General features: G+C 35.0%; 6 protein-coding genes and 1 long non-coding RNA gene across 9 annotated transcripts; 3 read left to right on the top strand and 4 right to left on the bottom strand.

Moving 5' to 3' along the window:
• Positions 1 to 1,798: 1,798 nt before the first annotated feature.
• On the top strand, positions 1,799 to 12,416 carry LOC123523891 (uncharacterized). The gene is made up of 2 exons (XM_045301635.2): positions 1,799 to 2,203; positions 7,723 to 12,416. Exons 1-2 carry the CDS (start codon positions 1,939 to 1,941, stop codon positions 12,315 to 12,317), a joined length of 4,860 nt encoding a protein of 1,619 aa, XP_045157570.2. The 5' UTR covers positions 1,799 to 1,938; the 3' UTR covers positions 12,318 to 12,416.
• Positions 12,417 to 32,633: 20,217 nt separating this feature from the next.
• LOC123523892 (transportin-1-like) lies at positions 32,634 to 72,978 on the bottom strand. Its single transcript, XM_045301636.2, has 22 exons — positions 72,823 to 72,978; positions 70,646 to 70,721; positions 67,872 to 68,128; positions 65,040 to 65,170; positions 64,589 to 64,670; positions 64,117 to 64,239; positions 63,538 to 63,717; positions 60,882 to 60,986; positions 59,965 to 60,037; positions 58,874 to 59,199; positions 58,473 to 58,622; positions 57,061 to 57,135; positions 56,563 to 56,649; positions 55,874 to 55,981; positions 54,845 to 55,003; positions 54,038 to 54,125; positions 52,721 to 52,819; positions 44,436 to 44,531; positions 43,674 to 43,749; positions 40,355 to 40,529; positions 39,403 to 39,526; positions 32,634 to 39,049 (listed from the first exon to the last, which is right to left on the bottom strand). The coding sequence occupies exons 1-21, from the start codon at positions 72,919 to 72,921 to the stop codon at positions 39,419 to 39,421; spliced, it is 2,673 nt and encodes an 890-aa protein (XP_045157571.1). The 5' UTR covers positions 72,922 to 72,978; the 3' UTR covers positions 32,634 to 39,049; positions 39,403 to 39,418.
• LOC128555812 (uncharacterized) lies at positions 49,949 to 51,836 on the bottom strand. The gene is made up of 2 exons (XR_008370367.1): positions 50,614 to 51,836; positions 49,949 to 50,469 (listed from the first exon to the last, which is right to left on the bottom strand). It is a non-coding gene; the product is annotated as an uncharacterized LOC128555812 (long non-coding RNA).
• Positions 72,979 to 74,934: 1,956 nt separating the features above from the next.
• Positions 74,935 to 95,448, bottom strand: LOC123523894 (recQ-mediated genome instability protein 2-like). 3 transcript variants are annotated; one of them, XM_045301640.2, is made up of 4 exons: positions 95,324 to 95,448; positions 83,869 to 84,067; positions 76,816 to 76,918; positions 74,935 to 76,332 (listed from the first exon to the last, which is right to left on the bottom strand). In XM_045301640.2, the coding sequence occupies exons 2-4, from the start codon at positions 84,049 to 84,051 to the stop codon at positions 76,175 to 76,177; spliced, it is 444 nt and encodes a 147-aa protein (XP_045157575.1). In that variant the 5' UTR covers positions 84,052 to 84,067; positions 95,324 to 95,448; the 3' UTR covers positions 74,935 to 76,174. The 3 variants fall into 3 exon arrangements, with proteins under 3 accessions (XP_045157575.1, XP_045157574.1, XP_045157573.1); XM_045301639.2 differs by lacking the exon at positions 95,324 to 95,448 and adding an exon at positions 93,099 to 93,225; XM_045301638.2 differs by lacking the exon at positions 95,324 to 95,448 and adding an exon at positions 92,698 to 93,067.
• A 392-nt stretch (positions 95,449 to 95,840) lies between these two features.
• LOC123523893 (eukaryotic translation initiation factor 3 subunit H-like) lies at positions 95,841 to 123,852 on the top strand. Its single transcript, XM_045301637.2, has 6 exons — positions 95,841 to 95,953; positions 111,652 to 111,808; positions 112,691 to 112,858; positions 114,461 to 114,716; positions 115,630 to 115,765; positions 123,493 to 123,852. Exons 1-6 carry the CDS (start codon positions 95,894 to 95,896, stop codon positions 123,721 to 123,723), a joined length of 1,008 nt encoding a protein of 335 aa, XP_045157572.1. The 5' UTR covers positions 95,841 to 95,893; the 3' UTR covers positions 123,724 to 123,852.
• Positions 123,853 to 136,468: 12,616 nt separating this feature from the next.
• On the top strand, positions 136,469 to 141,047 carry LOC123523895 (SPRY domain-containing SOCS box protein 3-like). Its single transcript, XM_045301641.2, has one exon. It carries the CDS (start codon positions 136,857 to 136,859, stop codon positions 137,550 to 137,552), a length of 696 nt encoding a protein of 231 aa, XP_045157576.1. The 5' UTR covers positions 136,469 to 136,856; the 3' UTR covers positions 137,553 to 141,047.
• Positions 141,048 to 143,103: 2,056 nt separating this feature from the next.
• LOC128555998 (uncharacterized) lies at positions 143,104 to 143,724 on the bottom strand. Its single transcript, XM_053539875.1, has one exon. The coding sequence runs from the start codon at positions 143,722 to 143,724 to the stop codon at positions 143,104 to 143,106; it is 621 nt and encodes a 206-aa protein (XP_053395850.1).
• Positions 143,725 to 144,179: the final 455 nt, after the last annotated feature.

The following is a 144,179-nucleotide window of genomic DNA, read 5'->3' as shown; positions in this document are numbered from 1 at the left end:
ACAAACAAATAAGCACATAGAAAAGCACATGAATTATCAAGCATAAAAGCACATTATACATAATACAACTGCAGGACTTCAAATTATACAATTTTAGTAAAAGCTGAGAGGTTTGTGCTAATCTTGACCAAAGTCTAAAAATAAATTAAGATCTAATCAGTAAAATTCTGAAAAACTTAATATAAACACAAAAGTGAACCAGCTAAAAAAATGTCTTCAAAAATCAAATATCACCTAGAATCAGATTCAAAGAGACCTGATTAGCACCTATCTCTCAGGTAATACATTAAATAGTTTCTGTAAAATGCAAACTTGATCATGTACAATTTAAACAGAAACAATGCAAACTAAGCAAATAACAAATGCAGTTACCGGTTGCAAAATACATAAGCATATAATTGGTATCTAGCACAGTTATAAGCTAGCAGAGCAAATAAACAACGGCATGCTGAAGTATGCAATTGGAAAGCTATGTATTGAAGTAAACAAAATAAAAACAAGCAACATGCAGTACATAAGAAGCATTGGCATAAATACAGTAGCAACAGTTATGCATTGTTGGCACAACAAAAACAGCGACAACTCCGTCCAAGCACCGATCAAGCTCCGGAACTGATTTAGGTTTGACTCATCTCTAAAATGTTGAGGAAAGGAGTTCCAGAGCTTGACAGCGCAAGATCGGAAGGAGTTGCTACCATATCTTGTTGTCCTTACCTGTGGCACTTCTGCAGTGTTTGAATACCTAAAAGAATAAGGTTTATCATCAATATTTATAAGGTCATGAAGATAAGCTGGAGTCTGTTTATTAATTATTTTAAAAGTTTCAATAGCAATTGTCCTTAGACGCCTAACTTTCAAAGATGGAAGCCGAGATTGATTTAGAAGAGTTGCATAATCTGAACTATAGTCATTATAAATGAAACGTAAGGCCCTTTCTTGTATTTTTTCTATTTTCTTAGTGTTAGTTTCTCCGCAGAAATGCCAAGCCAATGGACAGAAGTTAAAATTTGACATAATAAATGAGTAGTAAATGTTAAGTTTACCTAATTTACATAGAATACGTCAAATGCGTTTTAGTACATTCAACTGCCTAGATGTTTTTTTGCGAATACTTGAAACATGAGAATGAAAATAAAGTTTAAAATCTATAGTTACTCCTAACAGTTTTACTTCCTCATCACATGAAATAATGTTATCATCCAGACTGAAGGAGATATTACATTTCTTTGTCTTATTACCAATAGCAATAGCTTGGAATTTGTCTGGGTTTGCCTGCATTTTATTATCTGAAAACCATTTAATGAGTGATAAACTATCATTTTCCAAAGTTCTTACAACAGTATTAATATCATGGTCTGCATGTGATAGAGTGTTGTCATCAGCATAGTTATATAATTTACTAACGTGTACAAAATGAAAGATATCGTTTATGAAGATGTTGAAAAGGAATCGGCCCTAAAATGGAACCTTCATGAAAGGTAAAGGTAAATTTTATTTACCGTTTCTTTGTGAAATAATGAACATATAAAGCTCTGTAGAACTTTTAAGCGACTCTATTTAAACAGTTAAAACCAATTATACCTTACCCCCAGAAAGTGGCTACCCATTCACAGCTGGGTGAACTGAGGCAATCGTGATAAAGTGCATTGCCAAGAATCGAACATGGGGCCTTTATCTCCGTAGGAAAGCGTCTTCGCGCTAATTAGCAGGGTTTTTTTTTTTTTTGAGCCGACAATAATAATGCTTGACAATCACTTATTTAAATCTGTATCACCAGACGCTGTCAATGGCGGCCGATTCAAAGGAAATTTGAGTAATAAAAATAAATTTCTGTAAAACACTTTACAGAAGACAAAATCTTTCTTAGAATTAGACGCAAAAGGAAGGAATACATCTATAATCTGAAAAGACAGGCAATTTAATACTTATAGTAATAGAATGAAGCCAAAATCTTCTGGCTTGCGTGCACGACGAAGTTTAACTTTTGAAGAACGCCCATATGCTGGGAAAACATTTTACGTTGATGTAAAGTCAGCCTCAGCAAAATCCAAGATTTCCCAACGTATACAACATTTAGGAGGACAAATTGAAAATTTCTTATCCAAGGACTTGAGCTTGTTAATCACTGACAAAAATTCAACACGGCAATCAAGAGATGATTGTTCATCAAAACAGGCTGTGAAAAGTGTTCCATTGAGCAGAGGTTTGTATAAAGAAAACTTTAATTTTAAAGAAATGATTGTATTTGCAGGAATGGTAGGTTTCGTGCTCGTGCATATATGTGTGGTAGAATTTTTCACCATTTGGGCGTAGTCCAAATAAGTATAATGGGACGTTTCAGGACCAGGCAAAGAAGTATAAAACACACAGAATGGCAACTGGCTGTAATCTTGTGTCTGAGCGTGAATCGGCGTTTTCTTAGTAAAAACAAACATCGGCGAGCATGGGATTACAATTTGTACCTTTAAAACTACATTTAAAATACATGTTGGCTTCTAAAATAATATTAGTTTAATGTGAAATAGTCTTAAGACACAAAGTGCATGTTTCTTACCATCAAAAGAAGTGTGGTCATATGGTGATTATTAATTTACCAGTGAATAACTGCTTTCGCATACAAAATGGTGCGTGGAGAACGCGTCACTTCCGGTAAACAAGATCTCATTCAGTTGTCACGTTTTTTTGCCGAGATTTGCTCTGTATGTCTTTCAAGTTACCGATCTATTTATTTTCATAGCTCTTTGGACCAAGACAGGACAGCATGAAAACTTTTGACTGTGACTGTCTCCGTCACGTCCAGACATATTCTGCATATTTCTTAAAGGAAATCTCCAATGAAATTCATTAGGAACGTTTTCTGGTACATTTACAAAGTATTTGTAATGATAACATCTCTGATAATAGAATTAATTTTGACATTAAATCAAAAACTTAGATTGCCTTGGTTACATTTTATGGATGTATATTTTGTGTTTTGTTTCTGCAGTTTAGTGTCCTCAGCAGTCATCACAATAAGCCAGATGTCCATAACTCTGCCATTCATCGAATGATTTTGAAATTACTTTGTACTAAATTGTACAAATGTTCTACATAATGAGATGACATGTTGCGGTTGCGCACAAGTCCCAGAACCCTAACTCAGAGGTCAAGTTCATACTCGGATGTCAAAAGGTTAAGAGGGTCTGTTTCTTGTTCGATCCTTTACTCTATCATTCATGAAAAGAATTTTAAATCATTTGGTACAAATATTCCCCATAATGGGATGACATGTCACATGGAAGACCCAGGACCCGGTCTTCGAAAGGTAAAGGTTACACAATGACATAGTGGTCAAAGATATTAGGTCATTTTTAGCTAGTCTCATTTTTAGCTCACCTGAGCACGAAGTGCTCAAAGGTGAGCTTTTGTGATCACCCTATGTCCGTCGTCAGTCGTTCGTCCATCATCATCAACAATTTGACTGTTAACACTCGAGAGGTCACAATTTTGGCCCAATCATAGTGAAACTTTGTCAGAATGTTACTCTCTATAAAATCTTGGACGAGTTCGATATTGGGTCATCTGGGGTCAAAAACTAGGACACCAGGTCAAATCAAAGGAAAAGCTTGTTAACATTCTAGAGGCCACATTCATGACTATATCTTCTTGAAACTTTGTCAGAATGTTAATCTTGATGATCTTTAAGTCAAGTTCGAATCTGTGTCAGACGGGATCAAAAACTAGGTCACCAGGTCAAATCAAAGGAAAAGCTGCTTGACACTCTAGAGGCCATATATGTGACTGTATCTTCATGAAACTTGGTTAGAATGTTAATCATGACGATCTTTAGATCAACTTTAAATCTAAATCAAGTGGAGTCAGAAACTAGGTCACCAGGTCAAATCAAAGGTAAGGTTTGTTAATACTCTAGATGCCACATTTAAGACTATATCTTAATGAAACTTTGTCAGAATGGTAACCTTGATGATCTTTAGGTCAAGCTTAGATCTGGGTCAGGTGGGTTCAAAAACTAGGTCACCAGGTCAGATGAAATGTAAAGCTTGTTAACACTCTAGAGGCTACATTTATGACAATATCTCTATGAACTTGGTCAGAATTTTAACCTTGATGACCTTTAGGTCAAGTTTAGATCTTGGTCAGGTGGGGTCAGAAACATGGTCACCAGCTCAAATCGAAGGAAAAGCTAGTTAACACTCTGGAGGCCACATTTATGACTGTACCATAATAAAACTTGGTCAGAATGTTAATCTTGATGATCTTTTGGTCAAGTTCAAATCTGGGATTGGGTCAGAAACATTGTCACCAGCTCAAATCAAAGGAAAAGCTAGTTAACACTCTAGAGGCCACATTTATGACTGTATCATAATAAAACTTGGTCAGAATATTAATCTTGATGATCTATTGGTCAAGTTCAAATCTGGGTTAGATAGGGTCAAAAACTAGGTCACCAGGTCAAATCAAAGGAAAAGCTTGTTAACACTCTAGAGGCCACATTTTTGACTATATCTTCATGAAACTTGGTCAGAACATTAACCTTGATGATCTTTAGGTCAAGATCGAATCTGGGTCATGTTGAATGTGACCTACTGACCTACTTTTTTGTTTTTTAAGATACAGGCTTGAAATTTGGATGACATGTACAGTTTTGCACACCGATCTTAAAACTGACTTGATTGACCATGAATGTGACCTGCTGACCTACTTTCTTCAGGTGAACGATACAGGGCCTTCAGGGCCCTCTTGTTGAAAAAAACTACGAGGTATTGTTGTCACTTGAACGTTGGTGTTGGTTAGAATTTTTGTTAGGTCCGCCTTTCCTCAAAAACTGTAAGAGCTACAGCTTTGAAACTTTGCATACTTGTTTACCATCTTTAGGTGTCTGCGTAGGTCAAGAACCATAACTCTGATATGCATTTTGTGAGAATTATGGCCCTTTTTATAGTTAGAAATTCAGAACTATGACACTTTTCTTACATACTGTCAAGCACTTGCAGACAAGCGATGGCACCCATAGGCGTACCTCTTGTTTTGTCAAAGCAGTAACTTGACTTTGCATGGATAGATATTACTTTACTTTGAATGGATGGATATTCATGTAACTTGATACAAACAGTCACCATAACAAATGAATCTGTTGCCTGTAAAACACAGACTTCTAGCTTAAGGTCAAGGTCACTCTTGGAGCTAAAAGATTTGTTGTTGTTGTTTAGTTGTGCTTTTTTTTGTCTAGAAATACTTAACTTGGCATTATAGTATTAACCATTACAAGGCCACTGGTACCCAAATTAACTTCTTTTAAGCTCATCTGATTTTTTGAAAAAAATTATGAGTTATTGTCATCACTTGATCGGCGTGGGATCGGCGTTGCCTGGTTAAGTTTTATGTTTAGGTCAGCTTATCTCCTAAATTATAAAAGCTATTGCTATGAAACTTGCAACACTTGTTCACGATCATAAGCTGACCCTGTACAGCAAGAAACATAACTCCATCCTGCTTTTTGCAAGATTTATGGCCCCTTTTGAGCTTAGAAAATATCAGATTTCTTGGTTAAGTTTTATGTTTAGGTCAACTTTTTCTCTTAAACTATCAAAGCTATTGCTTTGAAACTTGCAACACTTGTTCACCATCATAAGCTGACCCTGTACATCAACAAACATAACTCCATCCTGCTTTTTGCAAGAATTATTGCCCCTTTTGGACTTAGAAAATATCAGATTTCTTGGTTAAGTTTTATGTTTAGGTCAACTTTTTCTCTTAAACTATCAAAGCTATTGCTTTGAAACTTGCAACACTTGTTCACCATCATAAGCTGACCCTGTACATCAAGAAACATAACTCCATCCTGCGTTTTGCAATAATTATTGCCCCTTTTGGACTTAGAAAATCAGTTGTCTTGGTTGAGTATTATGTTTAAGTCAGCTGTTCTTCTAAACTATCAAAGCTATTGCTTTAAAACTTGCAACAGTTTTTCACCATCATAAGCGGATGCTGTACGTCAAGAAACATAACTCTATCCTGCTTTTTGCAAGAATGATGGCCGTTTTTAGACTTAGAAAATCATGGGTAGGATAACATTTCTATTATACAAAAAAAATCAGATGAGCGTCAGCACCCGCAAGGCGGTGCTCTTGTTTGTCAAGGTACATAAAATGCAACCTTGGTATTAGTTACAACTATATTTTATGTTAAAGTAAATACATGACGTATAGCATTATTAGGATTGCAGTACATTAGGCTGATATGCAGTGCAGCTGTATGGATTGACCAGCTAGTATACATTGTAAATTTTCAGTGATTTGTAGTTTTAAAAAATGCAGTTTTATTAGTACAGTATAGTTGTCTGTTTCCAGTGATGCATATCATTTGTTTATTAGTTGCTGTACATTCCTTTGACCTTTACTATCCTGCTAAATTACTAAAATGGACTGGTCCATCATTCAATTCGGGCAGAACCATTAACTGTTAAACGGGATGTTTACCAAAAACATACTGACTGAATGGCGAAGTTCGGAAGTGCAGACCATGATCAGACTGCACAGATGTGCATGCTGATCTTGGTCTGCACTGGTCGAAAAGGCAGAATCACTTTTTTTAAAAGGGCTAATATGATAAATTATTTGATTAATGTTTTTTTCTTAATCAATTAAAAAATAAAATGACAATAAATATTTAAAATACAGAAAGATATTATTTAACATTTGAAAGCAACTTACCAATTATCCATTTACTGACAATTATCAAACAACATATCTCTTCATGAAATATATGGTGTATAATTATGATTTATAGACATTTTTAGTGTGCTGTCTCCTGTTACTTAGAAGAAGATGTTATTCTGGTTGGCAATATTTTTTGTGAAAAGGGTTTGGAGCATTGGTAACCCTGTTCTCTTTAACATGTTTAATGCGACAGTGTGTCATGTGGTTAAGACCCAGGCAAATAACAGCAAAGTCAAGGTCATACTTGGAGATATATCACAGTATTTACAGCGTTTACATGTGCTGTTGTATTATGACCCTTAACCCTTACCCTGCTAAAGTCCTATAATGAACTTGTCCATCTATCAATTTAGACAGTATCATTAATTGTTAAAAGTGGCACTTACCAAAAAGATGCTGACTGAATAGGGAACAGTGCAGATCATGATCAGGCTGCACAGATGTGCAGACTGGTTATGATCTACATTGGTCGCAAAGGCAGAATCAATTGTGTCTGGCATGATAAAGTGTAACTCTCTAATCCATTGACAGAAGGATTTTAATACTACGTGGCACAGATATCAGGATTAATAAAGGTGCTGCATGCAAGACCTAACAAGTAGCTCCAAGGTAAAGGTTATAGGTTACAGGATCTATTTCATATCCAGTCCTGAACTCATGTCATCCATCTTAGGATTTTGGTATTTCCTTGCACAGCACAGACAGTCGACAGCATGCAAATCTTGTTTTAATATCAGGAAATAATTATTGGAAAAAAAACATTTAAAAAGCAGGAACAAAAGCATTTGTTCAGTTTGTGGCATTGAAATGACTGCAAAATGGCATGCCTGTTTCTTGTTTTACGCTTGCCTCACACATAGGCAGTGAAATCAGCTTCTGTAAAATCATCATGATAAGTGCAACATACAATATTTATGTATATAGATGGTTTTATTTACCATATGTATACCATGGATCAGACAACTTTATATATGAAGTTATTTGATGTTTTATTAAATTTCAGGGCAGGCTCTTCTGTTAAAAGCATCAGCCAATCAGAACTGTGATTCAAACAACAACAGCAATGGACTGTTACAAAGTGCTGCAAAACTGGGAATTAAAATTGAGACTCCTGCTGGATTCCTTCGTGACAGCTCAAAACTCTTGGAGAAACTTGCACCAGAAACTCCTCCTGGCAAATTGGATACCTCCATGAGTGGAATGTCACCAATTACTTGGGATTCAGAAAAAGAAAATGGTCCTGTAATTAAAGTTGAAGATGAAGATGGCTTGTATAGACCTTTATTCAAACAGTTTGAGTCATTTCCACAGGTTTCTTATAATGAAACTGGGTCTCCTTTTGATGTTGGTGTAGTGTTGACTAAGGTTAAAGAAAGTAATAACCAGTCAAAGAAGAAATCAGCTGGAGGAGTACTCAGGGGAGGATACTGTGAATCTTGTGACCACTGGTATAAATGTAGTCTAAGAGAACATTTGAATAGTGAAAAGCATAAAGAATTCATTTCTGTTGCAGAAAATTTTACATCTTTAAATCATGTGTCATCTTGTTTACCTAATCTTGGGAAATTTGTGGGTAAATACGGACTCAAAGACAATGGTGACAGTCCTGAAATCTTATCTGATACACAGAACTTAAGCGGTGCTCTCGATATGTGTGAATCTGATCTTCAAGACCTTGTACGTAGCAGACTTTCACCAGGTTCTGAAGAAAATAGAAATTCCAAAGAATTAGGAGGTTTATCATGCCATGACGATAAATTTTCAGACACTAAACAGAAAGTTAGATGTAGGAATGTTTCAAGGACTGAACCGATATTAGAACAAAACTGTAACCTTGATGCTGAAGCTGTTCCAAATACTCAGCCTGTTAAATATGCAGAAGAAAGTCTTTCTTTGCCTCAGTATCAAAGTGCAGTAAAAGTTTCAGCCACAGACTTTCAGAAAAAACTGTCTGTGAATACACTTCAAAGTGATAGAAGTGAACCTAAAAGTGAATATAGCAATAGAAGTATTAAAGCAAGCATGTCGAAACAGATGGGTAGAATGTTCTCAGTGGATGATGTTATTGCAAGTGTTACCGAAAATGATGACTATTTTTCATCAGGAGATGAAATTGGGGTAGAAGGTCCCTTGTCCAAAACATCTTGCATTATTACAAAGCATCTGACCTCGGAAACGTCAACAAATGTAAGTTCAAGTCAGAGCTTACCTGATAGCAACAGCAGAAATGTTAAGATAACAGCTGAAGATCTGAATAAAGATAAAAGGCCTCTGAATATACCAACAGGAAAGTCTAAGCAAGATACAGAAGGAGACGCTGTGAGATTTCAAAACATACCTATGATGCATTTTTCATCGTCATCGTTTGGTGACAATGGTGTTAGTAATGTTATTTCATTACTCAACAGCCAGCATTCCAGAAAGAGTTGTGATAGAGATATTGTTAGTGGAATAGTGTCAGGTGAAGAAAATTCTGTTGTAGATGGTAGCTGTAGTGGAAAGTCTTCTTGGGCTTTGGAGAAATTAAGTGACATATCTGATAGTGGAGAAAATGCTCTTGTAGCAAACTGTAATGTATCTGAGCTACCAGTAGCTAATGGTAATGTTTTAGAACACCTAATTGATGAGTTTAGTGATAAAGAAAATGACATGCCTGTTCTGGAAGCAGTAGTGGACATGAAGGAGAGAGGTGCAGAATTAGATCTGATGCCCACACTAGATAGTTACGATTCAGCAGACATTGACATGTTTTGTAAATCAATTTCAAGTGAAGACAAAGTTAATAATACACATGCTGTTCTAAGTGTACCACTGCCTGAGTACAGTAATATCACTGAAGAATCATTGCAAGATAAGCCACACATTACAGCTCCACATATTTTAAGTCAGAATTTACAAACCAACTATGAAGTTCCAATCTTTAATATAGAAAATAATGTGATAAAGAAAGAATTGGTATTGGAAACACCTGACAAGGATAGGATGAACACTTTGAAGTCGAAGATATACAAGAATAAAGAGAATTCAGGATCAACGATAAGAAACTGGTTGCTACCGAATAATGATTCAGGAAGTGTTAGGTCGGTTCAGTCTCCCGGAAACCTAAATGCAACCTTGGTAAACACTAGCTATAATATCGTGGAAACATCACATGCTGAAAATGGTAAAGACATTGAAAAAGATAGTGGTGAGATAACAAGTCTTAATGATATGAAAGAAACAGCTGACAGGTCAAAAGTTGCTGACTGGATACAGAGACAAGATTTTGTAGTAGCAGAAAATGTGAGTGAAAATTCAAGGCAAGGTTTTGAAGAAAATATTGTAGAAACTGGATTTCCACACTGTGATAATGAACAGATTAAAGAAGAGAATGAAAATGAAGCCGGTTATTTTAAAGATCTTAAATCATGTAGTGAAAAAAGGTATGGTAGTGAAAAACAAGACTTCGATTTTTGGTCAGAGAGTGGGACCAGTATTTCTGACTGTACACTGGATAACTTCAAAATTGGACGTTGTGAAGAGAGCAATGTTCGTGCAGGAATTGAAAGTGATGTTATCAAAGAAACTGTGAAAGACAATGCTACTGACATGCTAACACATGATGAAATGTCTCAGGATTCTGATATTAGTGCTAAAACAGGTCTTACATCAGTTGTAACAGCAAGAGGAATAAAAATAACAGGACTTTCGTCTTTGTCGTCACATTTCTTTAACGCTGCTGAAAGTGATGTGTTTACTGCAACTGAAAGTAGTACTGTACCTTACGGTTGCACTAGGAGGAACTCTGACTGTTCTTTTGCTGACAGTATCAACAAAGTTGTATCAGATGTGAAGGTGCAGACTTCAGAGTGTCAGGTGAATGCCGTAAATAGACCTCAACAGGAGTACAAAACACTGGTAGACAGAAACATTACATCCGATCTGAATAACTTGGCTGGTACAAAAACACAAGTACAAGCAAACTCGGTAACCAGTCAGAAAAAGACAAAAACAAAGAGTGCAAAAACTAATGTTACCATTAAAGACAAAGGTCAAACAAAAGAAAAGAAACCAAGAGCAACAAGAACAGCTAAATCAAAGAAACAGAACCAGACTCATAACTTATTGAATCAGGTGTTAACGTCAAATTTATACAGTCCGGTATCATCCACTATTGGAAATAGTCCCATTCAGAATACTCACACTGATCAGTTATACACTCATCCCATACAAACAAATGCATATCCTCAGAATCTTGGGCAAGAAAATATATCTAGTCCCATTACACACCAGCTACAGGGTTTTGGACATTTTCAACAAGACCAGTTTGGTATACATGGACAGCACAATGGTACAAATCCACAGGAACATAATCCATATTCTCAAAACAATAGTGAGTTTAGAATGATGGACTTACTGTTGTCTCCTGGGGACCAGTTGAATACATTTCATCCTCAGACAAAGTTTCAGCAAAATCTCACCCATCAGCAACAGGGTATTAGTCATCTGATGCAGCATAGTAGTGTATTGAATCAAAATAATAATGGTCTGGCAGGAGGTTGTATGCCAAACTTACTGCCAAATCAGAATATTAACCATCAGTTTGGTGTATTGCCTTTTTCGCAGGTTTATCAAAACCAGGACAGCTGTCAGAGTAATAAAGAAAACGGTCATCATTTCTTGTCATCAGATTCAAACTTTTTCATGCACAATTGGAATACTAGTTCCAGTGTTGATCGGCACAGTCAACCTGCACACCAGGTACCAGGCAATCATTTGAATTACCCAGAATGCCACGGTAACATGTCACATGATCACTCCAGATCAAATGGAAGCTTACAGACAATTGAAATGTCTCATATAGCAGACAGTAACGGAGTTTGTGAAAATAACTTTAATTTCAAGATAGCAGATACAAAAAGATTGAATAGTGATTCTAATGTCTCCAGGAAGTTTGGACAACCAAAAAAAATAAAACAAACTTCGCAAAGAAACAAACAGAAAGATAATGCTAAGCATGAAAGTAATAGTATGCAATTACATAGCAATATTAGGTATGATGTAAATACTGGTTATAAGAATCTCGGCACACAATCCTTGTCTCATTTAAACAACCATTGTGTCAGTGTAAACTATACAAAATCTCTTAGACTAGACAATTTGAGTCCACATATGCCGTCAGTGCCAACAAATTATTCTCCACAAAATCATTTTATGCAGACTGTTAATAATTCTCAACAGAATCATCAGCTTGCCAATTATAATACATCACCCAGCGTTGGTGGCTATAGTCCTGGTTACTATAGTTCTATACAACAGGGATGTGTAGACAGGCAGGCAAACATGTACAATACAGTACAGTCTGGGGACACGAAGATCACCATTCGAAGAATACCGTCAGTTAATACTGCGCCTGTCAATAAACATCCAAAACATGATCTCATGCAATACTGGAATGTACGTAAAGCTGGGGATTGTCGACTTGTATTCAGTGCAAACATGGGAAATGGTAAAAGAAAAGCTGAAGAAGAAACACCTACTAAGTTACACATGTCACATATAAACAGTGGGCAAAATGTACAGCCTGTATCCAAAAAAAGAAAATGCCTAGTGTATTAATCAGGAAATTTCCGAACACTTATGTTTGTATTGTATCAATGTTCATATTTAAGGGATAGTGCTACAAATGATAGTTTGGTTCAGTTATATAGCAGCAAAACATATGAGCCACGCCATGGGAAAACCAACATAATGGCTTTGCGACCAGCATGGATCCAGACCAGCCTGCGCATCCGCGCAGTCTGGTCAGGATCCATGCTGTTCGCTAATGGTTTTTCTAATTGCAATAGGCTTTGAAAGTGAACAGCATGGATCATGACCAGACTGCGCGGATGCGCAGGCTGGTCTGGATCCATGCTGGTCGCAAACCCACTATGTTGGTTTTCTCATGGCACGGCTCATATAATATGTAAGGTGGTTAATCAGATTTTGGCCTTTAAATGGATGTGAAATTTTAACATCTGCTCATGTATACTTATTTGTGTTCGCTTAGTTTTAATACAAGATCCTGCATTAAAAAGTGTATATTTTGCTGAAATTTATTACAAATGAAAGCTTGAATAATGACTATTACCTCCCTAGGGAATAAATAAATTCCAGGGTTCAAATTTAGGCAAGCATACAAGCTAAATGCTAGTGGAATTTTAAAATAGCTAGTGGGTCTGAAATGTACTAGCTGATTTCAGCTGTTTTGAAGGTACACATTTTTCTTCATGAAAGGAATGTCATCATTTATGTTTATGATCTTTTATTGTTCAACAAAAATGGCATAAGCTATTTGAAGCTAATAGAAAATATTTTTGTTTGTGACTGGCTACTAACAGAGATCAACAGAGATCAATCAGTAAGTTTTAGCCAGTAAAATATTAATAGAGTAATTAAATATTATTAACTTTAGCCGGTAGTTTTTCATTTTAGCTAGTGATCAAAAAAGGCACTAGCTAATTTCAGCTAGTACAAACTATTGTTAAATATGACCCCTGAATTCAAAAGCTATAGATGCAGTTTTAAAACAAATGTTGAAATATCCCAGTACCTGTCAAATGCAAATATAAAAATATATATTACATTGGAATAAAAAGAAATGCTTCGGTTTTTAAATACTTATGAATGAAGGGGGGATTGGGTGAGGGTTGGGGGGAATTACAAAATTTATTAAAATAAAAAAAAACCCATGCTTTTTTGTAATGATTTAACTTGGGTGTATATAATGGGTCTTTTTGTTCCATAAATGAATCTCTAACAGAATAAATGAAAAGTGAAATATGTTATAAAATATTAATAAAATGTGATTGACCACCACATTGACTTATTTTTTTAGGGTAAATGGAGGACAAGTATCCTTCAACATTTTAGATTGCCCTTAATGTCTATAAATTTTTATGATGTGTCATTTATTTGTACATTTCTCTTTCCTCTGTGTGGAAAAAACTGCCTAGAGTGCAAAGGTAATGGGGGTAAATTCACACTAACATTTTCTTTCTACTATAGACCATACTGGAACCATTCTTGTTTTATGTTATTAGTTTTGTGGCCGTTGAATTGTCAGTGTATCTTTTTAAAAGTTTCTTTGTTATATACAGTAGAATTGCCTGTGCCATAGTAGATCAGATCTACACTGCTGCTTTCATATATAGGACTAAAACACTAAATTAGATTAGAAAATACAGGGTATTGTAATATTGTAAAATATAAGATATAGATTGAAGTCATTTGTTGTATATATCTTGAAGTGTTTATTGTACAGAAAAAAAAATGATTATGAATATTAGGTAATTTGTAAATAATGATTTCAAGGAATATACTTAAGATACAGCTTTTAAAACTGATCTTTTATTTAAACTATTTTAAGTGTAGAATAGATATATCCTTATATATATTATTGATAAATGTCATGTGGGTTTCGTAAACAGTTAAGTGCCATATGGTGCACAATGTTAGTAGTCTTATATAGAAACATTTTTAATATGCCCTAACTCACCCATTTTTATGCACCATGTTAGAAAATTAGGCATCCATTGTTGGTGATGCACAGTTTTACTGTTCATACACAATACATGTAATATTAATTTGGTCAAGTCTTAATGTAGGTCAGTCAGAATGTTTGCTGAAGTAGAATCTCAGGCAAATTTAACCCTTACCCTGCTAAATTTCTAAAATGGACTGGTCCATCATTCAGTTTGGGCAGCATCACTTATTATTTAAAGGGGTGTTCCTGAAAATTTACTGACTGAATACTGAACAGTGCAGACCATGATCAGCCTGCACAGATGTGCAGGCTGATCTTGGTCTGCACTGGTCGCAAGGGCAAAATCACTTGCTGCCAGCAAAAAAAACCTTTATTCACACTCGAGAGGCCATATCTTTTACCTGATCTACATGAAAATCAGTAAAACCACTCCAGAAGTTACATTTTTGTTTGGTACTATGTGAAAACTTGTATTGTCTTTATAAGTCAGCTTTAAAAGCTCTTCAGAGCTTGTGTTTTCTGTGTACTATGTACCAGTGTTATTATCCCGACTTTTATAAATAAATATTACTTTACTTGACTTGACTGGACTTGACTACTCAAGTGAGCGAACTAGATTTATCATTCCTTTCTTGTTAAGGTTGTTTGATACTTTGAACTGTTCGATACGAAATACTCATTTTCCTTAACACTTTTTGAAAGTAAGTCTTTATCAAGGTTATCTTGCTATGTATTTTGTTGTGCCATGCGTTGTATACTTTTACTAATTAATTTCTTTCAAAGTTATTTTAAAACATGTGCCATTTGTGCATAATAGATTTTTACTAAGGTAAAATATTTAAGAAATAATTTATAGCAAAACTATTTATGCATGGTAGGCAGTTACACATCACCCTTCGGGAGTAATAGTTTCACGAGGGCACAGCCTTAGTGAAATTATTTGTATGACGTATTACTGCCAGGGTGTATAAATTGTGTTAAAACACTTTTGCTATATATTATTTCCATTCTAATATGCCCTTAATCTTAAACAGTAGATAAAATATAGTAGTGCTCTTTTTTGATTGCAACAAAAACTTTGACGTTGCCGCACGTTAGCGTAACATCATTCTAGCGTACACGTGTTTTAACAGAGACAGGCATATTAGAATGTTTATCTTGTGCAAAAAACTGTTGTGTCCCGATGTAAATAATTGAAATTCTGATGTTGCCATACCATTTTGTACACTATTTAATATTGCACACCCAGTTTTTAGCTCACCTGTCACAAAGTGACAAGGTGAGCTTTTGTGATCACGCGGTGTCCGTTGTCCGTCGTCCGTAAACTTTTGCTTGTGACCACTCTAGAGGTCACATTTTTTGTCGGATCTTTATGAAAGTTAGTCAGAATGTTCATCTTGATGATATCTAGGTCAAGTTTGAAACTGGGTCACGTGCCATCAAAAACTAGGTCAGTAGGTCTAAAAATAGAAAAACCTTGTGACCTCTCTAGAGGCCATATATTTCACAAGATCATCATGAAAATTGGTCAGAATGTTCAACTTGATGATATCTAGGTCAAGTTTGAAAGTGGGTTACGTGCGGTCAAAAACTAGGTCAGTAGGTCAAATAATAGAAAAACCTTGTGACCTCTCTAAAGGCCATATTTTTCATGGGATCTGTATGAAAGTTGGTCTGAATGTTCATCTTGATGATTTCTAGGTCAAGTTCGAAACTGGGTCATGTGCGGTCAAAAACTAGGTCAGTAAGTCTAAAAATAGAAAAACCTTGTGACCTCTCTAGAGGCCATATATTTCATGAGATCTTCATGAAAATTGGTCAGAATGTTCACCTTCATGATATCTAGGTCAAGTTTGAAAGTGGGTCACGTGCCATCAAAAACTAGGTCAGTAGGTCAAATAATAGAAAAACCTTGTGACCTCTCTAGAGGCCATATTTTTCATGGGATCTGTATGAAAGTTGGTCTGAATGTTCATCTTGATGATATCTAGACCAAGTTCGAAAGTGGGTCACGTGCCTTTAAAAACTAGGTCAGTAGGTCAAATAATAGAAAAACCTTGTGACCTTTCTAGAGGCCATATTTTTCATGGGATCTGTATGAAAGTTGGTCTGAATGTTCATCTTGATGATATCTAGATCAAGTTCGAAAGTTGGTCAGGTGCCTTCAAAAACTAGGTCAGTAGGTCAAATAATAGAAAAACCTTGTGACCTCTCTAAAAGCCATATTTTTTATGGGATCTGTATGAAAGTTGGTCTAAATGTTCATCTTGATGATATCTAGGTCAAGTTCGAAACAGGGTCATGTGCGGTCAAAAACTAGGTCAGTTGGTCTAAAAATAGAAAAACCTTGTGACCTCTCTAGAGGCCATACTTATGAATGGATCTCCATAAAAATTGGTCAGAATGTTCATCTTGATGATATCTAGGTCAAGTTCGAAAGTGGGTCACGTGCCGTCAAAAAGTAGGTCAGTATGTCAAATAATGAAAAAACGTTGTGACCTCTCTAGAGGCCATATTTTTCATGAGATCTGTATGAAAGTCGGTCTGAATGTTTATCTTGATGACATATATGTCAAGTTTGAAACTGGGTCAGCTGCGATCAAAAACTAGGTCAGTAGGTCTTGAAATAGAAAAACCTTGTGACCTCTCTAGAGGCCATACCCTTGAATGGATCTTCATGAAAATTGGTCAGAATATTCACCTTGATGATATCTAGGTCAAGTTTGAAACTGGGTCACGTGTCTTCAAAAACTAGGTCAGTAGGTCAAATAATAAAAAACCTTGTGACCTCTCTAGAGGCCATACTTTTCATGGGATTTGTATGAAAGTTGGTCTGAATGTTCATCTTGATGATATCTAGGTTAAGTTTGAAACTGGGTCAACCTCGGTCAAAAACTAGGTCAGTAGGTCTTAAATTAGAAAAATCTTTTGACCTCTCTAGAGGCCATATTTTTCAATGGATCTTCATGAAAATTGATCTGAATGTTCACCTTGATGATATCTAGATCAGTTTCAAAACAGGGTCACGTGCGGTCAAAAACTAGGCCAGTAGGTATAAAAATAGAAAAACCTTGTGACCTCTCTAGAGGCCATATTTTTCATGAGATCTTCATGAAAGTTAGTGAGAATGTTCACCTTGATGATATCTAGGTAAAGTTCAAAACAGGGTCACGTACCTTCGAAAACTAGGTCAATAGGTCAAAAAACCTTGTGACCTCTCTAGAGACCATATTTTTCAATGGATCTTCATACAAATTGGTCAGAATTTTTATCTTGATAATATCTAGGTCAAGTTCAAAACTGGGCCACATGAGCTCAAAAACTAGGTCACTATGTCAAATATTAGAAAAAACTATGTCATACTCAAAACTGGGTCATGTGGGAAGAGGTGAGCGATTCAGGACCATCATGGTCCTCTTGTTGTTATAATGCAATGATACTTCTTAAGTTTAGAATTTAGTCTTTCAGAATTTGATATTCATGTAAATTTATGTATATTTTGTATTTTATTGTAAATTTTTGCTTCATGAGTAATTTATTTTATTCACACTTTATACTTATGTCTCAATCAAAAAAACAACAAAAAACATAGTTTGGAACTGCCCATTGTGATTTTGTCTGAATGGCATTTTAGTTGATATATGAAGTATAACCTTTCTTAATGATACCTCCAAGGAACAAACACCTCTCTGTAAGACATATATTTTTGTTCCCAGTAGATAGAATTCTTAGTGAATTCAACTCTCCAAAACAAGGACCTCTGATCTACAAACATATTCTTGTCTTCCCAGCAGTGTTTGCTCTAGACAGGTTGCTCTGTATTATCACATACTTGAACTGTATAACACAGAACTTTGTGATTTGAATACTTCAGATGGTGTTAAAATTTATTCACATAAGACCAGTTTTCTTAAGCATTACAGCAACCGCTGGCTTACCTTTGTATTATTTACAATGGGACTGAAAGTGTCCACTCTTGGTTTTGCTCTATTTCTGTGATTCAAGCAGGTATAAAACTTTTGATTCCATACTTCTTATTTTTATCTCTATGTAGATGAGATTTGAAATCATGATTTTAAGTCCTGTTTTGCACCATGTAACTTGTACTGGCTTGTCCTGTGATGGCTTGCCATAAAACCCAGATCAACTTTACTATTGATATATTTTACATTGTGAAGGTATTAGAATGAAGGAAAAGTTAGTCTGACTTATTTTGTCTTGGTCAGTATGTTCTCCCTATTTAGGTGGCTGTTTAGGGACCCTTACCCTTTAAATATTTTGTCTCAGTCAAAAAGATTTCCATATTAAGGTGACTGTTTAGCTGGGTCAAAGTGTTTTCTATACTAAGGTGACTATTTTGTGATTATGACTTAGATAGCATATATTATGTTTCCCCATAAGCATGTAACAAACAATGTCTGGTCAAGATAAAAACCAAATGCCAGCAGGTCATGCTTAAAAAGAATGTCCACTCATCTTCAGTCTAATGACATCTAAATTTACAGCCATGTCAGGGTTTTTCACCAAAAATATGCAGTTAAAAAAGCTTTTATTTGAAATATTGAAAAGCATCACTTATTTATGTCTAAATTTACTCATATAACACTTGACTGTCACAAAATATATCCAGAGAAAACCTTCATAGATGATTTATGGAGGTGTATTTGAAATTTTCCTCCCATGCAAACCTTCATAATGCCTAAACATATATTTTTAGCTTGGCTATACGAAGTATATGAAGAGCTATCCTACTCAACCTGGGATCGGTGTCCGTTAGCATCCACACTTCGGTTAAAGTTTTGATGTACTTTTAATTTATCTTAACTTAAAATAGTTGTTCCACATCATCACTCACATCACATGACACAAGGTCCATCATTCTGACACCAATTTTTCAGGAATTATGCCCCATTCTTACTTAGAATTTTACGTTGTTTTTTATGCATTTTCACTTTATCTCGGATATTAAAAAAAGGAGTTGATTCAAACTTAAAAGTTATTGTTCCACATCAGCACCTACATGATATGACACAAGGATCATAACTCTGACACCAATTTTTCAAGAATTATCCTCCTTTTTACTTCAAATTTCAGGTTTAAGTTGTGATACACTTTCACACTGTCTCTATTATTAAATGGATCTGATTCTAACTTAAAACAGTTGTTCCACATCTTATATTATATAATATAGTTTTTTCCTTATCATTGTCCTTGTCATATGACACAAGTTCTTTCACAAATATTTCAGGAATTATGTCCCTCTTACTTGGACATTCAGTTGAATTTTTATGCTTTTTCACGATATCTTTGTTAAGGTAGTTCTGCACGTTGGATCGAAATTTTTTCTGCAATGTAGAATTTGAATTAACTGATTTTTAGCTCACCTGAGCCAAAGGCTCATGGTGAGCTTTTGTGACCGCTCAATGTCTGTCGTGTGTCGTCCGCTGTCAGTCGTCCATTGCCCGTCTGTCAACATTTTCTAAAGAGATACACCAAACTTCACAGGAATGATCCTTGGGTGGTCCCCTTTCAAAATTGTTCAAAGAACTTAATTCCATGCAGAACTCTGGTTGCCTTGGCGTCCGAGAGGAAAAACTTTAAAAATCTTCTTGTCCAAAACCGCAAGGCTTAGAGCCTTGATATTTGGAATGTGACATCATCTTATGGTCCTCTATCAAGATTGTTCAAATTGTGCCCCTTGGGTGAAAAGAGGCCCTGCCCTGGGGGTCCCAAGTTTTACATAGACTTATATAGGAAAAAAATTTAAAAAGTCTTCTTGCCTAAAACCACAAGACCTAGGCCTTTGATATTTTGTAGGTAGCATTGCCTTGTGGTCCTCTACCAAAATTATTCAAATTATGCCCCTGGGGTGAAAAGAGGCTCAGCTCCAGGGGGTCTCAAGTTTTACATAGACTTGTATAGGAAAAAAACGTTAAAAAAAACTGCAAGGCCTAGGCTTTTGATATTTAGTATGTTGCTTTTCCAAGTGTTTCTCTACCAGAATTGTTCAAATTATGTCCATTGTGTGAAAAGAGGCCCTGTCCTGGGGGTACCAAGTTTAACATAGACTTATATAGGAAAAAAATAAAGATCTCTTGTCTGAGATTCAAGGCCTAGGTCTTTGATATTTGGTATGTAGCATTGCTTGGTGAATCTCTATCAAGTTTGTCAAATTATGCCCCTGGAGTGAAAAGAGGCCCCAACCTGGTGGTCACTTGTTATAATTATGAGTTATATAGGAAAAAATATTTCATACATTATCAGATCATATTTCCTAGACTGTTAAATTATAATTACCTTATGACCCCAAGCGATTAGGGATCACTTGACTGTGACCTTGACCTACTTCTTGTTTTTAGCTCACCTGATCCAAAGGCTCATGGTGAGCTTTTGTGACGGCTCAATGTCCATCGTCCATCATGTGTCCTGCATCGTCCGTCTGTCAACAATTTCTAAAAAAATCTTCTTGAAAACCACTGGGCAGAATTACATCAAACTTCACAAGAATGATCATTGGGTGGTCCCCTTTCAAAATTGTTCAAAGAACTTAATTCCATGCAGAACTCTGATTGCCATGGCAACCGAAAGGAAAAACTTCAAAAATCTTCTTATCCCAAACTGCAAGGCCTAGAGCCTTGATATTTGGCATGTGACATCATCTAATGGTCCTCTATGAAACTTGTTCAAATTATGCCCCTGGGGTGAATAGAGGCCCCGCCCCGGGGGTCCCAAGTTTTGCATAGACTTGTATAGGAAAAAACTTTAAAAGTCTTCTTGTCTAAAACCACAAGACCTAGGCCTTTGATATTTGGTATGTAGCATTACCTTGTGGTCCTCTACCAAAATTATTCAAATTATTACCCTTGGGTGAAAAGAGACCCTGCCCCGGGGGGTCTCAAGTATTACATAGACTTATACAGGATTTTTTTTCAAAAATCTTCCTTTCTGAAACTGCAAGGCCTAGGCTTTTGATATTTGGTATGTTGCATTGCCTTGTGGTCCTCTACCAGAATTGTTCAAATTATTACCCTGGGGTGAAAAGAGGCCCAGGCCCGGGGGATCTCAAGTTTTACAAAGACTTAATATATAGGAAAAACTTTAAAAATCTTCTTGCTTGAAATTGCAAGGCATAGGCTTTTGATATTTGGTATGTTGCCATGCCTAGTATTCCTCTACCAAAATTGTTCATATTATGCCCATGGGATGAAAAGAGACCCTGCCTTGGGGGTCCCAAGTTTAACATAGACTTATATAGGGGAAAAAAAATCTTGTCCTGAAGTTCAAGGCCTAGGCCTTTGATATTTGGTGTGTAGCATTGCCTAGTGGAGCTCTGACAAGATTTTCAAATTATACCCCTGGGGTGAAAAGAGGCCCCCCCTGGGGGTCACTTCTATATGAGTTATATAGGAAAAAGTACTTAAAAATTACCTGATGACCCCAAGTGATTACCGGTAGTGGGTCGCCTGCCTGTGACCTTGACCTACTGACCTACTTTGTTTTTTAAGATACAACCTTGAAATTTGGATGACATGTACAGTTAAGGACACAGATCTTAAAACTGACTACCAGTGACCATGAATATCACCTACTGACCTACTTTCTTTATATTTTAGCATCAGTTTGCCATTTGAAACATGTGGCTCATATTACTCAGGTGAGCGATCCAGGGTCATCATGACCCTCTTGTTTAAGATACAGCCTTGAAATTTGCGTGACATGTACAGTTTTGCACATCGATCTTAAAACTGACTTTCAGTTACCATGAATATGACATACTGACCTACCTTCTTAATATTTTAGCATCGGTTTGTCATTTGAAACATGTGGCTCATATTATTCAGGTGAGCGATCCAGGGTCATCATGACCCTCTTGTTCAAAACTTCAGAATATACCTAGAAATTTCAGCAAATAGAAGGGATAGGGTCTTGTGCTTGATTTTTTGCTAGACTGATTTGAAAAATTTAGACCTCGCACAATTTTTCATAATGGGAGTCTATGGGAAAATAGCAACTTTCATAACATTTTCATGAATAGAAAATTTTCCACAATGTAGATTTTAATGAAACTTCTCACAGTTGTAAATAAACATATGGCCTATAATATAGTGAAATAAAATGTATAGGTCCTGTGCTTATTTCTGAGATATTTGGCCATGATTAAAGTGAACCACCAATTTGAAGACAATTTTAAGACATTATTTTGAATTATTTAACATGTCAGATGTTTTAATATCATATTTTAACTTTAGAAAGATAGTAACTGTTATAATTTAATAAATTTATTCACAGGTTGCCATTAATTCATGAACAGATTTTCATTTCTGTACGCTGAATCCAGGCTTTATTCTACGTTTTCTTGATAAATGACATTACACCATCACTTCATGTTTATCAAATGTGCAGAACTACCTAAATAAATGAATTTGTTCAAACTAAGTATGATTGGTCCTCATCAAGGTCTGTTACTCTGGCACCAATATTTATGTTCCTTTTTTCTTAGAATTTCATAATAAAGTTATGATGCTCTTTTTCTCTATCTTGGTAGTTACAAAATGGACTTTATTCAAATTTTAAATGGTTGTTGTACATACATGCAATTGGCCACATGATATAACATACGGTGCAGAAATATTCCATGGATTCTGTCCCTTCGATACTTAATATTCTGATACACTTTTGCTCTAACTCTGTTATTACTAAATACGTTTGACTCGGACTTAAACTATTGTCAAATATAGTCAGAATGCATTACGTTTAAAACACTCCAGTAATAGCTCCAGCTTCTACAGATGTGCCCCATTTCACAAAGCAGCACCAAAATAGCCTAGCTTGCTGTTTCTTCAGACAGCTCCTATTTAAATTCTACTTGGAACTTTAATTTGCACTAGATGTATATTGAATATTCAGTTCCAAACATTTAATATTATTACTCATCATGTATATTTTCCTCTTGCATTAGAGAATTTGTATTTCTGTCCTTTACTGTGTGGTATTTGATATCTCTTCAAAGACCTTGGTAATGCTATAGGGACAGTTTATTTGCTACATTTTTACCTTTTTGTTTTAGACTTGTTCATGTCACTTTTGTGGCCATTTTGTGTATACATTTTGATGCCTTTTTAAGGTGCTATGTTATAATTTTAAAAATAAACATGGTGACTTTTTAGAAGTTTTGTTTCTTGTCAGCCTTACAAGTGAACTACTGAACTACTGGGCAGGCCATCTCAACAGGATTTTTAACATAGGGGAGACAAAAAATTATTGTTGTTTATTAGAACAGTGAAAAAGTTAGGGAAAAGCACAATGGAATAAACTAGAAGTGTGTCCTTGGGACATAGATGCCCCGACTATGTCTTGTTAGGACGTGCAAGTTTGTTTTCCAGTGAATAATGGTATTTAAATTTCGAGACTTTACCTGTAACCTTCACCTTTTATTGGGGAACTGGGACTTGGGTGTTACAACTCATTTTGTTACAGTGATCATTTATTTTGAAATCTGAACAGTCATAGAAAGGTTGTAGGTCAGAACAGAAATTTAACAAGGCAGTCTGAAAGACGGCTATATCCCCCGCCACTGTTATGGATAGTGAAAAGGTTGATGGCATTGGGTGGCACTGTTAAACATTTGAGTTATGACCTTGACCTTAAGCTGGCAGGAGTGAATTTTGAATTGTGCACATTGTCTTGATAAGGGGAATATTATAACCAAGTCATATTAAAATCCTTCATGGGGTTTAGGAGATACAGAGGGGACGCAAAATGGAAGGCTAAAACATTTGACCCAAAGTTGTGACCGTGACCTTAAGCCAACATGACTGACTCATGAGTTCTGCATATCGACTTGACGAGGTGATCATTTGGCCCAAGTTTCTTGAAATTCCTTCCAAGAGGTTTAGGAGATACAGACAGGACATAAATGAAAGGCTCAAACATTTGACCTTGGCTTGTGACCTTGACCTTAAGCCGACATGGCTGACTCATAAGTTCTGCACATTGTTTGATGAGGTGATCATTTGACCCAAGTTTCATGAAAATCCTTCGAGGGGTTTTGGAGATACAGAGCGGACACAAAATGGAAAGCTCAAACTTTTGACCTCTAGTTGTGACCTTGACCTTGAGCCGACATGGCTGGCTCATGAGTTCTGCACATCATCTTGGTGAGGTGATTATTTGACTAAAGTTCAATGAAAATCCTTCAAGGGGTTTAGGAGATACAGAGCAGACACAAAATGTTAATGAAGGATGGATTTGTGGTGGGGGGTTAACAAATTGGGAGACCTTATAATGATGCTACAAAGATTGATGAAGATCCGTCAAGCTGTTCATAAGAAACTTTTAAAAGCTTTTCTATTTTTAACTCTAGCAGCCCCTAAAAGGGTCAAACATAACTACTGAACAAAAGTGGGAGAGGATATTGCCAGCATGCTACAGACCAAGTTTGGAGTAATTCTGACCTGAAAGATGTTTATGTAACTTGTTGAGGACTTGGGATGGACTGTCCACCTTTACTAGTAGCTCACCTGAACAGCTCTCACCCTGAACCTTCGGTTCAAGGGAACTAAAACTAATACACAAAAAAATTCAGTCTTTCATCCTCATTCTGTATTTCATGCAAGGGCAGAGACTCTTCAAAGGGTTTCCTGCATGCATATTTTAAAACAGAAGTTGGTCCTCAATGATGAATGAAAGGATCAATCTTCAGAAGAAGTTGTGGTCAGACAAGATTGACTAACTTTAGTCATTGATAAATGAACTTTAGTCATTGATGAATGTACAGTTGAAAGGAACTTGCTGACAAAGTCCATACTTGGACACTGGTAAGGTTAACCGGCAACTGTTACATAACAGAAATATGGACAGAAAAGAGGCTGAGTAGTGTCTGTATTAGACCTCTGTTTAAAAGGTGCAGTTTTGTTCTGCACTATGTCCTGCTAGCACGACAATTAAAAGCAATCCATGTTCATTATTTAAACTAAAACACATTCTCCTTACAGGCCTTGTCCTTTGTCTAAAGGTGGGTCAGGAAATCAAAGTTGTAATTTATTCAGAAGTCTTACAGCAGATTTGGTTCAAGTCAAAGTAAAAATACTGTAATTCTTATGCATCCAACATCAATGATTTCATTCAATAGAAATCCACCAAAATATACTACCGGTATTTCATTGAACATAAACAGGCAATCAATGATAATTATGTACATCCCAGACATCAACAAAATACCTTCCTGTTTTGGTTTTCTTTTCCAGTTCTCCACTATGACATGACTGTAAAGTATAAACAGTGATTTGTGGCATAGTAACAGTTTGAAGTCTTTTTTTTATTTGATAGAAACACAAAGCGGATCGTGTTAGAATTCGAAGTAATAGTCATGCAGAAGCAAAATGAATATTAAACTGGGACCTGAAGCTTGGCCTTTCAGAGCCATCATCTTGTAGCTACTTCAAGAGAACTTTTCCAGGGATAAAGTATAAAGAAATGCAAACTTCAGTGATAATACTTTAGTATTTGTCAGAAACCAGACTGGTACCAACTTGTGATGTAACTATTACTTTCATCTCATTTCAGTTCACACACCTTACAGGTAAATGCCACAGCTGCCTACATGTTTATAGGGCAAAAATTTTCCTACGGGCAGAATTTCATTAAACTTTGTGTACTGACTGAAAATAAAGTTCAAAACAAAAGTAGGAAAAATTTTGCCCTATATACATAATTATAGGCAACTGTGGCATTTACCTCTACCGTCACAGTAAGAACAAGGGGTTCAAGAGTTACAGAGCAGACACGAAACAAACTGATATGACCTTTGACCTTTAAGTGTGACCTTGACCTTGAAGCAAGACATCCAAAACATGCTCTCTGCACGTGGTCTCAGTGTGGTGAACATTTGTGTCAAATTTCCTTGAAATCCTTCAAGCGGTTCAAGAGTTAGAGCGGACACGAAATTGCTAACGGACAGACAGCAGCGTCATAACATAATACGTCCCTTTGGGCGTATAACTAGAAGATGCTTTTGTTGAAAAGCTCGTATCTCCCAATAAGTATAATAGTAATAGGCAAGAAGTCAATAGGGGAAAGGAGCAAACTGATGGTTGTGACTGAAATGAAATAGGGATGTTAAATCATCCCATGAAGTAGAGACTTACCTTAAGCCCTCTTTACACAAATGAAACAATCTGTATATATAGTGAAATTGTTTAGTGAACATCGTTTGTTAATCCTAATCCTGTCAATGTTATATCAGTGCAATGGAAAAGTAACCTATGTTAAATGCTATGAATAATAAGACAGCCATGCATGTGTAACCAGGCTATAAAAGTAGCCAAATTCTTTCATAAAATTTTAATGATAAATTTTAATTTCAATATTTTGTGAATTAAGTAAAAATTATTCAAAATTGATTTTTCTATTTTGTAACATTATTTGCTTGGACATGTGTAACTTATTATTTTCCTGCTTAAACATGTCAGAATTTTTTACTTTATCACTTTCTAAACAATTTTGATTATAAAACAGATTTTGCTTTTAGCACTTTGAATTATGGGCTATTGTTAACAAACACCTTGGCTTCCTTGGCTGGTTAAGTGTGAAGCCCAAGCATGTTCTTATGTAAACTTCTTAATTCTTAAGTAAATGATTTCACCTTTTTGTTACAATAATTTTCATTGGTTTAAATATAAAATTACTTTTTAAATTTCATTGGCTAATATGGTTACCCTGGAGATTGTCCTTGAAACCTTATAATTTGTTTTCCAACTAAAAAAGAGTCTCCTTCGAAATTTCGAACAAGCAACATCGCTAAACTAATTTGACAGTATAAAATACAACTTTGGTGCTTGTCTTCAGATGTGTTTATCTTACTTATAGTTTGAACATTGGATGATATGAAAATATATTGAAATAACTCTACTTAAAATAAAAGGACTAAATAATTGAACTAAACATGGAGTTCATCATTTGTGCATCCATACAGGGGCAATGACCCAACTCCAAAATATCTGTTGACTGATCGGTGTTCAGTGGACAGCTACCACTTGAGTACTAAATTCCCCGCAACTATTTGGAGCCGCCGAACCGACGGTCACAGATCTAACAGTCCTGAAATTGATTTCTTTGATTTTCTCATAGGACTAGCTATTTCTCCCATACTTTTGACGCATATATATGGGTAGTAGAGATTCTTCTCTTTCCAGCAGTAGCTTTTTCCAACATATTTTACCTTGTGAAATTCTGTGGGTTTTGACTTTTTCAAAAAAAGTCACACTTTCCCTAGGACATTAACTTATTTGAGCTTTACACAATTTTCTGCTCAGATTGCTAATCCTTGTGGCAATTATGCATGCTTTTTCCCTGCCTAGAGGTAACAAGGCAGTCTGAAAGAAAGCAAAATCCCCCGCTACTGGTATGGATAGTGAAAGGGTAAACCTTTGACCTTGAGCTGTGACCTTAACCTTGAACTGACATGGCTGACCCATGAATTCTGCACATCGTCTAGATGAGGTGATCATTTGACCCAAGTTTCATGTAAATGTTAAAAGGGGTTTAGGAGATACAGAGCTCAAACCTTTGACCTTGAGTTGTGACCTTGACCTTGAGTTGACATGGCTGACTCATGAGTTCTTGTTATAGGTTACATTCTACCAATTCAATTCCTTATTTATTTCATATTAATAACAAAACATTCAGACCTCATTTTCAGCACTTTAGAGCATTTCAATGATATGAAAACCATAATTATATGGTCATTTAGTATAACATGTCTTCTTATCAAAAATAGAAAAATATTGACATGTTATGTTGAATATAAGAAAAAAAATCTGTTCTGAGAAACATCACCCTCTAAAAATGTCCCCATGAAAACAGCCGTTGAGCAGTTACGCGTAGGTAGACATTTTTCGCAAAGACTAAAACTTATTCCAAGAAATTTACAATGAAAATGGTCTAGATTTATTCTCAATACTATAAGCAATAAACATAAGCCAAAAATTTAACTGTCACCTCCTCATGTCACTCATTATACCAGATTTCATCCATAGCATGGAACTACATTTTGGACTACTTCACATGTAACATTGAGTAGTCACTTCCGGTTTGGTGTAATCCGTCCTTAAAGAAACATTTTTCATACTCAAAATGTGTTATTTTCACTTAAATTGTACCAGTAACCTAAATGCATGAAAAAAATACCAGTTTCAGTTTGATACAATCAATTTTCAAGGTTTTATGGCTTTTTCAGTAACGTATGCTAGCGCGCCAAATTTCCTGGAAAAAAGCTGTCACGACATCATTTTTTACCACTTTTCCTTGCTTGAGCTTATTTTTGCCATATTTTATCAAGTTTTACCATAAACTGCACTCAAATCACACACTGTTACTGTAAAATATACCCAAACTCACCCCTGACACCTAAAACATACCAATATTTAGTCAATAAATATGCATTTTTTGAAAAAAATACACCCAAAACAGTGATTTTGAAATATTGTTAGTTTTTCTTCTTTTTCTCTGCTAAATTGCACTCAAATTGTCATCTTCTATCATAATCTGGCCAAACTAGCCTGTTTACAGCCACATCTAAACAAGTTTAAATTTTTACCCCTGCACAACTTATAGGTTACATTCTACCAATTCAATTCCTTATTTATTTCATATTAATAACAAAACATTCAGACCTCATTTTCAGCACTTTAGAGCATTTCAATGATATGAAAACCATATATGGTCATTTAGTATAACATGTCTTCTTATCAAAAATAGAAAAATATTGACATGTTATGTTGAATATAAGAAAAATAATCTGTTCTGAGAAACATCACCCTTTAAAAATGCCCCCATGAAAACAGCCGTTTAGCAGTTACGCGTAGGTAGACATTTTTCGCAAAGACTAAAACTTATTCCAAGAAATTTACAATGAAAATGGTCTAGATCTATTCTCAATACTATAAGCAATAAACAAAAGCCAAAAATTTAACTGTCACCTCCTCATGTCACTCATTATACCAGATTTCATCCATAGCATGGAACTACATTTTGGACTACTTCACATGTAACACTGAGTAGTCACTTCCGGTTTGGTGTAATCCGTCCGTGAGGTGATCATTTGACACAAGTTTAATGTAAATCCTTCAAGGGGTTTAGGAGATACAGAATGGACACAAAATGGAAGGCTCAAACCTTTGACTCTAAGTTGAGATCTTGACCTTGAGCCGGCATGGCTGATTCATCAATTCTGCAAATCATCTTGATGAGGTGATCATTTGACCAAAGTTTGATGAGAATCCTTCAAGGGATTTAAGAGATACAGAGCAGACACGAAATGGAAGGCTCAAACCTTTGACCTCGAGTTGTGACCTTGACCTTGAACCGACATGGCTGACTCATGGGTTCTGCACATCGTCTTGACGAGGTGATCATTTGACCAAAGTTTCATGAAAATCCTTCAAGGGGTTTAAGAGATACAGAGCGGACACAAAATGTTACGGAAGGACGGACGGAGACCATTCCTATAACCCCCCACCACTTGTGGCGGGGGATTAAGAAGTGCTTAGTTTGCATGAGGTACTAGGTCAATATCCACCCCAAGCCATTCCATAAAGTCTTAGCGGACTCGTCTCTATTTTTTCCAAATATTTCACCTGGGATCTTTCAGCTCAAATAACTCTTTTCAGAAAACATTTTATTTTTTTCAGTCTACGTACTTGGATGTAGTTAACTACACATGTAACTAAAACAGAGAGTTCCTACTTTTTGTATTTTTAGTTCCACTGCCTACATAAAGTTTAAATGTTCTGGGTCAAGTGGTTCTCAAGTTATGGTTTGGAAGCGGTTTTCCGTGTTCTGGCCTGTGACCTTCGATCAAGTTAACCAAAAATCAATAGCAGCCATCTACTCTGTATGTAAAATTATCCTATGAAGTTTCAACATCCTGGGTCATGTGGTTCAGGAGTTACTGATTGGAAATTGTTTTCCATGTTCAAACCCATGACCTTGACCTTTGATAGAGCGACCCCAAAAACCATAGGGGTCATCCTCTCTATAAGTACTATCAGCCTATGAAGTTTGAAGGTTCCAGTCAAATGGTTGTCAAGTTACCGACCGGAAACAGCTTTTCATGTTCTTGCCCCTGTAACCTTGACCTTAGATCAAGTGATCCCAAAATCAATAGGGGTCAACTACTCTGCCTGCCCAATCATACTATGAATTTTCAACACTCAGTCGTGGTTTTCAAGCTATTGGTTGGAAACAGTTCCATGTTCAGGCCCCTGTGATCTCGATCTTTCAACAAGAGGGCCATGATGGCCCTATATCGCTCACCTGTTATCATTGCATTTGAGGACTAGAAGGTCCTCAGAAAAAATATCTAAGTCCAAAGGACAGGAACAACAAAGGGAAGAAATTTAACCAGAAAGAAAAAAAATCTTACAAGGTATAGATATGTTAAAATACACCTAAAAATTGGAGGTATCATCCATGTTGTACCACAGAAAAGTGGTCTCGGTTTTTCCCTACGGCCAATAATAAAAAAGTTACTAAAAATAAGCTATTTATAGTAACGTAAAAGGGAAGTAATTAAAAAAAATAAATATTGTAAGTGGACAAAAGAAGGATCTGCCAAATAAATCTGTTGACATAAATGAAATTTCAGATCAGTATCTTCATTAGTTATGGAGATATAACAATTTTAATTTGAAATAAAGGGAGGTAATTTGACATAAAATCAGTCCATAGTTATCTACCCTGATTGTCTCAGTCCAACTAATAACAATATGAAATTTCAAATAGTCCTGTTAGTACTTACTGATATAAATCCATTTTGATTACAATCAGGGGAGGTAATCAGATATAAAATAACTCTGGAACCTATGATTGGATCTGATTTGTCATGGAATCCAAGATTTCTTGTTGTTGAAGGTATTTGGAAGTTTGTATCAAATAAAACCATAAATGAAGTCTCTATATGGCTGCACAAGCCAAAATAGCCAATTTTGGACCTTCAAGGGGCCATAACTCTGGAACCCATGATGGAATCTGGCCAGTTGAATAAAGGAACCAAGATCTTGTGGTGATACAAGTTGTGTGCAAGTTTGGTTAAAATAAAATCATAAATGAAGCTGCTATTGTGCAGACAAGGTCAAAATAGCTAATTTTGACCCTTTCAGGGACCATAACTCTGGAACCCATTATGGGATCTGGCCGGTTCAAGAAAGGAACCGAGATCTTATGGTGACACAAGTTGTGTGCAAGTTTGATTAAATTCAAATCATAAATGAAGCTGCTATTGTGCAGACAAGGTCAAAATAGCTAATTCTGGCCCTTTCAGGGGCAATCACTCTGGAACCCATAATGGAATCTCGCCAGTTCAAGAAAGGAACCGAGATCTTATGGTGATACAAGTTGTGTGCAAGTTTGGTTAAAATAAAATCATAAATGAAGCTGCTATTGTGCAGACAAGGTCAAAATAGCTAATTTTGGCCCTTTCAGGGGCCATAACTCTGGAACCCATAATGGAATCTGGCCAGTTCAAGAAAGGAACTAAGATCTTATGGTGATACAAGTTGTGTGCCAGTTTGGTAAAAATCAAATCATAAATAAAGCTGCTATTGTGCAGACAAGGTCAAAATAGCTAATTTTGGCCCTTTCAGGGGCCATAACTCTGGAACCCATAATGGGATCTGGCCAGTTCAAGAAAGGAACCGTGATCTTATGGTGATACAAGTTGTGTGCAAGTTTGGTTAAAATAAAAGCATAAATGAAACCACTATCCTGCAGACAAGAAACTGTTGACGGACGGACGAAGGGTGATCACAAAAGCTCACCTTGTCACTATGTGACAGGTGAGCTAAAAAATGACCAAAAATAAATAGGGATCATCTACTCCATAAGCCCTATCGCCCTATGAAGTTTGAAGGTTCTAGGTCAAATGGTTCTACAGTTATTGACGGGAAATGAAGTGTGACATTCTGGCTCCTGCAACCTAGACCTTTGATGGAGTGACCCAAAATCTATAGGGGTCATCTGCTCTGCATGTTCGATTATCCTATGAAGTTTCAGCAGTCTGGGTCCAGTGGTTCTCAAGTTATTGATCGGAAACTGTTTTCCATGTTCAGGCCTGTGTGACCCCGACTTTTGAAGGAGTGACCCCCGAAATCAATTGGGGTAATTTACCCTGCATGTCCAATCATCCTAGAATGTTTTAACATTATCGGTCAAGTGATTCTTGTGTTGATCTGAAACCGTCTTCCATGTCAGGCCCCTATGACCTTGGTATTTGGAGTGACCCTAAAAGCATACGCCCTATCACCCTATTAAACTTAAAGGGTTCTCAAGTTATTGATTGGGTGGGGGACAATAATGAAGGGTATGGACCAAGGTCGGACATCAGTGTGTTAGAGAGATAACAAAAAGTATTTTGTAACACAAGATTTTTTATTTCATGCCTGCAGGGTTAAAACTTAATATTTACACTGTATGGATATCTAGAAACAAACTGAACATGACTGATATGTTGAACTTATTGTATACTTATTCTAATTTCATACAGGGTGTGGATAAAGTCTGTTCTTATTACATCTCTCAGTAAGATGCAAAACTAGTATATCTGAATTAAAAGTACTCACAACTTTTCTACAAAGATAAAATACAGTTTTATTCCTCGAATAAACATCTTAAAATATCAGGCTGCTCTACTGCTCTTTGCACAGATAACATAACCTGATGCTAAAAATTAACACTAATTTCTGATATCAACATCTGATTTCACCAAGATGTTCTATGTGAGAAATAAATCATAAATACTCTGACTTGGTTTTTGAATAAGTATATTCTACATGTCCTTTGCTCATTTCATGGTTACTTTGTCAAACAGAGGACATTAAAAGGAATAAACTTTTTACACACCCTATACTTTACTTTCTTACTTTACAATAATAAAAAAAAAACATTGGCAATTTTCCATTGCACTGTACAGTGAGTTTTCAGAAACTTAAATTCTAAAAATACTTGACTACAGAAAAGCTGTGCAAATAAATATTTTTCTGAAATATCGTTTACAACACAATAACACTAAGGGTTTTCTTCCTATGTAGTATTTCAGCTAAGTCTCTCCTAAATGTTAAAAGCAAAAGTTTCATTTTTGCCCAAAACTACCTTAAAAACTTAAGTTCTCTTTAATAAGTTTGTTTCATTTAAGAACTATTGTTTTATCAAACTGCATGCAATAGTTTGTAATTTATTGATTACTGAAGATACTACCTGACTAACATGTCAAGAGTATGTGTATGGAAAAACCTTTGACTTTTAACCTACTTTTTAATTATATCTGAAATTTTTAATATGGGTACAGCAGTCAACCACAACCACAAAATGACCATATTATGTGGAAGAAGCTGGTCCATTGGTCAAAGTATTTGTGGTCCTTACATGTGCTTACTTCGAAAACCATTCCCATATGCCCTAAATATGGCAAAAATGTCTGATTTTCTCAATATCTTTGACTTAACAACATTCAGCCTCAGGTTTTTGAGCAAAAGTAATAATTCTGTTTCAAAAAAAAGCTTTTGTTACACAAGATAAACATTCTGTAAGGAAACAATGTAATCCGGTATTTTTTTTCAGTTCTCACCATTGTAAATATTTTAAAGTCTGTAGGCCATAAAATGCTTAAATGAGTCATGCCAGTCAGTATGAACTACTAGTTATCTCTATTTGATAAACTGACAAGTTTTAACAATGCAACAGAATGAAAAATGTTTTCCCGCAAAAGCTTCTGATAAAATCATTACAAACAAGTCTGTGAATGCCTAACCGGTAGCCAGTACTTCAGGCTTCATAATTTAGTAAGCATTTGTTATGTAAGCTATTTATATCTTAGCACTATAAGTTAACAAGAAACAAAATCGGACAAATCCTCACTGGTACTTTTATCATACACATCTGCAACCTAGACCATTATAAATCTATTGCTAGATTGTTTTTTCCTTATCTCCTATCTCTGATTGTGAAAAATGTGAATTACCGGTACCTTAATAATTGATATGACTTTTACTAGGACATGGCATTTCCGCTATTTCTTTTTCCATTTTGTATCTATTTACTATAAGATTCTCATTGCATTCAAATAAAAAATCACATTTTTGCAATATTTTGGGGCATGACAGGTGTAGCACCTTTCCATTACCTCTCATGAACAGACTCAATCAAACCGAGGCTGCTATTATTTTGCTTGACTGCATTCTATGATTCCAAAAGATTTTTTTTACAGATTTTATTGTTTGAAAATTTCAATGAAAATCTAGCTGTTAATTTATAATGGCCTTCTAGAATGACAAAGGGGAAATCCTTTATCACAAGTATCCCTTAAAATTAAAAAAAAATAGAGCCTTTAAACAAGGAACAAACTCAATAAAAACAAAACAACATCAGTGTTTAAAGAAAAAAAACATGAATATGCTGTGTGATATACCATTTACATACTGTGATGTCTGCCAACAAAGACAAAATTTAAATGAATTTATCATCAGATACAGTTAAAATTTAATAATGTTACTTTGAAGTGATATCATCATTGCTTTTACCAGTAAATCAGAACTTTTAACAATCATCTATTTAACCACTTGATGTACCTATTCAGTTTCTACATGTATCTGGCACATACAAAATATATCCAAAGGATGTTACCACCAACAAAAATTCCGCTATTTGAATGAACGGTAAATGGTATAATACACAATCACAAATTCACAATATGAAATCACACAAGGATTAATCACAGCTTAGAAATATCCCTACCTACCATAACAAACAACATCATAACAGATCTTTGTGGCTTAACATCTCTACGTTCCATTAAACCTATTTTTTTCCTATTAAATGGTAAAAAGTAAAACTGTTAAATATTTAGACAGCTTAGGTTAGAAGATCTGAAATGATAACATAATTTTCCATGAACATTTCTTTCTTTTTTTGAATTTCCACAGGGTGTCTGGAATTTAATCTATTTCAGCAAACAGGTGTAATAGACACAACAAAGTAAAAAAAATAATAAAAACACATGAACTGCATCAAACAAATAGTACATAACATTTTTTTTTTGCATGTGCAATTTTCTTGTTAATATCATAAATCCAAAATACATCTGGAAAAAAACTATTATAACTACTGTAGAATGAATATATTTTCATTGACACTGTGACCTGTTAAGCTAGTTCTACCAGTTTCCTACATGTAGAATTTCATTTAAATAAGATTTTTTTTTTTCAACTTCAGGACATACTAGAAAAAATTCGGCAAATAAAAAAGATAGGGTCATATGTAAACATTTTAAAACATCTGGACCTAAAGTAAGTTTTCATGCATGTAAGTCTATGGGATGCATGTAAGTCTATGGGATGCATGTAAGTCTATGGGATACATGTTAGTCTACAGGAAAATCCAGATTTTTATCTACATTTTCTGATAAACGAGGTTATGTCATTACTTCCCATTTATTAAATGCAGAGCTACCTTAACGCGAACAGTTGTTGATTCTGATAACATTCTGCAAAACCATCAGATTGCCTAGCCAAAAAATTCCAAGTCTTACAAGGAGCTGCGTTTTTTAAAAGGCAAAATCATGCCCCTGGGTGTATGACCAAAGATGTTGATTTTTGTGTTAAAATTTAACCTTTACCCTGCTAAATTTCTAAAATGGACTAGTCAATCATTCAATTTGAGCAGTACCACTTGTTTATCTGAAGGGTGTTCACTGAAAATTTATTGACTAAATAGCGAACTGTGCAGGCTGATCTGGGTCTGAACTGGTCACGAATGCCACCAGCAGGCAAAAGGTTAAAGATCATATGAAGGCCAAGATCGTCTATATATAAGTCAGTTTGTAGGTGTCACAAGGATTACTGGGTGCGAGTATGAACTTAATCAGGTCATTAGTGTGGGCTGCAGGCAAAACGTAAGACAGATGATCAGTTCAATTGCTATATGCTCGGGGGCATAAAAAATGTGGAGCAAGTCTGTAGACCTGTCAATTAACATAATAAACGTTTCAGGAATTATATTCATTCTACAGTAATCAAGAGTCCAAACTAATCACTACTCAGCTTGGCACTTCTGCATTTTTATATTTCACTACATCCTTTGACATCAGTAATTATTTTACGATTTGGAACCATTTGACATGATGCAGTTCAAGTTTGGTGTGCTAAATTATTTGTTTCCACGACCTTTCTGCTGCCTCTATGACCCAGATATTACTAGGTCTCCATCACATACTGGACATTCAAATAGGCCGGGAAAAAAAAAACGATCTGGTTTTCCTCTGAGCTCCGTAAACTATATGAAGTACATACTTATAAAAAATTCATATAAAAATTATCAATGACACACACTAACCCACAAATAATGTAATTAATAAATTAATAAAACAACAAGCTATTGAAGTCATTTTCTTTTTATATAAATGTCAAATATAAAATACCTTGCCCCGTCCCACCAACAAAATATTACTTACAAAACATCCCATTTTCAACCCTGTAATAACTTATCAGGTGAAACTTGAAAACAAACATTAGCCTGATAAACTTTTTATCTTAAAAGAAAATTCTGATGCCAAACTACCATCATACTCTTGTGAAAATTGGCTTAACTACCTTCCTCCTTCTAATGCAAATCGAAATATACTGCAAAACGACAAAAAGAGAAAGACAAAGACAAACTTTTTCAGCACTAAAATAAAATATGAAAGACTTAAAACCCAATCTGCACACACATACCTATTCCCATGGTAACAAGAAAACATGTATAACATTAACTTGGAGCTCAGAGTGTAAACCGCAATAAAATCTATAAAAAAAAAATCCACAGCTGTCAAATTATGTACATAGATACAGCAAGTCTTTACATCGAATGATCATACATTGTCAGCTATGGACAGGGAATTGAAATTTTAGATTTGTAACTTTTGGGAAGTTTTTCATTAATTTTCTGTGTCTTAGTCAACTTGTTACTGCTTTGGGCATTTTTGTTGTTGTTTATTTTTAATAAAGATTTTCTACATAGAAAAAAAAATCAAACTTCAAATACAAATTTCTATTCCCTTATATTTTTTTAATCTCAGTTTAATGCATACAATAATATCATAGTTGTATAAATGATACCAGCCAACTGTTCATAAAGAACAAGAATAACTCCATCGTGCACACTACTGCGCCTCTCACCTCCCAAGTAACGGCAAGCAGTCGCACCACTTCTCGCGTTACGTACATTTCGTAATGGAACCTTAACATAAGACGCCACATGGTATACAGGGATAGCAAAGCGAATTTAGGAACTGAATTACTGATTGAAGTTACAACGTTAATGTAAGTTCACAAGGTCAATGATTTTTAACCAATGACTGTCAGCATAATCATATAGCTTCTGAAATTGCAGTCCGAGGTTTTTAATTATGAAGAACAACTTACTGTCAAAAGAATAGAACTTCTTTAGTGACATAATCATCTTCATTTTGCAACATGAATAATTCTGCCAATGTCTACATATTTTTCATGTGTAAAAAGGTAAGAGAAATTAAGGGTAAACAGGCTATTATAGTGTTATAATCTCTCATCTGAGAGTATAATCTGTGAGAGTAAAACATCTATGAAATATCATCACTTCACTTTGAAACATTCCTTAAGAAAGCCAAAAAATTCATGGTTACTGAAAATACTAATTTTGAGGCATTTATAATACTTGAAGCTGATTATATATGTGTACATGTGTATTACCAAAGAGAATGCAATACGACAGACATGTACAATAGAAATGTACAGGAGTGCTACATAGTTTTGCTATACATGAAGATGGTACTATGGATACATTCAATTTTTAATTAGAAGTGCAAATGAAATAGGTATTCCATAATGAAACTGCCTTTGTTTACTTTGACAAATTAATATGTGCTCTTTATTAAATTACTGAATAAATGGTCACCTTTCCTCCCAAAAATAAAAGATATTTATTAGGACTACCATTATCTGAACTTTACAACTCAGAAATGAGCTTGCTACAATATGAAGTTCATTTTTGTATTTTCTCTTACATTACCATTATAAAATAGAGGTATTTTTACAAATAGTCACTGCACTTAAAATATCACAAATGTATCCATTGTACAAAAACCATTTTCAAAGGAGATATTTAACTGATGTGATGTTTTACCCTGACCCTTATTTCCCATAAAACATTCCCTAAAAGAATTCGCGGATTAACCCATCGCGTAAAAAGTTTTCCCCCTTCGCGTGACCTCCCCATCGCGAAATCAGATCAATAAATTATCTCCTATTGAAAATGGCAAAAAATGAGACTTTGTTATTCAAAAAGCCAATAGTATCTGGAAATGACAAAATAGTCATGCTGGCTTGCTGATTCTGGCCCATTCGTTCCAGGAAATTCTTTGTCTAGTAAATGTCAGAATCCTTCACTCTGGGAGTACAAACGTTTTCAGATGTCACTGATGAACGTGGCTTTTTTCTCAGCAGAATGTCTCGTTATTTGTCAATATATCCTTTGTAGTAAGAGTGAGCCAACTGATGAATCTCTTCTTGTGATGGTAAAAAAATGGTTCCCACCCTGTGACGCGTCCCACCCATGCGCGAAGTTAAGTTATGACGGTCCCGCGATAGTACCCCCTGTTCCCTTGGAGCTAAGTAGCAACAGAGGCCCTTTCCTCTGCTCCCTCCCGCCCTCCCAACGCGATGACCGGCCCTCTAGGACCCGATGTAGGCTTTACTGGAGTGAATCCCTCCCGCCTCCCGCCCAATTAAGAGGATGCCCAGAAATACCCCAAGACCTGAAAAAATAAAAAAATAAATAAAAATGAACATTTTTGAAAATACTGAAACATTTTCATATCATTATTTTTTTCAAATATAAACGTATTTCTTATTTTAACATTTAAGTTGGAAAACAGAACTGGCTTATTGCTTGTTTTATATTGTGCAGTCCTACATCTGTAAACTGTCAATTACACCAAGTCCAATGTTAAACTTCAAAAAATGAGCTGGACGATCCCATGAACCATTTAATTATTTATTAAGATCTGTTTGCTTCATTTGACAGGTTATATACTGCTAACTCTGCTTCCAACTGCTTTACATACTTCCACTTAATTCAGTAAATTAAAGTGATGTATAATGTAATTACCATTATAAAAGCGGGGTCACACCCCATATTGGACAGCAAGGCGTTCACGTAGAGGTACTGGGAATTGATCTGAGAACTTCTTCCAGTTTTCCTCCCCTACCTGGTCTTTGAATCCATGCAGGATCTGCAAAATACAATGATACTTAAACTAACAAGACGTGCCTGATAATATTGTTTAACACAGGAATAGAGAGAAATTCAGAGACAAAACCTTTTTTCCTTGAGGAATCATTTCTGGAATCAAGCTACAGTTTCTACTTTGAAAACTCCCGTTAACAGAATGATGCAAACAGGTTTAACTTTTAACTTTAATATTACAATTATATATAAAATAAAGTAGTAATAAAAACGCCTCACAAATTATTTCTAATAAATTGTACTGCTCTTTTTACGAAGGAATCAAACTCCAGTACAATGCATCTTGATTTGGCTCATGCTTGGCTATGCACAAGAAGTTGAAAAATAAGACATCCATTAAGAAAAGTACATGTACAGGTCCTGATTTTATGAGTAAATGAAACTAAAATGGTTCATGTAGATCTATTGAGATCAACATTACACTCATGCATTTTCAATGAAATCTCAAGCATCCATCTATAGTAAGATTAATGGAACCAGATACACAAGGAGACAGGAGATGTCACTTGTATGTGACACATATCTATTCAGTGTTTTTGTTTGTTTGTTTTTTGCGAGCATAAAGTCATATTGACAAACAAGTTATGTGGCTTGTAACCCAGGTGCCCTTGGCTGTGAGCTACACCTTGGATACAGACCTAACTCTTGTGTGACAAACCTCATCATGCTATATGTCTGTGTAAAGTTTACTTGGAATCCTTGAATAATTTAAAAGTTCAAGCTGAGAAACAGAGTATTTGGAAAAGCTTAAGGACCAACTTACTCTAAGATATCTATATACAAACCCTTCAAGGGCATAAACAATTAATATTACCTTGTAAAACATTTCTTTAAGGTCTTGTTTTGGATGTACCCATGATGCTACAGCATCACAGAAGAAAATGAAATCCTGCACTACACCTCCTGGGTTTACACTGATCATGTGACACACTCCACGGAAAGCTGAGTCCTTCTCCTCATTGTCACGTATATTACGTAGCGAGGTACACCTGTCAGTAAACTTGTTTTGTAAAACATTGTAAATGAACCTCAATAAGGGTGTAGCAGTTGTCTTTAATCGTCATTAAGGGGAAAACGTTTTATATAAAAAGTATGGCAAGATTTTAAGATTTGTCAAGTATAAATATAATACACTCTTACATGAACATACTAAATACATGGTACGAGTATCAAATTTCCTGCACTGAATTAAGTTTCACATTACTTCATAACTATGTTAGGTTTTTTTCTATAATCATGAACACCAATTTGGTAAGAACAACACCTTAATTACCACAGGTGCAAAACAAAACCAACACATAATGTTGCTTACAACAACGGACATGCTCAATATTTACGCATCTCTGTTCACCTGTCAACAATCTTAAGCTCAAGAAAACAATTCCTGAAATCCAAATTGATGCAACTTCTTTTCCCTAATCAGATTTTCAAGTGTCAAGGAAGGTTCAAAGTCCCCTCTTCACAAATACCAGTTGCAAATTTTATCACCTGTCCATGACCTAGACTTGATGACTTTTTGTGTATCCATGTAGTCAACACCAAAACCATTCAGGGTTAATGTTTTCTGTGTTTCTTATATTCAGCCTACAGGATCAGCATGATCAAGTCTTGTTATAGGTAGCTTTATGTATTTGTCAACAAAATAAAACTTTTATTTGCACGAAATCTACACACTGGCAGCAAAAACAAGTTTTCAGAGAAAAATGTACAATTGTTAATATCTGACAACTAAACATACAGTGGATACTAAAAAAGTTTCTAAATAATTTTCATTGGTCAGTAATTAGTTCTTTTTGATAAAACTATACTGACTAAGTAATCTAAATGCTTTGAATAGGCAACCATTTACACCTCGACACCTCAATAAAGTTGTGCGGATGCCTTTCAGATGGCTTGCGGAATGTTGCTGATTCTAGCCAGGTGTAAACCCTTGTCTGAAATAAGCCCAAAGGACACCAAAGAGCCTCCTCTACCACTAAAGCTGTAAAGTCACCATATGACTTGAAACGCAACAGAACAAACTGGCTAACATAATTTTTGCTCTATCATTATAGCAATCAGATGACATCAAATATTTAAAGCAGAAAACCAACACAACTAAAACTAAAATGGTGGCCTGTAAGATTTTGACCCAGTATAAACCATAAACTAAACACAGTTTTATGACGAGGCAGGTATAAGCAAAGATTAATTCCCACAGCTCGTAAAATGTAGCAGACAACTGTCGGTGACTAATAAGGCTTCTCTACAACAGCTTATAAGCACTTTATGCGAGTTAAAGCAAACTAATTTATGTCAATCTATCTTTAATAGTCGAGGAAGCACTTTTATAAGTAATTATAGTTTGTAGTTAATTAGTCTGGATTGAACAATGAAACTTCAATTCACCACATTATATAGTAACTATAACAAGAGATTTATCAAGACCCTGTATTGCTCACTTGGCAAACATTTTGCTTCTTTAAACTTGACACAAGATTTCAGAAATACAACCATTCTGACAGTTTCATAGAGTAGAAAATGTGACCTATGGAGTGTTAACAATGATTATTTGACACAGAGACATAGTTTTTTTACCTTGGATGATTTCAACTTGACCTTGATTTCATAATGACAAACATTTTAATAAAATCACATGAAGATCAGGTAGAAATCATGGCCTCTAGAGTGTCAGCAAGGTTTTTTCTATGATCTGACCTCATGACCTATCTGACCTCATGACCTAGTTTCTGACCCAGTTTCAAGCCTAGCCGAAATATCACAGTCAAACATTCTAAGGAAGAAAATTATTTAACCTGGTGACCTAGATTATGACCAACTAGATTTCAAGAGAATAATCATTCAGATTTCATGCGGATCAGGAAGAAATGCAAGTTTTTCTCTATGATTTCAGTTAGTAAGCTAGATTTTGATCCAATATCACCAATTCACACTTGATCTAGATTTCATGAAGACAAACATTCTGATAGTTTTATGAAGATCAGGTGGAAAATTTGACTTCTATAGTGTTAACCATGTTTTTTTAATTTGATAAGAGTTTCTGACCTGAGATAACCCAGAGTTAAACAGATTTTATTAAAGCAAACATTCTGACCCAAGTTTTATTTAGCCTGGAATAAAACTTGTCATTTCTAGAGTATAAGACAACAAACAAAAGACATGGAGATCACAATCAGTGCTCAGGCGAGATAAAAAAAAATCTAAGAGGAACAATATTCACAACGTATATGTATCAACAATGACAACTACCTTGACCAATGCAACTGGAGTCTGGTCAACTCTTTCTAGAAAAAATATGTACATATCCATGTTTTTTCTCCCTAGTTTTGGAGTCCTTAGACTGCTTTGTTATATTTTCTAGTGAAACTACAATTTTAAGCAAGACAGTTAGTACAGACCTGAATAGTGACAATGTTCAATCAAATTTATCCTGTAAGCCACAATCTTAAAATATAAAACCAAGTATTTTGGCTGCTCCTTTACAGAAAATGAGGGCAGTTTACTTTATTTAACTATAGAGTTGTGAACAAGCTTTACAGAACATGTTTTTCATCATCAGACATGTATCATAGAAGTATAAAGACCAAGAACTTTTCAACATACTCGAGGCCAGTCCAACATCACAAAAATACATGGTTATCAAGATTTCACTACTTTCATGAAAATTTCCTGTAATTTCTAATAACAGTGTATCAATCCTATTTGTCTGTATTTAGATATTAAGCTTAAGCCTGCTGTTGGCAAGTGATTCTGACATTGCGACCAGTCTTCACTGTTGCCTATTCAGTCAGTAAATTTTCAGTGAACACCCCTTTGATTAATAAATGGTACTGCCCAAATTGAATGATAGACTAGTCCATTTTAGAAATTTAGCTGGGTAAAGGTTAATAAAAGAATGGTCTAAAAACAATGTTAGGACATGTAGCTGAACTAAATACCAAGCTACATCATGCTTTATCAGATAGCAAATTGACAATTGAAAGACATCCACCTCTCTACTGTAACTTATAGGATCTATTAAATAGAATACAGAGAAAATTTAAAGCACAGAACACACAACCACAAGCATCCACTGTATGTTTATCAACTAAAAATGGAAAAATAGAAATAAAGATATCAAAATAAGTACAGACCACTGACGAATAAATTGCTGTAAATTAGGCGCTACTTCTGCAGGGCACACGAGACCAAGGCGACCAATCGTAATTGCTAGATTCCATACGTATTTTGTAGACAGCGGCAACGACGTTCAATAGGGCAGATATAAAAAGGGAGAAACGACAAAGAATAAACATAACGAAATAAGCTGTCATTCTGTCACAAAAATCAATGACATTCAATATGTGTATATATGGAAATTGCCTACAAAATAAAACAATGCATTATACACATAGGTAGAGTAAGGACATTCACACATTATTTCGAGTCCTGGCACTTTATGTAACCATGTTGAATCACAACATATAACTAAATATATTACTGACTGAAACGTTCTATACACCAGTTATATCAATGTTATATAACAATTCTCCTATTGTGGGTTACAACATGACCAAACAGCAAAAAACAAAAATGTTGAAGACAACATTAGCATCATGCTTAAGGACGAACATAAATTATACAAGTGATATTTTCATTTCTTTTAACAGGTACAATAAAAAGCTCTCCTGTTTCATTTTTTTTTTAAATTCTGAATTCTGAAATTGCAAACAATCATGCTGATCCAATATTGTGCACAAAACACTGTCAATACTTTTCTACTTTCTCTTGGCTCTACCTCTTCAAAATGCTTTTTCACTGAAATGCATCATTAACAAAATTGTACATGTTTTACGTAACTCTTGGTCTGAATGAAAATGTTGGTATTATGAGAAGAGATGATGTGCATGTCTTACCTGTATTTTCGAGAAGAGTTTTGGGTGTATTAGGTCTGTTGATAATTTCTATGAGATTTCCTACCACAACGGGTATATACTCCTTCATGTCTGCACCTGCAATAGATAAACTTGTTATTACTGGCAGGAATAAAACATTCCACAATTCCAGAGGTGAACACAAAACAAGTCTAAATGCTTCTTTATCTATAATATGCACTTAAAGACTTCTTTCACATTCACCACTCAATATATACACTCGAAACACTTTATAACGCTATTCGATATACCGCGGTATTCGGTATAACGCTGAACGCTCTTGGCTCCAGAATTTTCCAAGACCAAAACATTTTTTTTTTAAAAATCGGCGCTCGCGGGCTCAATTTATTTTGATCATAACTAGCGTTTAAACTACCTGTGTACCTTAACACCTTTTCCATGACAACTGTGACAAAAATCAATAATCGTTTGCTAGCTTACTTGTTTGAGTAACGCCTTTGTTAAACTTTGAATACATGTAGGCATGTGACAATTAGGCAATCAGGACCGTGTCAAAATTAGATTGTCTGCATAACAAGCATGTAACATTGGTCAGTCAACTATCAAACCGTTTAAGTTTGCACCAATTAAACCCCAACCTTTGCTATAAAAAGAAGTGGGAGGAGCCAAATTTCAAATGGTGGCTGTTTTTTGCAACAATTTTCATCAGAGAGAGGTTTTTCAGGAATTTATCAGAAATAAGCTGTATTTATTTTTTTTAAAAATATGCAGTTGTGGGGACATGTTTTCTGTTCACAAAAATGCATTTCTTCCACAAATAACCCATTGAATAAATTAGATACAGCAGTTACAAAATTGAAATATCAAGGTATTTTATTGAAAATTTGAATCTGAAACGACCTTTGACCCAAGTCATGTGATGTAAACAACCACAAGTTGTATATAACCCACTTGTGTGTATGGATATTTTGTTCCTAGCAGAGTTTCATGTACAAGATAATATATAGTTCACATTATAAAAAAATTGTTTACTTTTGATTATGGTTAGTTTTGAATGCATGCACATCTGCATGCTTTTTATTATGCTTCTTTGATTTAGATATTATGATAATTGAGTTAATAAATCCACTAACCTGAGTCCTAGTTCCATCATAGTTATAATTCCAAATGATATGTTATCCATTTGATTTGTAATAATTCTTAGGTGAATATTTTTTTTTATGATACATATAAGTCACTGTTTTGAAATGATTGTAACTTTTTAGTATACATACATTATTACATAATACAGAATTTTAGTTTCTTTTGTCATTTTATTTTTAAAATATAGACGACTTTTGGGTATCTAGTTCCATTTCTGGCCCATGTATGGCTAACCTGGAAGGTTTGGGTACAAGCCCCGCACTTGATTAATTACACATGCTGGCAAAACCTCCCTTAATGTCCACACATCAGTCTCTGTTCTTGTCCTGTTTAATGCCCTTTGCTTTTTCTGAACAGACTGAGGGAAGTACCAAGCCCCTGCATTGGCATTTCCACATTTTCAACAACAAGCAAGTTTTCACTATTATTATAATCATTAAAATCATTTTCCTCATCATCCTGTGCCCGCTCTTATTTGACTAATGAATTCTCAAAATCCCAGTCATTAAATTAAAAAAAAAATGAACCAATGTATCAAACCGTTCCCTTGAAACTTTCAAAGTAATTTCTTGTTTTTCAGCCATTTTGTCTAAAATCTCACACAAAAATTTTGCCGGGAAATTTCACAATGTCAACATAACTGGAACGGATGATTCCATTATTTCTGTGTACAGTTTCTGTTTGCTTATATATCGCATATTTTGTACTAAAATAATGCTATATGCTCAGAACTGTATAATTAAATTATAGTAATGCTATGTACTCTAATGGGGCAGAATAGTTTACTCTTTAATTTTTAAAATAATAAAGTCAACATAACAGATAATCCTGCAACCCCTCAAAAATTGTTTTTTAGTGTCTATGGAACTTGACCCAAATTAGTTTATGATCCACTGACCATTACAGTTATCTGTTTCATCAAGATCGGGGATTTATTTTATGACCCAGCATGAAGCATTCTCGTGAATTATCTATATATCCACATGTAGATTGCATTTTGTGAAGACTGCACATGTATTTAGTCTAATAAATGTAATTTGCATTCGTGAAAATTCCCATTAAGTAAATTGATATTCATTAAGAACACAATTAAAATCTGTAAAAATGATTTCTAAAAGATGCCTCTTTACCAATTATGCCAGGTAAATAAAGAATTTGGAAAATTTACAATAAACAGAATATTTAAGGGCTGGTAAAGGCTGACAGGCCTTGGTAAACTAAGAAATAACATTAATAAAATTTATATTTAAAGTACATAATATATTATTTCAACATCAAACTCATTTTTTCACTGTTTATAACAAGTTCAAAAAGGGTACTAATAAACTATGATAATGTGGCAGTTGAGTCCAATAAGTCCAGGGGTGTTCAAAGATAATCCGTCATAGATCTATTGAAAAGCAAATATTGGATTTACCTGTATTGGAAAATAAACAGTGTCTTTTGTATTGAGGTCAACTGCCACATTATCAAAGTTTATTAGTATATATAAGGTTTAGTATGGTAATAAAGTGTTTATATTCACCATTGATTACCATGTGTGATGATGTAAGAAAGTACTTATTAACTGATACCATTTAACACATTGCACTACTGATGTCCATATACCATACCAATGGTCATTTTTTTATTTGACTTGCATAAATACAGATAGATCAGAAGCATTATAATATATATATAATGACGAATATACAAGTAGCATATCAGTTTATGAATATGATTTATTATTATTTATTATAATCAAGTCCTCTAAATTTATTCAAGATTTTACTTTACTTAAAAAGTAATATTGCAATGTTTTATACAGATGTTACAATAATGTGTTATGATTTAAGTTTATGAATAACAACATTGTTCTTTGCATTTTTTATCAATTGTTGATTAATATGACTAATGTAAAGTTTACATTTTAACTAAAAATGTAAATACACATAATTATTTATAAAATACATGAAATACTAGTACTTGGTGTTCTCTATGCTGGTGACCATTAGTTGTTACTGGAAGCAAACATTATCAGTTACCTGTTGGAATCTTATCGTCTGCTACAGATAAACCACACCTACAAATTGTGTGTGTAGCAGCTACCGGCGATTCCCCTTTAAGTGGACGACATGAAAATTTGAGTGAATAAAAAATAAAACTAGAGCTATCACTAAAGGTGATGAATGTACCCCCCGCATGCACTGACACAGTACATTGCAATTTGACACACACAAGACTGCAGAATATTTATCTAAAAGAATGTAACATGCCCCATGCACAACTAGGGTTGGTACTGATCACTTGTGTGAAGTTTCATAAAATTGTGTGCAAGGGTTTGGTAGATTAGGCACGCACAAGATTGCATATGAAGACTGTATGTACATAGTATGTTAACAAGAAACAAAGTCCAATAACTCTGCAATTTTTGTCGCTGAAAGAACCTAACATGCCCCCTGCACAACTACTGTTGTTACTGATCACTTGTGTGAAGTTTCATTAAATTGTGTCAAGGGAATGAGGAGAGATGGTGCGCACAAGATTGTGTCTATGTCTATAGTATAGTAACAAAAAAACAAAGTCCCATAACTCCGCAAATTTTTCTTCTGAAAGAACCTAACATGCCCCATGCACAACTACTGTTGTTACTGATCACTTGTGTGAAGTTTCATTAAATTGTGTGCAAGGGGATGAGGAGAGATGGTGCGCACAAGATTGTGTCTATGTATATATTATAGTAACAAAAAAAACAAAGTCCCATAACTCTGCAAATTTTTTTTCTAAAAGAACCTAACATGCCCCATGCACAACTACTGTTGGTACTGATCACTTGTGTGAAGTTTCATTAAATTGTGTCCAGGGAATGAGGAGAGATGGTGCGCACAAGATTGTGTCTATGTATATAGTATAGTAACAAAAAAACAAAGCCCCATAACTCTGCAAATTTTTTTTCTAAAAGAACCTAACATGCCCCATGCACAACTACTGTTGGTACTGATCACTTGTGTGAAGTTTCATTAAATTCTGTCAAGGGGATAAGGAGAGATGGTGCGCACAAGATTGCGTCTACGGACAGATGACCAGACGGACAGACAGACAACCTGAAACCAGTATACCCCCCTTACAACTTTGTTGTCGGGGGGTACAAAAACATGCCCATTTTGTAATAAAACTAACGAAGATTCGATGCACTGAAAGCCATATTGAGATTGTTTATTTTATCCATTTTCTATTTTAACAATTTTTAAAACTGTCCGCGTTTTTTCTCTTCTGATATTTTTATTATTCCACGTGTTTAAAAACCTCTTCAGCTGCGCTATTGCATTGATTGTAATTTTCACGACCGCGCGCTTCTCACACAGTTTACATGTTTATTTCCGGGATACACAATTTCAACTTTCTTTTAGAATCACGATGGAATGGAAAGCTGACACAGCGTTATAATCTTTTTTCTCATATTCTCCAGTAGCATATAGAGTGGTGGAACCTGTGCTCGCGGTATTCCTATGCTCGCGGTATTTCGATAAATATGCTCTCTGCAGAAGCACTAATAAATATATTTCATCATGCTATGTTCAACACCGACCAGTGGGAAATGCCTTTACAACAAACGTAGCGATAGCCGCGCGTGCCGCTCACGTGACGGATACAGCAGCCGATACATTTTACGCAATCTGTATCCGTCGCACAAATCTCACACATATATGTCAAAATCACTAAACTAAAGTTAGTTTTTTAGAAATCATGCATTACATTCAGATATAAGATAGATTTAAGAGCAAGGTGTGATGAATGTGACGCCTGGCTACACTACGAGTGCCTTTCGAACCATGAAAAGATCGATGTTGATCTTAGTATTTTGACAAAGTCCAAATGGTTCTTTCTGAGATGTAGGGAGGAGTAAATTTCCTACACACAAAAGAAGTGTAGAAAACATTAGCGAGTTAATCACTGTCGTTGTTTTAATCTTTAATACTTGAACATTCTCTTTTTAAACAAAATTATTATAAGTTTTCAAGCTTTGTTCTAATAGTGACTCCATTTCGGAAAGGGAAATATACACATAGAGGCACATACTAAATTTTATCCCCATTTATTTTGTTTTTCACATAATAAATGAGTAATGTTCTAAATAATATATTCGCATATGCTTGTTTGTTCATTTTTAGCCTGCTGATTTTTTTTTTCGTCCTTAGTTTAATCGATATTACATACCGCCAGCATAGGTTCCCTTCAGGACGAATTTTCACCTTTTCACGTATGCCGTGTCGATAGCTCACTAGACGACTAAGTCACGTGATGACGCACATCAACAATATGTTTCGATAAAAGGAGGATAACTTTATGTTTTTGCATAGGCAAATCGAAATAATATTTTTTTCTTGCTTCTTAAAAAGATTATATATGTAAACAAGAGGACCATGATGGTCCTGAATCGCTCACCTATCCCCACATGACCCAGTGTTGAACTGAGTATGATGTCATTATTTCTATTATTTGACATAGTGACCTAGTTTTTGAGCACATGTGACCTAGATATCATCAAGATAAAAAATTCTGACCAATTTTCATGAAGATCCATTGAAAAATATGGCCTCTAGAGAGGTCACAAGGTTTTTCTATTATTTGACCTAATGGCCTAGTTTTTGAAGGCACGTGACCCACTTTTAAACTTGACCTAGATATCATCAAGGTGAACATTCTCACCAATTTTCATGAAGATCTCGTGAAAAATATAGCCTCTAGAGAGGTCACAAGGTTTTTCTATTTTTCGACCTACTGACCTAGTTTTTGACCGCACATGACCCAGTTACAAACCTGACCTAGATATCATCAAGCTGAACATTCTGACCAATTTTCATGAAGATCCGTTGAGAAATATGGCCTCTAGAGAGGTCACAAGGTTTTTTCTATTTTTAGACCTACTGACCTAGTTTTTAACCCACGTGACCCAGTTTCGAACTTGACTTAGATATCATCAAGATGAACATTCTGACTAATAATCATGAAGATCTCATGAAAAATATGGCCTCTAGAGAGGTCACAAGGTTTTTCTATTTTTAGATCTACTGACCTAGTTTTTAACCCCACGTGACCCAGTTTCGAACTTGACCTAGATATCTTCAAAGTAAACACTCTGACCAATTTTCATGAAGATCCATTGAAAAATATCGCCTCTAGAGAGGTCACAAGGTTTTCCTATTTTTAGACCTACTGACCTAGTTTTTAACCCCACGTGACCCAGTTTCGAACTTGACCTAGATATCATCAAGGTGAACATTCTCACCAATTTTCATGAAGATCCATTGAGAAATATGGCCTCTAGAGAGGTCACAAGGTTTTTCTATTTTTAGATCTACTGACCTAGTTTTTGACCCCACATGACCCAGTTTCGAACTTGACCTAGATATCATTAAGGTGAACATTCTGACCAATTTTCATGAAGATCCATTGAGAAATATGGCCTCTAGAGAGGTCACAAGGTTTTTCTATTTTTAGATCTACTGACCTAGTTTTTAATCCCACGTGACCCAGTTTCGAACTTGACCTAGATATCATCAAGGTGAACATTCTGACCAATAATCATGAAGATCCATTGAGAAATATGGCCTCTAGGGAGGTCACAAGGTTTTTCTATTTTTAGACCTACTGACCTAGTTTTTGACCCTACGTGACCCAGTTTCGAACTTGACCTAGATATCATCAAGGTAAACATTCTGACCAATATTCATGAAGATCTCATGAAAAATATGGCCTCTAGAGAGGTCACAAGGTTTTTCTATTTTTAGACCTACTGACCTAGTTTTTGACCCTACGTGACCCAGTTTCGAACTTGACCTAGAAATCATCAAGGTAAACATTCTGACCAATATTCATGAAGATCTCATGAAAAATATGGCCTCTAGAGAGGTCACAAGGTTTTTCTATTTTTAGACCTACTGACCTAGTTTTTGATGGCACGTGACCCAGTTTCGAACTTGACCTAGATATCATCAAGGTGAACATTCTGACCAATTTTCATGAAGATCTTATGAAATATATGGCCTCTAGAGAGGTCACAAGGTTTTTCTATTTTTAGACCTACTGACCTAGTTTTTGATGGCACGTGACCCAGTTTCGAACTTGACCTAGATATCATCAAGATGAACATTCTGACCAACTTTCATAAAGATCCCATGAAAAATGTGACCTCTAGAGTGGTCACAAGCAAAAGTTTACGGACGGACGACGGACGACGGACACCGCGCGATCACAAAAGCTCACCTTGTCACTTTGTGACAGGTGAGCTAAAAATACCGCGAGCATAGGTTCCACCACTCTATGGTAAATAAATGTCAAGTTTATATGCATAGAATTTCTCATACAACATGAAGCAGCATTCAAAATACGTCTAATGCATTACGGGTGGGTGGGGTATTGCATATACAGCCAACCCATGTTATAAATTTAACCCCGCTAGATCCGCAGGCCTCGAACCTTGGACCCCAACGACAGTGTTATAAAGGGGTCCCAGTGTACATGTCTCCTCTCAACCGAAACTGTGAAATCAGATATTTTTGTGGCATAAAAAATTTGTGGTATAGATAGTTCACCAAGATATTACTTTATGGAGTTCAAACTCAAGATTATTGGGAATTTTGTTTGCTTGAATCTAATTTTCAATGATAGAAAAACAAACTACAATTATCTTTGAAAATCAATCAGTCAAAAATATCCATGATTTCACAGTATTCTAAGCATTATACAACATATATGTATTCTGAAGTGTCAAACTGCCTGACAGAAGTAAAAAGTCCATGATTTCAACTTCTATCTAATGAGTCCAGCGTATCTAAGGAACCCTCCTAAGAGTTTAAAGGGTAAAAAAAAGTTCTTTCTACAGTACTCACAAATTTAATTCATTCACTGCCAACATAGAGATCTATTTGACATATAAAAATCTGTTACTCTTTTAACAGGATTAAAATGCTAATCTTCATACTTTCTCAAGCCATCCCAAAATTATCTTCATCAGCTATAATCTTATAAACAAATCTTCATTATATCTATTTCTATTACCCTTTACTTCCTTCAGACTTCACAAGTTATTTTTCCACAGAAAAGAACCACAGACTTTCCAATTTAAAACACACATCCCAGTCACTTCACTTCATTTGTCATAATTCATAAGACTATCTTACCCATTTTTATAGAGATCTCTCCTATTGCCCAGGTGGCATTATTGCACACAGATATGTATTCTGGATTTAAGTTATGTCCTAGTATTGGCATAAAGTCACCTGAAAAAATTCAATCAAATACACTTTCATTCAAATAATACTTGCAGTACCTGAAAGGTTTATAGCAACACAAATAACCCAGAGAAGCAATTCAAATCTACTTAACACGTTTTATGAAATTCATATATACAGAGGTATAATTTAAAATGTCAAAAAAAAACAAGAGCTGTCTCTATAGGATGACACATGCCCCGATGGCACTTTGAATGAATAGTTATGGCCGATGTTAGAGTTTAGGACCTTTGACCTACGGACCTGGGTCTTGCTCGCGACACGTCGTCTTACTGTGGTACACATTCATGCCCAATAATTTTAAAATCCATGCATGAATGACAAAGATATGGACCGGACACGCCAATCAATGCGACACGCCAATCAATGCACTATCATGAAATATGACCTTTAACGTCTAAGTGTGACCTTGATCTTTGAGCTACGGACCTGGGTCTTGCGCTCGACACGTCATCTTACTGTGGTACACATTCATGCCAAGTTATTTGAAAATCCATCCATGGATGACAAAGATATGGACCGGACACGAATGCACTATCATGAAAAATGACCTTTAACGTCTAAGTGTGACCTTGATCTTTGAGCTACGGACCTGGGTCTTGCGCGCGACACGTCGTCTTACTGTGGTACACATTCATGCCAAGTTATTTGAAAATCCATCCATGAATGACAAAGATATGGACCGGACACGCCAATCAATGCACTATCATGAAATATGACCTTTAACGTCTAAGTGTGACCTTGACCTTTGAGCTACGGACCTGGGTCTTGCGCGCGACACGTCGTCTTACTGTGGTACACATTCATGCCAAGTTATTTGAAAAACCATCCATGGATGACAAAGATATGGACCGGACACGAAAATTGCGGACAGACCGACAGACGGTTCAAAAACTATATGCCTCCCTTCGGGGGCATAAAAAAGGAATATGGCCACCATTCCAGCTATATGTAATCTGTATCTAAATTCACAGCTATTTCTGATGGGAGATCTGAAATAAAGTTTATAAACATGGTACATTTTCCTTTTTTACACACGAGAGACAAACTAGGACAACAGATCATGTGTTTACACATACAACACCTGCCTTAGTTTGATAATCATTCTTAATTTATAGAATGCTAACAAGTCAAGAAATGTTAAAGCAACACCACTACCTGATTTCAATATTTAACATGACCACGGTCAGTAAACTAGATATTTACCTATACATTGTTTCACATGCATGAAACAAGCTTTTGTTAGATCACCTAGCAGTGCAAATGAACTCTGTCTCACTTCTGGCATAGGATCCTGCAAGCACAAAACATGCTGCGTAACACAAATGTCACTATTAAACTCCGGTCAACATTCATCATGAAAGGACTGGCTACTTTACTCCTCACACGCTTGTTTAATTACTGACTCAAGTCTGAATTTAAACCACTGACAATTAAAAAGATTCAGAAGACTGTCAACATATCATCTTAAAGTAGACTATTTGTCTTGTTCAGCTTTTAATGAAGATGTACATTGTTTATTCAGTATAAATAGTATGCAATAAATAATCCAGCTATTGTTAGTCTGCCTTGAGCAATCATTTCATCAGACAGTACGAATACACTGCTAACACTCAATATAGTATCATGTGCAGTTTTTATCATCATATGAAATGACTTCTGTAAATAGTCATACATCTAAGGGTATATATAAGTACTATGGTACATCTGCAATTACACTATTTTTCAAAATACTTTGCGCAAAGTAATCATTCATCACAATCTACACATTCAGCTTTGTTTCAATCTGGAGCTAGCAAACCAGGCCTTTTTCCTTAAAAATTTACAGGAATTAAGATCTATAAGGTAATTTGGTCTTGCTCAAATGTGCAGCCTCATTGAAGATAGAAATCATTATTAACTTAAGGAAGCTTGAGAAATTCTGAACAACTGAGCAGAAAAATATTTAGAATTGATTTGTTACGCAATTAAGAGTTACCAGATCCCCAATAGAACAATGCTCAACTCACTTACCTGCATACACTGGTACAGCAGCTTTAGTATATTACTGTCGGACACTAAACTTTCTATATGTTGATTCAAGCCCTCGGCTAGTCCACTAAGTAGATCTAGAGCTACAATCATAAAGTCTTTGTCTGGTGGATCAAACTGTTCAGGGTTCTGCATACTAGCCTGCAAATTCAGCATCAAAATTCATTTTCAAACTGGATTAACGAGGCCAAGTAACTTTTTCATTTCTAAGGTAATAGCAATACCCAATCACCAATTTTCATTCTGAAATAAATCTTTTCTCTTAGTTTTCATTTGGCAATAAAAAAAGCAAACCTTTAATGAAAATGCAGATTTACTGACCTATGCAAGCTATTGTTGATTTACCAAGAGAGAAGTTATTTTAATCCTTACCCTGCTAAATTTCTATAATGAACTTGTCCATCTTTCAATTTGGCCAGTACCATTAACTGGGGTGCATACCAAACATATACTGACTGAATGGCGAACAGTGCAGATCATGATCAGACTGCATGGATGTGCAGGCTGATTATGATCTACACTGGTCGCAAAGACGGAATTAATTGTGTGCAGCACGGTAAGGGTTAATATATTTAATGATATGGTTATATAAATATTTCAACAGCTTTTCAGTGACCTATGTTTCCTCCTACAGTCTCAGAAAGAGAGAGTTCAATTATCATCATCAAGCTGTTCAATGTACAATCCAAACTGACTCAACTCCTGACTGTTATACCTGAAGCTCCTATACTTTAATGCAATTTAAGTACAATATCGTTCTCACTTATCAAAGTAAAAACTGGAATTTTGCAACCGATTTATCTTTGCAATATTTGCTATCAAAATTCATAAAATAAATACCCGCGAGTATCATAAGTGGTATCACTGTTGCAAATAGCTCTGTATCTCAAACACTGGCCATATAGCTTGAATGTTTTACAACACAGACCTATTCTAATTTTAAATATAGCAACTGTTAAGTGTCACAGAAGTATCCGATATTAACAGTTAGAATTCCAGGAAAATACCTACCAAGTTTTGACTAAGTGTTTGTTCCACCAGGGATACACATCGTCTGTAGACTGGTTCACAATATGGCAGGAAGCCAGACTGTAGAGCTGTAGCTACACTAGACAGACACTGAAACATACAACCGTCACTTTGTGCGTAAAAATCAGTTAAATCAATGTCAGCCAGATCACGACAGACCTATTAACAGCCAGGTAGACATTCTCTTCTAAAATCAGACCCACACATAACACCTGCAGAGAGGGGAAAGTTAGCCAAGTCACAAGTTTGACCAATTAACTATGGACACCATACAAAAGACTCACATATAATACTTAACACAATTTACTGAATTTTTATGCTACAATTTGCTACTCCAGCATCACCAACAGTTACAGAGAAAATACACAAAAAATAACAGTCCATGTATTGCAAAGTTTTCAGATGTTTAATTACAAAGTATATTGTCAAGTTAACCAGCAAATGAAAGAATCATGTCCAGATGTTTCTTTAACATGAAAAAAATCCAGATGGACGCACACATACACCAAACAGCCATTTGGCCGACTATATCTTTGCTTTCGCAAGTAGACTCTACGAAAACCATCTCCTTGACGCAAATTACACTTTACTGACAATAAGTTACTTTAAACAATGCTCCTGTACAATAAAGTGTAAACGTACAGAATATTTGTAAAAATAAATATGTATACCTCTAGTAAAGGAAAGAGATCCTTGTCTTCATCTTTGAGAACATTCCATTTGTCTATCAGTGGTGGCATCAGCATACTCACATACTCCTGTAACACAAACAGGTCAAGTTCACTAAACCAACTTTTTTTAATTAAGATTTTGTCACAATTTCCATTATTTTTCAGTAAGCATGTTAGTATTCTTTGTAATAATTGAATCTAAATGTTTTGAAAATTCTACTTGCATGACATGGCAGCCATGCGATAGTTTTTTAGAAAATTCTTTTCTCTTTTTGAGTACCACTTATCACTGTTTTCTGTCATTAAATTCAACATAACTTTTTTGTCATTCACATTCCACAGAATTAATATATGTATTAATATTTATTTTTTTTTAAACAGAGATTACAACTAGCTGCAGCATAATCTTGTTTTAACAATTCAACATAGCTGACAGGACTTTAAAATTTGTGAACCGACAACTTTAAACTAACATCTGTGAGTTGAGTAAATACATACTGGTTTATTGAGGTGGTGTCCGACAGAATCTGCCAACGTTCCTATGGCATCATACAGGATCAACAGGTTTTTGTGCTAAAATAACAAACAATCAATAACAATGAAAATGAATCAGGAAATACATAGTGCAAATACTTCCAAATCTTTTAGAAAATGATGGATATATCAGTATTTAGTCTTATCAAAATCAACAATACTGTTAGAGCATGCTTGTAGTTTTGCTAGTGTGTCAGACAGTACGAATACACAGCAAACACTCACATAAGTTCATGTGCAAACTGAATCATCATCAAGCAAAACACAAGTATCAAAACAACACAATTTATCACAATACACATCTGTACATTTAACTGTTAACCTTTAGCATGCTAGATAAACTGTCGTCTGCTGGGAATGTCGTCTGCTTGAATTATGAAGTTCATTCAATTTGCTCCAAAATTGGAAGAAATATTGTCAGAGTAGCAAACAGCTTGGAACCTGATCAGACGCCGATTTAATCGGCGTCTGATCTGGTTCCAAGCTGTTTGCAAAGGCTGTTAAATTCGCCTGCAGCAGGCTAAGGGTTAAAATTCTGGTCCTGTTAACAATTTCTGTAACTGTAGGATTCCAAACTAGGTGTTTAAAATTGCCTAAAAATTTGACAAAAACATAACATGTACAACCTTCTGTTTTTAAACTGCTTCCTAGTACAAATACTTTGAAATAATTTAATTTCATCAGCAAGAAATTTTGCGGTTTGGCCAAAACGCTATTTTGGAGGGAAATAAATATGTGTATTTGCCCTCTGAATATAAACTGAATGGGATTTTACTGGTTCATGGTTCGTACAGCTTTCAAAACAAAATTCAAGTACTTTTCAAGGATTTTTTCCCCATTTTCATGGACTATGAAATCGCATTTGTCGCATTTATTTCTTTTACTCATAACGAATTCTGTCGATTTTCTACAATAAACACCGCGACAATAACCCGGAAATGACCTTCAATTCAGCACCGATAAAATTTCAAATTGTGATAATTGTGTTCAAAATACTAAAACCAGTCCCGGTACCATACCGTACTATCATTTACTCGTCGGTAAGCCCTGTCGAAGATAGGTCTGTCATTTGTTCGTCTTTTTTTCCGATATTTTGGTCTGATCTGTTATTTTTTCTGATTTTCTATTCGCAGTACATCAATTCAAGGACAATTTATCAAAATTTACTCTCTTTTTTTTCTTCAAAATTCAAGTACTTTTCAAGGAGTTTTTGGCAGTTTCAAATTCAAGTACTTTTCAAGTACTAGGCATCAAATTCAAGTACTTTTCAAGACCTGTGCGAACCATGTGGTTTATTGGGATTTAATTTCTTGGAAATAACCACAAAATCCACAAAAATTAATCTCCTAGAAATATTAATAATCTTATAGTGTTACCTGGTATTTGCTAAATGCGAAGACTAAAGTTTCTAAAATAAATCCTAGATATGGTACAAGTTCTGTGCACGCCTCTTCCTCCAGGGTAGCGAAAGCGGAGCATGCTGCTTCCTGTACACGCTTGTTGCCATCTAAAACCCGTTTCAGTAGCTGCACAATCATAAGCATTCCATTATTTCATTTTTATTTGAAAAACTCAACTTCATTTATCAAAATACAATTTCAGTTAACAATTAATGGAAGTGCTCTACTACTCTTAAAATATACTACAAATATTTTGTAGTGAAAAGAAGCAATATTAGTATTAACCATTAAATTTTATCTTATGTTCTCCAGATACAAAGAATAATCTATTCTTTGAAAATTATCAAGATATCTAATTAAAACTCTATAATACATACCTCAGTCATGAGAGGTTTAAGATACATATCATGTGGCTGTCCAACCACCCAGTGTGCATATCTGCTCAGAGTCCAGCATGTTATTGACCTAACGAGAGCTTTCTTGTCTGACAAACACCCAATCAGGTATGGGATCAGCTCTGGTAGATGGGGTATCATTCCGTTCATACAGCCCTCAGCAATTGCACCAAGAACTAAGATACCAGACTCCTTGATCTCCCAGTTCTGGTGGAAGAGGATTTCTTTGAGTATAGGCAGCAGTATAGGTAAGATGTCCTCTCGAAATACATTGGCTAGGACATCCAAGGCTGCTGCTGAACACTTCCCTGTTGTATACAATGAAAACATATGATTGTACAAAGAGACGGCCATAAAATTTATTTCATACATTGTAGAAGAATGCAATTAAAGTCAACTTTAAACTGCAATGACACGTAAATCGATGAACTTAATATACAGCTCTATCATAATTTATGTACTCCAGTTTTTATAAAATATAATAGATGAACAATCACTGCATTATACAAGCATCTTCAGTTTAATAGTCTTTATTTTTGGTTAAATTAGACTCACACTGACATCTCTCTGGGCATTGTTTATGGCATGGGCTCCTAGAAATTATCAATGACCTTCTGAGAGCCAGCTGGATAGTTTCCTCTCCTAAAGAATTCTACACACCAAGCAAGGTTTTGAACCCATATTGGTGAGGGGCAAATGACTCTAAGTCAGGAACCTTAACTACCAGGCCTGGGATTCAGTCAGGAATCAAAAGCCTGAAAATCTACAATCTCAAGCCTGAAATCCCTATTTTCAATAGAGTTATATAGGGAAATTCTGGCAACTAAAAGCCTGAAACCAGGACCAGTCCTGAAAAATCCCAGGCCTGAACTACTAGGCAACAGCGGCCCTTCAGTTTATATCTATCCAACAAATGTACAAGCAGATAAAGAAATTCATCAAGCTAGGTTGACTTCTATAATATAACTTTTTCAAATTACTGACACAGTTAAACTAACTATATTTTAAAATGTCTCCAAATTAGCAGTAAGAATGGAGAATTAACTAATTAAATATTCTTGCAATACACATACTTAGGTTCCAGTCTGACAAACTGTCATCATCATCCATTCCATCATCATCAGAGTCTCCATCACCACCACCTCCCTGTAATCAACACATTATCATTTCAAAATGTATTGCAGTCATACAAGTGACACTATGATTTCTTAACAAATGATATTTCAGCACTTGGTTTGAACAGTATACAAACTACAGTAGTCATGGTTCATAAACATGAAACCAAGGAGTTTACCGCATCGAGACCTACCATGCCCATATTTTAATACATGTCTACCTGTATCATGCTTGACATTTCAACATTTAGAAATTTGCTTTGCGGTTAAACTTCATTTTGCTGGAACAAGATTTGTGCGTTTAGCCAGTATAATATTTCATAGAAGCATAAATTCATTTATTTCAAATTCTGTAAATCAATGGTAATTTTGTTTATAGAAAAAATTGCAGACTTAGGCAACCATGAAATCCAAATAATTTAGTTCTCATGAAAATGAATGATTCCACAACACAGTATGTTTCAAGCTAATAAACATTGCTCTTATCTAACAATCAATGTCCGCAATAACTGTTATATGCTCCCTCCAGTACAATATAACAATATACAGGCAGCGCCAGTTGGTAACGCAGTAATTTCATTGTAATTTGTAATTTCAGTTTCCGTACTTCATGAACAATAGAACAATAACTCAAATCTCAATTTGCTTCAGAATTCATACTTGACTTTATAATAGAAACAACAGAAGTAGACTGATTATTAGTCAAGGTCAAGATTCCTATAACCACACTGCTTCTATTTGTGTGAAGGGCTGTGTAAAGTTTACGAAGTTCTGTGAATAATAGTAACTTGGAAGCCCTAGAATGCAGGCATACATGAAGAAGTTATTTTGTCAACAGTTAAGAGAGTGCAGAGATCACCAAAAGATATCTATACCTCCTCTCCATCTTGGTGTTTGTGGGTGTGTGATTTAGCTCTGTGGAATCTGGGTTTGATATCTGATTCTTTGTCCGGTATCATCTCGTCTTCTTCAACATCTCCCTGTGTAAATAAGTAGACTCAGATTTTCAATAGATCTGTTAATGCCATAACTTAATTTACTTCATAGTTCACACTTTACTCAGGCATGGCATTCAGTCAAAAATCAAAAGCCTGAAAATCTACATTCTAAAGCCTGAAATCTCCTTCTTAAATAGAGTTACATAGGGAAATTCTGGCATCTAAAAACCTGAGTACAGATTAATAAATTCAAACACAGGTTGTAAATACCATGTACCCTAACTAATTTTACTTGAAAACTGAATGTTTACCTTACCAAAATGTCAAATATTATAAGGCCGTAATTAAAAAATAGTTTGTTTGCAGTGCTCCGACCCAGATTTTTAGGAGTGGGTAGGTAGGTAGGGATTTTTTTTTTTTTTTTTTTTTTTTTTGTAAAGTCAATGTACACAAATTTTCTCAGCAGACATTGAAACATATTCATGAATTTCAGAGAGTAAGAACATACATGGCAGACAAATTCTACCAGGAATTTCATAGAGCACAAACTTGCATGTAGACATTTATTAAACCAGATCTTTCATTTTATAATTAATCAAAATTGAAACTGAATGACAGTACTTTGGATATAGACCCAGAATGCAACGAACGATCTGGACACTCTGAACCCTCATTCCTTAAATCCTTTTACAGGACAGTTGTTCTGACCATGCAGATACTGTCAGACCCTTAGTGTATAAAATAATGGCCTTTGTTGCATTTTGGTCTAAGTTTTGAGTAATCTGGATACAGGCCTAAGCTGTCCAACCTGTTTTTGGCGAGATGGGGGTGGGGAAGGTAGGCAAAGAAGAATGTTTGCTGCCATCCCCCTGGAAATGTTAAAAATATATTAATAAAATTGTGGCCTCTGTTAAATCTCTTGACAGGAATGAAATAGCGGCCTCAGTAACAGTTTTTGACAGGAATGAAATAGTGGCCTCTGGTACTTCTTTTGACAGTAATGAAAGGGCCGCCTATGCTACCTCTATGAATGAAATAGTGCCCTTTTTGATGAAAGAAAACTGAAATGAAATGGTGCCCTCTGTTACATCTTTTGGTAGGAATGGAAATAATAGTGGCATCTGTTACATCTTTTGATAAGAATGAAATGATGGCCTGTGTTTCATCTTTGTTAGGAATGAAATGATGGCAACTGTTCATTTTTGTCTAAATTTTGCGTGCACTGATATTATTTATACACAGGAAATGATGTTGCATATGAAATCCACATTACAGTCCAAAATTTGGCAGTAGGTATAGAAGATCGAATTCCAGAATATTTTTTAAATACAAGTTTGAAATGGGGGTTCTGATACATGTTCAACTTTGTTAGATAAAGGTAACTTCTCAGGCAACTTGGGGCAGGGGAGCAGCATATAGGCCTCCCAACCCCTCCACCCCCAACCCTTTGAATACAGGTCTGTGTAGAAGAGGGTGATTGTGACCAGCTGTGGAGCTTCTCATGATTAATTTTCAGTCTCCATTTTAGTGAAAATTAAGGCTTTAAAATTGAAAGGCTTCACTTTTAAACACAAGCTGAAGTATGTCATATTATGATTTAGTTCCTTTAAGTAAGGAACAAGAAACGAAGTTCACAGCACTTAAATTGCAAATCCATAAATCATCTCAGTCCTTTTAAATCAACGTGTATTAGGTAATACACAAATTGTACTTGTAGAATTAGGTCAAATTACATCACACCCATCACAACATTTAGCTGTCAAACTGCTTCCTTTCATCTTACATCAAAGGCCAAATGCCGATTCGCGTGTTTCCTTTGAACTTAGCCGACAAGTGCCACTGTATTTTTCAAGATGTTTATGCAATTTTGTCACCAAATGTGTCGGATAAAACTGGGATTTAAAAGTGAAATCATGTTTGCAAGGAAAGGAAAATTAGGATTTACAAAAAAAAAATTGAGGTATGTGGCTTTATTACGTGTTCGAACAAGGTCTCAATTAATACATAAAAATGTGAATAGTTATCATTCAAGTTGCGGATTATTCTGGTGCATGATAAAAAATTCAGATGTCTGTTTAATTTATAAACTTTTGAATGTTGAAACTAATCAACAGAAAATCAGAATAAATTTTTGGACCGTGGTCATGTTGACTGACTTATTGGTCAGGTCCGTGGCGTTGTGTCAGACGACATTGTTTATTAAAAGAATGTTGGGATTTACGGCGAACCTACACAAACAGGTCATATACCGCCGAAACATTTGTTTATTGGAAAATTGTTTATCAAATATACCAGAACTTGTGACTTCCGAAACACGTGCGAAGACGGCAATATGGTCGCGTACACTAAACGCTGAATAATCTGCTGTATATTTAAATACGAAAAGGAAAACGTCTGCTAAAAGTGCATTTTGCATCAGAAAGGATCAAAACATATATAGAAAAAAAATTTCCCCCCTGAACTGCCTAAAAAATTTTTTGGGTCGGGACGATTTTGATGGGTCGGTCGGAGCACTGCAAACAAACAAATTTTTAATTATGGCCTAATGCTCGTACTTTATTTCTCACAATATATATAGAGGTATAACTTATACCTTCAGCAGGATGATATCAATCTCACTGTACTTCATTCCCTTCACAAGTATAGGTACAAGTTTCTCTATATGTGCTGTGAGTACCTCCTTACATATCGGTTGTTCAGCAAGTGACAACCAGAACTCGCAGGCTTCCAGTGCTACAGTATCATCTTCATCTGTCGTTCTCATCATCATGTACTGTAGGGATAAATTACAATGGCATTTTAAGCCTTCTGATCAGGTGAATTATAAACTCATCAAACCTGTGCCAAAAACTAAGACTGCATGGCACAACTAGTAAATTAGTTTTTTCAGACAAGTAAATTTCATAGATCCACTGGCTCAAACACAAGTAGTTCTGTACATAACCATTCAGCTTAAATCTTAAATATCTTTATTCATAATACATTTTTGTTGATCCCAGAACTAACCGAATAATCTCGTCCCATATCCATTCAAAATCAGCCCTTCTTCCAAATTTGCCATTACTTACTCATATACCATCTCTTTGATACTCAAGTTCTGTGACTTGTCGCATAACTTGGCTTTATAAACCATTAATTCAACTACCAAAATTCTTTAAACAGATTTGCTTACTTCTATGATACTGTTGATGTGCGGCATCAGACGGTCCATTCGGACCTCAACCAACATGACTAGAGCGCGACAAACATTCTTCCTCACTTCTGTGTCCTCGTCAGACGCAAGGTAAAACAAATTCTGAAACAAGATGATTTTCCACAATAAGACTCATTGTTGCAGGACACTCCTTGAACTTTTATGATGCAATTCTTTTTATGAATAATTAATCTATTCAGTGTGTCTAGAATGCTTTTTGAAGATTTAATCCAAAAACAAGCAGCGGTTACCAATATACGACCTTGAATGCAAAACTTTTAACCAAGACATGATGCAGGCATTACGGCCAGGAGAATACCTCTCACTTTCCTATGAATAGTCATGCAAATAATGGAAAGCAAATTCCAGTAGAGATCACATCATTTAGAAGTGCCACAACTTTTCTCAAAAGTTTTCTCTATTTGCAGGAACTATGAACAATGTAAATTACCTCTATGAAAGCATCAATGTGCACCATCAGAGCTTGGGTTCTGCCGATGATAAACTGGTTCACACATGCAATAGCATGGGACCTGTAACAAGAAAGTAACATTCGTGGTCAGCTACCAATAAAATGCAAAGTTCTTTTCAACCTAATTCTATACAACTTTATTTCATTTTGTGTATAAATAATACAAGGAACCTAAAATAATTTTTAACACTATTAGTATGCTACTTGATAACAATGAAATCAGATGCCTATCAGTCAGTACCGCTTTATGGTCTGAAACCAAAGACTGACAATACACCTACTAAGTACTTCACATACTACTCAAAAGCAGTTTGTGTTCATACCTGGACTTGGCATTCTGGCATAGAGAATTAGGTAAACACGTCACAACAACCTTACAGCTTCATACATGAAAATGAACACACATATTCCAGACTAATTAAATAAATACCTGATTTTGGGACTTGGCTGTTTGAAGAACTGTAGAAATTTAGGTATAAGGACATTAAGGGGTCTGCTTGGGTCATTGTCCAGGGCCTCTGCGGAGTCTTCACATATCTTCTGTAATGCTCCAAATGCTCCCTGCAATAAACAAAATGCATAAGTAAAACAACTGTCAATAACAATTTGCATATGTAAAACTCTTAAGCAATGACAAGACCTGCACACATTGTTCTATCTGTACAATGACCTGTGTCAAATTCTGAATCCAACTTATTCCAGAATCGGAAAAGCAGATTCTTAAGTTTCTGTTGCACATATTCCGTCATCTTCAGCAGGAATATTTCTTGTATCTAAGCCACGATATCATTACATGAACATCATTAAGATGATGATTTATCATTAGTTATCAATGTAGTAGACATTTCCTATCTGCCCTGTTCAATTGGCCATCTGAACACGAGTGACCAGACAATATTGGTCCAGGATTAATTCATTCTCCTATTTATTCATTAAGTAAATATTTTGATCAATTTTCTCACTTCCATGGAATTCTGATCGGTAAAGTTACAAACCAGGAGATCATGTTCAAAATATCTACTGATCACAGGTAATTATCCCATGAAAGCCATTATTCAAAGCATACACCTTTTTTTTTATTTGAAATTGTTCCGAACCTCAAGATGGCTGTTACCTTGACCACAGACCTATTAATTAAAATTTTGACTGTCATTTTCAAAAAGCTGTCCACTTGGTGAATAAAAACCAAATTTAGTCTCCTTATCAGTGACAATCACCTTTAACTGAAACATCAGGGTCATGGACCGACCACAAGCAATCATCCATAAAACTTTGCATTAGTAGTCTACAGCAATCTCCATTTACTGATTCATCAAATACAAACTGGCCTACTGGCCCTTACGGACTAACATACGGACAGACGAACAAGAACAAAGTAATATATTCTCTTTTCTTTAAGAGGGGCATACCTGTAAATAATTGACTGGCAGATCCATTACAATCACAGACTGATCTTTGTATTATATACCAATCTCATAGATTATTGAATTTGATGTTATTGTACATCATTGATTTTTTCAACATTCTTTTCTCTCTGAAACTGAATCAAGCAGTGTGAAACCCATTAACAGGCTCCGCACAATGTAAACATAATTGAGCATATCCCTGATGAATGCTCAGAAATACTACATAAACAACAAGAAACAATATCAAATACAACAATAGTCTCCCCAGCAATAACAAGTAAATACAGCAAGATAATGGATATTGATTTACCGACTCTACAGGACAGAATAATATATCTGTTTTATTGTCTCCAGTTTATATGTTGATTCAAATGAACAAATCTTGTTATCTGCTTCTCAGGAAGAACAAGGAATGTTATGTCTTTCACATAATCCTAGAGGCACTCAATTTTAGCCAGTTACATTACTGCTTTTCTTTTAGTTTTTGTATTAACCTTTAGCCTGCTGGTGGCAAATATTTCTGCCTTTGCGACCAATGCAGACCAAGATCAGCCGTGCACTCTGATCATGGTCTGCACTGTTCAGTCAGTAAATTTTCAGCAAACACCCCTTCAAATAATAAATGGTATTGTCCAAATTGAATCACGGACCAGTCCATTTTAGAAATTTAGCAGGATAAAGGTTAAAATAGTATTCCTTGTGAGCAAGATGGCTTTTAGTAATTGTTAACCTGACCCCGACTTCCTGAACTGAATATATGTCATGTCACACTGTATCCCTCAAGGTGGCAATTTTGTTTAGTATGAAAAGAACTCATCCTGAATTTATATCATAATCAAAGATATGATAAAGTTAAGCAAATGGCAGTCAAACAAAACTGTTCGAAACTTTAACAAGGGCCACACAAAAACACTGTATTTAGATATTTATAATGTTTAAGTTTATACATACACTTTATACATGTAACAAAAAAAAATATGTATATATATATATATATATATGAATATAAAAACAAAGCTTTGAAGATTTTACCAAAAAAAATTTCTTAAGTATTTTCTGGTATTTTACAACATTTTAAATCTGCTTTATTTGTCTTTTTTTTCCTGACAAACCTCAGGTCTGAACTTGATACATATTAAGGAGGAACCTAGATTTTAAGGTACATGTGAATCTTATTTACATTAGGGTAAAATACAACAACTATCTCTATTATATAACTTATTCACTACAGAAATGAAGAAACTACTGATCCAAGCAGTTGATTTTCAACAAAGGATGACTCACTCTCAAATGAGGATCACTTTTTCGTACAATGATGTAGATATATAAATCTTTGTATGGTGTAAATGTGTAATATACCTATTATCAAAGGTAAATACAATGTATATCCTGTAATCTAACTCCAGCTGATACCTTTTGAATACAGGGTGCAATTTCTATAGTAGGTCATTAATTACACTAGGAAGAGTAGAAAATTTGGTGACACAAGGATATGGATGGTGTTTTTTTTTTATGTAAAAGGGTTTCAAATACCTACCTTTAACTGAAACTACTTTTTATTCATGAAACAGCATAATTTCTCATCATCATGTTGCAGGAAAAAAATCCAAGTCTCAACTCCATGGTAAAAAATTAGAACAAACTTTTGGGCCCATTGAAACGAAAACTACAGGCTGGTTATTATGTTTTTTAACAATGGTTAATGTTTAATGAACTTCCATAGAAATGCTTCATAATCCATCACTGTACCAGTAATATTGCACACAGCTAATCTGTAAAAACACATTTAAACACAGTCATTAAATTTTACTAGCCTTAATTTACTAAGTGGTATGAAAAAGGTTTAAGATTCTTACCTCACAAACACTGTAGTCATCAGAGTCTAAGCACTGACATAACGCCGGCAGCAATTCAGGCCAGTTACGGAGGTCTCCTTTTGCCACAATAGTTGTTATAAGTATACCAATGGTAGCTCTGATCAGTGGCGAAGGGTCGCCAATACTGTTCAAACATTCTGACTTTATGAAGGATGCTACTTCAGGCGGGAATTTCTCAAAATGGGCTCTCACATTGTTCTTCAGGATTAAACCACTGAGTGACCTAGTTGGGTCATCTGAAATTCCAGACCAAAATAAAAGCTCCCTCCACTTAAATTATCTTAAAAAATAAAATATTAAACAAGAGCTGTCACTGATGGTGACAAATGCACCCGCATCGCCTTGACCTTTGACCTGGTGACCCCAAAGTCAATAGGGGTCGTGTACTCAATAAGTACTATCAGCATGTGAAGTTTGAAGGTCATGGGTGCAGTGGTTCGCGAGTAAAGTGCCTTCATGCAAAAAGTTAACGTTGTGATGAACGAACGAACGAACGAACTAACGGACGACAGTTGAAAACTAATATGCCTCCCTTCAGTGGTATAAAACAAAAACTTTAAAGAACAATATCAGAGATTTGTCTTCAGGGCACTCGTTTGGCAATTTTTGGGGCCAAATATGGGCCCCATTCCCCTCATAAAACAGTGTACGAAATTCAGATTTGAATCCACACGCCCGTTCGGGCTACCAGATAGGAAATTTTCCAAGCCAAACACCAATTTCACTAGCCCAACTTTAACACCATAAAATATTTAATTTTTGAACCATATAACATTTTGTTTCACAGACATCTGTGCATGTTTGAAGGAATAAGAAAAGACTTCAAGTTTGCCATGTTTTTTTTGAACAATTTTAACTCTGAATACTTCTGTCCAGATCAGCATCGCCAGAGTCCCAAATCATCGGACATGTCACTCCTTGCCAAACAAAATCTAACCTCAAATGCCAGATTTTTTAGGATTCGCACTCGCCAATTACTGCTACTCGGACTGTTGACAATTTGCATATGAAAATGAGTGTCGAATACTAATGATGGGCCAACAATCGGCGACAATCGAATAATCGTCGGCGTTGAATTCATGAGCACGATCGCCGACTTCACTTTTCCCTGACAGATTAATTACTTGGCATCCTAAATGGATGATTTAGTTGTTTCTGACCTTTTTCTTTCTGGTATTTACGGTTCTTTGGGACAATTTCGCCAAGGGAAACTACTCTATTTAAAAATGGCTTCCTCCAAAGTCTTGACAAAAACTGAGGTCTTCTGTGATCACCCATATTTTGGAAGATATATGGCTTATACAAAATTAAGCCGGGAAAACCATCAACCTAAACTCTTGAGCTACCGAAAGACTTAGGCAAGCATATTAGCAAAGGTATTTTCAATTCTTTATTTTGTGGGACTGAAATCATTCCAGTTGTAAACTAAGAATTATACTTTATTAATACTTTTTTTGCTCCAAACAATTTAATAACACAATATCACTGGATAAGTCATTGGTGAAATTAAGACGAGTACCTGATTTGAAGTTTACTATCTTCACAAATATTTTTATGCTGTTAACTTACTTGTGTTTATGAAGGGATACAATAGAAATAGGATATTTGATGTCTGTGAAGTTCATTTCTTAAGTAATGACATAAAACATACACTGTGAAGTGAACTTATATATATGCAACTAGAGTAACCGATTATCCGATTATATCCGATTAATCGAATCGGTTGGCCTGTCCGATTATGCCGATTAATCGGTTGGCAAATCTAACCGATTTGCCCATCACTATCGAATACACACATGCTGATAGCATAATTTAAGCTCCACCTACTTCAGATACTTGTGAGATTTTCGCGAGAAGTGTGAAAGCGAATCAGATTATCCGTTACAACAGAGGTGATTGTATTCAGCCAATTAGTGCTGCGGTCACATCTTTGACACTTTGCGTTTGATTGTCAACATGTGCGAGTGCAAAAAGCAATAATTCAATAAGTTTTCCTCAATCTGGACGATGCGTGATGCATTCTTGAACAATAAGCGTTAATTAATGGAGATCGTATGAAATCACGATGCTATACGCATTTAATTAGCCTGATTTTTAAAATCACATTAGGAAAACTCTATAGCCTGGTCGGGCTTGTGTCTGCGGAAAATTGGTAGCCCGAGCTGAAATTTGGTACCCACAGGCTATCGGACTACGGCGAATTTCGAACACTGATGAAATAATATGTTTTTTCCCCTTTCTCAGAAGAAAATTTCCCTGATAACAGGTTGTTTGACACAACTAGATATGAACTCTCTTTCAAGTTATATTATAGTGCCTCTAAGGAAGGTTATTGCCGCAATATAGTTACATTAGTTAGAAATGATTGAAAACAATATTAAGTGATAAATGTAGTTACATATACATGGCTTAAACTTCCCCTTTTTGTCTTAAAACGACGAAAAATTCCCCTTCCTGAGGGTATGGGTACCTGTCCCCAAAAGTTGTCTAGTGCCCTGATCTTGTAAAATTTCAGTCCCAGAAACATTTTAAAACTAAAACATGAAATGATAAAAGTTAAAATAAAACTGAACAAAGGCTTCAGAATTCTTCTGTGATAAACAAAATATTTTCAGAAATTAAATTGCTTAAAACTATGACTCATTAACTGTCTTATATGCATTTTGCTCTTTAGCTGTACACTTGGCAGAGCATCAGGCTATCAGCCCTTAACCAAGAATAAATTTTATTGAACTTAGTAGTTAGTAACTTACCTTCATTTTTTAACTTTGTAAGGACAAATATCAGGTAGTTATTGAAGTCTGGAAATTTGTTCAATTCTTCCAGTTTCTTTGGTACTAGTTAAGGAAACTCAAGATATTTCCCCCTACATGCTAGACAGTAAATGAGACAAAAAACTATACAAATTTGCCAAAACAAGAATTCCTCACCTAAGAAAGTAGGTCAGGAGGTAACATTCATGGTCACTGAAGTCTGTTTTGCAAAACAGTACATGTCATCCAAATTTCAAGGCTGTATCTTTAAAAAAAGGTAGGTCACATTCCACATGACCCTGACTCGAACTTAACCTAAAGATCATCAAGGTTAACATTCTGACCAAGTTTCATGAAGATACAGTCACAAATGTGGCCTCTAGGTGTTAAAAAGCTTTCCTTTGATTTGACCTGGTGACCTAGTTTTCAACCCCACCTGACCCAGATTTGAACTTGACCTACAAATCATCAAGATAAACATTCTGACCAAGTTTCATTAAAATATGGTCATGAATGTGCCCTCTAGAGTGTTAACAAGCTTTTCCTTTGATTTGACTTGGTGACCTAGTTTCTGACTCCACTTGACCTAGATTGGAACTTAGCCTAAAGATCATCAAAATTAACATTCTGACAAAGTTTCATGAAGATATAATCATGAATGTGGCCTCTACAGTGTTAACAAGCTTTACATTTGATTTGACCTGGTGACCTAGTTTCTGACCCCACCTGATTCAGATTTATACTTGACCTAATGATCATCAAGATTAACATTCTGACCAAGTTTCATTAAGATATGAACCAGACTTGAAATAGACCTAAAGATTGTCAAGATTAACATTCAGAATCTGACCAAGTTTCATGACAATAGTCATAAATGTGGCCTTAGAGTGTTAACTAGCTTTTCCTTTTATTTGACCTGGTGACCTAGTTTTTGATCCCACCTGACCCAGATTTAAAGTTGACATAAAGATCATCAAGGTTAACATTCTTACCAAGTTTCATTAAGATATATTCATAAATGCATCCTCCAGTGTTAACCAGCTGAATTATGAAATCAATTTTCCATGTGAACTATTTGCGAGGTGGTCAAGAGGGAAAATATTTCATCTAAAATTGATTCTCAAAATAAATTGTGTTTACACAACATTCGGAATAGACCGGCAATGTTGCACACCATAACACAGATACACGATGATACATACAGTGGGAAGAAACAAGTCAATGTTTATATATAAAAATGTAAAAAAAATTGTAATATTTTACCTAGGCAGTTGAAAAAAGTATTATTTTCGGTGTGAGTAGTGTTCTTTCACTTCGGATTGTGTTCATAATTTGAAGATTAAAGGCGACAAGGAGTTTGTTTGCGCACTCACGACGATTCGATAAGACCTGAATAACTGATGGACGTCAAAATGTAAAAAAAATGTTATGTCAGGTCTTATTTATAAAACTAACCAGGGGTATAACATAATACATCCTTCCGGTGTATGAAAATCTTTAATTTTAAAGATTATCTATAAATTTACACATAATCTGTAAAATTATATACCAATTTCCTAGACCGGAGTAATGTAATGTAATCAGATTACTAATGAAATTTAGAGTAATCAAACATAATTGTAATTAGAAAATATCAAAGTAAATGTTACTGACACATGTAATCAGCCCCAAGCCTGTGAATATAAACATGTAATAGTTTGATTTCCATGACTCACCCGCAAGTCAAATACAGATTAGGCTACCTGTTGACTTGTAAAAAGAAAAAATCCAAATATATAAGATACTTTATTTGACATGAAATATAGCTAAACAAAAACATAAGCCCATTTTTCCTGATAAACAACAAAAAACAGAATTAAAGTAGAAATAAATCAGCTAAAAAGGAAAATTTGGCGCAAGTTGACGATCACAGTCACACAGATGCAATTCAAATTCAAGAAAACTGTATGCTGCAGCTTAACTGATGGAATGGCTTTTCATTAATAATAAATCAATGAAATGAATTCCGACAAGTCGTACTCCAAAAGGAATAATAACTGTCCATAACATACACCAAAGATAACTAAAAATATAGAAACTAAGAAAGCACGTGGGGTAAACTAAAAGAAGGCGGCATATATTTTTTCTCTGCAAATGTTAAGAATATAATCACGTCGGATTTACACACAAAAGGATACAAGTTGAACTGCTCTCTGAGTGGCATTATCAGGTGATTGAGACTCCTTTAACAGTTGTAAAATTTGTCCTAGTCCACTTTCTTCGGGCTGCCACGCCATTTTGGATTTTTCCGAACGAACTGCACTTCCGGTAATTTAATATTTTTGAAAAACCGACTTTTTTATCATAATTATAATTTTCAACAGAAGTCGACTCTTTGCACTCGTACTGCAATAAGTATATTTTACACCTTTAATGAAAAAATATTTGTAAATAAGAAAGAAAAGATATAATCTAGAATGCGTATTTTTTACACGTAATGATTTTTAGTGTATCAAAGTACTTATACAAGCACTTTGCCCTTATATATCCTCGTCAGTCTGTTTTGACCCGAAATAGTTACTTGTATGTTGTTCCATCTTAATAATGACTTTATTTTTTGCCGTATATGTATATATTTCATGTTCATTGGTTGAGAGGGCTAATACGCTTTCCTACGAAGGTGAAGGTCCTGGGTTCGATTCCTGGTTACTCCCATTGTGGTGTGTCCTCAGGCAAGGCATAAATGTTCCCTATATTGAGATGACATGTCATGTGCAAGTCCCAACCCCTGGTTCTAAGGCCAAAGTCAACCTCAAGGGTGTTTCAGTTATAATCTGAAATTGATTGTTGGGAGTATCTCCGTAGATGTAGATGTTTCAAATTATTTTCAAATCCCTTGGTTATTTACCAGACAAGTGCAGCCATCAGAATTTGTCCTTGAATGCCAGAAGTTACAATCCTCCCTGAGATGTTCCAAAGTGTCAATTAAAAATATACCTACTTGTTGATTATTTAGGTTGGGTGCAAAAGTAACGCTGGCCATGACTCAGACCGAAGAACTCTGACTCCTAACATACTGCTATAAAGGATATGTTTATAACAAGGCAGTATAAGTGCACCCTTATACTCACTCTACCCTGTAACATTCACTCCCTAAAAACAAATTCAATAAGAGCTGTTTGTAAAACACCTTTGCCCTCCCATGAAGATGCTAGGTCAAATGGTTCTCAAGTTATAGAGCAAAAACCGTTTTCAAAGTTCAGGTCCCTATGACCTTGACCTGAGACTTACAGACCCTAAAAACAACAGGGATCATCTATTTCAAAAGCTCAATTATGCTACCTAGTTTAAAGGTTCTAAAGTTACCATGCAGAAGTAGTTTTCAATGTTTAGGTCCCTGTGACTTTGACCTACTGACCTCAAAAACATCATTTTCATAAGCCCAATCATGATATCAAGATAGTAGGTAACTGTGCAGAAACCGTTTCCTAAATTCAGACCCCTGTAATCTTGACCTTTGACTGACTGACCCCAAAAATAGTACAATCATGATATCAAGTTTGAAGGTACTGGATCAAGTGATTCTCAAGTTATTGAGCAGAAACCATTCTCAAGGTTCAGGCCTGTGACCTTTGACCTATTGACCCCAAAACAATCTATTTGCTAAGCCAGATTATACTATCAAGTTTGAAGGTTCTCTGTCAAGTGGTTCTCAAATAATTTCGGCGGAAAGCATTCACTGTTCCGACAGATGGACTGACTGTCCCACGCGACCGACATGTGCAAAGCAATACATCCCATAAAAGGGGCCATAGAACCTCTTTGGATCATTTCAAGGTTTCATTTCTTTCTTGCTAGTGGGTCATTTATATTGGACACCAATGTAACAGACTGAAAATATTTCAGCTCTGATCACGACTAGAACCTGGGAGGAAATGCCATTGTTTTTTCTAAGTTTTAACTCTGTTGGCGCCAGAAAAGAGCCAAGGTGAATCATTTAAACAAACTTGATAGAGGTTCATGCCAGGAAGCTACTGACCAAGTTTACAGTAATTCTGTCTGGTTGTTACAGAGGTGTTTAAGTAAAATGTTGACCAAGGATGCAGGGTAACAAACGATGGACCATTCACCTATACTAAAAACTGACACTGAACAAAGATCATGTGAGCTAACAAAAGTATCTACATGTATAAACAAACATATCCTGCAAGACTTTAAAGGGAACTAACTCTAGATTAAAAATTTAAAAACTAAGCAGGACAAAAATATCGTCAGAAATGGAAAATAAATTGTAACAACAGTACAATCCGCAGAGATTCTAGCAACTTTTATTCAAGAATTTACAAGGGTTGTAACATGTATACAAGTGACAGAACCCAAGGTAAAAAAAATATTTCTAACAGAATTAAAAATTCCAAATAGAATACAACAAAGATATCATATACATTTCTTTTACAATACTTAAGACTTTTCATTAAGAAATGAAATGATTTTTTTCATTGTTCATGCGAAATGAACGACAGAATAGGATTGGCAAATCCATGAATCGCATGAACACCGGAAAAAATAGTTTCATTTCTTATATTTACTTTATATTTCCTTTCCATTTGTAAACAAGATAATATTATAAATTGCACATATTTTGTGGCATTTAACATTAAAATCAGCTTCCCGGCTATTCTGTTCACGAGACGGAACAGCTGCGACATCATCTAAGGAATGTTCTCCCTGACTATACGCGACGTTTTAGAACAGCGGTCGGTTATCACTAAGCAGCGATTACATAACTTTCGCGCCTTTCCTTTAGCTGTTCATACGAAATGAACGTCATAATTTTCAATGGAAAAGAATAAGGCAATTGTAAATATTCCATTTTGAAAATATTTTTTTATGATTTGATATTCCACTGTACATAATCATCTTTCAAAAAGGACATTTTTTGTCATTTAATTCACAAAAATTATACAGAATACAATATTTTTTTGAATATCACAAGGTAATCATAAAGTAAGTAAATGGTTAGATGGGACTTTCAATAGGTTTTATTCAGGTCCCTTAATTTCTACTAGCATCATTGAATAGGTCCCAAAGAGTAGCAGTTCTTTCAAGACATTTTATTGCTGAAAATACATTGTCATAGATAATCCCTTGCTAAAACTGACTTGTGAAAATTATAAAAGAACAATTTCTATATTTCTCTGTCATCTTTCTACTAGATACTAACTTGCTCTGAAAGTTCTACATAGATGCAATAATAATAAACTAAATAATAAATCAAAGTCCTTATTATAATGCAATTCCTCAAAAAAATTATGGCCGAGGATGGCTGAAATTTCCAGCTACTAGAGATAATTAAAATGTTTACAATTAGTTTTTATAACCCTCTTTCACATCTTGAGTATAATCAAGTACTTATAAAGATAGATGGGTAAATCAAACACAATCTATCAATTTTAATATGACAGTGTAATGTTATTCTCAGAGATGTTTTTGGCATCTCTGCTGTACACAGTAGACCAATACAATCATATTCATTACACAGTCACAGTTTCAGGTTATATTTGGATTTTGCTGAAGTCCGTCTATGACCTCGAGTGGCCAGATGGTTGCCATGGCAACATTATGACTGAGGTTCTGTAACTTGATGGCACGCAGTAGTGGACACTGTCCAGTCTTCAGTAGCTGACCAACTACCATTATATAATGTCCTGAAAAACAATAATATAATGTAACACTAAGGTACCTTTCATACAGATATAAAGGAAAACTGTGTCGGCCATCTCGAGTTGTGGCGGCAATTTTGAATATAGGCTTTTGAAAGTTATCTTTTTTAAAAATCAAAAATAATAGTGTTTTTTACAAAGTCTTGTAATATCAGCTGACATCTCAAAGACCATCTTGAATTTCAGGAGCCATGTTGATTTTGAGGTTTGAGGGTGGTCACAATTTAATTAAGTGTTACGTTTCAAGCAATCACCATGCAAAGTGGTTTGCTCGTAGAATTATCTTAACGATTTTTGCAATAACATTCTAACTAGTCTATAATTGGCAAATACATCTATTCATTATGCACCAGTTTACAAAGCTGAATGATCAAATATCAATAAATTATCATAAACTCAGTTACAGTTTAACTAATATATGTGTTCACAAAAACTGCCACTTTTTCAATGACTTTAAGAAATGAGTACCTTTGACAGGTTTTGAAGTCTGAAATGGTATTTTATTGCAACCTCTAACTTGAGCAACTGCCGTTCCATCATCCAACAGTAAACTGTCCCCATTGTCCATAATCTATATAAATCGGTACATTTTTAGACAGTCATTTTCTATCCCAATTTCATTTAATGCTTCTCTGCAAATTACTGGAATATATCAGTGAAATAAAACCAATATTTTCACTGTTTCAATGCAATTTTACCTGGTTCAGAACAAAATGTTATTATGTACACTTAAATTCATTATAATAGTTGGGAAATGTTTCCAAAGAATACTCCAATTACAATAACAAGAGCTGTCTGTTGACAGCGCGCTCGACTATTCGAAGCATTTATAGAAGTATAGGGTCAAAATATTACCCGAGATTTTCAGACAAAAAAAAAACATGAGCTGTCCGTAAGACAGCACGCTCGACTTTTCTCAGTGCTTGACTCTGAATTTGAGCTTTGCCAGTAAAAAAAAAAAAAATCCAAGTTAAAAAGGGGCATAACTCTGTTAAAATTCAAATTATAGTTATGAGAATTGTGCCTCCTGGTGTAGACTTTGATAGTAAATAACTATTTTGAGTTTTAAGTCAAAAGCTTTAATAGTAACAGAGATATTTGACTTTATCAAAAATTTTAACCAAAAAAATCTAAGTTAAAAGGGGCATAATTCTGTCAAAATTCAAACCAGAGTTATGGGGATTGTTTCTCCTGATGTAGACTTTGATGGTAAATAAGTGTTTTAAGTTTAGAGTCAAAAGCTTTGATAGTAACAGAGATATTTGACTTTATCAAAAACTTTAACTAAAAATTCTAAGTTAAAAAGGGGCATAATTCTGTCAAAATTCAAACCAGGGTTATAGGAATTGTGTCTCCTGGTGTAGATTTTGATAGTAAATAACTATTTTGAGTTTCAAGTCAAAAGCTTTAATAGTAACAGAGATATTTGACTTATCAAAAATTTTAACAAAATTTCTAAGTTAAAAAGGGGCATAATTCTGTCAAAATTCAAATCAGTGTTATGGGGATTGTTTCTTCTGGTGTAGACTTTGATAGTAAATAAGTATTTTAAGTTTCAAGTCAATAGCTTTGATAGTAACAGAGATATTTGACTTTATCAAAAACTTTAACCAAATATTCTAAGTTAAAAAGGGGCTTATTCTGTCAAAATTCAAATCAGAGTTATGGGGACTGTTTCTCCTGGTGTAGACTTTGATAGTAAATAACTATCTTAAGTTTCAAGTCAATAGCTTTGATAGTACCAGAGATATTTGACTTTATCAAAAACTTTACCCAAAAATTCTAAGTTAAAACACATAATTCTGTCAAAATTCAAATCAGAGTTATGGGGATTGTTTCTCCTGGTGTAGACTTTGATAGTAAATAACTATTTTAAGTTTCAAGTCAATAGCTTTGATAGTAACAGAGATATTTGACTTTATCAAAAACTTTAACAAACGGCGATGCCGACGCTGGGGCGAGTGCAATAGCTCTACATTTTCTTCGAAAAGTCAAGCTAAAAAGGAACTGATAAGACAAACAATGTACATGCATTTGTGGACTTGGGTAAGTTTTGCACTATAATGCAATGTGTGACCATGTTGGTAAGTAAGTGTTCAAAGTGTCAAAGCCATATATCAAACAGTTGACAGACAAAATATCGAATAGTATACGAAACCTAACTAATAATTTCTATGTCCAGAAAGGGCCATAACTGAGCTCAAGTCCTTGTCCTAGGTAAGTAGACTATGAAGGTAAACAAGAGTTAGTGGTCAAAGTTTCAAAGCCATAAGACAAACAGGTTAGGCATAATATAGACTGGTACGAAAAACTTCACTGATTTCCAAGTCCAAAAAGGGTCATAATTTAGCCAAAATAGTTGATAGAGTTATGTACTCTTGCCTACAGATCGAAATCATGATGATAAACAAGAGTTAAAAGTTTCAAAGCCACATGTCAAATAGCTTTGACAAAACATTGACTTGTATGAAAACTAAACAATTTCCAAGTCCAAAAACGGCCATAATTCAGCCAAAATAGTTGACAGAGGTATGTACTCTTGCCTACAGATCGAAATCATGATGATAAACAAGTGTTCAAAGTTTCAAAGCTGCATGTCAAATAGTTTTGACAAAACATGAACTTGTACGAAAACTGAACCAATTTCCAAGTCAAAAAAGGGCCAAAATTAAGCCAAAATAGTTGACAGAGTTATGTACTCTTGCCTACAGATATAAATCATGATGATGAACAATTGTGCAAACTTTCAAAGCCATGTGTTAAATAGTTTTGACAAAACATGGACTTGTACACAAATTGTACCAATTTCCAAGTCCAAAAAGGGCCATAATTCAGTCAAAATAGTTGACTGAGTTATGTACTCTTGCCTACAGATAGAGACTGTTATAATAAACAAGTGATAAAAGTTTCAAAGTCATATATCAAACACTTTACACAAAATGTGAACTGGTATGAAAAACTTAACCAAGATTTCTAAGTTAAAAGGGGCCGTAATTCAGACAAAATCCTTGATAGAGTTATCTACTCTTGCCTACAACTGGACATGGTGATGGTAAACAAGTGTTGAAAGTTTCAAAGCTTTATCTCAAAAGATTTTGTCAAAATGTGTACTGGTACGAAAAACTTAACCAAGGTGTGACGCCAACGCCGTGCTGAGTAGGATAGCTCTACTTATTCTTCGAATAGTCGAGCTAAAAATGTATATATTAAACTGCTACTTGAACATAAAGATATACTGTCCATCATATCAAAATGAAAAAGAAATCTAGAATTCAGACAGAACTATTTAACTTTTTTTTAACTCAATTATGTGAGGTCTTGAAACTGTAACGATTAAAACAAGAGGGTCATGATGACCCTATATCACTAACCTGTAAAACTTGGCCTTGGAATCATCAAAAACATTCTGACCAAGTTTCATGAAGATAGGGTCATAAATGTGGCCTCTAAATTGATAACAAGCTTTTCCTTTGATTTGAGTGGTGACCTAGTTTTTGACCCCACATGAACTAGTTTCGAACCTGGCCTAGGAATCATCAAGATAAACATTCTGACCAAGTTTCACGAAGATAGGATAATAAATGTGGCCACAAGAGTGTTAACAAGCTTTCTCTGTGATCTGACCTGGTGACCTAGTTTTTCACCCCACATGACCTAGTTTCAAACTTGGCCTAGAGACCATCAAGATAAACATTTTGTGCAAGTTTGCATCAAGTCAAAGCATACAAAATGTAAATGAAACCTCTATATGTCTGAAAGGGCTAAAACAGAAAATGTTGCCCTTTTCAGGGGCAGTAACTCTAGAATCCATGATGGAAACTAGCCAGTTTTCGGAAGGAACCTAGATCTTATTGTGACTTAAGTTGTGTGTAAGTGTGGTAAAACTGGAATGTAAAATGTCACTTCACTCATGTTCATAAGGTAAAACTTAACAAATTTTGGCTCTTTCAGGGGTCAATCTGGAATCTATGATTCATCATGGATTCCAAGATCTATTGTTGTTTAAGATATTTTGCAAGTTTGTATCAAATCAAACCATAAATGAAGTCTCTATATGGCTGCAAAAGCCAAATTAGCAAATTTTGGCCCTTTAAGGGGCCATAACTCTGAAACCCATGATGGGATTTGGCCAGTTTTCGAACTGACCTGAGATATTATGCCAATACAAGCTGTGTGCAAATCTGATTAAAGTTGATTGCAAAATGTGGTGTCTATCATACCTACAAGACAAAATAGCAAACTTGGCCCTTTAAGGGGCCATAACTCTGGAACCTATGATGGGATCTGGCCAGTTTTCGAAAGGAACCGAGATATTATGCCAATACACGTTGTGGGCAAGTTTGATTAAAACTGATTGCAAAAAGGGTCTCTTTCATGTTCACAAGATATTGTGGACAGACGACGGACGGGCGATGAGTGATCACAAAAGCTCACCCTGTCACTACGTGACAGGTGAGCTATAAAAGAAATAGAGTAAAGTGCATTAACACATTGACCTGAAATTCAAAGTAAATAGGCCACTTAATTCATGACATAGTATTTCCAGAGTTAAGGACCTTGTGGCATATGATGTTTACAATGATGTAAAACAAATATTTCAAGTTTGAACCAAACCCATTAAGTAACAAGAGATCACAGAGTGATCTTGGCGCCCACCATTGAGCCATTTTTTAATGTTCCAAATTTTAAGACTAGCTCAAGGTCAAAATCAAGGTTAAATTTCATTTCGGTAAACAACACTGTGCATGAGGTCCAAATTTGAAAGCTGAAGCTTGTGAAATGTGAGTATAGGTCACTAGATCAATTTCAAGGTCAGAGCTCATTTTGGTACACAGAACTACGCATGTACTTCAAATTTGGAAGCTGTAGCTTGAGAAATGTGAAAGTAGGTCACTAGGTAAAAATCAATGTCAAATTTCAATTCAGAACACAACAAGGAGCTGCGTTCAATAAATGTTTGATGCCCCCGGTGGCATCCTTGTCGATACAAAGCAACCTAAGTCCAAAACGAGGTCAAGGTCAAACTGAGGTCAGGTGATGTCTGAAGATGAGGAATGGTCACAGGTTAAATCTGCATTAGTATAAATTCATTCTAGTAAGGGATATTGATGCTAGACGAAACGGTCCCATTTGGTTAACCAAGAGATGGCCCATATAAAGCAACCTAAGTCCAAAACGAGGTCAAGGTCAAGGTCAAACTGAGGTCAGGTGATGTCTGAAGATGAGGAATAGTCACAGGTTACATCTGCATTAGTATCAAGTCATTCTAGTAAGGGGTATTGATGCTAGACGAAACGGTCCCATTTGGTTAACCAAGAGATGGCCCATATAAAGCAACCTAAGTCCAAAACGAGGTCAAGGTCAAACTGAGGTCAGGTGATGTCTGAAGATGAGGAATGATCACAGGTTACATCTGTATTAGTATCAAGTCATTCTAGTAAGGGGTATTGATGCTAGACGAAACGGTCCCATTTGGTTAACCAAGAGATGGCCCATATAAAACGAGGTCAAGGTCAAGGTCAAACTGAGGTCAGGTGATGTCTGAAGATGAGAAATGGTCACAGGTTACATCTGCATTAGTATAAATTCATTCTAGTAAGAGGTATTGATGCTAGACGAAACGGTCCCATTTGTTTAACCAAGAGATGGCCCATATAAAGCAACCTAAGTCCAAGACGAGGTCAAGGTCAAACTGAGGTCAGTAGATGTTTGAAGATGAGGAATGGTGACAGGTTACATCTGCATTAGTATCAAGTCATTCTAGTAAGGGGTATTGATGCTAGATGAAACGGTCCCCTTTGGTTAGCCTCGTACGGACGGCCGAACGGACAAACGGACGGACAGGACAATCACTATATGCCTCCTGCATCAGTAGATGCCGGGGGCATGAAAATATGCGTGTGGTCCAAATTTGAAGCCTGTAGCTTCAGAAATGTGAAAGTAGGTCACTAGGTCAATCTCAAGATCAAAGTTCATTTCGGTGCACAAAACTATGCATGTGGTCCAAATTTGAAGGCTGTAGCTTGAGAAATGTGAAAGTAGGTCACTAGGCCAAAATCAAGGTGAAATTTCATTAGCGAACACAAAACTATGCTTGTGGTCCAAATTTGAAGCCTGTACCTTCAAAAATGTTAAAGTAGGTCACTAGGTCAATGTCAAGGTAAAAGTATTTTTTGGTGCAAAAAACTATGCATGTGGTCCAAATTTGAAGGCTGTAGCTTGAGAAATGTGAAAGTAGGTTACTAGGTCAAAATCAATGTCAACTCATGTCAAGGTTCATCTTGCCACTCAAAATTATACATGTGGTCCAAATTTGAATGTTGTAGGTTATTGACAAGAAGATTTTAAAAGCTTTTCCCTATATAAGTCTATATGAACCATGTGACCCCAGGGGCTGGGCCATATTTGTCCCTAGGGGGATAATTTGAACAAACTTGGTAGAGAACCACTAGATGATGCTACATTACAAATATCAAAGCCCTAGGCTTTGTGGTTTGGACAAGAAGATTTTCAAAGTTTTTCCCTATATAAATCTATGTAACGATGTGACCCCCAGGGCGGGGCCATATTTGACCCTAGGGGAATACTTTGAACACCCTTAGCAGAAGACCACTAGATGATGTCACAGACAAAATATCAAAGCCTTAGGCCCTGTGGTTTTGGACAAGAGGTTTTTCAAAGTTTTTCCCTATATAAGTCTATATAAACCATGTGACCCTGGGACGGGGCCATATTTGACCCTAGGGAAATAATTTGAATCATCTTGGTAGAGGACCACTAGATGATGCTACATACCAAATATCAAAGCCCTAGATTCTGTGGTTTTGGACAAGAAGATTTTCAAAGTTTTTTCCTATATAAATCTATGTAAATTATAAAAATAAACAAAGGGCCATAACTCACTCAAAAATTGTTGAACCAGTCTGATTTTCAGGGGGACACAACTAGGGTACCAATACATCATTCTGACAAAGTTTGGTCAAAATACCCCCAGTAGTTTCTGAGGAGATACAATAACGAGAAATTGTTAACGGACGGACGGAAGGATGACGGACCACGGACGCAGAGTGATTTGAATAATAATAATAATAGAGATAGAAGGAAAGTGCATCAAAACTTTAAACATACAAACAGGGCATAATTCATAAAATACTAGTGTGAGATTTATGGCACTTGTGTCAGATGATGTTTTAAGTTTAAAGCAAACCGATCAAATAACAACCGAAATAAGGTAAAATTGCATCAACAATTTAACCAAGCTCTGGATATTGATGCCAACTATGACATTAGGGTGAGTATGATGGCTCTCTCTATACATTTTGTGATAGGTAAATATCGAGACAGTAATGTTCACCATTGTCCATAATATTCCAAATAGGTAAATATCAAGACAGGTACATTTGCCACTGTCCATTATTTAAAACACCGCTAAATGTTGAATCATATTGCTTTTACTTTTCATTCACAACCAGAAATACTGTCTATAATATTTTTTAAATGTACATCAACACACAGACTTGCCTCAATAACAACACCTTGTACTGTAACCATAGAAAACATAACACTTGTCCCTGAACAATTTGTGGACCACTTCTTCATAGAGCTAGCATCACTTCCAGGAGAGGGCTGGTCAATAATTTCCCGACAGTTACATAAGTCTACCAGGAACAGTTTTCTTGCTGGCTTCTCCAATATCTTGCTCATGATGCAATTCTACTGTCTAAAATAAGCAAGATGATACTAAGATGGCAAGATAATATGCAACAACTGAATAAAGGGTTGATATTTCAAGCCTCCTCACAATGAAAAGAGATACCAGATGATCAGAAGCAAGCCGATGCTAATCCCAATATTAACCCTTACCCTACTGAATTTCTATAATTAACCTGTCCATCTTCCAATTTGGACAGTACCATTAACTGTTAAAAGGGGTGCTTACCAAAATGATACTGGCTGAACAGCGAACTATGCAGATCATGCTCAGACTACACAGATGTGCAGGCTGATCATGATCTACACTGGTCGCAAAGGCAGAATCAATCGTGTCCACCATGGCAAGGGTTAGAGGAAGGTGACCCAGATTTATGCTGCTCACCTCTGTCTGCTGCAAGCTCATGGAGCATTTAATTCAGAATGGTGGCTGTTGGTAGTTTTAGTGGAAGGATAGTACAAGATACAGGAGATGCTACAATTCCAAAAGCTTCCCTGATGTTTAGTGTGCTATGACCCAGTTGTAAAGCATCCATACATGGGACTCAAGTCCCAATGTTGGTAGTTCTGGTTGGAGGAGCGGGAACTAGAACTCACAATTCCCGTGTTTCATAGTCAGTGTTACCATTGCTTCCACTCATGTTTAAGGTAGTTCTGCATGTTTGCATGTTATACAATGTAGAATTTTATAAAACTATATTTTTTCAAAGCAGCTGGAGAAAACCCAGCCATTAAAGAGGATAGGGTTGTGTGCTTTTCTGTTTGACCGCTTTGAAAATATTGATCCTCTAGTCAATTTTCACAATGGGTTATGAGAAAACTGTACTTTTGTCACCGCATACAGAAAAACTTTAACCATGTTGATACTAATAAAATTTTGTATATTAACTTTTTTAATCATGTCTAAGTAAAAGGTGTGTGTGCTTATTTTTTTTTGCAATTCCCAAATACTCATTGCAATCCATATTGCTGCCTATTTTATGGTATTACTTTGAATTTGTTCACATCAAGACCAATGTATTGTCAAAATTAACGTTAGGAAAGACTGAAGCAGTGACATCCTAACACCTAGTAGATTTCTGGCTACATTTATGATACACTTGTAACTGCTACCTTGCATAAAAAAAAATCCAGGTTTTGCAGATTAAAATTAATTACTTCCAGTTAACCAAACATGCAGAACTACCTTAAGTTTGAGTTTAACCTAATAACTGCAGTTTGTTGTTTGTTTTGTAAGCTTATTCGTAGTTGCCACTGTAAGTCAATATGGGCATTTCCTCAGCTACTATGCAAAGTGCCTCATATCACCTGCCTGATTTTTTTTACCTGATATCAAAATTAAGCTCCTCCCATATTGATGAACTAGTCCTTCCAAACTGAATTTTATTACAGAGTCAAGTTTAAATGTTTAACAGCTTTTTTTCTAAACAGATTCTGTAATCTAGATTAGTAATTTCCTTAACTATGCCAGTCTCCACTTTCATCACACAGACATTGGAGCTTAATGACGTCATTGTATAATGTTCATCAAGACATCACAACGTTTACATGGATTGATTCTTTGAAAAGGTTTATAATACACTTGGCACTATACTTATTCTTGATTTATGCCTAATTTAAGGCCTCTATTTTTTAATCAAAAGTGGCTGTATTTATTATCATTCTTGGAACATTGTAAATTTAGTGATTAAACTTTAAAGTCTTTCTGACTGAGTCTGGAACAAGGAGTGAAATGTTCAGCACTTGGGACATGTAGCTGCCTGAGTCAAATGTTTAAAGGAAAATGCAATGTTGTCCTTATGTTAAGTCCGTCTTCTAGGATTGCTTAAATCACTAATAGAAGAGAAATAATTTCCAAAATCGGTTTCAAAATGAGAAAGTTATGAGCATTTAAATATCGGGTCACACATTAAACCGGAATCCACCTAAAAACCGGAATACACCGGAATACACTTTGCATAACCGGAATACACCTGTATTTTTTTCATTTAAAGGTATTTTTGAAGTGTTTTTGATATAATTCAATCATATTTATCATATATAATTAACATACGAAAGGAAAGTAAAATACGTTCACGCAAAATGATTTTATACGAGATTGAAATTCGGCGACCGCGCCGGAAATTTCCATAACCGAAATACACCCGTATTTTATTAATAAATGGTATTTTGTAGTGTTTTTTTTTCAGAAATCATTCGTGTTTAATATAAATAATAACTTTACAAAAGGAAAATAAAATACTTAACACAAAACGATTTATACGAGATTGAAATTTGGCGACCGCTCGGGAAATTACCATAACCGAAATACACCTGTATTTCTTCAACAATTGGTATTTTTGAAGTGGTTTATGGCTGAATTCAAACATATTTATCATAAATAATTAATTTTCGAATGGATATTAACGTCTTGTACACGATTGAAAATCGGCGTGCGCACTGAAAATTTGCGCATTCGTGAATGAATTTCCATGTCCTAAAATTCTGTAATATACACCCGTATTTCTTAAATCAATCGTATTTTTAGGGTTTATGACAGAATTAAATCATATCTAAAATGAATAATTAATTTACAAAAGCAAATTAAAACGCGCAAAACGTTTTTATACGAGGTTGAAAATTTGTTGAGCGCACGGGAAATTTGCGCACTCTTGGATGAACCACAATCGCCATAATTTTGTTAGCTTTCAACTTAGGTAGGTAAATTTCTTTAAAGTTTCAATTTTTTAGTTCAAATTATTTCAAAATATCTTTTTATGCTAATATGATATTCCTCCACTCTTTATTTACTGAACTTTAATAATAACCAATATGAAATATACTTTTAAATCTTATTGCTTATCATTCTGTTAAAAGTACCTTATAATTGTTGATAACGAACAGGCATGTTATTCGAGTGTCACCTGTCAATCAACAAGTTGAGCATGTTGAGTGGACACTGATTGCTATAGTATCAATCAAAATATTTAAAGAAAGTTAAAGATGTTTTTACAGCTTTTCGTTGTCAAAATAATCTGCCGTCGAGGAAATATGCTTCATTCAATAATATGATATATTAACCATAGACAAAAATATTTGGTGACAGTTACGTTACACGCCTGGAAAATCATACCAAGGGCAATATGCATTAATATATAAATGCGCCTTCTATGGTGTATCTGGAATGTCAACTCGTAAAAAAATTCGGCCAATGTACAGGGCTCGACACTAACACTGATCCGCTGGTACGAGGCCAGTGAAAACCAACAAGGACCAGTAAAATATTTGGAGGACCAGTAACTGTTTCATTTAAAAATTTAGTGGAAACTGCTCTTCGGACCAGTCGCCCGAAATGGTTAGTGTCTGGCCCTGAATGTATGATTGAATCTGCAATTCATCGCTGTTTTAGTAAAACATTGAATAAGTGTTGATACGTTTAAGTATATATGTATATGGCTGTATAAGTTTTTCGTGTGCAAAAATAAAAATTATACTGAATGTACCTGTTTTTCTTCAATTTTTCAATTTGCAATAATATCGACAAATGAAATTAAATAAAAGCTTATCATATTTAACTGCACTTCCCTCGTTAGACATTATTTGTCACATGTCACTTGTGTGTTCTTTCAAATATACTGATTAATTAATTATCAATAGGTGTGATAATCCAATCAAACTCTATCGGGACTAATCAGTGACACGTGTTTGTTACGCCGCATATATTTAAATGATATTAATTGTGCTATGGCAATGAACGCAGTAAACGTTTGTATATTCATATATTAAACATGATATAATTCTTTTGAAAACTGATTTTTCAAAATACATTTTCTTCTTAAACATGTTAAATTATCAGATTAATTCTGGGGAAATAATTCAATTAGTTCCAATAATAAACATATGGCCGGTCCTTTCCGATCAGCGCGGCGTATGCGCTGACATGTGTTTTGTGTATAATTCATCTAAAAATCGAATATTGATATTGTTTTCTCAATTTATTTTCTTTTTTACTTGTTATACGAAATCTGAAGAAATAATTAAATAATTTCCAATAATAAACACGTGACATGCCCCTTCCGATCAGCGCGGTTTATGCCACTCGTATTTTGTATATAATTCATTTTAAAATCGAAAGTTGCTATTTTATAATTCTTAATTTATTTTCTCTTTTATTTGTTAAATAAAATATGAAGAAACAATTGATAATTTCAAATAATAAACATATGACAAGCCCTTTCCGATCATGTTAAGCTCTTTCCGATCAGCGCGGTAATGTCATGACCCATATTTTGTCTATAATTCATTTATAAATTGAATATCGATATTTTTTTTATCATAAATTATTTTCTTTTTTTCATTTTTTTTAAATGAAATGTGAAGAAACTATTAAATAATTTCCAATAATCAACATTCCGGTATCTAGTCAGAGCGACGTAAGCGCGCAACATTTCCGTAAGCTCGCCGAATTTCAATCTCGTATAAAATCGTTTTGCGTTAAAGTATTTCATTTTCCTTTTGTAAAATAATTATTTTATATTATACTCGAATGTTTTCTGCAATAGCCCCTACAAAAATACCATTTATTATTGAAATACGGGTGTATTTCGGTTATGGAAATTTCCGGCGCGGACGCCGAACTTCAATCTCGTATAAAATTATTTTGCGTGAACGTATTTTACTTTCCTTTCGTATATTAATTATTTATGATAAATATGATTGAATTATATCAAAAACACTTCAAAAATACCTTTAAATTAAAAAACACAGGTGTATTCCGGTTATGCAAAGTGTATTCCGGTGTATTCCGGTTTTTAGGTGGATTCCGGTTTAATGTGTGACCGTAAATATCTGATTCCATTGCAACAAAAAACAAGAGCTGTCTCCGTAGGATGACACATGCCCCCGATGGCACTTTGAATGAATAGTTATGGCCGATGTTAGAGTTTAGGACCTTTGACCTACGAACCTGGGTCTTGCGCGCGACACATCGTCTTACTGTGTCACACATTCATGCATAGTTATTTTAAAATCCATGCATGAATGACAAAGATATGGACCGGACATGCCCATCAATGCACTATCATGAAAAATGATCTTTAACGTCTAAGTGTGACCTTGACCTTTGAGCTACGGACCTGGGTCTTGCGTGATACACGTCATCTTATTGTGGTACACATTCATGCCAAGTTATTTGAAAATCCATCCATCGATGACAAAGATATGGACCAGACACGCCCATCAATGCACTATCCTTTAACGTCTAAGTGTGACCTTGACCTTTGAGCTACGGACCTGGGTCTTGCGCACTGCACGTCATCTTACTGTGGTACACATTCATGCCAAGTTATTTGAAAATCCATCCATCGATGACAAAGATATGGACCGGACACGCCCATCAATGCACTATCCTTTAATGTCTAAGTGTGACCTTGACCTTTGAGCTACGGACCTGGGTCTTGCGCACTGCACGTCGTCTTATTGTGGTACACATTCATGCCAAGTTATTTGAAAATCCATCCATCGATGACAAAGATATGGACCGGACACGCCCATCAATGCACTATCCTTTAACGTCTAAGTGTGACCTTGACCTTTGAGCTACGGACCTGGGTCTTGCGCACTGCACGTCGTCTTACTGTGGTACACATTCATGCCAAGTTATTTGAAAATCCATCCATCGATGACAAAGATATGGACCGGACACGAAAATTGCGGACAGACCGACAGACCGAGAGACTGACAGACCGACAGACTGACAGACCGACAGACGGTTCAAAAACTATATGCCTCCCTTCGGGGGGCATAAAAACAAGAGGGCCATGATGGCCCTATATCACTCACCTGAGTACCATTGCTCTAAATAATTAAATCAAGTTTTGACAAAGATCACATAGGCATACACATAAAATATCATCAGGAGAAACATTGTGTTGTAACAGTCCCTTTCGACCTATGGGTCACATACTAGTCAGGGCCAATTTCAATATCAAGTTTCAATATCCTACGTTCAAATGCTGCATTTTTGTACTAGCATGACTATTTCTTACCCTGGAAGACTTAAACAACATTTAAAACCAATCTCATAAGATTCTGCCAAGGTATATTCATTTACATGAAATAAAGGGTGGTAATTTGTCATATATTCAGTCAAAGGTTATCTACCCTGATTGTACGAGACAATCTGATGGCATAAATGACATTTCAAATCAGAACCTTTATTGGTTACCGAGATACATCCATTCTAATTTGAAATAAAGGGATGTAATTTGACATAAAATCAGTCCATAGTTATCTAACCTGATTGTTTCAGTCCAACTAATGACAATAATGAAATTTCAAATGAGTCCTATAAGTACTTACCGTGATAAATCCATTTTTATTGAAATCAGGGGAGGTAATTAACAATATAATAGAAAAGTATTCATATTGATAAACGTTCAATCAATAGTTATCTAACATGACTATTTCTTACCATGGAAGACATAAATAACATTTCAAACCAATCTCATTAGAAATTGCTAGGTATATTCATTTACATAAAAAATAAAGGGAGGTAATTTATCATAAATTCAGTCAATATGTATCTTCACTGACTATCCAAGTCAATCTGATAGCATAAATGAAATTTCCGATCAGTATCTTCATGAGTTATGGAGATATACCCATTTTAATTTGAAATAAAGGGAGGTAATTTAACATAAAATCAGTCCATAGTTATCTTTCCTGATTGTCTCAAAGGCAATAATGAAATTTCAAATGAGTCTTAAAAGTACTTACTGATATAAATCCATTTTGATAACAAAATAGCTAATTTTGGCCCTTTGAGGGACCATAACTCTGGAACCCATTATGGGATCTTGCCAGTTCAAGAAAGGAACCAAGATCTTATGTTGACACAAGTTTTGTGCAAGTTTGATTAAATTCAAATCATAAGTGAGGCTGCTATTGTGCAGACAAGGTCAAAATAGCTAATTTTGGCCAATCAGCCTCACAATTTTGCGTTTCCAAATCGATCATTTGGTAAAAGAACCCTGAACTCCATTCATTCAACCCTCAATGGTTCAGGGTATTTCCATGAATTCACTATGACGGGGTAAATATTTATTGTAAAATATACGATTATGTTAGGTCTCTTGTACATCTGGGATCTGTCAAGTAAACTGTAATTATGGGTGAAAACTCAAAATAAACGAGAAAGTTTAACAGCTATTGCATGAGCAGTCCAAGAAGTCGCCAGATTGCACCATTTACTAAGCTATATGCAAAATTTTCCCGAGGAAACCCTGGACCCCATTGACCCCCCCCCCCTCCACCCCCACCCCCAGTGCGCAAATCGTCCCTACACCCGTTTATTGTTACTTATCAGGCTCGGAAGATATGGGTGAACCTCACCCCTTCCAGCCCATATCAACCTCAACCTGATGACATTGATGTCAAAAGACGGCAGCCAGTTATTCTCTATTTATTTGTAGTCGCCACTGGGTATGGGCATTTCCTCAAGAAGGCTTACACTGACTAATGTATGTGGCCAGTGGGAGAAAACTGTAGTGCAGTATACAGACCTTCTGTGAGAAGTCTGGAGAAGATCCTTCAAGTTCAAATCAAAAGCTTTCCTCATTCATGATTCTCTGTTGTTCCAAGTGTTTACAAAAACACCCCTACTCTTACAGTCAATTAGTCAGTTCCTGATCACTAAGGGCTATATTTTTAAAACACAATAATGAATTTTGTACAGGGAGACAATCACCACATTTGGTTTGAAAATGCAAAGTAAATAATTATAAGTACTGTACTGTGTAGGAGCAACAGTGGTGTTACCACTTTTGTCAGTTACAGATCATTTTGGTCTATCCCAGACCATTTTAGAATAAAACTAAAATGCTCTGGGACACCAGTCCTGTGAAATAATAATCGTTTTCTCTCCTACCAAATCAACCTACAAATTTTGATTAAAAAATAATTTCTCAATTTGACAATTGTGTTCAACAGTTACGTCCCTGTTACAAGTGTGAGTTCTGGATCACATTAGATTGACAAAATATTAATTTTCTTCACAAACCAGCGATCTGGCAAAGTTACCTACACATGTATATTGTGGTATGTTATTTCCCTTATTGATTCATATTCATGCTAAGAACTAAATGATTATCTTCGTCATATAAGTGTAAACAGTGCTGTGATCTAGACTCTTCCACGCGTTAGATACTACATATTAACGACTGTTACAACCCAAGAACTAAGACGCGCCAGGTATAAAATTAGTGAAAGATAGCAATCGCTGATTGGCTGAGTGTATATATCGATGTAAACGTCACGCAGAGCTCCCTTTTATTTTAGATCTTTCTTTTTTGTCGGCTGCTAGATGGAATTTACAAAAACATTAGATATTTCTGTAAAAAAAAAATAAAATAAATAAAATTAAAGAAAGCAACACACCATTCAGTATCTTTAAACCCAAAAAACTGAAAGTGTTAGAAAAAATAAATGATAGAGATACATTAGTAATTTGACCCACTGGATATGGAAAGTCATTAATTTATGAAGTTTTGCACAAGATTTCAATTAGTTATACCTAATTACAATTCTATTATCAATACTAGGTACCTGCGTAGAAAGAGAATAATTTATAGAAAGTTACCAGTAAATCTATTCTATAGGTACCTTAGTCCTATTCTACAACAGGACAATATAGCTGACTGGAAGCGCTTATCTGTATTGTTTAAACCTTCATAGTTTTTGGTTTAATTTGTTATGTCAGGTGATTGAACAATCCTTTCAGGATTAATAAGACAATGTACATGTACTATATGCATTCAATACCAAGGTTTAACCTGAGCTACACATTTCTCTTTGGGAAAGCCTGGCTATTTTTAGATTAGCATTCGCGCGGTGGATTATGGTATTCGTACAGAAATCTGTACGTTTTTAATCGGTTTGTAACTGACTCTGTAATCGATAAGACAGATCAGTGAAACAGACTATGCTGTGATCCGGAACCCCCGACTAAATCAACTGAACTGTTATAAACCAAAGAAGTATAAAATACACAGTAAATCTTTTACCTCCACCTGTGTTTTTTTTGTATTACAAATGGCGATATGTTGTATAAAGGGAAGTAACTTTGATAATTTATTACAGTGCTGGCATACAGACACTACAAACGATCCATTCTGTCAAACTATAAGCATAAATACGTCAATGCGCCTTTTAAATTTAAAATATTTGGTCAAAAAACACAGAAAATCCATTTATCCTTTTTAGATATAAAACGTCTATTAGAAATGTCATATTTCATTACAACAAAAAACGATGCTCAGTCTAATAATATCCTAGAGTACACGTACAGTACTAAAACGTCTCACTGTACCTTAGATCATAGCTTTAATATTTTGATCGTACATGAAAAAGCTCAATCAAACCGAGTCTGCAACATTTCTGTTTATGCCATGTTTGGCAACCTGTGGTTTTCCACTTTTTCTATTTTAACACCAAGCATGGGAAGTTGATGCTTGGAAGTTGCCATGACCCAAAATCTTACGATATTTGTAAAAAAAATCCCCAAAATGATTGTTTGCATAAGTTAACATCAGACGTCTCAGCAAGGAAATCTTACAATATATTCAAGGTGTTTTTTCGGGGCAAAATGGACAGAAAGAATATCGTCGAAGAGTTGGATTTTTAGAGTTTCAAAGAAACGTGTCTATAGGAAGTCTTTATTGTAGACCATACAACATGTAAAATTTTGTGAATTTGGGCAGTTTTACTGTAAGCTACAATGTTCTCAAGAGGCTTGAACAGAAAGCATGTAAGAGACATGGGATGATAGCCAGTTTTATGGCGGCCGTAAAAAGTTTGCCTGTAAAGTCAACCAGGGCTGCTATATTTCAATCTTTTCAGATCGTTCAGCACCACGTTTATGTTGTGTTAGTGGTACTGGTCTTTAGGGCTAACCCATTATCTTACGAGGGACCATACGCCCCTTTCCTTGGAATTGCACTTTAGTGTTTCGTTGACGGTTTCAGATCCAACGCAATACGAACCATCTGCGGATGTCTCTTAATTTTATGTTGATATTTGTTACATGTACAAATGTTGAGTAATGCTCAACCCTGGGATATGGGGCATGGGCGGTAGCATGCATTTTTTTCTAACGTCCATGAACACGTTCAGTCAAATCGAGCCTGAAACATTTTAATTTTTTGTGGTGATTGGCGATAAATGGAGATTCCACTTTTTCTATTTTATCATCTTTTTTAAAAGAGAAGCTACATTAGCCTTTTTTCAGTCAGATGATAAAATGAAATAGGTGGTAGATTTCTTAATTTAACAAAAGAGAGAAAGAGAAGGAGAAGAGAAAGATCAACCAGCAGTTGTTTAGGTAAGTTTGGTTTGATGTAGTCTCATATAGAATAGAGAAAAGTGGAAACTTTAGAAGCCTTATCTATTCAAATATTTGATAGGAGTTTTATTATTCCATATCGAATGATAATTATATAATATGTCATCATTGGTTATTTTGATGATGAGTCTACACTTGTGGGTGGAACATAGTCTTAAATTTTCTTCCTTTTTGTTAACAATTTGGAGATAATGACGGGGTGGAAAGGGGCGGAGACAGTTTGAACTGTTCATGTTATTTCATTTATTGTCATTTCATAATTTATTAATTTCAAGATTTCAGAATCTTTATCCTTAAGGCAGCTATTCTTTGAGTTTTTGTCTCCTGTTTTAATTCATTGTTATATCTGCCTCTAGGTATTTAATTGATTTGTGTACTTCCAACTGTGTACTGGTTGTTTCTTTCTTGATATTCCTGTGAGAAACTGCAGTATAATTTTACCATGTACACATTTCCGAAGTTTCAGTCAAGTTTAGGGTAGATGAACTCTCTAGTGACCTATATCCATAGAATTTTGGACTGTACTACTAACTACCCTCATTCAAAAAGAGCTAGGCTATGTTAGTTGAACAATGTCTGTACCTAAAATTTCTCTCTAATTTACAGAACACCAATTGTTTTCAAATATACTTTCATTATAAAATTAATGACGTCTACGACCTTCCATAAATCGAAAAATGTATACCTTTTAACTTTTTTTGAGAACTGTCATAGTTCCACCAATAATGGGGAAAAATGTTAGAATACTGGAGATTCAATTTGAGTGCAAACCACGTCAAAATGTATAAAAAAGGTATATTAATCGCAGTAAAAAGCTTAAACTATAAACAAAAAGTCACTTCTTGATATTTTTTCATTACTAACCAATCAGAACGGACTAAATATTACCTTATATACTGTTACATTACTTCCAATGGTTCCCTGTATATTTTAAATTGGTGGTCTTTGACCGCTCTATGTTCTTAGGGCTTTATCTCGCTCTTTCCCGTTGGTCAGTCTACACTGTATCTGAACTTGTTCGCCCTGATTAGCTGTTTATCACATAGCACTTTAAACGCAATGGTCGAGAATCATTATGTCGAGAATGCTAAGACGTGAAGGCACTATATCGATTCTCGGTTTCTCCCATTGCAGTGTGTCTTTGGGTGAGGTTGACCAAGGTGTGAAGTGGTACCAGTAAAATGCTGGGGTATGGCAATATTGGTTTGAACTGTTCTCAAAATAGGGTGGCTCAGAAGCTCAACGGAGCTTACGCTTATTATTTCAATAAAGGCTACCTTTGCCTTTACGTGTTCATCATAAAAGGAGTGCAATATAAATGTCAAATAATTTGAAATAATGTCTATAAAATATGTTTCTATAAAATCAAGTTATTTTGAAAGAACCGTCTGCTATTAATGTACGGTGCAGTACGGTACGACGACCAATAGCCATACATGTATTTCCTGTTCCGGAAAAATGGCGTCGAAAGGCCGCACGTTTGACTCGCCGGTGAAATATGTCCAAATTGATGGGCTTGTACGTACAGCAAACACATTTTACGCATTTATCTGTTATAAGGCTATTTTCTTCGTCTTTTAAGTAACAATTCTAAAAAAAGAAGCCCGCTTGAAACTCGTTAGATGGAATGCCATCTGTCTGCCTTTCATTTTTCGGCAGTGCGTTAGTCCTGGCTTTGGACCAGGCTTACTATGAAACCATACCAAAATAAAAAGTTGTCCACCTTTTTATCGCAAACGTAGTCGAACTGAAAATTGAAATTCTGAACGAAAACGTATGGGTATCTTGATAAATCTAGCAAGACATTTAGACCCAAAGACATTTCAACCCCAAGAGACAATTCGACCCCAAGACATTTCAACCCCAACTCCTTGGACATTTCGACCCCATTCCATGATATGCCTGAAAACATCTAAGAATGCCGTCTTTATTATTATGAAAAAGGCAAAGCCTCTAAGCCAGCGTAGCTTACACGACAAAGACATCTATTCACTGCTTAAAACAATTCCGAGAACCTATTCACTTGGAAAGAAACAAAAATTTAGTATCATTATACCTGTAGCAGCTAATATCATACGTTGCAAAATTTATGGAAAGCCGGTGTCACGGTGACGTCACTACCTGTTTGCGGCGTTCTTATGCTTATTTATGACATTTTATTCCATTTTCTGGCCAATGCTTGATCTTTTAAAGAAAATCATATTTTTTTCTACCAACTGAAATCATTCTTGCATTTATTTTTTGAGTGATGGATAATATTCAGCAATCAAATGAAGTTCTGTATTCACTGCCAACAAAGCATTTCCTGTGAGTACCTGTCTTCTATGGACTCGAACTTCGTAAAATAAAAGCAAAATTGAAATTATTTCCATAACATAACTTTTTTAAAAATAAAGACACCTAATGAACATAGAGATTGTAACTCAAATATAAAATTAAAAAATAAACAACAACAATTTTCCCGACTTTGACGGAAGTAGAACAAAATGGCGGCGTTTAGACGAGAGGAAAAATTTTCAGCTACATCACTTTGCCCCATTTGGCACACCTTTGTTATATTCGCCAACACATTGCCATAAGGCGAGCTACGCGCTCGCTATAATTAAGCTTTAATCTAGTGATAATTGAGCAATTTCAAAATGTAATAACGCTTAATTACCAATTAAAATGTTAAAATGCTGTTATTTTCGTGAAAATAAGATTTTTTTTACGAAAATGAGCCGTATTTATCTAAATTTCTTTTTTTTTCTAAATTCCTTTTTTAATTTCTTAAAGACTATATTAGTACATGCCTTCATATGAAAAATAAGTGATTTTTATCTCACAATAACGAAAATAATCATCATTTATAAAAAAAAATTATTAACGAAAATAACGGGATTTATGTATCAGCCGCGTTTATTACGTAAATAATTCATGAACAAATCGTTCTGAGTGTCTATCTTAAAATAACCTTCATATAACATATTTTCATACTTGGTGTTTATTTATATTTTCAAATCAGCTTAAAGACTATTTTAGTACACGGCTATATTTTAAAAAAAAAAAGAAAAAGTTTTTTAAATCATGATATGCCGATTTCGCTGATTTGAATTATGAAAACAACTTTAATAAAGTCACATCTTTAATACCTCTTTATTTATTTCATTATTTTTATTTGTTTATTTTTCTTTTTTTTTATGAAAGATATATGCATCTCATTTCTATGGGATTCAGCGAAATATAAATAATTATAATGTAACTCAAAGAAGTTTAAGATGTCACCATCTTCATTATCTTGATATTTATCGCATAGTGCGGCAGTTTTCCTTTGATCTTTTCAGTATGTTAAACATGGTAACACACATTAATACTCGGCATAGCCAAGATAAAGGGTACCCCTGATGTTGCACATATGGTGAATTTTAAACTCAATCAAAATTTCATATCTTATCATGTGGTTTCAAGGTATATCCTTTGAGCACAAGAATCTATCAGGGTTTTCTTCAATTATGTGAAATAAAAAAGTTACGGATGCTCAAGGAACCACACCTCTTAGGGCCTACGGACTCTACATGCCAAAGCATAACATACCTAGATAACACAGAAAAAGTTATTCATGGTGTTGAAAATAAGTTAAATAGTTGCATTAAGATGTTTTCAATATTGCTTTATGGAATATAAAGTTGATTTTATGAATTTCATAATATATCCAGAGCTGGATATCAAAGTACCATCAAATGAGACAATATGCACTGCCTTCCAGTTTACATTCCAGTGATTTTTTTTGCGTATTTTTACTGCCGAATATCGGCACTTTCCCCTCGCCAAAATAGGCCATTTTTCCCCAAAAAATCGTCAATTTTTCCCCTAAAAAAGAGATGTTTTCCCCCCTCAAACTATAAGATTTTATTTCCAAAATGTAACAGTTTATATTCGGGCGTGAGATCAGCGATATCTAACATGAAATTGGCAGAAATGGCATCAAAAACGTCCTTTTTAAGATCAAAATCGCATCAAGGTTACCGTCGCGAAAACACGTGACAAACAAAATATTGCCGATTTTCAAGAGAAATATGCACTTTAGTCGGTTTAAATATGTTCCATTATGTCATTTAATCATTTATGGTAATGAAAAATGACAATATCTCTCCTAGTTTTTGAAAAATTGGAGATCAAAATCGCCGCGATTGTACCGATTTTCGGATAGTCAAAATTTCGGACATTATCAAATTTCAAGGGCATGAAGTGAAAATTGATAAATACAATTATTACAAGTTGTATTGGTGTCTTAATTTATTTTATCACCCAAAAATTTCACGATTTTAAATCCAAAAGTGGTTTTGAAAAAATATAAACTCTTCAAACAACATTCAGTAAGGAAATGTACAGATTTATATCACTTAGTATGGAAATTAAACATATTTCTATTTTTCCCAATTTGGGGAATTATCGCGCTTATTTTCCCAATTCAGCGGGCACAGGCACCTTTATTTTTTCCAAAAAAAATCACTGCATTCTGAACAGAAAACTAAGAAGAGTATGGCAAGCTTCCTTGAAACCTATTAAGAAATATGTATATAAATAGAACTAAAGGTTTCAGGTAATAACTTTAAGCACTTTTCTGATACAGAACCCAATACAAATTGATATCAAGGCCTACGGACTCTACATCCATGTATGGTTACTAGTAAAATAGTTTCTGCAGTATAACATTTCAGTCAGTTTCCAGAATTAGTAATATTTTCTGACAGTCTTATAATTCTTAGATCATTTAAGAGCATTATATAACTAACAATTTTATTTTATTTCTTTTTTTTGCATTCTGATTATTTAAACTTTGTAAAGACACAAGTGAACAAACTGTTTCATCATAAGAGAACATGAACAAATCATTGAAATGTGTCAGTGTACCTCACTTTTGGTTTTAACAGGAAGATTAATCTCATTCTAATATGACTAACAATGCTTTAATCATCACAACGATATTATGTTGACGTCTCGTCAATGTGACATTTAGCGCCATGTACCCATCAAGAAATAGCACTTTCAAATGTCATGAAATATTTAATTTAATAATATGTTGTAAACAAAATGTCACATTGCACAAATGTGTTGATTAATTTACAAACATACTTAGTTATTCGCTTTGCTGAATAATTCACAATTATGAATAATTTTCATCCGAATTGAACTCTACCGCAAGACGTATTACCATTTCCGGTCCTGGCGTGTATAAACAAAGACCTACTATTGGCGGCATGCTTGCGCGAAGAAACACTTCCATTATGATTATAATATTTGATATAAATTTTACAATAAAGAAATTATTAGAATGGAAATAATTTATAGCAAAACAGTGCTTTATCAATATCACTATTTATACACTTGGGCGGTTATACGTCGTCCGAAATAATTTCACTTGGGCTGTGCCGTCGTGAAATTAATATGTCCGACGTATAACCACCCATCTTGTATAAATAGTGATAAAGCACTGTTTTGCTATAAATATTTCTTTAATAAAACATGTTTAAACCTAGAAAAAAAGTTCCTGAATTCAAATATAGAATGGTTTCATATTTAAAATATAGACTAATATAGGGCTACGGACTCTACACAATATGTTTCATCCCTGCTTCAGTCAACAGTACACAAAATTATTCAAACAAATTTCTTTCTTCAGCTATTTGGTTCCTTGTTACAGGTCTCATGTTTGATATGTTTGTTTCTTTACATTATCTGGAAATAGACTGGTAAATGTAACAGAAACGGGACTCGTTATGGAAGTGTAGAGTCCGTAGACCCCTTGTATAACATTTTAACTTGTATTTATTATCAATATATAAATACTTTGTTAATACAATCTTTATTATAAGTCTGATACAGTGTATCCTTAACCGTACTTTATGATACTAAACAAACATCAATATGCATTAGATCTGTAAGATAAGTGTTGGAAATTGGCAAAAATATAATTAATTTATTACAATTATATCTTTTTTCCCATTATACTGTTTACTATAAACATCTTAGATGTTTGAAAGAATGAACTTCTTTTGTTATATCATAAATGAGAAAAGTTATTAGTATTAGATATGATTATTGCATAAAAATTCTGATTCAGTTGCATGAATATGGTGGGGCTACGGACTCTACAGGGCTACGGACAAACATTTTTTGTTCAAAACTTTTTTCTGCTTCTTCTCTGAAGAAATGTCTTTTTTGTAGTTAGTATGTGGGATAACCTGAAAATAACCAAAGGTTCATTTTTATATTGCTCTTGTTTCTGTGCAAGCGGTACACTGTTGAAAATGGGGCTACGGACTCTACATAAAAATGTCAAGATTCAGCTATCATTTTTCAGAAAATAATATAGTGCAAATCAATATCTTGCTTTTAGATGCTGGCAGATGTGTTTCTTTTTCATGATAATAATGATTATATCTGCCAGTTTAAAGAATAACTTTGGTATTCCCTTTGTAGAAACAGAGCAGGTAAAAACCATCAACGCATAACAAAGTGATGGATTTAGTTATTTATAGATATCTTGAATATTTTCGGACCAATTTCAAATCTGTAAAAAGTATGTTTTACCTGAATGTCAGTTGAAGTTTGAAAACTTGAAATAAAAACTGTAACAAACTAAAAAAGTAACTAAATAAATGGTTAAAAACTAATGAATTTTCCGTGCAACAGCATAACGATTAAAAATGAGCCATTTTTCGACTCTCCAACCCTTCTAAATAAAAAAATACTGAAAAAAAGTGTGATAGACCATACATCACCAGAAAACCCTTATAAATATCTTTTTAAAAAAGAATAAGATGATATTGTATTCCTTAAATATTGTCAGAAATCAACATATAACTCAGGGGAATATGAAAGTGCCCATTTATCTTGGCTTTGCCGACTACAAAATCTGTGCTGATATTTTACAAAACTGTTACGATATATATCAACACAGAAATCTCTATAGAGTTTCATTAGAAAAAAAAACTGTTGCGATATATATATCAGCACAGTAAAACTGTTCCGATATATATCGCAACACTTTTTCTCTATTGAGGTCCTATCAAGGGAGTACAATTTTTTCCTTTCGAAGAAAAGATGATTTTAGCTCCAGTTTACAGTTCACAGAGAAAGAATTGTCACAAACACCTGCATTTATAAAGTAAAAGAATAAATAAACTAGAATATTTCAAAAACTTGATAGTTATTGCCAAATTCAGAAATACATGAAATTCTGAGATTTCTCAAATGTTTTTTTTTTCTTTGATTATTTTACAAACAAAATAACAAGTTTTACAATATGTCTGGCCAGTGAAATGCAAAGATTTAAAACCAATGCAGAAATCTGTTGGGTACTTTTATCTGAGGAACAATTTTTTCTTAAACAGAAGTTTTAGTGTTTCAGTCAGCGAGGCGCAGAAAGGGAACAAATTTAAATGAAAATAATATATAAATTTTAATGATAAACTATGCGGTAAAACAGTTATAATATGTAATGCTCGTGTGTTACCAGGATATATCAGAGCTAGGGGTACACCTCGGTATCGGTCACACATTAAACCGGAATCCACTTAAAAACCGGAATACACTTTCCATAACCGGAATACACCTGTATTTTTTAAGTTAAAGGTATTTTTGAAGGGTTTTTGATATAATTCAATCATATATATCATAAATAGTTAACATACGAAAGGAAAATAAAATACGTTTACGCAAAATGATTTTATACGAGAATGAAGTTCGGCGACCGCGCGGGAAATTTCCATAACCGAAATACACCCGTATTTTGTTAATAAATGGTATTTTTGTAGGGTTTATTGCAGCAATAATTCGTGTATAATATAAATAATAAGTTTACAAAAGGAAAATAAAATACTTTAACGCAAAACTATTTTATACGAGATTTGGATTTGGCGCACGAGAAGTTTCCATAACATAAATGCACTCGTCCTTTTTAAAAAAAATAAATAGTATTCTCTTAAATAAACACTTTTTATCATTTTTTGTAAGTTGTAGAACCATGTTCAATCAGATTAAATATGAATGAATATTTGAGAGAAGTTTATTAAAAGTTAATTCTGTATACGAGATTATAAACAGGTACATTCAGTATATTTTTTTTTTATTTTTCATGTACTTCAACGTATCAATACTAATTCAATGTTTTGCTAAAACACCGATGTATTGTAGATTTAAACATTTTCATTCCTCCTTCCTTCTCTCCAGGATGCATAATGTCTCGGGTATCGTAGTCGTTTTCCTTTATCAACATAGTCTTCCTTTAAATACTTTTTCAGTGTTTCATTAACAGAGTTCCTTATTTTGTTAAAAATCAGTTTTAATTATTCCTAGTCCAAATAATTGTGCTCGAGAATTGAATATCGTTATATTTTTTTGACTTGTCGATATCCGCCTCCGATAGACAACGTAAAATATCAATTTGACAAAATGTAAAATCGATCTACCCGAGGTCTCATTATTTAGACTAATTAATTCCAGTCCACTCCGGAAATTTAGGAAAAGTGTTTTTACGTCGTAACTTTACCAAAATTCAGAAATTACATCGTGAAAAACGTCAACAAACATTATTTAGATTGACTGGAATTTACCCGGGAATCGTAAAGATACAAAACATCATGCCGGTAATTTTCCATTCCACGAGCACGTGCGACCTATCGTAATATCTAATTTACATCGCTCGACGTTACTTTTGTTAATGAACACGCGCGTAGTGCATTCATTTTTTAATATTATCGCTTCAAGTTTTCAACACCGCTTAAGAGGTAATACAATTTGAATTCTATAACGATTTTAATAAGATATCGAAAGTAATGTAGGGAAAATTCTATAAAAACGGTCTAATTTTCACATAATTATTTGTAAAACTTCAAACAGCGCGATCTTAATTACTTATTTCTATGTAAAAGTAAATAAATGATACATACTATGGCCATAAGATTCAGACTTTTGACCAGAAAGTACAAAGAACAGAATAAAAAAATCTTAAATGAAAATGGAGTAAAACGATTTTTGGCAAACAGATTTCTGTTAGTGTGGCATAATAGGTTACGTGACATCGTGAACATAAATAGAAATGTGGTTTTAAATAAAGCAATACGATGTCGTTGCGGATTTAAATGCATCTTTGTACATGTATATTTTTGACACGACACTTTACTTTTAAGATATTCTTCTTAAACAATAATGTAAATTCCTTGAGGGCAAATAGGTCATAGCGGTAGGATATCCCCTATTATCGTTTGACACATTTACCTGTCAGTTTATGCACATTCGCTTTTAATAACAAATTAAAGAAGCTGATATGGTTACACTATTTTTCATAAAGGAATATTATATAATAGCATAAAAAGACTATTTTGAAATAATCTGAACCAAAAAATCGAAACTTGAAAGAAATTTACCTACCTAAGTTAAAACCTAACAAAATTATGGCGATTGTGGTTCATCCACGAGTGCGCAAATTTCCCGTGCGCTCAACAAATTTGCAACCCCGTATAAAACGTTATGCGCATTATAATTTCCTTTTGTAAATTAATTATTTATTTTAGATATGATTGAATTCTATCATAAACCCTAAAAATACGATTTATTTAAGAAATACGGGTGTACATTAGAGAATTTTAGGGCATGGAAATTCATTTACAAATACGCAAATTTCCAGTGCCTTCGCCGATTTTCAATCATGTACAAAACGTAATGCGCAAAAGTATTTTAATTTCATTTTGAAAATTAATTATTTATGATATATATTTTTGAATTCAGTCATAAACCACTTCAAAAATAGCATTTGTTGAAGAAATACGGGTGTATTTCGGTTATGGTAATTTCCCGCGCGGTCGCCGAATTTCAATCTCTTATAAAATCGTTTTGCGTGAATGTATTTTATTTTCCTTTGGTATGTTGATTATTTATGATATATTTGATTGAATTATATAAAAAAAACTTCAAAAATACCTTTAATTAAAAAAATACAGGTGTATTCCGGTTATGGAAAGTGTATTCCGGTGTATTCCGGTTTAATGTGTGACCCCTCGGTATTTTTCTCTTCACATATCTGTCTCGGCCTACCGGCCTCGACAATATCTGCAGAGAAAAATACCCTCGATGTACCCCTAGCTCTGATATATCCTGGTAACACACTCTCACACATACTATAACTATTACTTAAAATCATAATCAGAAAAACGTGATCTTTTGATTGGATTATCACACCTCGATTAATTGTTTGTTGATATACAGCACATGTATATTTATCTGCAGTGCGCATTGCAATTAACAATTAATTAAGCGATTGTGATGACATTGGATATTTATAAATATATGTCAGCATTATCTTTATTTTGGGCGAAAATGTAAAGAAAACAATAGGAAATTAAACAACATATTGCTTATTTTCGCAATTAATGTTATTTTCGTAAGCGATTTTGATGCACACATAAAGTATTTGCTTTACAAAATACAGAAAATGATTTTTGTTATTTATGTGCTCTCCACAATTGGGGGAAATAAAGATATCTATCTATCTTTTCTTTTCTATGAACGACATTCCTTCCAGTTGTAAAATATCAAACACGAAATCCCCGTTACTGCAAAATATAAGAATATGTGAGTACTGTTCTGTTAAAAACGGGGGAAAATGATTATCATATTTAATATCTGTAATTCATTTTTTTCTATATTAAATATTTTAGCAAATACACGTGATTTAAAGTATGATTTTAACAACTTCAAGCGATTTCGGTCACATATTAAACCGGAATCCACCTAAAAAACCGGGTATTTTTGAATTTTTTTTTTTTTAATAATTCAATCATATATATTATAAATGAATAAAATCCGAAAGGAAAATAAAATACGTTCACGCAAAATGACTTTATACGAGACTGAAATTCGGCGACCGCGCGGGAAATTTCTATTACCGAAATACACCCTTATTTTATTAATAAATGATATAATCAATAGGTGTGATAATCCAATCAAACTCTATCAGGACTAATCAGAGGCACGTGTTTGTTATGCCGCATATATTCAAAGGCCGGTCCTTTCCGATCAGCGCAGTTTATTGTCTGACATGATTGTGTTTTGTGTATAATTCATTTAAAAATCGATATTGATATTTTTGTCCTAATTTATTTTCTTTCTAATTGTTAAACGAACTATGAAGAAACAATTAAATAATTTCAAATAATAAACATGTGACCGGCCCTTTCCAATCATGTTAGGCCCTTTCCGATCAGCGCGCTTTATGTCATGACCTGTATTTTGTCTATAATTCATTTAAAACTCGTAAATAGCTATTTCATAATTCATAATTTATTTCTTTTTTATTTAATAAATTTAATATGAAGTAAAAAATAAATAAGTTCCAGTAATAAATATATAGCAGGCCCTTTCCGATCATGTTAAGCCCTTTCCGATCAGCGCGGTTTATGTCATGACAGGTATTTTGTCTATAATTCATTTTAAAATCGTAAATAGTTAAATGAAATATGAAGAAATAAATAAATAAATTCCAAAAATAAACACATAGCATGCCCTTTCCGATCATGTTAAGCCCTTTTCAATCAGCGCGGTTTATGCCATGACCCGTATTTTGTCTATAATTCATTTAAAATTCGAGTATTGATGATTTCTTTATTTTGAATTATTTTCATTTTCATATGTTAAATGAAGTGTGAAGTAATAATTAAATAATTTCCAATAATAAACATTTGACAGGCCCTTTCCGATCATGTTAAGCCCTTTCCGATCAGCGCGGTTTATGTCATTACTCTCGTATTTTGTCTATAATTCATTTAAAAATAAAAAATTGATAACTTTTTTTTTCGTAATTTATTTTCTTTTATAATGTCATAATGAAATATGAAAAAATAATTAAATAAATTCCAGTAATAAACATATGGCAGGCCCTTTCCGATCATGTTAAGTCCTTTTTGCGGAAAGGGCCCTTTCCGGTATCTAGTCATAGCGCTTTGTGTTATCTGGGGGTCATCTCAAAGTAATTTTTAACTGTCATTTGTGACAGTCCAGCGGTGTTATCCACGAGTCGCTCAATTCATTACATAATTTCATGTGGTAAATGGTCTGGGTGAAATAATTAAATACATGATAAAACTAATGATTTTATAATTTTTATATATTTAACATATCAACTGCTTGTTGACTTGTAACAAAAAGAAAAACAGTACAATTAACCAACAAAGTTATATAACTTGTTCATTAAACAGTGATTTTTTTGCGCCGATTTGACTCCGAAATTCGGCGTCTTCCCAACTGACAAAAATGGTCAAAATTCCCAAAACAAGATGATTTTTCCCAATTAGATTGATTTCTTGTGAAAGTTGAACTAAAGTTGCAAATAATCATAAAAATTCCGACTCTAATTGTGGTTTATTCGCAGAATTTTGTTGCCAACTCGAAACGAGTTGTTTACATAAAACAGGTCACGGCATAGTACGGCATTTAGTACGACTTTCATCACGGTCGCTAAACGCTTTTTCATGCGTCAAAATGAGTCGGAAAAAAAATTGTTAGAAACTTACCTAAATTAGCGAAAAATGTTGCATAATTCCAAATATTATAATAAGAAAATGGCAATCTACTGGTTTAGACCCCGGGGAGACTGTTCCTACGGAATGAAGTACATCACTGTCATCTACTTAAAAGTTACTCACTCACATTCATTCCGTAGAGTTGATACAGCGACTCCTGTTATGTCATTTACTTGTCAGGATAAACCAAGTTAGGGTTCGAGACCCAATATGAATAACACTCTTAAGGTTAATACATTTTAATCTACATGATACAAGTGCAACTACAATACTCAGTACTTGACAATGAAATATGCCTATTATATAACACAGTAACAATAACTCAGTGTCCTAATAGTGTTGCTGATACAGCGCTGTTGTGTCCCTAAGTATGTATGAAATCCAGTTACACAACACCCCTTTTCCAAAGTATGAAAGTTACTGTTGATCTTTAACTCGAGGTTTGTCTGTAACATCATGGTGGTGTTATGCACTAATAAAAATAAAATATGTAAAAACATAATTGAACTGTCAATTCAGGAAGCAGAAATCGTGAAATCGTGAATTCATGAAGTGGAAATCGTGAAATCAAGAAATCGTGAAATCATGAAATTGTGAAATCAAGAAATTGTGAAGTTTTTTCGTGAAATCGTGAATTCATGAAGTGGAAATCGTGAATTCATGAAGTGAAAATCTTGAATTCAGGAAGCAGAAATCGTGAATTCATGAAGTGGAAATCGTGAAATCAGGAAGCAGAAATCGTGAAATAATGAAGTTGAAATGTCATCATGGGTCTTTCGTACGTACCGCATCGGTTCTTAAAATTGCTGAGAAATAGAAATCAATAAAAAGTTTCTTCTTTAATTTGTTATCAAAAGCGAATGTGCTATATCCCGTATAAAACATAAATGTCTCAAACGATAGTTACTATAGTGGATATCCTACCTCTGTGACCTGTTTGCCATCAAGGAATTTACATTATTGTTTGACAAAAAAAACTTAAATTGTTGTCAAAAAATACATGTATAAAGATTCATTTAAAACTTATTAAAAACTGCAATGACATCACATTGCTTTATTTTAAAATCGCGTTTCTATTTACGTTCACGAGGTCACGTAACCTATTCTGCCGCACTAACAGAAATCTGTTTACCAAAAATCGTTTTACTCCATGTATTGTAATTGCTGCCGCTTTTTCATTATTTAAGATTTTTTTTGTTCTGTTTTTTGTTCTTTATGGTCAGAAGTCTGAATTTTACGCCCAGAGTATTCATCATTTATTTACTTTTAGAAAGAAATAAGTAACTGAGATCGCGCTGTTTGAATTTTTACAAATGATTATATGAAAATTCGACCGTTTTTATAGAATTTTGCCTACATTTCTGTCGATATCTTATTAAAATCATTATAGAATTCAAATAATATTATATCTCAAGAGGTGTTGAAAATTTGAAGCGAAAATGTTAAAAAATGAATGCACTACGCACGGTTTTTGTGTACGCGTAGACGTAAATTAGATATTTAATACAATAGGTCGCACGTGCTTGTGGAATGGAAAATTACCGGCATGACGTTTTTATATCTTAACGATTCGCGGGTAAATTCCAGTCAATCCAGGTAGCGACTGAACCATCTCAAAGTTTGTTGACGTTTTGGAGTTGTAATTTCTGGATTTTGGTAAAGTAAGGACGTAAAAAACCACTCGCCCGATCGGTCGAGTATACAGCGAGGTCCACTCGTCCTACTCAGACTTTAACTCGCCAATGCGAGCGGGCGAGTGGAATTTTACACCCCTGAGTTTACGGGTAGTAGATTTTATCGTTGGCGCTTCATTCTTCTTTTTATGTCAACCGAATCTGTGGAATTTTTACTTTTGCATTGCCTAGGGTTCTAGTAACCAGGCTTCTACACAGCTGGTATAGCTGCCAAAAGGTCAGGTTGTCAATGTGAGTACTGAAAATGGTGTTTTCAGAGAGGAGACTGATCATAATTTGTCTATCAAAAACAGATGATTTAACAAATTTGCTCTCAGTTTTGTGCCCCCCCCCCCCCCACACACATCCATGAGTGATGGGGGCATAATTATAGATTTGCTCTTGTCCGTCCTTCCGTCTGTGCGTCCGTCCGAAGTTCGTGACACGCCTAGCTCAAAAAGTATTTGATATAAATTAATGACATCTTGCATGGGTCTTTATCATGATATGAATTTGCGCACCTTCTATTTTTCGTCTAGCTCTGGCCCCTAATTTTAGAGTTATGGCTCCTGAAATAGTCCAAAATGCACATTTTCACCATGTGACATGCCTAGCTCAAAAAGTATTTGATATAGATTCACGATACCTTGCATGAGTCTTAATCATGATATGAACTTGTGCACCTCCTATTTTTAGCTCATCTGATTTTTTGAAAAAAAATGATGAGTTATTGTCATCACTTGAGCGGTTGTCGGCGTCGGCGTCGGCGTTGCCTGGTTAAGTTTTATGTTTAGGTCAGCTTTTCTCCTAAACTATCAAAGCTATTGCTTTGAAACTTGGAATACTTGTTCAACATCATAAGCTGACCCTGTATAACAAGAAACATAACTCCATCTTGCTTTTTGCAAGATTTATGGCCCCTTTTGTACTTAGAAAATATCAGATTTCTTGGTTAAGTTTTATGTTTAGGTCAACTTTTCTCCTAAACTATCAAAGCTATTGCTTTGAAACTTGAAATACTTGTTCACCATCATAAGCAGACCCTGTACATCAAGAAACATAACTCCATCTTGCTTTTTGCAAGATTTATTGCCCCTTTTGGACTTAGAAAATCAGTTTTCTTGGTTAAGTTTTATGTTTAGGTCAGCTTTTATCCTAAACTGTCAAAGCTATTGCTTTAAAACTTGCAACACTCGTTCACCATCATAAGTTGACCCTGTATAGCAAGAAACATAACTCCGTCCTGCTTTTTGCAAGATTTATGGCCCCTTTTGGACTTAGAAAATATCAGATTTCTTGGTTAAGTTTTATGTTTAGGTCAACTTTTTCTCTTAAACTATCAAAGCTATTGCTTTGAAACTTGCAACACTTGTTCACCATCATAAGCTGACCCTGTACAGCAAGCAACATAACTCCATCCTGCTTTTTTGCAATAATTATTGCCCCTTTTGGACTTAGAAAATCATTTTCTTGGTTGAGTATTATGTTTAAGTCAACTTTTCTCATAAACTATCAAAGCTATTGCTTTAAAACTTGCAACAGTTTTTCACCATCATAAGTGGACACTGTACATCAAGAAACATAACTCTATCCTGCTTTTTGCAAGAATGATGGCCCTTTTTAGACTTAGAAAATCATGGGTAGGACAATATTTCTATTACACAAAAAAAATCAGATGAGCGTCAGCACCCGCAAGGCGGTGCTCTTGTTTCATCTGGGTCCGCCTCCTATTTCTAGAGTTATGGCCCCTGAAATAGTCAAAAATGCACATTTTCACCTTGTGACAAGCCTAGCTCAAAAAGTATTTGATATAAATTGATGAAACCTTGCATGAGTCTTTATCATGGTATGAACTTGCGCACCTCCTATTTTTCGTCTGGCTCCGCCCCTATTTTTAGAGTTACGGCCCCTGAAATAGACAAAAATGCACAATTTCACCTTGTGACACACCTAGCTCAAAAAGTATTTGATATAGATTCATGAAAATTTGCATGAGTCTTAATCATGATATGAACTTGCGCACCTCCTATTTTTCATCTGGGTCCACCCCCTATTTCTAGAGTTATGGCCCCTGAAATAGACAAAAATACACATTTTCACCTTGTGACACACCTAGCTCAAAAAGTATTTGATATAAATTAATGAAACCTTGCATGAATCTTTGTCATGATATGAACTTGCGCACCTCCTATTTTCATCTGGGTTATGGCCCCTGAAATATCCCTCAAAAAATGCACATTTTCACGTAATTGTGTGCCTCACTCAAAAAGTATTTAATGTAAATTCATGAAACCTTGCTTGAATCTTTATCATAATGTGACCTTGCACACTTGGCATTCTTCTTGAGAATTTTAGCATTTATTACAGAGTTATGGCCTTTGAAATAGCGAATTTTTTGTTTGTGATGCTCATAGCTCAAAAAGTATATGGTATAGAATAATGAATCCATTTCATAAATTTTTATTTGTGACAAATGTACTTGTGGGGTGGTGGGGAGGGCACACCCTGTGTCCTACAGACACATTATAGTTTGTTGTGGTTTTAGATATATATTTATAATCCTTTAATTGTCAGAAAAACACGATAGCAAATTCAATAAATTTATTATTAACAGTAATTTGTGTGCTGTAATTAAAGCTTTTTTCAAATTCATGTTTTTCTCGGAATTGAAAAATGATGAACTTATGCTTTTCTTTAATACTTTAGCCTTGGATTGTCCTCATAAAGTGTTGAATTTAATTTACTTCTTGAGTAAATAATGTTGGCTAACGGAAATGTCATGAAACTGGATTATTACCCCTTCATATTTGGTTTTGGGGCAATTTTCGTCTTGAGATTGACATTTTCTTATGCTTTATAGCCAACTTCTCAACCCAGAAAAAGATCTGGGCCAGCAACTATTGACATGGAATTTTTAGTCTTTGAGGATTTGTGTCACATTTCAACACTGAGTATGAATCTATAAACATTATAAATGTTACAGGTTGTATTAAAGATTATCAAACACTGTCAGGAGGAAGGGACAGCAGGTCAGGATCTTGTGCAGGGTGTTCTGCTGGGGCTTGTTGTTGACAACAGATTAGAGATTACTAACTGTTTCCCTTTCCCAAGACATAATGATGATGAAGATTTTGATGAAGGTAAGAAAAGCATTTTAATAATCCTATATGTGAAATTTGCTTTTAGGTAGAATAAATGCTGGTTTTCATTTAGCTACAGCAATTCATAGCATGGTGAATGATTGAACCTTGGGTATTAAACTTTAGGAGCTATACTGTTAGTGTTTGAGCTGTACCAGATGACAGTTTGCTATCTAAGCCATTTAAGGTATTGTGGTAGTGTTTACTTTTAATTTGTGTTCTGTTTCCATTTATCACATTTACTCCACTTACCAAAAGTAAAGTTTTTATTCATTGAGTAACATACATGTACTATTTATTTAAGAAATGTTAATGAAATAATTTTTAAATATTGAATACTTTTGTTATGATACTGTTTCCACTGAAGAACTGTCAGAACAGGTTACTTACCTTAAAATTGTTTCATATTTTCCTTTTACTTTGGTTGTAAGTTTATTTGATTCTATTATGTTTTGATTTGTTGTTTGTCAACTATTTTGGACACACACCATTCAGCTAGGCCAGTGTCACAGACTGAAAATAATGACAGGTTTTAAGGCTGAATCGCACCTGGGACCTCTCACACCTAAGGCTTACACTACCACATTGCTGTAAAAGCTAGCTCAATAGCAAGGAAATATAGATAGATAGATAGATAGATAGATAGATAGCTTTATTTCAGTAAGGAGTGCACATACATGGACAATTAAAAACAACATGTATAGTAATTACAACATAATGCATACATGAAATTAAAAATAGCCACGACAGGCACACCGTCACCAAGAAAACTCTTATTTCCATTGTGGTCCTTTGTGTTGGTGGCATGACATAGAGAGTGTATATAAGTGCAGCCTTATACTCTAACCTACTACACATGTAAATTGATCATTTCTGTTGTAGTTCAGTACCAAATGGAGATGATGAGAAACCTGCGTAAAGTGAACATTGACCATCTCCACGTCGGCTGGTATCAAAGTACTTACTTTGGGGGCTTCATCAACAGAGCTCTGCTTGATTCACAGTTCAATTATCAACACTCTATAGAGGAATCTGTTGTCCTTATTTATGGTAAATATTATATTGTAAGGAGTTACAAGTAAAATCTGTGTTCATAATATTTTATGAATTAAAGCAGCTTGGTCAATAAGCTGACTGGTAAGATCTGGTATGGTCTGAGGTTTTAAAAATGTACAGTTCAGACTTGCATTCATGACAAGGATTGTTAACACTGTAGAGCGGTACGAGATTATTCAGCTGTAATGAATTGTTGGTTCTACATATCTAAGTAAGCCTGTTAATGTTTTGGTTTAAATAACATAAGGTCTGTGGTGTTTGTGGCCAAGTTGTTAAGGTTGCTGACTTTGTATACATCTACAGCCTCTCACCATGTTTCTTTCATGTGAGGAAGTCATCCATCTGGCTTACAGAAGGTCATTGGGTTTACCCAAGTGCTTGCTCATGCCTGAAAGAACACCCAGAGGGCTTCTTTGTTCTTCTTCCACCATGAATAGCTGAAAAGGCTATGAGAAATTCTGAATGTATTGGTCTAGAACTGTCCATGTTTGTAGGATGTTGGCCTATGGCCAAGAGGTCAGAAGTTAGTGTTACAGAGACCTAGCAAACTGTTGCTGATCATTGGTTATGGAGAATGTGATGTCCTAGGACTGTTGAACTTCAAATGATGATTAACTGTTATCAGTTGATGACCCCTTTTATTTTAGGGATGCCTCTGTGGCTGAGTGTTAAGATCCCTGACTTCTAATCACTTGGCTTATGGAAGGTCGGTGATTCTACTCAGGTGCCACCTGTGATGAAATAAAGCACTGAGGGCCACTTGGGGTCTTCTTCCACCATCAAAAATAGAAAGTCGCCATATGACCTTTGTGTTTCCCACAAAAACAAAAAAAAGATATTTTGGGATTAAGAAGAGAAAATGTAAATCCCACAATGTGAGAAAAATGTGTAAAAATTTGTTGATGGGGAAAACTTTGGTCTTAGTTTTACTGTGTATACAGGTAGCACGAAACCCTTCATGTCAGTAATTAATGGTAATTCTACAGCACAGATGAAGGGGTTCAGGATCACAGGAATTGATTTTATCCATCTCTAAATTTTAGAAAGAGAGGCTTTGCCTGCCTTGAAATTTTAACTGAAGGGGTTTTGACCTACCTGCAAAAACAGCAAGAGGGTATGGTATTGCCCACTTTATCAAAAATCTGCTATATATGTGTTTATTCTACAATTCAGATTTCTGAAAATTTGTTTTTAGTTAAATGTTTACAGTTTATTATTGAAAAATATTCAGTAGAATTCATGGAATTTGATGGTTGACTGAAAGGGTATTTTACTATTAAAGAGGCAAATGTTACTACGCCACCGAAGGTGGACATATTAAAATCGCACTGTCCTTGCATCTTTGTGTGTCTGTTCGTCTGTGTAAATTCATGTACAAGCTGTAACTCTGCCATCCAAAAAGGGATTTTGAAATAACTTGGAAAGAAAAGAATGAAATTCTTGATACAATTTCAACTTTATGCGAAACAAAACTGTACGCTTTTAAAAACATTTTCTGAGGAAAAGGCCCTAAAGGGGCCCATGAACAGCCTCTGCTTTAAAGATGGAGCCATTACTGCCTACAATAAAATGACTGTCATGGTTTATTCTTTATAGATCCTCTGCGAACTACTCAAGGATATTTGTCCTTGAAAGCATATAGACTGACACCAGAGTTGATGAAGTTCTATGGATCACGAGATCAAGACTTTTCTCCAGAGGGAATCAAAGCTGCTGGTATCACATTTGAGAACATGTTCACAGAAATTCCAGTTACAATCAAGAACTCCCATCTTGTAAACAGCCTCTTGTGTGAACTTGATACAGATCTTACAGACAAACAATCATTTGATTACCTTGATCTAGGAACTAGGTAGGTTGTTGGCCTTCTGAGAATAAATACCTTTCAAAGTATGTTTAATATGGGCACCATTTCACAGGTTTAATTACAAACTGAATTGACCCTGTAGCTCTGGATGTATTCGACAAAATTACAGAATTGACACTCAAGTAGCTGTCATGCAGTGTTCACTTTACTTGGTCAGAATGTTTATTGGACATTATGTGTTGACCAAGTTGGTTCCAAGTTTGATTAAAAGTCAGATAGGTCAAGTCACACTTATATAATAGCCTTTGAATGACTTAAAATTGCAAAATTACCATGGCAAGATTTAAACCATCTAGGTTGTCCTAGTGGTTCTTGAGTAATGACCCAGATGATTATTCAAAATGACTAAAATTGCCTGTCTCATGCATTTGTTATCCAATGTTAACAAAACTTGGTGAGAGTGTTTATTGAAATGATATCTTGGCCAAGTCTGATAACCAGTTTGAAAGTCCCAGTCACTCTTGACTTATGTCCCTTGAATTTCTTAGAATTGCAAAAATTTACAGTATCCACTTTGTAACTTAGGAAGTTCATATCCAGTGTTCATAAAACTTAAAATATTGTTGGGCACAATATCTTGACCAAGCTTGATAAGCGGTTTGATAGTCATAGTTGCTCTAGAATGGTTACCCTTGAATTACTCAAAATTGAGAATGTTCACACTGTCTGCTCAGTATTTTTTCTTGGAACTAAACAAAACTTTTACAGAATATCTATCTCCATTATGGAACTTACTTGAAGTTTAGCAAGCAGCCAGAACAAATTAATTCGGTTGTTTTGTTTTGTGAGTTTGGCTATCTTTTTCTTTTATTGTACTCACTTGGCATTTTTAAATCAGTTTATGACAAGGACCTACACATTGCATAATGTAGGAGAAATTCTGTTTTCAATTTGATAGTTCAATGTTGGAGAAAAACCTGCGTCTGTTGATGGAAAGTGTAGATGAAATAGCGATGGATGCTAACAAGTTTGTAAACTATCAGAGACAGTTCCAGAAACAGAACCTCGCCAAACAACAGTATCAGCAGAAAAGGGTAGGCATAATATGTTTGCATTTTACTTTCAGTCATAAAAAAGGTGAGCTCAAACTTGCTAAAGCCTTTTCATTTCAATGTTTAAGATTTGGGAACTTGCTTTTTAGCTCCCATGTCACAAAGTGACAAGGTGAGCTTTTGTGATCTCGCAGCATCCGTCCGTGTGTAAACTTTTGCTTGTGACCACTCTAGAGGTCACATTTTTCATGGGATCTTTATGAAAATTAGTCAGAATGTTCGTCTTGATGATATCTAGGCCAAGTTCGAAACTGGGTCACGTGCGGTCCAAAACTAGGTCAGTAGGTCTAAAAATAGAAAAAACTTGTGACCTCTCTAGCGGCCATATTTTTCATGGGATCTGTATGAAAGTTGGTCTGAATGTTCATCTTGATGATAGCTAGGTCAAGTTCGAAACTGGGTCACATGCGTTCTAAAACTAGGTCAGTAGGTCTAAAAATAGAAAATCCTTGTTACCTCTCTAGAGGCCAAACTTTTCAATGGATCTTCATGAAAGTTCGTCAGAATGTTTACCTTGTTGATATCTAGGTCTAATTCGAAACTGGGTCACGTGCTTCGAAAACTAGGTCAGTAGGTCAAATAATAAAGAAAACTTGTGAACTCTCTAGAGGCCATATTTTTTATGGGATCTGTATGAAAGTTGGTCTGAATGTCCATCTTGATGATATCTAGGTCAAGTTCGAAACTGGGTCAACTGTGTCAAAAACTAGGTCAGTAGATCTAAAAATAGAAAAACCTTTAGACCTCTCTAGAGGCCATATTTTTCAATGGATCTTTATGAAAATTGGTCTGAATGTTCACCTTGATATCTACGTAAATTTTGAAACTGGGTCACATGCAGTCAAAAACTAGGTCATTATGTCAAATAATAGAAAAACCTTGTGACCTCTCTAGAGGCCATATTTTTCATGAGATCTGTATGAAAATTGGTGAGAATGTTCACCTTGATGATATCTAGGTCAAATTCAAAAATGGGTCACGTGCTTTCAAAAACTAGGTCATTAGGTCAAATAATAGAAAAACCTTGTGACCTCTTTAGAGGCCATATTTTTCAATGGATCTTCATGAAAATTTGTCAGAATTTTTATCTTAATGATATCTAGGTCAAGTTCAAAACTGGGTCACATGAGCTCAAAAACTAGGTCACTATGTCAAATAATAGAAAATAGACATCATACTCAGTTCAAAACTGGGTCACGTGGGGACAGGTGAGCGATTCAGGACCATCATGGTCCTCTTGTTTGGATGAACAAAGCGTTTCTCTTTGGGTCATTTTTCTTCCATATTTGATTCCACTTGTACCAATATGTATAGGGAAAATCTGTGCTCAGTTATCTTGCGTTATAAATATGACTTGAAGGGCTGTAATGACTTATGTGGTGGCTGTCACACTTTTAGTTAGAATAGTCTACTATTCTACTTACCTTTTGCATGCAAGTACATATGGCTATCATTTAAAGGCATATAGCTTTGAAACTTTTTTTTTTTCTAAGTGAATTACCAACCTCACTGGGTCAGGTTCCATAACTCTGACATGTATTTTTGTAGAGTAATGGCCGCTAAAAGCCACATGGCACCAGTGTTACCAGACTTGTAAAACCTGTGGTAGAACTTTCACACACATATATAAGATTGAAGACACAATAGTTAGTTTCTGATGTTTATTTAATTTCAGGTATTTAAAGAAAGTCTTTTAGTACAAGTAATCTTACTGTCTCAGTGTCCATCTTTCAAGCAATATTTAGCTGCTATAAAATGTTAAGAACTAATTATGTATATCCTGAAGTTGCCTTTCATGAAATCTACATAACATTTGGAAATTAACCTAACAAGGCATAATGGTATTTTTGACTTACGTTGGCAGAACCACGGCTGGTGGCCCTGCCGCCTCGCCTCCCATAATTTCTAGTACATAGGCCTTTTATATGCACCGGCCAGACTGTTGATTATCAAATTAAGATGTAGTTTTCCTGGAGTTATGTCTTAACCTGCCCAGAGCTATGTTGTCAGTTATATATTTCAACAATTTCTAAAAGGTCAAGAGTTTCCCGTGAAAGCCTTTAACTAATTTTGAATGAATATATACTCTCCAAACATTGAATAATTTAGTCTTTTAAAACAATAGCCTAACTCCTGTTTTTGAAATTACATTATATTTTGGGCAAATTATGCCCCCTTTTTAGACTTAGAAAATTCTGGTTAAAGTTTTGCATGCAAGTTACTATCTGCAGAACATATGCAGATATTAAATTGAAACTTCACATGTGCCTTAAGGGTTATAAAACTAGTTGATTACATCAAGTCCCATAACTCTTGCAGTTTGGTCAGATTATATCCCCTTTTGAACTTAAAACTTCTGTTTAAGTTTTGCATGCAAATTACTGGATTGAAAATCTATAGATACTTAAACATTTTGGGTAATATTTTCCTGCTTCTGGGACAATATTTCGAATAGTCGAGCATTGGCTGTCTTACGGACAGCTTTATTTTGAAATATAAAGAATATTAATTTCTGGTTACTGTTAAATCATTTAATTTTGTGGGCATGAAATTCCGTGGCTTTGGTCAAAATGGCAATTTCGTGGGGATATGAATTCGTGGATTTCAAATTTTAATCATAAATTGAATCGGAATTTTACTTGTTCATTGGGATTAAATTTGGTGGAGTGACTCTACCACGAAATCCGCGAAAATTAGTCACCCACGAATATTTGTGATTTCACGGTATTTCCTATTTTTATGCCCCCGAAGGGAGGCATATTAGTTTTCAACTGTCTGTCTGTTAGTAAGTTACTGTAAAACACCTTTTATTTGCGAGAATTTAATTTTCGCTAATATTCGCGAGGTTAAGTACTCGCGAATTCAAAGTGACCGCGAAAAATAGCTTTACCTGTTCGTGTTTATCCGAAATTCGCTGATGTCCGAAATAGTGTCTGAACGATAAATGTTCGCTCTTACGAAATTCAGTTATTGTGATTTTGCGTGATTCCACCATGGTTCAACAAGTACGGTTAAATGACTATATTATATACAAAATATACATGTATACAGCAAAGTATAATCTTTATTATTTAATAGTAAACATTTATCCAATTCATGACGTATCGATCAGCACAAGGGAAGAAACTAACGGTGTTACTGTACATGACCGCTCAAACAAAGTTATCTTCCATTTCAATACTATAGTACATGTACTAAGTACTAGTAATTCTAAATTAAGCTATGACGTGAATTCCAGCCTGAATCCAGCCATGCTGTACCATATCAGTGTCATTCTCAATTTTCTGCATGGTTTTAACAAGCCATTTAGCGTGCAGTGGTTTCACAGTGGACAAGTGCAAATCAACATTTACAGAGTCAATCTTACTATCCTTTAATTGGACGACGATTTTGTTAGCATAAAACTCCTCAAAACACGCTTTCATGTACAACTTGAAATTGGCATACATACACGCAATTATTTTTCACGCCTAACGAAACAGTTTCCCTTTTCAAAAGACGAAGATAATTATTAATACAAAATGTACCATTGTTTACCAATTTTACAATGGTTTACACTTTTTTCAAAACTGAAAGAAACTGTGAAAAGTTTGCAATGATTGGGTGCATAATAAATGTTCAAAGATCAGTGTTCATTGTAAATATGGAGTCCCAGTCGAGCCATGATATTTTTTAGTTTTAACTTATTTATTTTACCTGTTTTGAACCTTTTTCTTCCATCTCCCATGAGCTCACCGGCACGTAATTACATTACGATTATAGCCGGTTTCAAACCCAATCTGATACTTCTAACATTTGTAAATGTTACAGATATTAAAGCTACGTAATAACAAATGAAAGGAACAATTTATTGACGACTATACAACAGTGAGCACATATCAGATATTAAAGGCATTAATCTGCTATCAAAAAAGAGCGTAACACGAACTAGCCGACCGGAGAATAAGCTTTAAACAGTGACGTCATACAGGTACCATAATTGCAGAAAGTAACTGAATGCAGTCGTCCTTTCGGTTTTCTTCCGGATTCACATTCGCGAATTTAAAATTACGATTTTAACATCGCGAATTTAAGATTTCGCGAAATAATAAAATGCCAAAAATCGGGACAAATTCGCGAAATAAAGATCTCACGAATTTAAAGGTTTTACAGTAGTTCGTTCGTCACAACGTTAACTTTTTGCATGAAGGCAATTTACTCGTGAACCACTGCACCCAGGACCTTCAAGCTTCACATGCTGATAGTACTTATTGAGTACACAACCCCTACTGACTTTGGGGTCACAAGGTCAAAGGTCAAAATCACAGGGGCCAATGTTAACTTTTTGCATGAAGGCACTTTACTAGCGAACCACTGCTCCCAGGACCTTCAAACTTCACCTGCTGATAGTACTTATTGAGTACACAACCCCTACTGACTTTGGGGTCACCAGGTCAAAGGTCAAGGTCACAGGGGCCAGTGTTAACTTTTTGCATGAAGGCACTTTACTCGCGAACCACTGCACCCAGGACCTTCAGACTTCACTTGCTGATAGTACTTATTGAGTAAAAGACCCTTACTGACTTTGGGGTCACCAGGTCAAAGGTCAAGGTCACGGGCCCATGTTAACTTTCTGCATGAAGGCACTTTACTCGCGAACCACTGCACCCAGGACCTTCAGACTCCACATGCTGATAGTACTTATTGAGTACACTACCCCTATTGACTTTGGGGTCACCAGGTCAACGGTCAAGGTCACAGGGGCCAATGTTAACTTTATGCATGAAGGCACTTTACTCGTGAACCATTGCACCCAGGACCTTCAAACTTCACAGGCTAATAGTACTTATTGAGTACACGACCCCTATTGACTTTGGGGTCACCAGGTCAATGGTCAAGGTGCTGCGGGGGCATTTGTCACCATTAGTGACAGCTCTTGTTGGTTGCTATTTTTGCCGCCTTTTACCACAGATGTGAAAATGAAATGAAATCCTAAAATCTAAATTTCAAACATATTTCCCTGAAATAAACCTATTGATTATAATTGAATCTTGTGCAGCAGTAAAAATTCTGTGTATCTTGTTAAAGATAATTAATTCTTTCGAGTTGCAAGATTGGATCATAATGAACATGCACCAAGCCATTCTTTTCTGTATCTTTTGGACAGTTTGTTACCTCAGTACCATACTAGTACAGGAATGGTTTTATTTTAGGAAGCGGAACAAATATTTCTAAATGCATCTACATTCCCTTGGAATATATTTACATGCGTTTAAAAGACCATGTGTGATGTTTACTTTAAAAATGTCCATTGAAATTTGAAAGAATCCATGGTTGTCCCATAGCTTTTTTAGCTCACTTGTCACAAAGTGACAAGGTGAGCTTTTGTGATCGCGCGGTGTCCGTCGTCCGTGCGTGCGTCCGTCCGTAAACTTTTGCTTGTGACCACTCTAGAGGTCACATTTTTCATGGGATCTTTATGAAAGTTGGTCAGAATGTTCATCTTGATGATATCTAGGTCAAGTTCGAAACTGGGTCACGTGCCGTCAAAAACTAGGTCAGTAGGTCTAAAAATAGAAAAACCTTGTGACCTCTCTAGAGGCCATATATTTCAAAGATCTTCATGAAAATTGGTCAGAATATTCACCTTGATGATATCTAGGTCATATTCGAAACTGGGTCACGTGCCATCTAAAACTAGGTCAGTAGGTCAAATAATAGAAAAACCTTGTGACCTCTCTAAAGGCCATATTTTTTATGGGATCTGTATGAAAGTTGGTCAGAATGTTCATCTTGATGATATCTAGGTCAAGTTCGAAACTGGGTCACGTGCGGTCAAAAACTAGGTCAGTAGGTCTAAAAATAGAAAATCGTTGTGACCTCTCTAGAGACCATATATTTCATGAGATCTTTATGAAAATTGGTCAGAATGTTCACCTTGATGATATCTAGGTCAAGTTCGAAAGTGGGTCACGTGCCATTTAAAACTAGGTCAGTAGGTCAAATAATAGAAAAACCTTGTGACCTCTCTAGAGGCCATATTTTTATGGGATCTGTATGAAAGTTGGTCTGAATGTTCATCTTGATGATATCTTGGTCAAGTTCGAAACAGGGTCATGTGCGGTCAAAAACTAGGTCAGTAGGTCTAAAAATAGAAAAACCTTGTGACCTCTCTAGAGGCCATACTTGTGAATGGATCTCCATTAAAATTGGTCAGAATGTTCACCTTGATGATATCTAGGCCAAATTTGAAACTGGGTCACGTGCCTTCAAAAACTAGGTCAGTAGGTCAAATAATAAAAAAAACCTTGTGACCTCTCTAGAGGCCATACTTTTCATGGGATCTGTATGAAAGTTGGTCTGAATGTTCATCTTGATGATATCTAGGTCAAGTTTGAAACTGGGTCAACTGCGTTCAAACACTAGGTCAGCAGGTCTAAAATTATTAAAATCTTTTGACCTCTCTTAGACTCTAGAGACCATATTTTTCAATGGATCTTCATGAAAATTGGTCTGAATGTTCACCTTGATGATATCTAGGTCAAGTTCGAAACTGGGTCACGTGCGGTCAAAAACTAGGCCAGTATATATAAAAATAGAAAAACCTTGTGACCTCTCTAGAGGCCATATTTTTCATGAGAATAATCAGATCTTCATGAAAATTGGTCAGAACGTTCACCTTGATGATATCTAGGTCAAGTTCGAAACTGGGTCACGTGCCATCAAAAACTAGGTCAGTAGGTGAAATAATAGAAAAACCTTACCACCTCTCTAGAGACCATATTTTCAATGGATCTTCATGAAAATTGGTCAGAATTTTTATCTTGATAATATCTAGGTCAGGTTCAAAACTGGGTCACATGAGCTCAAAAACTAGGTCACTATGTCAAATAATAGAAAAAATGATGTCATACTCAAAACTGGGTCATGTGGGAAGAGGTGAGCGATTCAGGACCATCATGGTCCACATGTTTCAAATGATTTGCTCTTCTAATTGAAGTGAAAAATGGTGGCCAAAAGAAAGTGAAGTACTCTAATTTGAAAAAAAAAAGTGTGTTAAATTTAAAATATATTTGATACAATGTATTACATGAATCATGATTTAGTTTTATTACAACAGGACTTGGGCTTTTGTAATAGAAGGTTAGGCAAAACTGGGTTTTTTTATCTGAAATCAGTATATTACATTTAAAGACAATTTGTAATATAAAACACAGATAAAATGATTTAGGCAAAAATATGTGTAAACTTATCAATAGTTGTAATAACTATACACAACAGTTGTTGGGTCATAGCTCGCATAATCAAAGAAAACTGTTGGGACACTATTAATCAAATTCCATCAGTGGTTCAATCTACATTTGCGAATAGATGTACTTCTTAATTTCCTTAGATGCACATCAAAGTTAGAAATCACTTATTGATTTTAGGGATAAAGTGGCATTTGACCAATACTAAAAATCCTTCTCAACTTGCTGTCTACAAATTTGTATATTACCAGTAATACCATTAGATCCAGTCATTTGTATTTCCTATATCATTGTTTTATGCTGGATAGTTATCAGCTGTTTAATACCACTGGAGAAAGGCTAGACGTCCAGTGTCACAATTTAGTGGAACATTCTTAAATATACCTTTAATATACATATTGAAAATTGTCTTAAAACTAAAACAGATAAAAAATGAGATGTTGTAAACAAAACCTAAAGTACTGAATCATTTTTTTCCAGCAACAAGAGAACACACAGCGTGTACAACGTGGGGAGAAACCACTACCAGATGAAGACATTAACAAAATCTTTAAACCTCTGCCCACTCCACAGAGGCTTGATAGTCTTCTGATCACAGGACAGATTGACAATTACTGTCAGCAGATTGGAGAGTTTGCATCTCAGAGCTTTGGAAAACTGTTCTTGGCGGAAAGTTTACAAGAAAACCCGCCAAATCCAACAGCGACTTGATAAACATTTTTATAGACGCCTCACATTTTGTTTCCGTTTGAAACAAAATTTTGTTTAAAGTCTTATCATGGGAAGTCAAACATCAAAGTGTGGCTACAAAAGTAGAAAGAAAAATAAATGGAAAATTAATAGTGTATTTTGTCATTATCTGCTATAATTAGAATTGGTTTATTATTCTATGCCATTACTGCCCTGCATGAAGAAACGTTGAAAAAATTTAAAATAGAAATGTTAACATTTTCTAATACCTATATTGTGTGCTAAATAGTAATGCTTCTCAGGGTTCTAGCCAGGATTTTCTGAAGGCATGTTGCAGAAGGATATTTTATGACGAGCAAAGGGGTGGGTGCGGGAGGGGTGTCCCCTCCTGAAGGGGGGGTATGGGGGGTCACCCCAGAAAATTTTGTGTTACTACAACTCTTTTTGGTGCATTTCAGAGTGAAAAACATAGTGGTATTTTCAGTGATTAATAAGCATCATTTACATGTACAACAAGAAAAGATATTAGGTGATAAAAATCCTATGGAGTTATTTGCTGAATGACAATTAAAAGTTCATCAATTTTAAGTTGCTAAAAATGTTTATTTACTATTTATTGTACATAAAACAACACAATTTTAGCACTGCACACAGATCTATTTGTATTTTAAAGTTTATGTCTTCTATAATTTCTGCGGAGTTTATTTGCTGAAAACTTATCTATTTTAAGTTTTTGAAAATGTCAACTGTTTGTTGTACATACATGTAAAACAACACAATCTGAGACTGTCATCCAGGGAAACGCTGGTTTCCATTTTGGACCAATGGCCATTTGGCGTTGCTGGGAGGGATTCTGAAATTGTGACCGGGGCCTCCGTGGCCGAGTGGTTAAGGTCGCTGGCTTCAAATCACTTGCCCCTCATCGATGTGGGTTCGAGCCTCACTCGGGGCGTTGAATTCTTCATGTGAGGTAGCCATCCAGCTGGCTTACGGAAGATCGGTGGTTCTACCAAAGTGTCCGTTCGTGTTGAAATAATGCACGAAGGGTATTTCAAACTTTTCTCTACAAGTTCTATTTTGAAAGTGACGACAGAAAACATTAATTCTTGCATTGTCTTTTCGATATTCCGCCCGAGAAAACACATTTCATACATGTGAAAAACATTAATATTACGGCGATAATTGTTCAAAAGCATTTTACCGTGTTGCACAATTTTTGACTTAATTCCTTACATTGTCTTTCCTTGATTGCGAAAAACATTCGGACGATAATTGTTGAATCATCTGTCATTATATGTAATGACATGTATAATCTTAAAACTTGCGAAAACAGTCACTTTCATGTACACATCACAAGATGCCGCCTGTCAAAGGATTTAAAGGCGGAGCTACGATGAAATTTACGTCACACGTTCCACATATAGGAAGCTGTCATTGGTTTATCGGTTATCATAACTCGCATCGCTTTACCTAAACTATCGGGTAGCACGTGGAAGCTTTTCGAATACACTATCGGATTAATCGGGGTGTTTATTGGGATGATTTTATGACATGTCGCTTCGGCAATTAAGGGATGACGGGGGAAATAAGGGATGTCGAATATACAACTCAAAGTCTGAAGGCATGTCGCACGCGACAGGCGATAATAGCCTGGCGAGAACCCTGCTTCTAAATGAGGTCAATGTCACAATGAAGTTCAATGAAATTTGGTGATTTTAGTGTCCACTCTTCGTTGCAAGCATACACAGCATAGAGAGCTATACCAAGGCTGCTCACTAGGAGACCAAGGTCACAGTTGTATGTCAAATTATTATTACTAGTATGCCTCCCGTAGGGGGAGAGACGTTGTTTTTGCCCTGTCCGTCCGACCTTCCTCCTGTCACACTTTATTTCTGATCAATAAGTAATAGTTATAGTATGTGTGAGAGTGTTACCAGGATATATCAGAGCTAGGGGTACATCGAGGGTATTTTTCTCTGCACATATCGTCGAGGCCGGTAGGCCGAGACAGATATGTGAAGAGAAAAATAACAGATGTACCCCTAGCTCTGATATATCCTGGTAACACACGAGCACTACATATTATAACTGTTTTATCGCATAGTTTATCATTAAAATTTATATATCATTTTCATTTAAATTTGTTTATTATTATTTTTACTATTTTGATTCCCTTTCTGCGCCTCGCTGACTGAAACACTAAAACTTCTGTTTTAGAAAATGTGTTCCCCAGATAAAAGTACCCAACAAATTTCTGCATTGGTTTTAAATCTTTGCATTTCATTGGCCAGACATATTGAAAAACTTGTTGTTTTGTTTGTAAAAAAAATCAAAGAAAAAGAAACATTTGAGAAATCTCAGAATTTCATATATTTCATGTATTTCTGAATTTGGCAATAACTATCAATTTTTTGAAATATTCTAGTTTATTTATTCTTTTACTTTATAAATGTAGGTGTTTGTGACAATTCTTTCTCTGTGAACTGTAAATTGGAGCTAAAATCATCTTTTTCTTTGAAAGGAAAAAATTATACTCCCTTGATAGGACCTCAATAGAGAAAAAGTGTTCCGATATATATCGGAACAGTTTTACTATGCTGATATATATCGGAACACTTTTTTTCTTATGAAACTCCATAGAGATTTCCGTATTGATATATATCGCAACAGTTTTGCAAGATATCAGCACAGTTTTGTAGTAATAATGTGTGTTACTATGTATAACATGCTGCAAAGATCAAAGGAAAATTGCCGCACTATGCGATAACTGGAGAACCATTTGACCTAGAACCTTCAAATTTCATAGGATGGCAGGGCTTATGGAGTAGATGGCTCCTAATGTTATTGGGGTCACTTCATCAAAGGTCAAGGTCACAGGGGGCTGATCAATAACTTGAGAACCACATGACCCAGAATGTTGAAACAACAGGATGATTGCACATGCAAAGTGAATGACCTCTATTGATTTTGAGGCCACTATTAAAGGTCAAGGTCACAGTAGACAGAGCCTGGAAATCCATTTCCGATCAGTAACTCGAGAACCATTTGACCTTGAGCCTTCAAGTGTCATAGGGTGATAGGACATAGAGTAGATGACCCCTATCGGTTTTTGTGTCACTCCATCAAAGGTAAAGGTCACAGGGGACGGAACAAGGAAAACCATTTCCGATCAATAACTTGAGAACCATTTGACCCAGAATGTATAGGAAGATTGGTCAGGTAGATTAGATGACCCCTATTGTTTTTGAGGTCACTAATAATAGTCGAGGTCACAGGGGTCTGAACATGGAAAACCATTTCCGATCAATAACTTGAGAACCACATGACCCAGAATGTTGAAACTACATAGGATGATTACACATGCAAAGTGAATGACCTCTATTGATTTTGATGCCACTCTATTAAAGGTCAAGGTCACAGTAGACAGAGCATGGAAATCCATTTCCGATCAATAACTCGAGAACCATTTTACCTTGAGCCTTCAATTGTCATAGGATGATAAGACTTACAGAGTAGATGACCCCTATCGGTTTTTGGGTCACTCCATCAAAGGTAAAGGTCACAGGGGACTGAACAAGGAAAACCATTTCCGATCAATAACTTGAGAACCGTTTGACCCAGAATGTTGAAACTTCATAGGATGATTGGTCATGCAGATTAGATAACCCCTTTTGTTTTTGAGGCCACTCTATTAAAGGCCAAGGTCACAGCAGACAGAGCATAGAAATCCATTTCCGATCAATAATTTGAGAACCATTTGACCTAGAACCTTCGAATGTCACGGGGTGATAGGAACTACAGAGTAGATGATCCCTATTGTTTTTGGGATCACTCCATGAAAGGTCAAGGTCACAGGGGGCTGAACAATCAATAACTTGAGATCCACTTGACCCAGAATGTTGAAATTTTAAAGAAGGATCGGACTTGCAGAGTAGATGACCTCTGTTGATTTTGGGATCACTCTGTTAAAGGTCACAGTGACCTGAACATGGAAAACCATTTCCGATCAATAACTCAAGAACCACTTGACCCAGAATGTTGAAACTTCATAGGATGATTGGACATGCAGAGTAGATGACCCCTATTGATTTTTAAGGTCACTATTAAAGGTCAAGGTCACAGAGGACAGAATATGTAAATCCATTTCCGATTGATAACTTTAGAACCATTTGACCTAGAACTTTCAAACTTCATAGGGTGATAGGACTTACAGAGTAGATGACCCCTATTCTTTTGGGGGTCCCTCCATCAAAGGTCAAGGTTACAGAGGGCTGAACGTTAAAAACACTTTCTAATCAGTCACTTGAGAACCACTTTAACCAGAACGTTGAAACTTATTATGATTGAACATGTAGAGTAGATGAGGACTATGGATTTTGGGGTCACTCAATCAAAGGTCAAGGTCACAGGGGCCTGAACATGGAAAACCTTTTCCAGTCCATAACTTGAGAACCACTAGGCCCAAAATGTTGAAATTTAATGGGATGACATGCCAATTAGATGATCCCTACTGCAGCCAATCATCAGTGTATCTTTGACTTTCGCTGCTGTCCCCTATTGACTTCTTGCCTATATGACTATGCACTGGGAGAGACATGCACTTTTCTACAAAAGCATCTTCTAGTTTCTTTTTCATTTATGCTTGGAGTGGTTGTTAACTGTAAAAAATGGTCACAGGTCGGTTCAGGTATGATTCAGTTACTTACAAATTTCTTGCATGTTTACCATGATCGTATAAAGGCCCTTTAACTGTTAGTACTGTCTGTAAATCATTTTACTGGTAATCAAGTTCTGTTCATAAAATTGTGCATCATGCCAAATGCAAGTAAACGTGATCACTAAAACTGTCCTGCTATGCTGCTTTATATGCTTGTGAAAGGATCACTTGCTACAGGTGGTGTGCGGCATCCTCAAAAGCTCTCTTACTTAAGCCTATCTCATCTTATTTTCAGAATATTTCTGGGCTAGTTCATTAAGCAGCTGGATAGTCCCGATCACTCGTGTTATTTCCCTTTAATTACTTGCAATTGTGAAATACTGACAGTGTCAGCTGAATAACACAGTTTGCATCCAATGTCCTGCCACCTTAACTAAACTGTTTTTGGTCATGGTATTTTAGTCAAGATTGATAACGAGCCTTGTTATCCTAGTGGCTGTGCAGTTATGGCCCTTGAATTACAAAAAAAATTGCTAAAATTCAGTTCAATTGCTAGAGTACCATGAAATCATTATGTTTCCCACCAGAGACATATTGATTTACTCCTGTCTGTGTGTCACAAATCTTGTCCGCATTCTTAAGTCAAACATTTCTCATTCGATCTTCACCAAACTTGAACCAAATGTTTTTGACCGTAACTCCTCGGCCAAGTTCATTAACTAGCGAAATCGTCCCAGGCACTTCAGAATTATGGCCCTTGAATTACCCAAAATCAGCCTTTTTACTCTTTAAAGCTATATTTGTAGTGAGTAAACAATATATAAAGATTGACTTACTATTGAGATGATTAGGAGACATGCGCTTTTTTCAAAAGCAGTTCTAGTTTATAGTTATTATTACTGGTCGCCACCTGTAACCCGTGCTGAACACTTGATAAATTTAGTGGATAGTGCAAGATACAGAAGACGCCCCGATTCCAATTCCCTGGTTCTTCGCGTGCCGGGTGTAAAGTACACTTACACCACGGAACCCGTAGTTGTTAGTATTGGAAGAGCGGAGGACCGAACTCACGAATCATTGTTTCATACTTTGTGTTACCGCTGGACCACCATGCCCACTATTGATTGATTTAGGGTCAACTTGACACGTGTTGACTCGCTTGATATATGATTTGGTATTGATACTGTTAAAAAATCGTTATTTCATAGCGGACTTTACGAGTTCGACTTCTCTGTAGAAAGTCACTGTCTCGCACATGCTGCTGTGATTAAATCCGGTTCGTTTTCTCCTTACAAGGCTTTAGATGTCCTCATTTAGTGTATTTCTGTTTTTTAAAAAAAACACTCGAGTCTGACTTACAATACAGTTAATCCAATTAGACTTAGAACCAAGGTACAGGTTGGATTTGCATTATATTTGAAATATCAATGTGGCATAATCACTACAAATCAGCTTTTTTAATAATCAGCTTTAATTCTTGGATCTCAAATCACACGGTATTATTCATAGAAAACAACGCTGTATCCAGGACACATTCCTCACAACACATCTAATTCCTACGACGAAAATGCATCATTCTTAAATTATATGTTGATCAAGAGACACAGAGATTTTTAAATACCGTATGAAACACTATTGGGTCTTATAGAGCGTATTATTATATACTCGTTTCTACTCCCCGTGAAGTTACAATGGATCCGGAAACGTCAATATTTTTCCACACTCCTGACGCCTGAATTTCATATCGGGTGCGAGACCTCATTTAATGTGTTTCGTTGAATTAAAACTTTTATTTAGTTCGGTATTGTCAGTTTTACTCAGGCTATTGAACAAATTCGTGATAAATTCATTACACTTATACGTGTTGATACATTGTAAAAGGTTATTATCTTTTCATCGGTAAATATGCACTCGTTCTAAAGTCGCGCAGCGCGCAGTATCTCCGCTGCAGAACTCGTGCATATTTCCTGACCTATAACTGTTTCAATTATGTCCGTAAAAATGTTTTGCATATAAATCTTGAAATGTTAATGCATGTTTTCCTATATTTTAGTTTTATTATTTAGGTTAATAAAGTCCATTTTATAGTTGCTGCAAAAATTATATGAAACGCATGCAGCCCTTAACTTTTTGTACATTAAAGACTAGATTCCAGTGCTAATTTTGAAAGTGTCTTGTACGTTATAGGCAGAATTTACGATAGAATAACAATGATTGAAATAGTTACATAAGGTATGAGGTGCAACCAGTAACACGATCTATAATTTAATACGTGTTGAATATTGCCCCTTTAATTCAATGTTCTTAATACGTAACGAATTTCATATGACTGATATGTACGTTGTATACGTCCTGTCAACCGAGATTCACGTAATCAAGGTTCTCCGCCGCCGTGCAGATATTCAGGAGGTTGTTGGTTCGAGACCCTCACCATATAATGTGCCGGGCGACCATGGATTTGAAGCGACCCGAATCAGGCAAAATATTTTCAACTGTACAAGTACTCTAGCGCATACATATTTTTTTTTCATCCAAAAAGAATTTAGTTGAATTCTGTGAAATAATAGAAAAATGTGCTGGCTGGCATTTTTGAATAATTATTTTAAAATGTTAAATGTGTTCTTTTTAACAACTTGAACTTCCGCGTTTAATGCGTTATTCACCTAAATCAATCTTCCTTTTAAATAAATAATATTGTGCGTCAATAATAAGTAGATCCGGTTATCAGATTTTATTTTCATCTGACCCACGTAACTCAAATATCAAAAGTAGACTGGAACAGCATATACCTTTACTATACGAGCACCAGAGTCGGTGGTTCAGAATGCTAGTCTTTTTTTCCAAGGCAGTTTAGATAATAGCGAGAAAAGACTGAAAATCTGTATATGCTAATTTCCAAATTTGTCATTTTATACATTCAAACCGAATAGATCTAACAGTGATTTAGTAAAAACAAAGAACTATAAAATACTTCTTTGGTAAAAACAAGTTAATTTTGAGGAAAAAATGTTAATCATTATATTAAATTTGAATAGAAACAGCATATTTGGCTAAAATAAGTCCATTAAACTGTAAAACAATTCAGTTATGCTTAAAATCCCTACATGATCTCCTAATTCTATCATAGAATTACTTTTTTGAAGTTAAATACGATACCCTTCTGGTGAAAAAATATTTTGTCAGTCGGTGAAATATCAGAAGGGGGTAATTATGAAAAGGACGTTTATCAATAATTCAATAATTCCATCTTTTAAACAAATTATTCAGGTGATATTAGGCACAAAGAAAATATTTAAATACGGGCACGCGACAACGCGAGATCGACGGGCATAGGAAGGGGACAGATGTCCCGTTATAATAACACGCGTGTGCAAATAGATATTGTCCACACGTCCACAATAAAAACACAAATAACAATTTATAAAGGGGTAACAAATTTGGAAATTGAAAAGAAAGTGTTTACGAAACACCTGCTTCAGAATTTATTCAATCGTTAGATTTTCTCATAACGGTAAAAGTTGTGTATCGTATGTAAATATGACAATGTTATATCACAACTCGAGTGACGGGTGGTCAGTAAATTGAAAAGCACCGTAAATCGAGTGCGACCGTGTTATACTAATTCGTCAGTTGTCAACCAGTAGATTCCTGCTGTCAACACCACGTGGTGCCGTAATTACCCAATCATTGTTGGACTTAGTTTGTTTGATGCAGGTAGACAAGGTACACTTGATTGTCATCAACGAACAGCTGTTGCAATCATCACCGTTGTGCACACGTTTGGCCGCTGGTTCAAATTGACATTAATCCGTTCTTGAAGAATAAATAACCCAAATTTGTGACAAAAAGATTTTGTCCATCGTACGTTTCCCACAGAACTAAGTTAATACAGACGTTCTACCACGCTAGAAATAGTGTCACTTCATGTGGCACGGGTACAACGACGGCTGATTAACGTTCGTTTGTAACCACCTTCCATTTCTAACCTTATTAACGCACTGGAAAAATTATTTTATCTCTGGTTTATATTTTTTTGTTTATCAGCCAGAAAAAAAATTGGAATTGTGGGATTATTGGGGTCGGGGATTGGGTAGGGCCGTAAACCAAATACCGTTCGTCACAAGCCCTTGGTGTTTTTTTTCTTCACATTTCACTTAACAACCTCAGTGCAATGTCACAATAAAACACATTTCATCAATTACGTGTTTGCTTGATCAATTTCTAAACTGTTCACTGTTTTTTTTCTGCCGCCTTGCAGCGGTGACATGCATGATTTAAATCGTTTTACCGGAATATATTGTACATTTTTTTTTAAAGATCACGGTTATTAAAATGTCACTCCCAACTTTTTTCTTGAGAAAACGCTTGTTTGCGTTTAGACAGGTGATTTTGCGAATATTGGAAAACTGATTTCTTTAATATTCTAAAATATTTAGTTTATGATATGAAATGAACAGTTCGTTTCTCATTTACCCTTGCGTGACATCTGCACTGCGATCTGTATTACTAATGATGAAGATCCAAAAATGATGCCGACACTTTAATGTCACCGATAATTGCCGACAGTAAGTCGTTATCGTTATTGAATATCTCTAATTTACTGAGTTTACTGTCAATAATTGCAATTAGTACTTGCTTCAGGCAAATAGAATTCGATTTTATTCTCTGCTTCTTGGGAAAAAAATCCATCTAGTTATATTTTCATCTCAGTTCTTCTTATGGGTTTATTGTCATGTTGGGAAATACGGACAAACCCAGGATCAAACCGTCCTTGCTCAATATGACATAGGCGGACATCCCCACCCCGCCCCCCTACCCACGCACAAAGAAAATATTGTTCGCCGTTGGCAGCTTTGGTTTTTTTTATTTTCTAAAGTTTTATTACTATAAAACTGAAAGGGGATTTTGCCCACCTTGTTAAAATTGTCCGCGGAGATTTTTTCCTACAATCTGGCTACAGAAAAGCCGTACTGTAATCTGAATTCCTTTTTGGATGTCGCTATATTAAGAAGTATTTCTTTGTACCTGAATGCATGACTGGTATATTTTGCCTTTTTTTGTGAAAAATGTTGAGTTTACTTACAAATGTTTATTTTATCATATGCTGACAGGTTCCATGTTCAGTGTAAGCCAAATCGCACCAACAGACATAATTCCCCTATTTCGATATAATACATATGATATAGAATTTTTTTAAAAAGAAAAAAAATATATGCATGAACGGAATTTAGGTATCTCCACTTAATATATCTATTAATATATCTATTTATGTATTTGCATTTTCTTCTTCTAAAAAAAAATGCCCCCCCCCCCCCCCCCCCTCCTAACCCGACCCCTCCGAAACAATACCATCACTCAAAGTAATGTACGGTGGGAAGGTATCGCGATCCTGTGTTCTAACTTGCAGCTTTTTGTTTTAAAAGGTGTCCAATCTGTTAAGAATTTAATGCTCCTTTTAACCATTCGGAAAAAATGGAAATGTTCAAATGATGACAAATATGGCTGACGCAAAAGCATTGTGCAGCGAAAATTGTACCGTTGTTGCAGAACACCTGCCGACATTAGGCTTTCCGTGTAATAAATATGAAATTATCGCTCCATTATTTGATTCCATAAATATCATAGACTAACGGTTAATTCACTGCACAATTCAAGGCCCTTTGATATTCCCTAAATGTGCGGAAGGGGACGGGGTCGGTCCCTTTTATGTAATGGCTATTTACACAAACGTGCGAGCGTAATTTATAAAGTTGTTAAATTTGCTAAATTAATTTATACGACACGCGATAGTCTAATTTTATTATTCTTTTAACTATGCCGACAGATGTTACTGGTGTACAGTTATTATTATATGTACCAGATGGTACATGTACCTCGTATCACGTAACAACGTACATGCATTTAATATGCACATTTTAGGTTTTATCTTATTAGTTATTGTTATACGTTACCATCAGTACCACGGATGTTGCGAAACCGAGTTAAAACACACAATTAAATGATGTATTTTTTTCTTTCCATTTAATTAAGGATACTCCAGGTTGCAGTCTGAAAACTTGTAATTTTTTACACAAAGAGTATAAATAGTGGGAAAAACTGTAGGTTCCTGTTGACATATATAAACTTACTACATTTTGTCCAACTTTTGTATTCAATAATCTGTCCTTTTAATTATAATTTGTAAATCAGAACTGATCCTTAAGTCTATAACCAAAACCCCCGGAGATTATGTTATCTTGTAATAGGACATTACTGACGCTGTAGTGTTATGACGGGTGTCAAAAATCTTAAATTCAAACAATCTGTTTACTTTCTAATCTTTATCTAGGGTACTGATCAAACAGATTGCCCCTAAAATCCCGTTAAAACAACAGAACCTTAAGTGACAACAGTATCCGGGCTCCTGGAAAAAATGACACTTACGTTAATTCGCAATTTCTGTCGGGGGACAGATTCTGTTAATTCCGGTACTGTTTTAGAGAGGCTGTTTTTTTTTGACACTTATCCTGAACAATAAACGGGTATCTGATTTGGAAATAAGCTTAAAAGTGACAAATAACAAGATTTAGCCGGAACGTACACCGGAAGTACCTGACAATACCCCGGATTCTACGGACACTAAGGTCCGTAAAATAATCTTTTATATCTCATTATTTTGCAATTTTTAGCTCATTTTTCTTTATTATTTTTCCTTTTCTTTTCATGGTACGATTTCGTTAATCATAAGTTATTGTTCTGTGTTGCTCTTTGTGCAATTTTTTCTCCATAATGGTTCCTTAGATGTATTTGAAATCAAAATTATTGCCACAGCAGCCATAGTATTTAGGAGTTAAAAATCTTTCTTTCTTTCTTTTTTGTGATAGAAATTAGCGAAAATTTATTTCACGATACAGCTGTTCAAATCACTTGACAGCGTATTATTATCAATCGTGGAATTGATTTTAAACTAATCAATGTTATTGAAAAGTTATCGTTGTATAAAGTGTGTACAATTTAGATAACTATCGCACCAGTATAAACTTGCTGACACTTTCTGTGTGATCGTTGCGGTTGTTGTTTACAATATTACAGGGAGAGGCGATGGCATCAACGAGACATCTTGCAAATCTATCGGATTTTCTTTAGACTCAATAATTAGCCCCTGAAAAAAGGGAGTTTAAAAAGTTAAGCGAAGGTTTTCAAAAAGAGACACATCTGGTAACGTTTCCCTGCTTATTAAATGAAACACTTTTCCTGTAAAAAGAAAAAGTATATAATTTTAATTTAAAAACCATTGTCGTGTTATACCTATTCAAGCGTCTGTCCAAAATTATATATTCGAGGGAAGATTTATCCTACTTTAAGAATGAAACACCCCATGTCCCTAGTAGTCGAATCCCTAGGTCAAAATCACGTCCGTTTATTTTACACAGTTGTAATAATGTTCTTTATAGTTTCAGTTCAGATTTATAAAACACAAAATTATACATTTGATTAAAATGTCAAGGTATTTCTGAAATTAAATATTTTTTGCATATCGCATGCGATAAAGGTCTTGAAATTAAATAATCTTTATTTGAAAATTATAATTAACTTGCATTTTAAAAATATTTTAATACTGTTTTCTTCTTTAATGAATGAGTTCTCCCCAGTATTTAGCGTTTTATTTTATTTTATTTTATTTTTAAACTTTTTTTCGAACTAAGATTCTTTTATATACGGTATGAGTAGGCTCAGTATGATTTGAAGATAAAATACTGGATATATTTGTCATTATTCAGAAATTATTAATAAATGTTCATGATTTATGAATAATTAATTGAGTTACTTGACCACAAATCAATAGATTTGAATTTGAAATCTTTGTTAGATTTGAACATGCGGTGAAAATGTCGCGTATCCAAGGTATTCCGATATTGGAACAGCTGGTGCCCGCTAAGCTCCTCCTACCGTTAAACAAATAACACTGTAAGTGTGCCGAGCACGCGACTGTCTCGCGACAAAGATCATTGGCTGAAAGGATTAATAAGCATGATTGGTTCCCCGTTTGACAACGGGATGTTACCAGTATGCGCTTTGTTGTAAGCACAATCTGTCGCACTCTGGTACCCACTAACCATTGTTCGGAAACCGTTATAAGGACCGTTACAAAAATGCATACATCACATTTCTGTTACTGCGCTTGTTCGCAAGAATCTACGTGAAAATCTTGCTTTTTTAAAGTCTTCAAGTGACTTAATGACTTTTTTTCGAAGTAAGAATAAAATACTTGAAATAGTTGCAACTGTGTGCCTTTAAAGCTACTGCCACATATATGGTATTAACATATATGGATTTTCGTAGTAATTATTAATGAGGAATGTTCCATTCTGCGAAATGAAACTGCGTCTGCGCATGAACAATATTGACTTTAATCACAATCACGAAGACGAACAAATAAGATTGCAGGAATAATCAATAAGTTGACAATTTGATTCATTTGGCGTTCTTTGTGGAACTATATTGAACGCTGGTCACCATGGTGCACCATCATTCGGACTTGATGTCACTGATGTTGCAAGGCTGTGACGATTACTGGGCTTGGAACAAAAAAGACAAATCACACGAGGTGAAACTTCTCGGAACAAGACAGCAAACTGCTCATTTTCATCCAAAATGGTCGAACGGTACCGCCGGCGTCCGCGGAACCAGGTGTTTGAACTACGGTACACATTACTGGGAGGTTAAAGTGTCACAAAGACTGTTCGGGACGAGCCTGATGTTCGGGGTTGGTACGAAACACGCACGACTACATGTGGACGCATTTGTGAACTTGGTCGGTGAGGATGATCAAAGTTGGGGTATTTCTCATAAAGGGATTGCGTGGCATAACGGAAAAGGCCGAAATTTTACGAAACCGTTCCGTGAGAATGAAGCAACAACAGTCGGAATATTGTTTGACTGGTCAAAAGGAACGTTATCATATTTTCAAGATGGTGAACCCTTGGGTGTGGCTTTTTCAGGACTAAATCGTGTGAATCAAGAACTTTATCCTATTGTGTGCTCAACCGCTGCTAAAACGGAAATGACGCTCGGCCGACGCCGTCGGATGTACCATAATCTTCAGGATCGCTGCCGGGCAGCCATTGTGTCAAAACTGAAAGAAGAGAAACAAATAGACTCTTTACCCTTGCCAAATAGAATGAGATCCTTTTTGAAGGACACTTTACGATGATGGAGAAATATCTATTGAACGTACATCAGTGCTAATTGAGTTAAATCAGCAGGGACAATGTGCAAATGATGGAAAGTTGTGCAATTTAGTTAGTATTATTTTGTAATGATAACTTTTATAATTTGTAATGAACTTCATTTTTGTTATTAACAACAACAACAAAACTGTACAATTTTTATTTTGCCTACAGATGTCTTTCACAAACTTTGATACTAATTTCTTTTTGTATTGAATTGTTATGAATGATAATGCGTTTTAAAAAATGACGATTCATCATTTTTGAATCAAACATTTATTTTATATTATTTTTTTTATTCTTTGCAGAATATGTAATATGATACAGAAAGATAGATGTATAAGTTATTATTTTAGGCTAAAATTGCGACTGTGTTTTTCTGTCATATTATAACAGTGAAATTCAAACTACGAACATGCGTATCAGCTGTGAATTTTCTTTGTTTCTTTATGACAAAAATTCGGAAAAAGCCGTTGCCTAGTAAATGGATCGATACCAAATTATTCACTGATCAGCTGTCAAGCTTCCATTCTGCGGCAGCCGATCAATGACAAATTGTCGTCTGCTATTCAGCACGGTATCGATTCCACAAATAGTAAAACACCTGGCAATATGTAGCATTGTCTCCGTTAGAAATTTGAATTATCTTTAATTAGATTTCTTTCTAGCAATATGAGCTTTTGCAAAATCATATGGGATTCGGCAAATTCTTTGTTCATTTTCAGCTAAAATAAATTGATTTCTGCCAAACAAAAATAAAAAATATATGACTAAACTTGACATATCTTAATGATTTTAAATGTTCGTTGAAAATTTAATAAATAACAATAAAATGATCCTTTTGTTTATATATTTTATCATAAATATTCATATCAACAGATGTTTCGTATGTCCTAGTGTTACAATGTGTAAATGTAGCTAATTAACTAATGTTTTGTGTGTATGTTTATAAATTTGAGTCGTTGCGAGAAAATGGACGCGTTTTTTTAATTCGTTTAGAAGTTTTGGCCATCACAGAATTTACAAAATTTAGTGCGAGCTTTTCTCTTTAAAAAAATTAGTACTTTTTACTTTGATTTTATTTTAATAGCTTGTCAGATCGCACAAAATATAGCATTCGGTCCTTTATTTTCACCATGCAATATAGGAAGTGTCTAGGGGTACGGATCCGTACTTCTAGACACTTTACAGTATATAGTGTCTATTTTGACGCGACGACTCTCGTGTATAAATGTTTTATTTATTGTATACATGTAGTATAACCGGACAATAATATAAAGTTTATTATTCCGTCCGAAGGGATGAGATATCTAGTCAAGATGTTTTTGTAACATATAAATATAAGTTATAACTTGTAAATATTTGTACATAACTATTTTATAAAGAACTATTTGCCAAATGTTTCATTCTTACCACAGCAAAGGTGCTTCATTTTTATTTATTTGTTCCAAAATTGATCCTTAATAGCTTTATCCTCCTGAAAACGCATTATAAATTGATGTGGTTCTGTCCTAGGACAGTAGACTACTATTCTTAATTTATTGGTTGCAAATGTCATAAAATCATACCTTTATATTAGAAAGAGAAAAAACTGTATTATAGTGTAAATAGAGCATTTATGGCTACAAAAGAACCATAAGATTTTGACTGTTTTTGTTGTTTATGAAATCTGAACAGTTTAAGACATATAAGAAAGTTTAAAAAACTACAAACATATTAATTTAGATTTACCTAATGAGCACGGGATTAAGAAAACAGTATATAAAACTGCTGTGGTCCATCTCTCAGGTGAAAAAAAGATCTAAACTTGTATACATATTTTATTCTGCTTAACCAAATCGGACAAATCTTATGAATATTCGTATAATTTCGTAACAACAGTCAAAACCTAATGGATCATTGAAGTCAGATATTCGTGTATTATATACATAATGATAGATGTGGTTTACGGGCCGGACCGTGCAATAATAGAGACACAAAATGTGGATCTTGTACATAAATAGTAGTTAGTACCAGTACTAGATCGATCTTATGTTGAGTTTTATAAAATATTTCATTTAATTATCATATGTGGTCAAGTATTTCATTCATTTATTCATTCATTTATTCATTCTTTCATTCATTAAGTCGTAATTTCATTCATTCATTCATTCATTCTCACTGTCGTGTAACAGCACATTTTGCTGTGCAGCGTGAGGATCATTCATTCATCCATCCATCCATCCATCCATCCATCCATTCATTCATTCATTCATTCATTCATTCATTCTCACTGTCTTGTAACAGCACATTTTGTTGTGTAGCGTGAGATTCATTCATTCATTCATTCATTCATTCATTCATTCTCACTGTCATGTAACAGCACTTGCTGTGCAGTGTGAGGAGCGAATCTCTGTGGCATGGACTCGTCAGCACGGTGGTGCTGTCCCCATTTTAGGGTATATCATTTTTTACTTTGAAAAATTATTACTTATTATTATTCCTAAAAATGTTTTGGTTTCTATGTTTTGTCTAGAAAAAATGACAAGTGTACAAGCGCTTGACTTGTTTTGTACCGTGAAGTTTTGTGTAGACGAGGTATAGCTCTAAATGTATATAGAAATGAAATGTTTCATATTTATTTATTTATTGATTTATTTATCAATTCGTCTGTTTATTTATTTGATTTCAGTATTTATTTGATATGTGTCAATATTGGAGGACGCATCTGTCTCAATGAGAAAAATATCAGATATGATACATTTATATTTTTGTATATAGTTCGTCAGTTTCCCTTCACGGACGTTGAATTCCACAATTTTCACGGATTCAGAAATCGGACATGTAAATAACTATTTATTCTATATTTCAATTGTACCTCTTTGGATATATTGTTCTAAAACAAAAAACAGTCAACAGAACTATTTGAAAATAGGCGAAGCATGTGGGTGTATACACGTTTTCTTTCTGCCAAAAAGTGTTATGAATATTTAACAGTGACAAAATCAGATTAATGTTTTCATTCTGACAGCTTTTTCATATTTCTTAATCGATACAAACTCATTTTGTAGAAACTCATTTTGTAGAAATCTTTCCATTTTAACTTTTTTTTGGATTCTACATACTTTTCTAGTGATCTTTTAATAATGAAAGAAAAAGTGCTGTACGTTTGTATTAATGCTGTTTGAACTTTTTTTATACAAATTTTCCTGAATGTGAGGTGTTTTCCAACTTTTGTAATATTTTATACTTAATACTGGGAATATATGGTCAGTCGTATGAAAACGTTGATAGCATGCATGTGTATGTGAGATTTGTGACTTAGTATGCTAGAAATGTCATTTGTATGTAAGATTCAGATTTTATATGTAAGATATGTGTAGGTAAGGTATGTGGCTTTGTGTGCTAGTATATGTTTACTTGTTGCTTGTGAAAATGAACAAGTTATATGTATTTCTTACCTTCGCGAGTAAATGAACAAAATAAATATTGATTTTCTATTTACTTGTTTTGTTCTCATTGTTGATAAAGGTAACCTTTCCATTTTCTGGTGACAAACCTGTGAATTACGGAGTCATTTAAAAAGGGTCTAGGTACGGAGAGAGTAGGAATAGCTATTAAGTGCTCGCATTTGAAAAGCGGGCGGTCTTTTTAAATGATGTTATGTCATGAACCAATCATATGTCCCTCTGTCCAAGACATTATTCACAAAATGTCCCTTATGTCTCTTTGCCAAGCGCTTTATTCAACGTATGGGAGGTATTCAACCTAAAGTCCCTTCGCCTTTGATTTTTTAAACATGAAGTATGTACATGAGATGCAACAACAAAGATGGGAACCTCTATTATAGTTCACACTATGTAACTGGAGATGTTCGTTATTATAATAGTGGACTTTGTCTTATAATTATTTATAATAATAATAATAATAATAAAAAAACACTGAAAAGCCACACCGAAACACCCGTTAAGCTCGGTTATGTAGAAAATACTGCTGAAATATATTTGTTTTTGTGGACAGACAGCTATTTTGAAATATCTCTTTAAAAATAATGACATTTGATATCAATTCATGATTGTGTAACTAGTGTTTTCTGTAGTTACTAAAAAGGCATGATGGTTCTGAAGAAAAATGGGCACTTTTAGCTGAAAGTAGTTAACATGCATTGTTACGTCTTATAGTCTGAAAAAAAAAATGTTACGCAAAAGGTGGGCCACACAGTAAATATTTTTGTTTGGATGTATAACAGTACAAAAAGTGATAAAAGCATTCAGCAAAGAAATTGTCAGGCATAGTTTTGCGTTAATCTATAATTGAGCCGTACCACGGGAAAACCAACATAGTGGCTTTGCGACCAGCATGGATCCAGACCAGCCTGCGCATCCGCGGAGTCTGGTCAGGATCCATGCTGTTCGCTAACAGTTTCTCTGATAGCAATAGGCTTTGAAAGCGAACAGCATGGATCCTGACCAGACTGTACGGATGCGAAGGCTGGTCTGGATCCATGCTGGTCGCAAAGCCACTATGTTGGTTTTCTCATGGCGTGGCTCATATAAAGTTTGTCATTCTATTAACTTGTATTATCCTACATATTCAACCTTGCAGGCTTTTTTTAAGTAACGTATTTTCAAGATGATGAAACGGATTCGGAAATATTATTTATGACATGAGGTGTATATCACATGGTAATGTATAGACTAGCTACTAGTCTGATAATAAGTTTTTTTTATATACTAATGTATTTCCTTGTCAGATATCTTTCATTTATAGATAGCTCCCTGTTATAGACTGCTCCCTTTTGAATATCTGGCTGTATTATCAGACTAGTAAAAAGCGAATTTCTCTCTTGGCTTTGATTGACCTTTATAACATTTTAACTGCCCATGCCAAATTGATGGAATTCACTGATAGCACTGCTGGTCAGTAATTTATTGACATAACGGCTTATCCACAACCCCCACCTTATACATAGCAGATGTTTGAAATGTTTCATTCATTCATTCATTCGTTCATGAAAAAAAAGAAGATTTTATTAGATTCTTGATTGGAGTATAATGTTGGATGTTTATAATTGGAGTATAATATTTTGATGTTTATAATTGGATGTTTATATCTGGAGTATAATATTTTGATGTTTATAATTGGAGAAATGCATGACTTTAGAGACTGGCTTTCTAGAAGTATGAGAAAAATAGCTAAAAAACATTTCTATCAATATTGAGATTTAGACATAAATCAGAATTAAAGAGATAAAGCTTCTTTAATCTGATAAAATCACTTTCCAGAGATAAGTTTTCAAGAGGCAAATGCAACTTGTAAATACCGCTGATAATGCAATTGTTGTGGGATATTGGGGAAGGCAAAAATGAAAATTAACAATTATTTAATTAAACCTATGGATGTATTAAGTTCTTGAAATACATTTCATTTCATTGAACATTTTTGTTATTGCATGAATTTATTTTGTAGTTTCATTATTCTTTCAAATTCAGTTTGCTAACTGTCATTAAAAAGATATGTTTCAGTTATTATGTCCTTATTAGCTCATTATTACCATTAACCTTCGTCAGATGAATATTCGAGCAATTGCGGTTTTCGTAAGCGATGTTCTTCAATGTCACTGTCACTACTATATCCTTCACTTAAACATTGTGGATTTTCAGTTTCAATATCATTGTCTAGAAAGTACATCATTTTATCGTAAACATAAGAACTATTCATTGGGCATGTAAGTTCACAGCTACAAATGTCTGCATTATCACATGAGCACATACAGATGCATTGCAAGGCGCCTATGTCACAGCAGTCATGTTTAATTATCTGTGTTGTCTGATATTCGTCTTCAAATGGCTGTAACAATTTTTTCCTTCTGCATACTTTCGCTTTCACATATTCTTTCATGTCCTGACTGATGTTTTTACTTGAAAGACACCTTTTATAGTTCATAATTATGGCATGACATTGCTCATTTTCTTGTCTGCCCGCTCTGCCAGACTCTTGCAAGTAGTCATCTAAATCATTGCAGGCCCCATAATGGATGACTGTACTGACCCCTTTCACATCTAAGCCCATACTAAATGATGTACTACATAACACAATTCTGATATGTCCGTCTGGGTTCTGATAAGATTCGGCAATGGACTCTTTCACCTCCTCATCAGTTTTTAAATGGTACATGTCAAAAAGTCGATTTCGATCATCATTGCTCTTGGTTTCATCATAATTTACATACCCGTCTCTTCCAAGTGAGGTTGCTAAATGTTCAAAAACATCGGAGATATGCTCAATCTTCCTAAAAAAATATTATCATTCGTGGAGTTTTAGGTCCCTCAAATCTAATTATATGAACCAACCAATCAAAGTCTTTAGTTATGTCACTCCGTGTTCTGGTAGTTTCAAATACCCAATATTTAATATTTGGCTTATTTGGGGTCACTGTCAACTGAAATGTCTTGTCGCTCATGCAGAGATCTTTAAGAATAATATCCTTCACTGTCTTAGAAGCTGTGGCAGTTAGTGCAACAACAGGAACAGTTGGCCCGGCCAATGACCTCAATTCATCCAAACAGCCATAAAATGGCCTGTAAGCATTCTGTTTTCTTTGTTTGTCGCCTTTACCACTAAAAATGAAA

Source organism: Mercenaria mercenaria, chromosome 3, assembly GCF_021730395.1.
Source record: "Mercenaria mercenaria strain notata chromosome 3, MADL_Memer_1, whole genome shotgun sequence".
In the NCBI taxonomy this organism is placed as follows: domain Eukaryota; kingdom Metazoa; phylum Mollusca; class Bivalvia; order Venerida; family Veneridae; genus Mercenaria; species Mercenaria mercenaria.
This window is presented reverse-complemented; position numbering and strand designations above follow the sequence as displayed.

Bases quoted from the DNA above. Each gene is read 5' to 3' on its own strand.
- LOC123523894 (XM_045301640.2), bottom strand. From the start codon at position 84,051: ATGAGCAAGATATTGGAGAAGCCAGCAAGAAAACTGTTCCTGGTAGAC. The intron at 76,919-83,868 runs GCAAGTCTGTGT...CGATTTATATAG, and splicing joins TACAAGGTGTTGTTATTGAG to ATTATGGACAATGGGGACAG. The intron at 76,333-76,815 runs GTACTCATTTCT...ATTGTTTTTCAG, and splicing joins GACTTCAAAACCTGTCAAAG to GACATTATATAATGGTAGTT.
- LOC123523893 (XM_045301637.2), top strand. From the start codon at position 95,894: ATGGCGTCGAAAGGCCGCACGTTTGACTCGCCGGTGAAATATGTCCAA. The intron at 114,717-115,629 runs GTAGGTTGTTGG...TCAATTTGATAG, and splicing joins TACCTTGATCTAGGAACTAG to TTCAATGTTGGAGAAAAACC. The intron at 115,766-123,492 runs GTAGGCATAATA...ATTTTTTTCCAG, and splicing joins AACAGTATCAGCAGAAAAGG to CAACAAGAGAACACACAGCG.
- LOC123523891 (XM_045301635.2), top strand. From the start codon at position 1,939: ATGAAGCCAAAATCTTCTGGCTTGCGTGCACGACGAAGTTTAACTTTT. The intron at 2,204-7,722 runs GTTTGTATAAAG...ATTAAATTTCAG, and splicing joins AAGTGTTCCATTGAGCAGAG to GGCAGGCTCTTCTGTTAAAA.
- LOC128555998 (XM_053539875.1), bottom strand. From the start codon at position 143,724: ATGTACCATTTAAAAACTGATGAGGAGGTGAAAGAGTCCATTGCCGAA.
- LOC123523895 (XM_045301641.2), top strand. From the start codon at position 136,857: ATGGTGCACCATCATTCGGACTTGATGTCACTGATGTTGCAAGGCTGT.
- LOC123523892 (XM_045301636.2), bottom strand. From the start codon at position 72,921: ATGGCGTGGCAGCCCGAAGAAAGTGGACTAGGACAAATTTTACAACTG. The intron at 68,129-70,645 runs GTAAGTTACTAA...CTGGAATTTCAG, and splicing joins TACAAAGTTAAAAAATGAAG to ATGACCCAACTAGGTCACTC. The intron at 57,136-58,472 runs GTAACACTATAA...TTGTTATTTTAG, and splicing joins TCGCATTTAGCAAATACCAG to CACAAAAACCTGTTGATCCT.